Source organism: Equus quagga, chromosome 8 (genome assembly GCF_021613505.1).
Source record: "Equus quagga isolate Etosha38 chromosome 8, UCLA_HA_Equagga_1.0, whole genome shotgun sequence".
Taxonomy (NCBI): Eukaryota; Metazoa; Chordata; class Mammalia; order Perissodactyla; family Equidae; genus Equus; species Equus quagga.
In genome coordinates this window covers 56,022,947-56,144,842 of record NC_060274.1, presented here as the reverse complement: position 1 = coordinate 56,144,842, position 121,896 = coordinate 56,022,947, and the positions used below count along the sequence as shown (strand labels likewise).

General features: G+C 38.2%; 1 protein-coding gene across 1 annotated transcript; it reads right to left on the bottom strand.

Annotated features, from left to right (window-relative positions):
* Positions 1-1,837: 1,837 nt before the first annotated feature.
* Positions 1,838-97,496, bottom strand: GRM3 (glutamate metabotropic receptor 3). Its single transcript, XM_046668753.1, has 5 exons — positions 97,029-97,496; positions 76,428-77,283; positions 22,951-24,017; positions 12,046-12,220; positions 1,838-1,911 (listed from the first exon to the last, which is right to left on the bottom strand). Exons 1-5 carry the CDS (start codon positions 97,494-97,496, stop codon positions 1,838-1,840), a joined length of 2,640 nt encoding a protein of 879 aa, XP_046524709.1.
* Positions 97,497-121,896: the final 24,400 nt, after the last annotated feature.

The following is a 121,896-nucleotide window of genomic DNA, read 5'->3' as shown; positions in this document are numbered from 1 at the left end:
CCAGGCCGTGGTTATTTAGCCTGTGAATCCTTCACACCCTTGATTTCCCTCCTCCTTCCTTTCACTGTCTTCCCCTGTTACAGTTTCCTCATAAGAATATTTTCTAGTCTTCATGTTTTTTAAAGGCAGGAACTATATCTTATTCATCTTTCTCTCTGTCATGGGCTGAATAATGGTCCCCAAAAAGATATGTCCGCATCCTCATCCCTAGAACCTGGGAATATTATTTTATTAGGAAAAAGGGCCTTTGCAGATGTAATTAAGGGTCTTGAGATCATCCTGGTTATCCAGGAGGTCCCTAAGTCCAATGACAAATCCTTGTAAGAGACACAGAGAGAAGACAGACACACAGGAGAAGGTGGTGTGAAGACAGAAGCAGAGATTGGAGTGATCCGACCACAAACCAAGGAAGCTGGCAACCACCATTAGCTTGAAGAGGCCTGGAACGGATTCTCCCCTAAAGCTTCTGAGGGAGTGGGCCTCTGCCAGCACTTTTGAGTTTGGACTTCTGGCCTCCAGAACTGTGAGCGAATAAATTTCTCTTGTTTTAAGCCACTCTGTTTGTGGTAAGTTGTTACATCAGCTATAGGAAACTAACACATTCTCTATCCATGGCACCTCACACAGGACCTGGCAGGTAGTGAGCTTCTTTACGAGTAAATGAATTTTCCTATATTAATAAATGATTATGCCTAAAAGGTTTACAAGGAGAAATAGGATAGCATTGGTAAGACTAAGCCAGTTTTAGCTTATCCAGGCTTTCCCTGTTCATGTCTTTATTTAGGTTAGTAAAATATTCAAGTTTGGTGAAAAGCCTGTGTGCCTGAGCATTGTTACTGGGGCTTTGGAAAAGCACTGGAAATTAAGATAGCCTGCATTTTTATTCCTCACTCAGCTATGAATGGTAAGAGTGATTTTCCCATGGAATGACAGGCTGCTTTCCCAGTCTCTTCCTAGTAATTAAGGTGGTTTTTGTAAATGAGAGCCATCAATCCTCCCCTGGCAGGCCACAGTCTCTGCATCCTTTCCTTCTTGCCTCAGAGCCCTGTTTGGGCAAATTCTGGGCTGCCATACAGAGTGGCTTAAAAAAACCTATATGTGTATTGCCATCTGGCCTCTGAACTGGCCTGATATTTATGGTCTTGTCAGTCAGTTTCTGATCATTGTGATTGTGAAGAAGTCTTGAGAGTCTGCTCACAACTCTCTAGCAGGGTAACAACTTGTGTTCAAGGTGCTTATAGATGTGAAAAGAAGCACAATTAGACAATGTCTTCCAGCCTTACAAGGAGAAATGATCTGAAGTCAGCATATTCAAATTACCTGAAGTGGTTCAAAAAGAAGAAGCCATCACCCAGCATGCTGGAAAACCTTCAAGGCTTTATTCTCAATAGCTTCACATTAATACAGACGCTTCTAATTTTGTGCTGAGAAAAACAATGTTACACATAATGTAACTTTAATATACAACATAGAAATTCATCCTAAATTAGTTACAACAAGGACCTACAAAAAACTTCATAGGAAAAAAAGTTACCTAATATTGCCACCATATTTTTCAGTAGACTGACCCTGTCAGACCCTGTCACCACTGCTCAGCTCTGTAAACAATGGTTATTTCCATGTTCTGGAGAATCGTTAATCGTTAACAGGGGCACTAAAATCAGCCTGAAAAGTTCTAACACATCACTATATACTGTACAGTCCTCAAAAATAATTTATTGTACTGTTCTAAAAAAGGTACTACGGTTGTTCTTTTGCTCTGTTTCCATATTCTGAGCTGCGTGTGAGCACTTTCATCTAACAGTCTAAAAACACGAGAACTGAACTGCATTCACAATCACAGAGATGAGGTGGTGGAGTCGAGGACCTCCCGCCCATTGCACACCGTGGGGACATACGTGCTCGCAGAGGCTGGAAAACAAAGCAGGACAGAAAATTCAGTTAGTCAAGTGGGCCACATAGGTAACGGCACAGAGAATCCCAGGCACTGGTTAAAATTAAGTTCAAAACTCATTTTAAGTTGGCTTTGGACAATGCTAAATGATTTAATGCTGTAGGAAGTCAACTTTCTAAATATATTCTACTCAAAATGAGTTTGTATCCTGGCACATCTCTCCACTTATGCCATACCTCTTGGAGAGAGAGTTTATAAAAACATAATCATTGCTGAAAGAAGTCGGTTTTGGATTTAAATTAGATTTGTAAGCTGTAACCCAGTTAAAATACAATGCGCAAAATTGAAAGCTCACCACAATTTCCTTAAAGCTTGTTTAATTACCATTTTCAATACCTTAATTTGTTTTCTCTGAGCAGGTATGACTCTTATGTAGCCCCAGAAGTCATCTGTGAACTCCACTGCCTTAGAGAATGGTTTGATATATTTTCATCGTTCAAGTGGATAACCTCAGTGAAAACTCTAGCGAGGGCTGAGGTGCTAGGAACCTCAATTTCAGAACAGTTCTCAGAAAGGAAGACATTCCAAAGAGATGATGCTCTTATTAATGACAATAGTGACAACAGTGTCAGGGTGTGAGTATAATATGGGTGTGTATATTCATTCTTTTTGTGGCACTTAGTTTTCCTAGATACAATTTATAGCTCTTGATGTTTTGAAGGTTTTGTTTCTATGAGAAATCTAGGTACAGCTAAGTTATATCTATTTCATCCTTAATGCTTTTTCTTTTTACTGAATGAGAACAAAAGAAAGAAGTCCCATTCACCATGGGATAAAACCATGCAGCCAAGAGAATCAGTTAGAAATTGTCTTACATTACCTTTTAGAGCCATGTATGTCCCATTGCTTGGCCTGTCTGCCTGGACGTTCTCTGCCCAGAAAGAGCAGATTTTCTTGGTTACCTGACCACAGCCCAGGTCAAACTAACCAGTCAGCCGTCCTATTCCTTAAGGGCATATCTCTTGGTTCATAGTCATGTAAACTAATTTCATGCTGAAGTATTCATGCCCGGTAGTGGAAATATTCTTGTCCCATAAAACTGCATTTTCATAGGAATTTCTTTAAACACAAAGGAGAAACTAATTATGAAATTTGAGATTATGTGGCATTTGGTGGGGGAGTATTCACCATATCTGGGGCAGTGAAGTCTTTCAGCAGGCCCATCACTAGGGAAACTACAACCTCTCCATTTTGCATTGATTACTTGGCTAAGTATGTGAGAAAATATATAAAGTCAAGTCTGTGTGGCTGCCTAAGGTTACAGCGGACTCATCTGACATGCTAACTCATTTGGAGATATTTTTCCTTTTATCATTTTTAGGATGGGTTCAATTTTCTTTACAATATGAACCCACTAAAAATTACAGTATCTTTTGGGGCAGGGATGGCATAATCTACATTTCCTGATACTTCTATAATGAAGACATTTTAACATCATGTGTGCCAGATACATATTTGATGGAAAATGGTAGTCATAATAATTCCAAATGTGAGGGCTTTACATTATTCTTCGTAAAGTGTCTTTATATACTTTATCTAATTCTAGCTTTATCAAAGCTGAGTTAAGCAAGAGAAAGAACAAAGTGAAATGAAACCACAGTTCACCGGAAACCTAGGAGAGCACTCCAGGACATTTAGTATGTGCTCTTTCTGCAGACTCCTTGTATCCAGCTGCCTACTGGATATCTCCGTGTAGATGTTTAATAGACATTTCAAAAGCAAGTGGCCAAAAGAGTAACTCTTGATTCCTAACCTGTCTTTGTTTAGTCTTCCTTTCCTAGGGGAATGGTCTCATCATCTGGCTAGTTAGTTACCCAAACCAAAAGTCTAGCATTTGTGCTTTCTTCCTTTTCTGTCTCTCCTCCCATGTCAGACCAACACCAGGTCCAATCAACTCTATCCCCACATCCATCTGCTTCTATCTCTGCATCCATACCCTGGGCCAAGCCATATTACATGACTCTTGGCTACTACAGTAGCTGCATCGTCGGTATCTCTGTTTCTACTCTTGCTTTCCTACAATACAGCAGCTTCCCTGTTGTTCTCTGTATAGCAGTGAGAGTATTTTTAAATGTAAGTCACCTGCCTACACACCTCCAACGGCTTCCCTTTGTGCTCTCCTTACTCTGGTTTATAAATCCAAGGGTGATTCAGACCATGCCTATCTTTCTGCATTTACTTAATTCCATCCCTGGCCCCCTCCCTTTTTAGCTTTTGTTTTCAAACACAGCATATCTCAACTTCAAGCCTCTGCAGCAGCTGTTGCCTCTGCCAGGAATGTTCTTCCTTCTCTTAATCACATTCTGACTCCTTCTTGTTATCCACATCTGAAATGTCACCTCCTGAAAAAGGCTGTCCTCAGGCCACCTAATTTAAAGTAGCCAACCAGTTACTCTCTGTCACATTACCCAATTTTAAAACAATTTTTTTTGGTTAGTGTCTTATGTCTTATACCCTTGACTAGAAAATGTGCAGGGGCTCTGCTTGTCTTTTTTATTATTTTATCCTTGTTCCTGGTCATGGAATACACTCTCTGTGAATATTTTCTGAATGATTATATAAATGGTTGCATTTTAAGAATGTGGGAGCCAATGGAGGTTTCAAGAAGGAAATAATCTTTTACCCTGAAGAAATGTGAAGCCTGAAGCAAATGTGAGGCCTGTGGGCACCTTGTTTTGGGACAGGTAGGTCTTTCTGCTTCTCAAGCCACATTGTGGCACTGACCATGGACCCCCCTGCAAAGAGAACCAGCTCAGGTCATGAGCATCCCATAGCAGGCATGCTGCCTTTGACATTTTGACTAATGTCTTCATCTTTTCCAGGATCAAGTTTTATTATTTCTGTGCAAGTTTTTCATTTTCAGAGATTGAAGAGGAATGATGTGTCATGGGGGTAAGTCTAGGAGATCCAGGGGCTGGAATGCTGCTGCTCCTCTCTGTCTACCTTGGACTGGTCTAATAGCCCCTCTACACGCATTTGTTAAAGATTGTATCAAAAACTTACTCGGATGTTCCTCCTCCTATTGTGGAACTTGAGGAAGACTGTTCTTAAGTGTGATCTTACGTTCTACTTGCTTATTGCATTCTCATTTCTTAAAAGTGGAGTGTATTTTGACTAAGTAGGTAAGCAGAACAGGGGCTGCAAAGGTGGCTGCGTGGAAAAGCCTCAGGTTACAGTTTGCAATAATCTTCGGCTGTGCACTCCATGGATATCATGCTGGACGTTCACAGAATAACTTTGAGTCATCTACCCGCTTCATCAGGACATGAAAGGGCATGCCCTGTTAGAATGCCAAACAGTTTGAGAGGAAGACGATACAAGTTCAAGGTCTTCTTACAAGGAATAACAACAGCAAAGACATCCACACGTCTCTTTCTGCGGCTATTTTTGCCTAACCACTAACCTAACCAGTTTTTAGCTTATGGAAGGGAACTGTAACTTCTGTTTTTCTGCTTCTCTTTTCCTGTTTCATCTGTAGCTTTGACCAGTGAATTTTATTTTATTATGTAAAACATATTCTCATTTTCGTACATGCTGCTGAATATAGTAGAGGAAATTACTGTTTTATGAGGTTACCATCTCAATTACTTTGCCTTTCATAAATATTTTACATATGCCCCCATCTTAGCCCATCTGTTATTCCCCAAGGTAGTGAAATCTGTGGGAGAGCAAAGCACTCTCATTTTCATGTGTGTGTCTGTGATGAGCTTTTGCTATTATTCTAATGAAATTCTCACGAGATTTTTAATGGTGTAAGTTTAGCCCATTTTCTTCAGTGCGGTTAATCAGATTTCTATAATCATCCTTTGTGTGAGGAATAAGACGTGTGCAGATTTATTTTTGGCTTTCCTGGGAGTGGAGGTTGAGTAGGAGCTGTTAGTTACTCTAGGCTAAGGTGGTGCTTTTTGCTGTTCAAAGCGAAAACCGAAGATAATTGAAAAAGACCTAATAAGTTCCACCACTGATCACAAAAGGGCAATTCACACCAATCAAAAGGCATATTTTGTTTTGCAAACTTGGTGAAGCATTGGAGATCAATGCAGCCAAGTGGCAGCTTTGTCTTGCACTGTGAAATCCATTTCTCTTCTACCAGTAATGCACAGGCTGGCCAGGCTTTGGAGAAAATGACCTTATCTTTTCAGGTAACTGGGCCCTTAGTCAATGCTAAACATATTTTAATAGATTCTTATGGATGCCAAGTCTGTTTGTCAGTTTAGTGGCTGAGACTTGGTTCCTGAGAATCAGTGTGTTACTATAACCGTGTAATGTATCAGACTTGGAAAAAATAAACATTTAAACAGAACAGACATTCCAGTTTGTTCCCATCTGTTCCATTTCCTTGCTCCTGGTGACCCCAAATAATTTTTCCCAGCATGTCTTCTTGTTTAGATATTTTAATGCTATGGTCATGGAATCCAATTTCTACCAGCTGTTTGTTGCCATGTCCTCCTGCTTTGTCGCTGACCCTGTTTTCTTACTCATCACTTTAATTTTACTTATGTGAGGGCCCCTTGGTTCCATTCTAGAAGAAATTTGTCTGCTGATTAATATGTGTTGTCTGGGCAGATGATGCCACTACTAGCCACTGGTTTGGTGATTTCACAGTGGAAGGGAGTGAAAAGGAATGGGATGAAATTCTCAGGACTGCTGTGGACTTTCCTTTCCAAAGGGAAAATGGATTGACATCTATCTGATCTGGATGCTCTGGGTGCATTCTGATGGGAAACAGATGGCTTAACTTGCTGAGTACTCTGGGCTCCTCCTGCATTGGCCAGTGAGGATTTATGTTTATAATATACTTATGCCTGTGATGAAGAGGACCATCAGTTCAGTCTGTTACCAAATAACTTGCTAATTTGCCTGGCCAGGCTAGTACATAGTGTCATTATGGGATTCCCTAAACTGTAAAGTGCAGGCATGTTATGCTGTTTTTCTAGGTTTGCACTGTAGAGAAGAAACTTAGGCACTATGTGCTATTTTTTTTTTTTTCATAAAGTCATATTCAGACTTGAACATGGCTTGCCCCCTCCTACCTGGGGTATCTTCAGAGCAAAGGCTTGGCCATAGATAAGTACAAAGTCTGATCCTCATGTGCTTGCTTCATGTTGCTGTAGCTCTGTGGAAAATTCTACTGTGACTCTAGAAGGCTGTTCATCTAATCGTTTTGTACGACTGCTTTCTTTTTATAATGTGAAAATGCTTTGTGATAGAGAATAATTCTATTAATTGAGCAGTTCACACATCACCACCTAGACAAGTGACTTTCTAAATAAAGTTTTGGCAGAGGAAATCAATCTCCATATGCCTATAGCTCCTCAGAGACCCAAAGCTGGGCATCATTAGTTAGCAGAAGCCTCTTGGCTGATCTTAATGATAATGACATACATACATCCGAATGATTGCCATGAGCAAGAGAAACACACATCCCCATAGGACCAAGTCTGGGTGCCTAATAGCTCTGAAGACTATTGGACACACTCCATTTCTCACCCCTCTCTCTCCAGTCTATGCTGATGCAAACACATATTACTGTCAACAACATTCTGACCTGCATGGGTCCTATGGGGTTTTATGCTACGTAACCTCATGTGTGTATCCAACTTGTCTCCTTCAAAATCATGCAGTTCTACTTGCATTCCTAGCATATGTTCTTGATTGCCTGTATTTGGGAGCCAGTGCTGGGAAGCCCCTTTGCTTCTAAAGCTGAACAAAATAAAGAATGACCTCTTTTCTTTCTCATCCAAATACAAAGAATGTTTGCTTATGTGTGTGGGTGTGGGAGCCGCATTACAAGTATGAATTTAGGATTTGGGGGTCTCTGAATTATACTGCTATTGGAAGGAACACTCCCAGTTTCAGTAAATGTTTTGAGTGGCCAGGGGCTTTTTTGCCATAAATGCCTTCTCCGGAGGATTCCAGAGGGAGCTGGGGAAATAATTGCATGGGGATGTGGCTGTTGGCATCAAGAGGCAAAGGATGGGCGTTCAGAACACCTCTCCCTCTCTGAACCCAGTGCTTGCTTCCTCTTTGAGGGTCATCTAAGAGGACCTCCCTGCTTTGCACTGATAACTATTTGGATGAAGTAGACAAGGATGGTTTAGGCCAAGGTTCTCAAAATGTTTCCCTTGGATCATTTCCATTGAACAAGCTGGCGGATCTGTTACAAACTAGATTTCTTTTGCCCTAGACCACATGAATCACAGTATCTGTGTGTGGGGCTTGCTAATCTCCATTTCAAAGAGGTTATTCTTTTGTACACTGGGAGCCATTGGCCTATGGATATACTTAATGGAGAAAAGGTAATGTTTCTTTTATTTTTATTATTCTGACTCCCACTGTGTATAGTTCATCAGGTACAACTAATGTTATTCTCTTTTGCACCTAGCAGTATGTAAACGTTTCTCAAATGGTAAGTTTTCCAAGATGTCCTTCACCATGTTCTTTTGTCTATGCCTGCTTCTGAGTTTGGTCATGCTTTTCCATCTTTTTGGAACAACTGCTTGGCTTTTAAAATCCAACACTGATATTCTTTCTGCTATCAACCACTTTAGCTGCTGTCAGGGCGTTCAGTTCACCTAGGCTCCAAAGCGATGTAGTATTTCTGCTACTCTCTTGCCAGAGAATTAACTGGAAATTAATTTGACTGCAGCTTCCAGTCTAGGTGACTTCTTGGCATTGCATAGGATTAAGTGTATCAAGTTGCTGTAATCCCTAATAAGAGTCTAGTACGGATTAATTTAGGATTTGGAGAGTGTGGCATAATAAAAATGGCCACAAATTCTTTGAGAGGTGGGGTTATGTCCCTCCCCTTGAATCTGGGCAGGCTGTGTCATGCTCTCTAGGATCCCATATGGTGAGACCTCTCATCAAGGTGCTAAGTGTAAGAGTGAAACCATTGTGGACCCTCCAGATCAGCTCAGTATCAGCTGTTACCACAGAAGGGCACCAGACAAGGCTTCATAGAGCAGATTAACTGCTCAGCCAAGGCCTGCCTGAATTCCTGACACACACAGTCATGAAAGATAAAAAAAAAAGGGTTGTTGTTTTGAAGCCATTAAATTTTGGAGAAGTTTGTTATGCGGGAATAGATAACTAAATGTGTGTGTGAGTACGTGTGTGGGCAACCCTCTTGCTATACTAACTTACGCTGATCCATACATGAGGTTTTTGGTTTTACCTCTGGATGGAGCAAGTCAGAAAACCAGCAGCAATATAAGTAACAATAACCCAATACAAAAAATTCCTTCATAATACTTAACAGAAGAACATAAATTATGTGCTACCTAAGTGAACTATATGCCTTACCTAATGAACTCAAAGCAGTTTAAGGATTTTTCTTGATTTGCAAAACAACATACTTCCCAGTATTTAGGAGGGAAATGGATATAAACTAAGCTGAATATATAATGGAGGAAACAGGCAGTGAGATATAAAACCGGTTGCTTAAATTTTCACCATAGTGGGTCAGTAACATGCTCATACAGAGGACTAGATCCCATGGACCAGTGGTTTTCAAACTTCTTTGATTGCAATTCACAGTAATAAACATTTTACCTGGACCTGGTATATATGTGTAAACTCTGGAGCAAACTTCATGAAATACTACTTACCTTTATTACATAGAATGCACTCTAAAATATTTTATTCTATTTTTTTAAATTGCTGGCCAAACATCCAAAATAAATTTCATGACCCATTAATAGGTTACACTCCACAGTATGAAAAACACTGCCCTAGAACCAGGGGTTCTATCCTATTCACCACTGTGTACACAGGTGCTTGGAAATTTCTATTGTATAGAAGGTACTCAAGCATTTTGTGGATGAATGAATTCATGACAATATTTCCAATTTGTTAAAATGGGAAGGATATTAATCACAAGTCAGGAAACTCAGTGTCAACTCTTGAATCATTATCATTGTATATCTTTGTGAACTAACTCCTATCCTTTATTTTCTCACCTGTAAAAGGGAACTTGTAATATCTAATACTCATGTGATAACATGAACCCAAAAATGTAAAACTATTTTGAATAAAAAACATAGAATTATAATTAAAAGATCAATGTATTTGTTACTTATGCACTTTGAAATTCCAAGAAATATCACATAAATACTTTCCTTTACTAATTTAACACCACTTCATTAATTTGGATTAATTAGAGGAAAACTGCTGAAAAAAAGTGAGGTCTAAATTTAGAACTTTTTAAAGAAAAACATTTATTTAAAATTTCATTGAGTAACAAAATAGTCCTAAAATGTTGGGCTGGGTAGATGCCTACCTTGGAGTATTAATCGGGCCACTAGTAGATTAGCATACTGAGCGAAAGCTTAAGCAGGTCCATTGTGGTCAGAGTACATTGTTTTTGTGTAAATGGATATTTCTGAAATTCTTAAGAGAGACTTGATTGGGTAAAATGCCCTTGTTATCCTCCAGGAATTTATTAATTCCTAGTATATGTATTAGAAAATGCCGCCATTTCTAAATTACTGAGGTTTGAATGTATGAGATCTTGAACAATGTCTGTGGAAGACTTATGAACTTTGCTAAATTGTTCCAATAACAACCAAGAGCTCTGAGCTATCAACAAGACTATTTCTGTCCAGAGGTAAATCTTGCTGCACAGCCCAGGGTAAGCTTCCTTTTGTTCTCCCTGTAAAGCCTACCTAGTACCTAGCTTCATGGGAACTTTCCCAGCTTGCATTCTGGGTGACTAGCACCATACAGTAGTTTGGTGCACTGGCTTTGAAATCAGAGAAACTTAGTCTAAATTCTGATTCTGCCACTTTCAGTATGTGTGATCCTGGGTAGGTTTCTTAATCTCACGGCATTGTCAGCATCAAATAAGATGTAGTGCGCACACACACACACACGTGTGAAATATTTAGCACAATGCCTAGCACATATAAAACACTCAATAAATGCTGTTCCTGTTAGTTGTCATTATTATCATTGTTGTTTTGTTAGTCATTGCCAGTTCTTTCTTGTCTGGACTAGCTAGCTATTACAGTTGGGCAGCTAGAACAGAGATTTGTTTACTCAAGAAATAAGCAGATTTCTCTAGGATCCAAGGAAAATTATTTCACAAGTTTTACCATGTCCTGAAACTCAACCATTGTGACACCTGGAAATGTAGCTGAAAAGACAGTAACGTCCCCACCCCTATAGCAGCTCATGACCGAGGAGCGATACACACAGTACTTATCAGCCGTCAGGCTTCCCTTTGTTTGCTGGGGGAACGGCTGCCCTGTTAAATTGTATGCTCTGCTGGAGAAACTGGGGCACTAATGCGATTGCTCACTCTGTGATGCTGAGCTATTTTGAAGTTTCCTTTCTAATCGACTCGAGGCAAAATTGTGAAGCAGTCATTTGTCTCTGTCACTCCAGTCCTCCTTCCCCCTCTTGTGGCTCCACTCCTGCTTTCCTCCTCATCCTTCTGTCAGTGAATTTCTCCTATTCCATACCACAGATTAGCTGAAAATGGTTTAAAAGATTGTCCCCTTAGGTACATTTGTGCTTTAGTGGACTCTAAAGAATTAAGTGAATGATTCTCTAAGGCTAGCATTTCAGATGTTTGCAGGCCAGGAGGAGAGAGAATTTTGGATGGAGGAGTTATCCTGGTATCCTTCAGTTCACACTGCCTTCTCAGCTGAAAAAACATTGCGTCATTGAAGTAGGACCTATTCCAGCATTTCCAAGGTGTGTTCTATAGGATATTAGTTGGTTTAGCTGCGGTAAAATACTTTTAAGGAACTCTGTAAATATCAAAATTAAACAGGTTTCCTTGCTATAGAAATTCTCAAAACATTACAAACTAAGTTCTCTGAGTCCACGACAGGGTCAGAAATCCTAATTGCAGTTACTGATTTCATGTCTGTCTCCCCTGCTAGACTGTATGTGCTGCCAAGATGGAGCTTGGACTCTTCTGCTCACCACTGTATCCCTAATACCTAGCATAGGACCTGGCACCCAGTGGTTGAACCAGTACTTATTAAAATTGAATTAAAATTATCCATGGGGACGGACATGTGCTGTCTGTTCATTGCTTCTCCTCCCAGCCTGAAGGGGTCAGTGCCAAGTTCCATACTTACACTGAGAATATGTGGTCCCAGTTCCACTGACACTGAACCTGTTGAGGTGCAGTCTGTGTGTGACCACGTTCTTCTGGGGTTGGAACAGGATGATGTGCACCTTGGGTGCAAACAAACAGCCCAGGACCACGAAGCCACTCAGGCTAACAGAGATGCACATGGTTGTTGTCTGCACCTACAAGAAAAGGTTGCCTAGTTAAGTGTCTGGTTGTAAATTCAGTCAGGTGGCCAATTAAAGAAAGCAATGAAAAAAGACTAAACTCAAAAACCCAGAATCATCCACAGTTCTGATCTTATGTAGTCAAGCCAATACAGTAATTAATCAGGTCTTCCAAGTTTGGGATGTTCATGGAAACATTGCTTAGGATTTGTAAGCAAACACTATTTGTGTTGGGTGCTCCTGAATGCTTGTCAAGATTTCACATGGATTTTCTTTTTTTTTTCCTTTGTATATGTATAAATATATTTCTGCAGAACCACTTAAGTCAAAATCTTAAATAGTGAAATATCAATATTCAATGATGAAGTGACCAGATTGCTGGTATTAGGTTTCAGTCAGTCAACTTGGCTTATTTAAGATTCACTATATTATAAACAAATTTGGCCCTTTTACATTTTTCCAGCCTTCTTCCTTGCTGGGAGCTCTGTTATCAGCTGTTGGTTTCCCTACTCAATATTGGGGAACATTATCAATTTTCTTTGGGGGTGCCTACTCTTTTAATTATTTCATTGGCATCTCTCTGGAATTTTGATATGTTAAGTACCTACTGTTCAATCTTTTTGTTCTCAAGGCTTCTATACACTCATCCTTTTTCTTCTTCTTCTTTTTTTTTTTGAGGAAGATTAGCCCTGAGCTAACTGCTGCCAAATCCTCCTCTTTTTTCGCTGAGCAAGACTGGCCCTGAGCTGACATCCATACCCATCTTCCTCTACTTTATATGTGGGACGCCTACCACAGCATGGCGTGCCAAGGAGTGCCATGGCCGCACTCGGGATCCAAAGTGGTGAACCCCAGGCTGCTGAAGTGGAACGTGTGAACTTAACCACTGCGCCACCAGGTCGGCCCCTATACACTCATCCTTGACAGAGAATTTCCACTTTCTCTCTCTTTGATTCCCCTGAGAGTACACCTCAGAACTAAGTTTTATTATCTCTTCTTTTCATTCTCTTGCTCTCTCTCCATCTTCTCTGATCGATAATTTGTCCTGGCTTCAGCTCCCTTAGGTTTTCTGGAAAATCCCAAATTAGATTCTACATATTTTATCACTTTCAGTACTGAAAAATGGAAAGTGATTATTTCTCCTATCAGTTTCTACTCAGAGTAGCTATGGTAAATCCTAGAGTAATTTTAGATTTCTTTTTCCTTTTTCCTCAGGCAGTGCTATTACCAGATAGCATAATTTCTCATGCCCTAAAGTGTCTGACCTTCTCTAATCAAGGAAAGCTGAAGACTGAACAATTAACAGGAGAAGCCATTTAACTTTAGAAGGTTTCCATCTGTTTTTGATAAAAAAAAATAGGTTACACTTGTAGCATAATTCCACAGACTCTAGTTTTACTTTAGGTGCTGAAAGCACAGTCCATCCTTACTATTTTAAAGCTCTTGTCTCCCTTAACACTCCAGTGCCCTCCAACTTGGCCCCAAATCGCAAGCTCCTCTTCCTTTTGTCAACTTCTCAGAAAAGAGTGTACTGTCTAATTCCATGATGTAAAAGTCTTGCTAAATAATAACTGTTATTTATAGCAAGTCCAATTACTACTATAATTTGTTTTTTTACATAGATGTATAATGTGATATTAGAACTGTACTCTTCATGCCTCAGTGCTGACTGTGGATCCAGTATGAGAGACATCAGATAGTATAGTGAGGGCAAGACAAGTTCAAATGTGTGAACTTTCAAGGAAACTTTTTCTAAAAACATTTCTATTACTTTGAAACTCCTCACACACTTTAAGACATTATAAGGAGAGGAGAGGCTTTTACAAGGAGGATATCTTGGAAAAAGCTGTGCTATGATTATACTCTCCTTAGGGAGAGTAACCCTTAGGGAGGGTTGTGCCTGTCTCCTCACTTAAAGCCTACAGAAGAGTGCTTCAGTGTGGCATGTCTGGAAGGTTTGAGGTTTTTCTGCAGGAGGAGGATGCCCTGGCTTGGAGCCTGATTCCTATCTTGGGAATCTAGAAGGTAAGAAAAGCAGAGGTTTCATAGGAGAGCACAGAGACTTGTCACTGTATTGAGATAGTTCTTTAAAATTTTATCAAAGCAGAGGATATGTGAATGGTATGCGTGGACAAAATGGGCCACACTATCAAGAGCCATCATGGGTAGTCTTGGGCCCAGATGGAGGAGCCTAGAGTCTTCCACAGAAAGAGGCTGGGGAGATATATAGCTGGATGTCCTTGGACTGAGTGCGGAGCCATAAGAAACAACTTAGAAAAGAGAACTGCCAGCAGACTCGCTCAAGGATCTGCAGGAGAAAAGAGCCACTGGGAAATTTCTGAAGATTGCATGAAAATACCCTTTAATCATCTTCCAGGTTTCCCAAGGATGTATCTTTAACCACTGTGGACTTAGAAATCATAAAGTCCTCCAGTCACATAAGAACTGTCCTACTTCTTCCTTATTACTCTTTAATCAGAGCTGAGAGGGAAATAGCAATGGGTAGGTTGGGGAGTGTGAGCAAGGAGAAAGAAGTCAACCAATGCAGGCTCTCAGCCCAAGACAGGCCAGACCTCAGGTGAAAATGAGATTTAATGTTAAGATATAGTTTTGGTAATTATGTAGGCCTAGGCATTTTAATTTCCTAATAGAGACTATTTTCCATTGAAAATGATTGTAGGACCGTATGTTACCTAACAGCACACAAATTCATGTGAATTCATTCACAAATTCAGCACACCAAAGTCTTGAGTGTTTTCATTCGTTGCTCTATCCCAGCACCAGCACCAGAATGGTGCCTCACATATGGGGAATGCTCAGTGTTTGTATGTATCCTCTGGAATTTTCATCCAGGGTTGTGGGATGATCACTCTCACTAAATGCTAAAGGGACAATGGGAGGCAGAACTAAAGTTGCATTTCAGTCATAGTTTATGCAGCATATTATTCAATATATCTGTTTTAAATTTAGCACCATTTAATTTTTTGACAAAGCTCAAGTATCAGCCTCATAATTTCAGTTGACCAGTTCCTTCAATAAGTCTCAGTCTTAAAAGTCTGTATTTATCTCTAATTCTTTGTTCTAACTCTTTGTATACTGCCAGTCCATACTGCTCTGTTTTCTTCTTCGTCAAACTCCGAGTAACATTTGACATGGTGAATTACTTCCTTCTTTTTTGGCTTCCTGGACATATCCTTTCCTCACTGACAGATCCTTGTCTTAGTTATCTCTGTTGATTTTTTTCTCTTCTACCTGAACTTTAAGTACTGGAGTGTCCCAGACCTCAATTTTGGATTCTCTTCCTTTCACCATCTCATCAAGTTCCATGGCTTAATGCCACCTAAATGTGCAAGCCAAAAACCTGGGAGACATCCTTGATTTTGCCACTTCCCCTATATCCACACAACCAATCCAATAGCAAGTTCTGTTGGTTCTTTTGGAAGATAAATCTCTATGGTCTCATGCTTCTACATGTCTTTCAAGCAGATGATCAGATTGCCTTTGTTTTGGACTTTCTTTTCAAGGATACTTGTATAGCAATGCAGCTTAGAAGATATAGTGCATACAGGTGGAGCAAAGATCCAGCATATCATCCATTATAACAGATTTAGGTTCCCTAATCTCACAGTTCCTCTGCTGTAATGCAGCCACTGACTGTGCAGAGGTCACCAGACCCACTTGGCATAGCCTATGGGAAGTGGAACTCGGGGAACCAGAGCCAATGTTGACAACCTGGCTTCTGCTATTGTTTTGAGTCATAAAGTCCTTTTTTGTTGCTATTGTTGAGGAAGATTTGCCCTGAGCTAACACCTGTGCCAATCTTCCTCTACTTTGTCTGTGAGTTGCCGCCACAGCATGGCTGATGAACGGTGCAGGTCCTTGCCCGAGATCCAAACCCATGAACCCAGGATGCCAAAGCAGAGCATGCCAAACTCAACCACTACATCATGGGGCCAGCCCCCATAAAGTCCTTTTTGACAGCATCAATGAAACTGTGGCAGGCTAACATATTATCTTGTAAGCAGAGTAAAATCTCAGACTCTACCGTCTTTGATAGTTTTGGCAACAAGAGTGGAATGGCTTTCTCAAAGAGGAAGTATGAGGGCCTTATGTGCTCATTAACAGGATTTGAGAGAAGTCTATGAGAATCAGTACCAACCATGTTGACAAAATTGTATGGCCAACCAGGCAATAAATAGTGCTCCACTTTATTGCCTATTAATGAGGAGGATTTGGGGAGGGAGTTGTAAGCTGAGTGACAGGAAGTAGGTTCAGATAGAGCTGCTGGACTGGTGCTGTAATTGTTGCTAACTCTCCTCTGTGGGTGGGGTGGATTTCCTCCCCAATCTAATTCAGGTCCTGGGTGGGCAGAAAATTCCACTCCCTTTCGTGTAAAAGTTGCAGAGACATTACACCTACACTGAGCATGAAAAGAGGGACCTTCAGAGAAGGCAGAGACCAGGTGAATCATTTGAACTTTGGCTCAGTTCCCTGGGAAGATGAGGGGGCAGGGTGCATAATACTAATTAAGGAAGAATGGCAACAGCTGGGCCCTCTTAGGGCTCATCCCCTGCTGTAGACTTTCATACTAAATTTAGATCCATTCCAAGATGACAAGGTCTCAGTTTGTTACAGTGGAAGCTGGCTGCAAAAAAAGAACTTTGCTCCTCTCTGTGAGATTTCCCTGAAACAGAAAAATGCTCTGAGAAACTATAGATGTGAAGCACTGGCTAGTATTTGGGCTCTTACTGACCTGGATTAGGTTTAAAATGCTAACAAAGGTACTGCACTAAAGAATGAGAAACTGATGCAAAGAAATCTAGATAAATTCTTACAGTCAGCTGGAGCACTGGAAAGCTTCCCTAGTTCTTATTGTTAAAACCAGGAAAGACCCAAAGAGATGTTATCATGATGAGACAGCAAATGCCCTGGATTAAGATGGACTCCTTTTAAAATGCTGCTGTGCAAGTCAAAACCAAGTTAGCCCAAGTGCACAAACCGTGTGCCCCAGGCAGAAAGCTATCTGGCCCTGACTTCTGAGTCAAGGGGTCCCCAAAATTGAAATGAATAGTGACAGTAACGATAATCTTGCCCTCCAATTTAGGGTTCTGGCTGCACAGAAACAATGGACCTTGTTTGGTTGAACCATGAGTAATTGCTGTGTGCTTGCAAACGTGCCTTACTTACTGGCATGCGGCCTCTCTCTCCCTCCACGCTGCCTGATTCCTCCCTTACTCTCCACTCTGATGTTAGCTGCCTTAAGAAGAAAAGTGCTTAAGGATTGGACGAAGGTCTCCCCATCCCCAAGGGTGGCTAAGGTTCATATGCATCAGACCCAGTATGCTAGGAAACTTCTGGGAGGGAAGAACTCAAATTTTAGGCTCTGTTGTTTACAGACAACCAAGTCACCATCCTACCCAGACCTGCTACGGGGAAGGCAGGGCTGGGACTAGAATGAAGCAAGTGAGGCACTTTCTTGAGATGCAGATTTAAGGGGGCACCAAAAACTCAGTAATCAAGATAAAGAGTATTTTATTGCAACATTTAAAAAAAATAAAAATTAATGCTAAAAACCCATGATGAACACAATACCAACATTTTAAATAAGGATAGCATTAGTAACAGTGCTCTGCTGTGACATATTTAATCTTAAGGCAAAAAGAAAAAGCTGTAACCCTGATTATGTCCTGATTGCTGCATAAGCAGGTGTCATCTAACCCGTTTTACATTGACTAGTGGAAACTGGGACTTGGGGAATATAAATGCTGACACTGGCTACAGTGATGGCTGTGAGTAATAAAGCCCTTTGTCTCTGAATCAGGAGTCTCACATCTTCTGCCAGCATTCCTGAAACTGTGGCAGGCTAACTTGTTAGATGCAAGATGGGTAAAAACCCTTCACAGTTCTTGACAAGTTCTGTCTCCATTGTTAACATCCTACCCTTAGCTCTGACTGGAGTACCTACCACAGCTGCCTAACCAGTCTCCTCACTCCTGATTTTGCCTTTCTGTCATATAGTCATAGTGTCTTTAGCAGCTTGATTTCTTTTTTTTTTTGGCTTGAGGAAGATTAGCCATCAGCTAACATCTGTGCCAATCTTCTTCCACTTTATGTGTGGGTTGCCACCACAGCATGCCTGACAAGTGGTGTAGGTCCAAACCCGTGAACCCGAGCCACTGAAGTGGAGTGCACCAAACCTAACAACTACACTTTGGGGCCGGCCCTGGATTTTTTTTTTTCCCCTAAAATGTGAGATCATTAAACTCCTTTGCTTAAAATCTTTTGATGGTTTCTTTTCTCATATAGAATAAAATCTGAACTTTTGCTATGGGCCATAAAGTCTTGCATGATCTAGCTGCCCTGCCTACTTCTCATATAAAGTCACTCTTCCATCTACTCATTTAACTGTAGCCATATATCTCTTTCTTTTCTAAGACACTTTTGCCTAGGGGAGTTTGTACTTGCTGTTTCTTCTGTCTAGCATGTAGAATTCCCATGGCTGGCTCCTTCCCAACCTTCAGTGAAGTATTATGAAATAGGCACTAGTAGGGGTGGCAAACATTTTTTGAAAGAATTTGAGATTTGATATATAGTTTTTTAAATCTTCAAAATGTTCTACATGGGAAAATTGGAATTTCTTTGTAAGTATTTGATCCTTGTCAAAATTCTAGAGTCGCCTCCAAAGTCTCTGCTTACTGTAGGTAAAGTGCTTCACTTGCCCCAACCCCAATAACAATCCAGCAGCTTGCTACTCGAAAAGTAGGGTCCTTTGTCTAGCAGCATCTCCATCACTTGGAAGCTTGCTAGAAATCCAGAATCTTGGGTCCCATCCATTCTTACTAAATCAGAATCTTTATTTTAGCACGATCCCTGGTGATTTGTATGCACATTAAAGTTTAAGAAGCACCGCAGTAGCATAACCCCCTTTTCCTTCCATCATGCACTTAACACTGCATGAGTTATCTGCATTTTCATTTGTTCATTATTTACTCTCCATTTATCCTCCCTTACTCCACACTAGACTATAACTTATGAAGGAGGAGATACTTGACTATGTTTGTAGCTGGTCTCCAAGGCCCATAGTAAGTGCTCACATATGTTTGGAAGATGTGAGTGAACAAAACACTCAGTAATTACTATGAATTAATTCCTTTATGGAAAACTTTACACTCAAACATGGCCTAGTGTTTATTTACACCATTTAAACTATGTAACAGATCCCTGATGACTCAGTGTTGATTTTTATACTGTCCAGCTTAGTTTCATTGTGATACAGAAGGAGATGGCCTGGATATTTCTCACAGATACTTTAAATTTTCGAATTCTTACCCAAGTTCTTGCTTGCTCTGTTTTGGATGCCTGTAATAGCTTCAATTAGTCTTGCTTGTTCTAGGCTTTACTCCTACAAATCCATCCTTCATATTAAATAGTGTGAAAGGTATGGGTTTGGATCAAAAAACTCGTGCTCCTATTTCCTAACTGTGCCACCTTGAAAGTTAATTATCCTCTGAGTCTGTTTACACATCTTTCTGATGGATAAGAAAACTTGCTTTCCAGGATGCTAATAAGGATAAGTAAGCAAAGCATATATGTGAAGCGTCTAGCCGAGTCAGGTCTGAGTTGATCAGGAAGAGTTTGTTTCTTTCTTACCTTTCATCATGACACTTTTTGCCTGAGCAAACAACCAACCAAAAGAAAACAAGAAAAATTAAAAAATTGCAAAAACTCAAAGACCTTAAACATTATTTAAATGAATTCCTCCACCTGGTATAATCTGACCAAGTTACCAATTCCTATTAGTGTCTCACTACACCCAACTCAACTTCCACTTGAGTAAGACCAATATTGCTGTGTTCTGCTTAGTTCCATTCTGTCTTGTCTCAAGAATATCCCCTATATGCTCTACATTCTGTAACTACCTTAATTGTACTTTTCTGCCAAGGTACAGGGTGAAATCCAACCTCTTCAGCAGTATTCCTGGAAAGACCAAGCTCTTACTGATCCAACTCTTCTTTGAAACCCATGGGCATTTAAGAGTTTGTATCACCAATTTAATTATAAACTGTTCTGTGTTAATCTTGAATTCTTTTATGCTTGTATTTTTTCCCAGCTGGGATATAAGCTTTTTGAAGACTGGAATGTTTATTTATAACTCACAAGGGGTGGCAAAGTGCTGAGTCATAAACCTTGTTGACTGTTTGATATCCAAATTCCTTCTAGCTGCCTTTCAATTATCAGGTACTTTTAAAATGCTGCTGATTCTCTTAGAGCCACAGGGTTTCCCTCTGGGAAATTTCAAATCTCAGTCTTGTTCTGGAATTTCTAGAACAAAGGTCCCCAGTTCAAATGGTTATAGTGTCCATGCAGTCATACGCATACGTGCAGGGAGCCAGGTGCAAGATTTCAGGGACTGGTGGGAGTTGTGGGCAACAGCAGCGAGAGTGCTCTGTTTAGAGGCATAAGCACTACTCAGGTCAGGCTAATTGTTACATGTAGGAATCTGAGTCTGCACCATGTTTTATTTTGTTAAGAGAAGCCAAGAATCTGGAAATTTATGTAAAATTTCTCAATTTTCCAACTTTGACAAATATTTCAAAGAATTTCCAAACAGTGCAGGCCAAACTAAAGATATCTGTGGGATAAGAAGAGCATGTGATTCATTAGAGCAGTGGTTCTCAATATTGGCTGCAAGTTAGAGTCACTTGGGGAGCTTTGGAAAATCCTGATATCCAGACCACAGACTAGGCCAATTAAATCAGAATCTCTGGGGCTGTACCTGTGGTAGCTTTATTTTTTTCAAAGCCACCCTCTTGATTCAATGTGCAGTCAAATTTGAAAACCACTGTGTTGGAGGCTCCATTCTACCTTCTCATTTCTTTTGTAAATTTAGGATTGGTACTATTTGTAAGGACTAAGTGAGGCCTCAGATGATCGCAGTGTGATTGGGTGCCTTAATTAGTATTGACCTTAAAACACTCAACTCTGCAACTTCTGCCCTATTTGCCTTATGACTTCTTCCATGCAGTGAAACTTTGAGTATCTTCAGCCAATTCTATTTAGTCAATTGATCTACTATATTGCTATCATGTTAAAGGAAAAAAAGTCATTATTTGTGTTTTAGAAATAAGTGCTAATGCATTCAATAATATTACATTTTTATAATGATATTTGTTTATTCTTAGTAATATTTTCTGCTCTATATTTTTTATTAGATTTTTTTGAGAATGAATAGTTTCTGATCTCATATCTGGAGTAAAATAATTAACATTGTAACTATTTTCTAGTACCATTACCCCAAATCATGTCTGCTAAGGATGGCTTCCTAAGAACTTAAAAAAAAAAATCTGTACAGATCCGTAGGAGTGGATGTGCACGTAAAGACTGAAGATGGAAACGGGGCATTAAATACATGAACTTTAGTTCTCCAGTTTCACCCCCACCTCCAAAAGTTCAAACTCCCCTGTGGTTCATATTATCTGACCTTTGATTTTACCAGTTCAGTTCTGATGTTTTCTCTTCTGACAGATTTTCAAAGTTTTTTATAGGTGGTCTTAGAAAGCCTGACAATCCCCTCAACATTCAACTTATGTTCTTTATTTTTCTTGCTCTTCCTTTAATACAGTCCGTAGGTTTCAGTGACATAGTTGTGAATAATTTAACAGACTAGATACATTAAGCTTTGCCACTTTCTTGATCCCCTGCTTTAAATAGCTTTGTCTTTTTTTTGAGCTGCAATATTCCAGACTTTGGGAATGCAGGAATTGCTGATAAGCAGAAGACCTGGGGACTGTTAGAACCCGCAGACGTACTTCATTTTGCGGAATCATGGTGCAACAAGGAAACCATTATGCCTCTGGAAAACTTTAGTCTATGATAACTTAAGAAATATAGAGAATAAAAACCAATTGCCTCAAGAGAAAAAATTCTTATGCTCATTGACACTAAAATCAGAATTATAAATGCAAAAGAAACTGACGGTTTCAACAATTTGAGAAATTATGATGTAATGAACTATTTCTTTCAGAAGAGAAGATAATTATATTTAAGCCCAGAAATTTGAACTATATATTACTAAAGACTATAAATAATGATTTAATTAGGTTACTTGGATATATACAGTAAAATTTTTAACTAGTTCAAAAATTTTATATATACACACTCACACACACACCCACCCATGTGCCTATAGGAACTAAAGTTGTAGAAAAAGTATAACAAATTAACATTATATTTTAATCTGTTTTAGAGAAGTGATGATACTTATTTGAAGCTTGAGTGAAAGTTTTTAGATCTTTAAACTGATCCTGGCTTAATGTTGCAAGTCCATGTTAATTTACAGACTGATCTGTGGTAGCCAGGTCCTCTTGTATCTAATTTGAAGTATTCTCACTAGCTTCTTAGTGGCTTAAGTCTTATCCTCTTGGCAGTGCTTTCTCTATTTAAAAGTTTTATGTGTGTGTGCATGTGTGTGTGTTACATTTTTCTCCCACTAGATTATAAATTGCTTTAATGAATGACCGTGCCATTTACATTTATCTTCCTTCCCTTGCCTAGCACAGTGCTTTGCATATAGTAGGCACTAATTAAATGCTTTAAAAACATATTGAATTAATTTACATATAAAATATAGCAGTTCATCATGGCTTTTATAATTACCTACCTAATTGCTGAGATGAAATAAAAGGAGTCTATAACATTGGCAGGATAAAAGAAGAAAGAAAAGGAAAAAACATTCAAAGACTTACTCTGTAGTCACTTGATGTCACATAAAATATAGGGAGGAAGGCCAACCAGATGATGCAAGTGGTATACATGGTAAAACCAATGAACTTGGCTTCGTTGAAATTTTCTGGGCACTTCCGCGTTTTGAAGGCATACACTGTGCATAAGATCACTAGGATCACATCGTAGGTAAGGGAGATCAACATGCTGGAATCTTTCACATTGCATTTTAAGATAACTGTTTCCCGTTTCTCTGGAAGGGTGTACCGCCTGGTGCCTGGAACCTCCAGGATGAGCCACACAGACACCACCACAATTTGCACCAGTATCAGACCCAGGCAGATGAAAACCTGAGAACTCGGGCTGATGAATTTTGGCCTCTGAGCGCCGTTCTTTACCCCATCGAAGATCCGGGCGATGCAGTTTGTCTTGGTCAGCAGGGCTGAGTAACAGACAGCGAAGGAGGTCCCCAGCCCCAGTCGGCGCAATGTGCAGATGACTGGTGATGGCTTGGCAATGAAGAAGAATGTCATGCAATATGACAGGCCAACCCCAAACAACAAGATGTAGCAGAGCTCCCGGCCTGATGCTTTGACCAAGGGTGTGTTGTTGTGCTTGATAAAAACAGTCACAACCATGCATGTACACAGAAAACCCAGGCAGGCGATGGTGACTGGACCAATGGCCCAGGCATCTTCCCACTTGATGTAGTCCTCGGGAAGGTCAAAGCAGCCAGAGAGGTCAGCAGTAGGCCACTGCCCAAGGCCACAATCCATACAGGTAAACTCGTCAGCCAGGTATTCATAGGGCTCGCAGGGGATGCAGATCCAGCAGCAGACATCCCCTGGTTGCATATTCTTCATTTCATTGGGGGCACAGGGGTCACTGCACTGGGAAGTGGGGATTGAGTTCCGGGACCAGTGGATAGAATCAACATCTAGTGATAAGGTTTCTGCCCAGTGACCAACCTTCAGGTAGGAATACTTGCCACCCACGTACTGGAAATTGAACACGTTGTATCGTCCCATTCCATCTCCAAAAGTGTCAAACTTGACAATGCTATCTGCACCTTTATTTGGGATGAATGGAGCTGTCATATGTAAAGTGAAAAAAAAAAAAAGAACACTGTTTAGGTGTCTTAGATGTGACCAGTCAATTACCTTATGTCATAGACTTAACAAAACAAAACTGAAATAACAGAGAATAGGGATTCTAAGGCTGAAATAATTTACCAATTACCATTGACTTTGCACATTAAAGCTACTAGAGTACTCATGTATTTATAAATTCATTCACTTAACATTCCTGCCAGCCTCCTGTGTGCCAAGTGCCAGTGATAAGCATGAGTACAACACAGTGCCTGCCTTCAAAGGAGCTTGCTAAGTAACAGGGAAACTGGCAAACATGTAGTGATATTCTACTTGGTGTGTAAATATTCATTTCTTGAAAGATTTCACAACAGGAGTTGGGCAAAACTTCATGTCTCATCCTTATTACGTATTTATTTATGTACTACCACCAAAATGTTAAATATTTTTGAGAAATTTAAAATTAATAGGAAGAATTTTTCTCCTTCAAAATGAAGAAAAATGTTTTCATTATAAATGTATGGTATGCTTCTCTTAAACAGTTCAGATGATTCAGAAGGAAAAAAATGGAAACCTGTCCATAATCCTTCAGCCTTAATATTTTCATGTTTTGGAGTATATTCATTCTTACTAGATACATGCATGTGTCTATATATGGCATGCTCCTATCTGCATAAACACATATGACCTGGATATCTTGGAGGCACCAACGGTATGTAGAAGCTAGATAACTGTGCTTTAAAGTTTGTTGCTAACTCTTCGGGATCGGCAGCCCTCAGGCAAATGACCTCCCCTCAGCCCTGTTGCTTTCATATAGCTCTCTGCGAGTTGCTAAGAGCAGCAGTTCTCTGAACATCTAAGTTTCCTCTCTTGCAGCTGTTTGTTCATCATGTCTCTCTTGCCAATGTCAGCTGCCACATTGATCATCCATTTTTATGCCGCCTGCTTTGGTCTTACTACTTCACGCTACCAATCTTTACTGTTTCCTTAGATGTAGAAGAAGAATGTTGATGATGCCTATACAATGCATAGACAGACTCTACTAGTCAAGGTAGGCCTGCCTGTGGTGGTAAAGAGACCCAAAACTGTTTAACATTTCAAACACAGTGGAAGTGTATTTCTCCTCATGCAGCAGTCTAAGGTCTTGGTTGGTGAGTATCTCTCTTTCACACGGTGATTTAGCAACCCAGGCCCCTTCCAGCTTGAGGGTGTGCCCATTCCTAGGGCCTCCTCCTCATCAGCATGAACCCAGTGGGAGGAGAGTATGAAGCAGGTACACCTGCTTCTTAAAAGTATAAACCTGGAAGTGGCACATGTTTTCATTCATTAGAAATCAGTCCCAGGGTCACACCGAACTTCAAGAGGGGCTGGGAACTGTAGTTTAGTTAGTGTGCCCAATTACAACCCCTCTATGGAATGGGAAAGGGTGACTGGAGGACACTGCAGAGTTACTCTGTGGCTGTTCGCTGTCTGCACTGCCTCCTCCCTGAGCTCCACTCCACCCTCTCTGGGGCTTGTGTTGTTCCAGCCTATGGGGGAACATGTTACTCTTCTTGGGTCTAGTTATTTTATGGAGGAAAGGGTACCTCAAGGAGTTACTTGGGTCCTTGGTGAAGAAAACTTGACATTTTATCAAATAGCCCTCTCCTGCCTTGGACTCATAGGTGCCCCTGGAGGTCTGGGCTGGGCAAGTTACAGTAACATTTTATATCACACATAAAGTCTGTTAGCAAGTGTAGTCTAATATGCCAAATTTGTTCCTCACTGATTATGATTTTTTTTTTCCCTTAGTGATCTTGTCATCTCAACCGCAGTATGACTTAACTAACATTCACCTAGCTTTCTGCCACATTCACAAACCCATCACATATGTGTGTGTGTGTCTGTACTCCAGTTGTGGATTGGCTTCAAGATCACAGTGAGACGGAATGATGTTGTGAACGAATGCACAGCTGGATTTAGATGGACTATGTGTGATTCTGATCTTTATCTTTTAATAGTTCTATGTCCTTAGGAAAATTAACCTTTCTGACTCTGTTCCTTAATCTGCAAATTATAATAAAAATAAAAATTACAAATAAATAAAAAAGGTGAAAAAAAGATCATTTTCCACTGATTTGTAGCACTTGCCAGATATGAAATTGCATGGTACTCAACTCTATGTTATTCGTTGTTTCTCTTGATCTCTTTCCACAGCAGTACGATCTTTCTGTAATTACTACAGTTTAGACTACACTTTAATATCTGTTAGGACAAGTAAACACAGGGGCTGAAACATTTATTACTATATTTTCAGGAGTAGGAGTCAATATCAGAATTCTTATGTTACTTAAAACTAAATTTGTTTAGTCTATGCTTAGAAAAAATTCATTAAACATTGTAGGGACTCCTTTCGTATGTTACAAATAAGCAAAATGTTGAATATTTTAACACATTTACATCAAGCATAGGAACCTGAGCTGTGCTATTAATTTTTTTGCTCTCAACTACCCACTCAATCTCCACCAATGTTCAGTTGATGTTATTAGATTATTATGGAAAATATTTGTAAAAGGAATCTATTTTACATCTTTAATTTAAACACTTTATTATTTTCACAGCTATTCTTGAATGTAAAATTTCTTAAAAGTAATATTTGATAGATGATAAAACTGATTGTTTTGTGTGTTCTTAACTGGAGGGGTTATTGGTAAGATTGTTGGCATGTGAGCTAATAATGTAAACATTAAAGATGTAAAACATTCCTTTTACAAATCTTTCCTGGAAATCATCTAACATTATCAACTAAACATTGGGGGAGAGCTGTTGCCTGGTTGAGAATAACAAAACTAATAATACCTCTGAGGTTTCTATGCTTGATGTAAAATGTGTTAAAATACTCGACATTTTACTTATTTGTAACATATGAAAGTAGTTTCTAAAATTTTTAATGAGTTTTTCTAAGCATCAAATAAACAGTTTGATGAAACATAAGAATTCTGATATTGATTCTTACTCTTGAAAATTTAGTAGTAATGTTTCAATTCCCATGTTTCTTTCTTAATTGTTTGAAAATGCTGAGCCTTAATAAATTTTTTAGAGATCTTAAACAAGGACTTTAGTTCTGGCTTTTACATACCGTTGCCACTATTTTTCATGAGGCTATTTAAAAACAGAGGGGCGGGATATGTTTAGACTTTCATCAGTTTTTTCCTCCCTACCTTGATATTTTGAAAAATTTCAAACCTATAGAAATGAAGAAAGAAATGTATAATGGACGCTATTGTACTGGAATCACTTATAATTAACTAACTGTTAATATTTTGTCACATTTGCTATATCTCTCACTTTTTTTTTTGCTAAAATATTTGCTATTAAGAAGTATAAAAATATGAAGCATCAATACCGATATAGAGCAGGAGCTGGCAAACTATGGCCCACGCGCTAAATTCTGCCTATTACCTGTTTGGCAAATAAAGTTTTATTGGAACACAACCATGCTCATTTGTTAACATGTTACCTACAGTGGCTTTCCCACTACAACAGTCGCGTTGAGTAGTTTCTCTAGAGAGTGTATGGCCCTAAAATATTTAATAAATGATGCATTCTATAAAAACCACATAAACTTTTTATTCCATAAAAAGCTTGCATGTTCCTGATAGCACAAGGAACCCATACACAGCGATTTGGAGCATACAATTTGGTATTAAAGTTAAATATTTGCATAAATATTACTCAGAAATCATGTTCTTACACATGTACCTTAGAGAAATCCTTGCACAGGTGTACCCAAAACATGTAGATGAATGTTATTAGTACTGTTTACAAGTGAAACACAAGCGGAAACAGTTCCAGTTTCCAACAGCACTAAAAAATTATATTGTGGATTATTCACAATATTATACTGTTGTGAAATGAAAGTAACAACAGCTATAGGAAAGAAGATGGGATGTATTTTAGAAGCAATATTGTGTGAAAAGACTATATGATTCTACTTTTATAAAGTTGTAAGATGAACAAAACTAAATATACTATTTGGGAGTACACACAGAAGTGATAAACTTTAAAGAAAAAGCAAATGAATGATAAAGGCAAAGTTTAGCATAGTGCACATGGGGTGAGGTGGAGGTATGCAGAGGGATGGGACAGGGAAGAGCACAAAAGTGGATGCCAGTTTGTTATATTCTGTTTCTTGTTTGGATGGAGTGTTTTTCATGGATGATTATTTTTTTGTTATGCTTCATAAACTGCATTGAGTTAAGTATATTCTCTGTATATTTAGCATTTCATAATAAAAATATTTAAAAATTAAAATTTGAGGTTATACTATTCCAAAAACAAATAAAAGGTGTTAATTAATCTTGTCATTCTAGGAGACTAATGCTGCCATTGTTTATTTCTCCTGATTGTCATATTCGGGGACTGAGAATGTAATTGCTTCTGTTGATATAATAAATTACTAAGAGATCTGCTAAGATATATTAGAAAAGATAAATAGTTTATATATACAAATTATAATCAGAAAAACCACTCCATTTAAATAGCATCAAAGAAATAAAAAAACTCAGGATAGACTTAACAAAATATGTGAAAGACCTATATGAACACGAATGAAAGACTCAAAAGAATGATAAAATAAATAAAAAGACATACCACATTCTTGGATAGCAAGACATAATATTCTATTCTCTCTTAATTGATTTAATAATAAATAAAAATTAATAAATTTCAATAAAAATACCAACTTAAAAAAAGAAAACCTAAACAAGTTGATCCCAAAGTTCATATGGAAAAATAAATCAGTAAGAAGAGCCAAGAAAAAGAAGAGCAGTGATAGAGCACTAGCATTACCAGATATTGTTACATATTATAAAGGCCCAATCATTAAAACAGTGTGATACTGGCTCATGAATACACGGAAAAACCAATGGAGGAGAATGAGATATCCATAAATAGACCCAATACATGCTACAATTTTGCATATGATAAAGGTGGCATCTCAAACAAGTGAAGAAGGATATTCAATAAATGATATTAGGCAACTGCATAGTCAACTAAAAAAAGTAATTTGGATTTAAATTTTATAACTTTTATCCAAATAAATCCTAAAAGGATAAAAGTTTTATATGAGAAAAATGAAACCAGTGCTAGAAATTAAAAAGAAATTAAAAATATTGGAATTTAGGAAGTCCTTTTTAATGAGTATGTAAAATGCAGAAATTACAAAACAAATTATTAAACCTAACTATATGAAATTAAAGCAAATTCTGAATAATAACCAACATAAATAATACAGGAGCTCAAATGACAAGCTAGGAAATAATATTTACAGCTGATATAATAGACAGTGGTCTAATTTCTAATCTATAAAAGATTCTAATAAACAACAGAAAAACAGTCAAAGAATACGAACAGGTTTCACCACACGGGAAAAACACATGGTCCTTAACACATAAAAATAGGTTCAACATCAATCAAAATAAAGAAAAATACAAATTGTCATAAGCAGAATAACGGTCCCTTAAAGATGTCCTCTAGAAACTGGAAAAGGCAAAAAGAATAGATTCTCACCTAATGCCTTCAGAAAAGAATGCAGCCCTGCCAGCACCATAACTTTCAGCCCAGTGCAATCAGTTTTGGATCTAACCTCTGAAAACTGTTAGATTATAAATTTGTGTTGCTATAAGAGACTAAGCTTGTGATAATTTGTTACAAAGCCAATAGAAAACTAATGCACAAAGTAAAACTACCTTCCATTTGTACATGTATTCTGTTAATGAGGCTCTTGTGAAGCAAGAACTCTTTTACACTGCTGGCGAGTATATAAACTGGTACACCTCTAAGGGAGGTGTAATTTGACCCTAATGGAGGGCAATTTGACAAAATTTTTCAAATTTACAAAGGCATGTAACTTTAGACTTGCTAATTCCAATTTGTGAAATATATCCTATAGATATACTTGCATACGTGTGAAATAATTTTTTTACAATTTTTTTATTCCAGGATAGTTTAGAATAGAACAAAATTAGGAATGATAAGTAATGAATAAAATGGAGTATTATGCACTTATCAAAAGAAATGAGGAAGAGTTCTATGTGCCACATATTATGGAGCTATACAAAAATCTAAAAGTCATGTTGTTATCTGTAAAAAAGTAAGGTATAATACAGTGTATTTATATAACATTTAATATGCTATCTTTTACATAAATTAGGAAAATAGAAGAATCTATTCTTTTTTTATTTTATATGCATAAATGAATTCTGGAAGGATACCCAAGAAGAGTGGTTACCAAAGGGCAAGAGATGGGAAATGAGCAGATGCATGGGAAAGATGGGAGGGAAATTTTTACTGAATTATTTTATATACCTTTACATTTTGAAGCATGTGAATGTATTACTTATTCAAAATATAATAATAGAAAAGGAAAATATAAATTGACAATCAAAGATCAGCAGACATTTGAGTAAACTTCTACCCCGAAAGAGAGAGACTGAAACAAGAAGAAAAAGAAACTTGGAGTAAATAGAGACAATGCAGGGAGCAAAAGACCAAAGCTTTAAACCAATAATGTGTTCAGAGAGATAAGAGAAGATGTTGCATCTATGAGATAGGCACACTATATTTTCAAGAAGGAACATTCAGAGAACAAGAGTGAGCTTTTATGGGGCCCCGTGGCGTAGTAGTTAAGTTTGCACACTCCACTTCAGCAGCCTGGGGTTCGCCAGTTCAGATCCTGGGTGTGAACCTATACACTGCTCATCAAGCCATGCTGTGGTGGCATGTCACATGGAAGAACCAGAAGGACTTACAACTAGGATAAACAACTATGTGCTGGGGCTCTGGCAAGGAAAAAAAAAGAAGAAGAAGATTGGCAACAGATGTTAGCTCAGGGCCAATCTTCCTCACCACAAAAGCTGGGAAAAAAAGATAAGCTTTTGGAAATGAAATAGCAGAAATAGAAATTCAATGTAAGGATTGAAAGATAAATTTGAGAAAACTCTCAAAGTTTGGCAAAAAATCCTGAGATGGAAAAATAGAAAATAAAACAGGAAAATTAGAGAATACTCTGTGGAATTTCAACATTCAATCAACAGGAGTTCCAGCAATAGAAAATAGAGGGAGGACATTATCAAGAGTCAGAGCAAATAACTGTGGAAAACAGACTTGACTTGGGAAAGAGTGAAGACAGAGACCTTTGTTCTTATAAGCTTGTCGAATTCATGTACAAACTATGTACATTCATTATTCTGATAAAAATAAATTATAAAGTTAAAAAAGTATAAAGAATAATTGAGAAAGTTGAGGCAGAACAGTTTAAGCAAATAAATTATTAAAATGATACTGCTGCAAATATTATAACAAGTCCTTGATAAGTAGGTGGTGCACAAAGAAATAGTCCTTTGGTGAAATTTTGTTTTTTAATATAAATTTTCCTTTTACTAAATTTATCTTGTTAAATATGTAACAAAGTATGGGCTAATGGCTAAATCCATTTAAATCCATAAAACACATTAAAGTACTTCAAATGCATACAATACAAATTCTAAAGAAAAATCCATTGTCAGCAGAAGTACCCTGATCTGTAGTTTGGAATAAAGGGTTGCTGTGTCTACACTAGAATGAGAAAGAATGAATACCTAGAAGAAAAAAAGTAACTTGTTTCTGTCAAATATTCCACTCGTGCGAATAATCCTGTTCCTGAATGGTTATTCCAAATGTGACGCTGGCCTGGGTAGTGAAGAGTCAGGTAAGAAAACCAAGCTCTTTCTCAGGTGCTGCTGAAGTGACTTCAAGTGTCAGAGCAGCTTGAAGCCCTAGGGTGTTGATCCTGTTGCCTTCCTGATGCCTTTAGAGTTGCCTCTAAGTCAAATAACTCACCTGGGAAATAGTTCTAGTCCAGTGAGCTGGAGCCATGGTTCTCTGGAGATCAGCTGTATAGTTCTTTAGGGTGAGGAAACTGGGGAGTTTCTTATTTCTCCAGTTGAATCTCCCAAGGGAGTGAGCATCTTTTGAAATGGAAAAAATAAATCACTTCCCTTTGTTGTTTTTGCAACATGAAAAAAACCAAACTAAATGGGGGAAAAATTGGAAAGATGGCAGAATTGTTTTCAAAAAGACTTACGACCTTCTCCAAAATCGAATTTCAGGCCCTTCACTCCTCCAGTTCCTCAAAATCAAGTCCTAACTTTTCAGAGAGAGCTTGATGTGGTCTCAAATCGGGAGAATGACTTCTCAGTTTAGTTCATTATCCAGTTAGTTCTGATGCCAGTTTCGAATGGATTTACTTGAGCAGTTTAACACCAAGGTGACCAGCCCTCCTAGAGCCCATTTGGTAGAGATGAGGCAAGTTTATGCCTTACAAATATCATAGGTCAATGGCAGGAGAAAATTAAATCGGTTCTTTATTTTTTTCCCTCAGACAGAAGTCCAATTAAGGTAAGACAATAATGTGGCTCTTAACAGGCTTTCAGTAATGGGAATATTACTGCCACTGCCGGGGTTCACATTCATAAATACTAATGAAGATGGCAAAAGCTACTAACAGCAACATGGCTTCAATTTTACAACATTTTACAACCAGGCCCTCACTGAGGTTTCTGTGAACTAATTTGATGAATTGGATTAAAAACATAGGTGAGAAGACAGAAAATGACATCTCCCTTGAAAGAGCTTGTTATTAGATGTCAAGAGGTAAAGAAATCAAAATCCTTTGGCTAGAGCCAAGAGAATCTTTTACAAACATCATGTAGCAGGAAGAGAGGAAAGAATAGGAATGAATCCCTGGCTATCAGTAATCAATTTACTTACGGATTAGGAACTAAATTGCTGAAGCATTGCCACAGTTATTTATCAACAGAGCATAGCTGCTGGAGCAAGCCCCACCTCGATGTCTTTGGTGCTCAGTCTCACATGTGAAAAATGCTGAGTAAGGACATAAGGTGCATGGTGAAAGTGAGTGTTCGAGAAAAGCTATTGAAAGAGTATTGCTTTTTTAGGGTGTTCTGTTGAAAAGAACTCTCTTCAGTTCTCCTGGAAAGTTAGCATGGCTAATGCTTCTAATGCTTTATATTTTACTGATTTCTCTATCTGGATTCTACATCTTCCTGTTGAAATTTTCGGCACTCAAGGCAGCTCAGAAAGGAACAGTGGACACTCAGACTGAGAATGAAGAATGTGGAGGCGAGGCACAGGCAAAAGACCAGTGAGTGAAAATTAGTGAGATTCCAATCCCTTCCACCCCCAATTCAGGGATCAGGATTTTGGGGCCTGCCTTTGCTTATTTTATTATTTTAGCTGGAGGTTTCATGGTGGCCCCTGAATCTTTGGTTAGGGACCCTCTTTACTGTGAGCTAATGCTACCACCACATCTTTTTCTACCCTCTCCTCCCCAACTCCTGCCCTCCCTGTTATATATTTTGCTTTGCTTGCATTCCCTATGGTGAATGTTTAGATTTTTAAAAACTTTTAATTGAAATATATATACAAAAAAAGGGTAAAAATAAATGAATTATCACAAAATGAACACACCCATGTAACATTATGGATGCTAAGAAACAGAACATTACCAGCCCCCTTGTTCCTGGCCCTATTCACCCTTCCTTCTCCCCAAAGGGAACCACTGTTGTACCTTTTAGTACTGTGAACTAGTTTGCCTCATAGTAAACTTTATAGTAATGTAATCATAAAGTATATATTATTTTGATGTAACACCTTTTGCTCAAAATTAAGTTTGGTGAGATTCATTCAAGTAGTGATGAGAATCTATAGTTAGTTCATTTTTATTGATGCATAATATTTTATTATATGGATGTGCCACAATTTGTTTAGCTATGCTTCTGTTGATGGACATTTAAGTCTTCAGTTTATATGAATAATGCTGTGTCTTTTGCTGAGTTATCCCAGAAACAAACCCCAAGACTAGATTTGAGTTCAAGTGTTGATTTGAGAGTTTAGAGGGGAGTGGAGAAGTAAGATATAGATAGGAATGAATCCAATACAGAGTGCATCCATGGGCACCAGGGGGTGTCATTTTCACTGGGGCCCTTTGGGAGACAGCATAGAATGGGATTTGGGACATAATACCACAGCTACTCACTAGCTTGGATGGGACTTCTCTTGTTTGTCATTGGTTGACGGCTGCTCCATGGCACTTTCAGCCTGCTCTAGGTACAGACAGAGCACGCTCCTGTGGCCAGAGAAAGCTCCTTGGTAGAGTCACAGGTACTTATATTAAGAAGCCATTGGCATGTAGGAAAATAGTGAGTGCTAAGGGGATTTCGGTGAGGCACTGAGAGCATCTCCTACATGCTGCTATGACTATTCCAATACACGTATGCATTTCTGGTGTGTTTGTGTGTACAAGTGTACATATGTATGCACATGTATACGTTAGTGAAACTGCTATATATGAGAGTTCCAGTTGCTTCACTTCCTTAAGTTTGCTGCCTTCTGAGTTTTAGCTATTCTGGTGGAAATATACTGATATCTTTGACATTGTGCCATGAGGTTACCAGCTCTTTCTCTGTGCTGACATAGTGTCCTGTACCTTTAAGGAAATAGACTACAATATATTGGAAATGTATCCATTGTGTGTCCACGTCTTCACTAGATCCTAAGCCCCTCTAGCCCAAGGACAATGTCTCATTCATCTTTGTACCCTCATCAACTAAGGCAATGCTAGGCACAGAGTAGGCATTCCACTAATTGTTTCCTAAACTGATTATTAGACTTATTAGACTGAATAGCATCATCTCAGGAACTTAAAAAACATGCCCATGACTCAGCCATACCGGAGACCAATTAAATATCAATCTTAGGAAATGAGCCTTTGCAGATTGATATTTTACTATATTATTACGCAGCCAAGATTAAAACCCACTGGCCTAGATCAGTGGTTCCCAGCCAGGGGTGATTTTGCCCCCGAGAAAACAGTTGGCAATGTCTGGAGACGTTTTTTGTTGTCATGACTCAGGACGGAGACCGCTACTGGCATCTAGTGAGTAGACGCCTGGGGTGCTGCTAACTGTTCTACAATGCACACAACATACCCTCCCGACAAACAATGATCCCGCCCAAAATGCCACTAGAGCCAAGAGGGAAAAGCCCTGCTCTAGGGTAATAAGTGTTTGGATTTCTAGAAATATTTTGATAATCTTAAACTTCTTTATAAATTGAAAACACCAACGCCAGATAAATTCTTTATGGTGTTATCATATTGAAGTTACTACTACCTGGTCTTTTTTCTCTCTCTCCAGTCATTTCCAGCTTACATACTCCCTTCAATATTCTCTTTCAAAGTCTTCTCTTTTTCTCATCCATCAGCAGCTTTACTGAACCCCATTCCCACCTTCCTCTCACCTCTACCACGGAGCCAGTTCATACAGATCTCTATGGTTTTCTTTCATCCCCTTTTGAAAACACCAGTCAACTCAGCTGAATGTCTCTTGCTGTCAATCACCTTCCAGGAAAGAGCAATTTCTTGTGTGTAGCAGGAGCAGGTGTCATATACCCTTTCAGAGCAGACTCACAGCAAGAATAACTGTTAGTGGGGAGCGTTAAGTGAGGTCTCTGTGGGAATTTTCTCTTTTTTAATGTGATGTCCCCAGCACAAACCTGAGCACCCAAGAACACTGTGACTTTGCAACACTCATCAAAAGTTTTTAATTTTGTGACAAGAAATTGAGAAGGCTGAGGACAAATTTAATTCTGTCCTCATGTTTTTTAATGTGGCAATGCCAACTAGTAGAGCATAAAGAACAAAACAAAGCAAACTCACAAAAGGCTTTCCCCCAAACAAAGTTGGATAGAAGTTCATATTCATGACTTCTTAAAAAGAAGGCATATGTCTGTTTCCCATTGTTCTGTCCTTCAAGCACTTCTCCACCTGCTGTGCTGCAGATCTAAGTGCTGCAGAAGAGTGAGCAGCGATATGGGCAGAAGGTGAAACTGGCTGAGAAAATCCCTGTTAGAGAAGTTCCAGTAAGTCAGCAGTGCAAACTATGATAAGCACACTTGAAAAAGGGTGGCAGAGCTAAGATTCTGAAGACAAGTAACAAGAATACTTAATAAAATGAGCTTTCCATTTTTAAGCAAACAATATGCTATGTTATATAAAAAACAGAACAACAGAAATTTTATTCAGCCTTTGAGGGTGTACTTTCCAGAGATAAGCACAGCAGCTTAGCATGCGGTACCTGAAATCTATGAGTGAAGTAAATGAATTTCTATTCTCTCGCTTTATGCATGCATGGACATGCATCTGGCTCTCTGTGTAGTTTCACGTAAAGAGAATACAGGGGAAAATAAATTACTTCTCCTCCCAGCGTGCAGGTCTATTGTTAGGTTGTCATGCTTTCCCTAAACCACTGTAGCACAGCCTGGTCTTCTGTCCTCACAGAGAGGGGCTGCGTTATTGAACTGCACGATTTTAAGTGACCTTGTCAGGTCATCAAGCACATCCACACCTTGTTAAAAAATTCCAAACCCACATCTTCCAGAAAGAGTTTCTGTTCCATTGCAAATATTTAAGGTGACAAAATTGAAAGTAATAGCTTAAATTTTTTTCCCTCAATTTGTGCTATAATTTCTATTTTGAAGTTTTCTAAAAATAAGTTTGCTAAGGGTATCATAAATCTGGTTATTTTGTTCCTTGTTATAAAATGCTCTTAGAAATTGATCAACCTCAGAAATCATTTTAGCTCTTGTGAATCTTACTTCCACTCTTCTTTCAATTGTGTTAAGGTAGAAAAAATTAACTTGGTGACAAAATTCTAACATATCCCTTAAGCATATTCTATATAACGTAAGATATGTTAATTATAGAATATATATTAATTATATATAATATATAATTTGTTCATATTTTGTGTATATTATATATTAAATATTATATAATATATACATATATAATGCATAATATGTATAATATTTAATTGTTATACTTAAGGGATATGCAGGGGTTCTATAACCAGGTTAATTTTATCTATTATATATGTGTATGTATATATATATATATATATATATATATATATATATGTAAATTTTCTTACATAAATTCCCACATTTCCCAAATGGTATTTTTACTGAAAAACTAGAGGATGGGGCGTTGTTAACATCCAGGACTTTACTCAAAGTCATCCTGGAAATCAATGGGGAAAATGCTGGTATTTGCATATTAGTCTCCAAGCAGGTGTGTAATTATGAAGTAGACAGAAGAGCCTTGGGGCTCTTCCACTTTGTTTCTCTCTTCCTCTTTTTTTCTCAGTATGCGTCTTTGTCCCAATGCTTACACTTCACATTTAGCCCTAAGCAAAACCAATTCCCATCAAAGTACTAGATTCTGTTTATGTTACTCCTTTCAGGGATATTCATATTGAAACAGATCAGAGTCAAAGGATAATATGAAAGGCTATCATGGGTAAATTATTGATGATGGAATCTGATATCTCAGTGGAGGAAGAATTTTGGGCAGGAAGTTTGTCCAACTTTCCTGAAATGGTATCCTCTGGGGTTTAGCCTCAGCCCTAAGAAAAGGGAACTTCTTAGTTTCCATCCTTTCCCATCCTATTTTTCTCCTCCACAGAGGAGAAGCTGCAGAGCTGATTGGCAGAGTCTGAAATTCACTGACTGTCTTCTCCTAATTGGCAGTATCACAGTAATTAAGAGACATGCAGATGCTCTTCTACCTCTGCTGACTGACTGATAGAAGGACCAACTTTTCAGGATCAGCCTTGGCTACCTTCAGGCCCACCTCTGCAGTTCCAGTCTCCAGGCTGTACAGATGGGGTGGCACTTACTTAGCAACTCTGATCCTCCTCTAGGCTCTGCTCCACCTGCAACAGGTGGGGAAGGAAGATGTGACATGCATTACTCATACAATTGGATGTTTGCATAAGTAGGCTTGGAATCAACTTTAATGATCCAACCATTTAGACAGGGGTTATAGGAAACCAAAACCTCTTTGCCCAGTACTGTAGCCATAACATTAGAGAAGTTTTGTATGAGGGAGAAGGTGGGAGGGGAGATCAGGCACTTGCTCAGTTATTAACAAAAGCTGAAATTTGTTTCCTCTTGGCTATTGATCCTTATATGTTTAGAACCCAGAAGAAGAAAAGGAGAAAGTAGGAGTTGGCACTAAATCTCATCCTAAAGACCTAAAAGCCCCCACAGAACTAACCACCTACTTGCCCTGTTAGTTCTAGCTTATAATATATCTTAAAGAAAAGGGCAGAGAGCAATAAGGAGAGGGAAATGAATCTCAATCATTTGAAAAATGATGTCACGGCAGAATTCAAATTTCAAATGTTTGTTTTCTTTCAAACTGGACTTACAGGGCATATCCTACCAGTACTAGGAAAAAAACGCAAGGGCAGAGTAGAAAAAAGAGAGGGGGGCAAAAGATAGAGGAAGCTGAGAGGATGGGAGGGGAAGGTGAATACTGGCTGGTCCATATTTGCCCTGAAATTGGATATTGATTGCTGCTTTTATCATAATTCTGGTTCTCATTACAGAAAGTACAATATGAACAGCACCTCAAGTGATGTCTGGCATATATACAGTGGGTTCTACGTAATAGGAACTCATTATTCTTGCTGTGATAGGCTCCTAGCTGATTTTCTGCAGTCAGTCTCTCCTCTTTTTTTTCTTGTTCACACTCCTCTTAAAACATTGTTAAGGTACCACAACTACCAGTATCCCATCACTCCATGGCATGAAGGACGTTCCTGTTGTATCCAGCAGCATTGAGTGCAATATTTTATTCTTTTTAGGGTAAAAATAAGTGGTCTAAGAAAAAAAAGTTCCATGATCAAATAATAAGCTGGATTAACAAAGCTAACCAGGTTTCATTGCTAGATGTAGGGGTTAGTTCTTAGAGCATCTAATTTGTCAGTCTGCTTTGAGAATCATCCAGAGACTGATATGGTATATAGCCTTTCCCCAGGTTTTGGACTATCGAATTTTATTTTAAGTCATTTACTGAAGGATGCCTAACATCTTGTGTATTGGTGTATCTTGGAACTACACCCTGCAGAGTAAAGTATCACCATGGATGTCACAGTCCTGCACAATCTGGTCCACCTCATCCTTCACATCTTCTGCTCTGTCCCTTCACAATCCACAAGAAAACTGAACTGCCCTTGTCTTCTGCTCACCTGTGCAGCTTTACGCCTGGCCTGCCCGGTGCTTTACCTGCCCTTTCTTCCCTGTAATGCCTGTGAAACCTTCGCATCCTTTAAGGCCAGCACAAATGCTGCCTCTGCTGCCTTTTGCTGTATCTCAGCTGGAAGTATAATTCCTCTCTGTGACCCATGTACAATATTCTTCTTCTTTGGCACTTTCATCTTTCTCTCATGTTATAATTTTTTGCTGTGTATCTCTTGCCGTTACTATCTGACTCTCACCATTTTGTGAGCTCCTCAAAGGCAGAAACCAAACTTATATTATAAAACTTATATTTCAAACAGGAATTGTAACCTGGGACCTATAGGCTAAATTCAGCCTGAGAAATGTTCTGTTTGTCCTCTGTTTTATTTTCAAAATCTCAATGTGTCCTTTTTTAAAACATTGAGAGAAAAATTTAGATTTCTCTGCTCTTGAAACACGGGGAGACCTGGTGACCCTATACCTTTATTGAACAACAGACACAGTTGGTGGGAGTTCCAGTTTGCCTGGTCCCTATCTGGGGCAAGCTGGAACAGTTGACGATGTATTTGAATTTCCATCCCTTTAATAAACATTGCTGAATACAGAATAGTTTCTTGCAAAGCAGTTGTCTTAAGCCAGGTGTAATTACTTCACAAATATCAAAGGAGAAGGGAAAAAGTCCCTCTAGTTAGAAAGCAAATTATAAATTTTAAAATTTGAATTTTTTCCCCAAATGAGGAGAGAGGGAATAAATTAAGGAAGTATTGTGGTGGAGAATGCAGGAAAACAAGTGATGCCTGACCATAAATGATGTCTCTTCTCGGGGTCTCAGGGCCCTTGTGTGTACACCTCTAGCAGAGTATAAGTCACCTTCAGTAAGTTGTTTCTTTGCTCTGGGTCCCCCATCTAGACTGAGAGCTCTGGACGGATGGGGCTGTGTCATGCATCACTTTCCCTGGGGTCTGACTGCCTGTGCTGGAATCTCAGTTTCATCACTTACTGGTCACTTCACTTATTTGTGTCTCAGTAAACCTAGAGGATTACTGTGAAGATTAAAGTGAGAGTGCTTAGCACAGTGTCTAGCATACAGAAAGTGATCTATAGCTCTTGGCTCGTTTGCTGGAGTGTCTGTCATTTGGTAGGTAGTCCATAAATGTTTGTTAAATGAATGAATGAGTGAATGAATGGAGTGAATGAATCAGTTTGGACCATTGTGTGGCCACTGTGCTATCAGCCAGCTGGTTTTCTGAACCTTGGTTAAATGGCTTAGGTCTCTCCATATAATTTATTATATGAACCATAGCAGTTCTTTAGATTGTAGACTTCCTTTACCTAAATTAGACTAAAACCACTTAAATGTTTATGACATCTATTTCTTTCTAGTTAACAGAAAGAAGAAGTTTGTTCTTTATTCAGCCTGTTTCCATGGAGTAAAATATCCATAATATTGACTTCTTTTCCAACTTTTGAATTAAGTGAGCCCTACCCCACCCCAAAATCTTGCCTTAACACCTTTGCTAAAGTTTGGTCTCAGAACACACACACACACACACACACACACACACACACACACACACACGTAAAAAGCTAGAGGTAGTGAACGTCGAACTCCATCTGCAGGATATAATTTTGGCTACAGAGATGAGAAAGAAAGAAAGAACCTGTGACTTTGTCCTTCTGCACCTTTAGGGACATACTTGCTGGAAGGTAGCATTGGGGGACGTTGAAGGGAAAGATCCCTGAAGGTTGGAAGCATTGGCTTTGGAGAATTTGTTCTGGTCTGTAGAAGCATGAACATGCTTTACAGTCCCTGTTCTTTTCTCTCAGAGAACCCATAAAATTTTTGATAACAAGCATTTTTGTCTTATTAATTGTTATAACCTCAGTACCTAGATTTTAAAAAAATGTCTGTTGGAGGAATGAATAAAGGAACCAGAAAAAGAAAGAATGAGTAGTATGCGGCAGAAAGCAAGGAACGTCTCCAAACATCAGCTGATAAGTTGATAGAATTCTTATAAACCTAGAAGGTAATAGTATATTATCACACAGTGCTATAAATATGGTCAAAACACTCTGAAGGAACCTGGTGTATTTGCAGTTACTACTTCAAATTTTTCATCTGAAAACTGAAACATGCTTGAAAGTGAAGTAGATTGTCTGCTTGCATAAGGTACTCAATACATACTACCTGCTGAATTTATTTGGAAAAATCCAATTTAAGGTATTCATTTCTGTTATCTATTTAAAACTAATGACTTAGAGAGGAGGTTACACCTCCCTACTTCTCCACCCAAGCACCAGGGTTGAGATCCTCATGGCAGTCAAAGAATGCACCCTGTCAGGCTGTAAATTCAGGTCTGGTCCATTCCAATCATGGCAAGTCACACTCACCCATTTCTAGGCAAAATCATTAGATGTTTGAGTTTTGACTGCCCAGTCTTCTTTTCCACAACTTTTACACCCTTTCCATATGTTATGAGCCAGATACCTTCTCCACATCAAAACTTGCTCACAGAAAAGGATGTGAATATTGGTTATAGAGACTGGAGTATAAATTTAAATCATGAGAGTTTGCTCGTAGGTTCATTTTGTAAAAGTTTGCAGCCATATTGTAGAAAATGAAGGCTTTGTTGTAGTTAATGGGATTGAATATGGTCATTGGGGAACAGATAATTTTTGAAGGATGGGAAGAATATGTTCGAGGGCCACAGGGAACCTTCTTCATCTCCAGGTTCACCTAGAATTTGGCAGATACTGTCCCTACACATCTACCTTCCAGTCGCATTTTACTTTGATTTCAGAGTACCTTCTATGGAGTCAGAAGTGGGAAGGGCTTGGGCTTTGGGTTTTTTTCTTTTTGCTTTGTTGTTTTGTTTTTAACTGCTGTTATCATTGTAGTAAGTGCTTTCTACTTCAGACTCAATGACAGACTACTCTGGAAGGAGGTGGAGATGGTTTGTGATTTCGGCATTCCTGGGTTAGAACATTATACACTGTGGACCAAATGCCTCTTAGAGATTGTACTGCAGAAACTGTGGCTTTGAGTGAGTCCATTCTTTGGTTGCTGATCATAGCCATTGTGATGTGTTTGTACCCTGAGGCTGCTCGGCATTAGCTTCAACTCAGCCTCTCCATCTCTGACTGTTGCTGAAAACAGTGGTCAGTTTTCAATACTTTTCTTCAAACAGTTTCAAAATTGCCTTAGGAACATTTCTTTTGTTGGCTTCAGGGTGTATGACTGCCCTTCTTGAATGCACTATATGGTAACTCATTTGAAGCACAAGAAATAAGGAATAACATTTTTAAGGTAGCAATTGCAATGAATGTAAAGTCCTTTTTTCAAAGCTTCTCTTGATAATGTATGATTTGAGAAGGAAGAAATCTGCAAAAACTCTGTTGCAGGACTAAAAGGGAAAGGTGAAAAATGATTTTTTTTCCCCTTAGATTTACTGCTTCCCACACATGCATAAAGATATACAAACAATGACAGCTATTACTTTCCTTTTTATTTTCATCCTATGAATTCAGCAAACGACATTGAGCATTTCTGGCCGTGATAATTGCTGTGTAAAGTGAAGCATTCTTTCTGCTGGAGTAGTTGGAGCTGTTTGAGCTGACTCGGCAGGGATACGTTTTACAAGTGGATACATCTTACAATGTGGAAGAGACAGATGCTTTGGGGTATTGTGTGGTGGCTGGGGGATATCCTAAGGCTTCTTTGCCCAGTTCTCATCAGAGGTCTGATCAGTGAGATAGGGATTTGGTGCCCAGAAGACAAGCTTACAGTCAACAGTGTACATCTGCATGCCCAGGAAGTTCACCCACATCATGCAGCATTGCTCCATCAGACTTTCCTCTTTTACTGCTAATTGTTTTGTTGCTAATTTAGTTTCTGGAATTTTAGGTGCTGCTGGGAAGTGACTAAGGCTGCAGGCATCAGCTGGACATGGAGGCATTTGGCATGTAAGCACCTTCTTTTGTTGAATAATAAATACCCTTGCTCTCATCTATTAGAGACCTTCTCAACAGTTCCTTTTTAAAGTCATGTAAGGAAGGAATCATAAGCTGTATTTATGATTACTGCTGCAGATGCACTTATTTGAATGGTGCTATATATCCACTCTTGTACTTTACATACATAATCTCACTTAATTTAACCCCATAAGCTGGGTCCTTATTGATATCTGACAGATGAGGGAACTTAGCGTAAAAGAGGTTGAGTCATTTGACTACTAAGTGAAAGTCTTGGAACCAAACCCAGGTCTGTATGACCCCAGCACTTGTGTTTTTAACAATGGTCTATCCTATTCTACTCTGATTCCTGGATCCCTCAGTCTAATTTACGTATTTGTTCAGGGTGATTCCTTAAGCACTAAGTGAGTTTATCTACCATGGTCATCTTCACATACTGACTTAGTTGTCTTGAAGGCAGAAACTATGTCTTATTCATCCTTAATATTTATCACAGTAAGAGGCACACAGTAAGTATTTCAATAATTGCTCATTGAATGAATGGTTAGGAATGCCATGCACGGCTGGTCTTTCAGGCCAAATAAATGAACACCTTCACAGTGTGATTTGAGGACTCTATAAATGAGTCATTTGAGAAGGAATTCATTTTCCTGCTGTCACCATGGAAAGCAGTGATCCAGACTAGAAGGAATGCCCTGGTCTGCAATATGAGATAACGTCTAAGGAGACAAACTTAGGGTATGTGTGTGTGTGTAGTGCATGGTCTACTTCAGTAGATCCAATCCCCTTGCTGTCTCTAGGCTGCATACAAGATAGCTGCTTTTGTGGTTTAAGAGTCTTCTGGATAGATTTAGTGTTATTGCTTTGAGCATCTCATTTATTGATAACTTTTGAGACCATATTTATGAGTTTTAATTGTGAGCAATTAAAAAAATTGCATCTTTTTAATTAGGGTGAAGTGGGAGGTGAGAAACTTTAGAAGGCTCTAAATTCTCTCCATCTTCCCTGATTCAACATATTAATTCTCTTACTTTCAATAGCAACTCCATGAGGTGGGTTCCATTTCTTTTCCATTTACTAAAGCAGCTCAGAAATACTATGTTTATGTACTTCCAGAGAAGGAAATCTTTCAGCCTAGTAAATGATTTCCCAGACTTTAGCTGAGAACCCCCTCCCCACCCAGTTCATTCTCCACATTGCAGCTGGAACAATCTTCCTAAACCCACATTTGCTAGGTCACCCTCTTGATCAAAACTTTTCAATGGGCTTTTGCCTTCATGAAAAATAGTTCTAACTCAATAGGAGACTCAATGTCTTTGACAACGTGATCCTTTTACCCGCCCCCCCAGCAAATGCTTACCTACTCCCGCCTCTTCTTTCCTTCCCCCCAACGCTTGTCCCCACCACTCCTGTCCCCAGACCAATCTTCTTAAGCTCCATGCTCCAAAAGTACGGAACAATTTTCCATTTCCTGAAAGTTGCATGTTATTTGCCTCTGTTTCTTTGCATACGTAAATTTACTTTGTCTGGGTCTCTCTTTACTTTACTAATTCTTATTTATGTCTTAAGGCATGTATTATTTTTTGCTGACCCCCTAAAATTAGAATAAGTCACACTCCTTTGTATCACCATAGTATTCGAATCTAACCTCAATTCATTCATTCATTTATCTATCACCTAGTAGATGCTAAGGCTAAAAGCGTGAACAACATGCCCATGATCCTTGCCTCCATGAAGACTATCCTAGTGGGCTACAAATAAACAAATAATATAACTTCAAATTGTGATAAATAAGTGCTCTGACAAAAGCTAAAACAAGGTAATGGCACAGAGAATAAAGAGTCATGGTGATTGGGAGGATTCTTCAGATAGGGTGACCAAGAATAGCTTCTTTAGGGAAGCAATATTTGAGCTGAGCTTAAAAATAAGAAGGAGCCAGTCATTTGAGGCTCTGGAGAAAGAATATTCTAGATCAACGGATCAGAAAATTCAGAGTTTCTAAGACTGAAATATGCTTGGAGTATTTGATGGACAAAAAGGAAGCCAGTGTGGTTCATGCGTAGAGAATAAGGGGAAAGTGGTACAAAATATGATGTTGGAGTGGAGGCAGGGGATTGAACCCTACAGCGTCTTATGGACCCTGGAAATGTGTTTAGATTTTATTCTGTCATCAATGAAAAGTGGTCAGAGGATATTATGATTAGATTTACATTTCTAACAGTTACTCTGGTTACTATGTGGAGAATAAACTCTAAGAGCATAAGAATGCAGGCAAGGAAAACCACTAAGTTGTCATTTCAGGGTTAGAAGGAAGACATGAAGATGGATGGCTTGGAAGAGGAGTACAGATGGTAAGAAGTGATCAGACTTAGGATATAACTTTCCAAGTGGCACTCATGAACTGAACATTGGGAATGAGGAAGAGTCAATCTTATTTATTTATTTATTTGTTTTATTGAGGTAACAGTGGTTCATAACATTATATAAATTGCAGGCATACAGCAGCAGAATACACACTCTTCTCAAGTGCACATGGAACATTCTCAAAGATAGACTATATGTTGGGAAACAAAACAAGTCTCAATAAATTTAAAAGGATTGAAATCATATCAAGCATCTTTTCTGACCACAATGGTATGAAACTAGAAACCAACCACAAGAAGAAAGCTGGAAAAGCCACAGATATGTGGAGACTAAACAACATGCTACTCAAAAACTATTGGATCAATGAAGAAATGAAAGGAGTCACTCTTTGATTGACTATAGATTTTTACTTAAATAGATGGATGATGGTGCCACAAACTGAGAATGACAAGTAGAGGAGTGGTTGTGGTTTATTTTGGGGGTGGGGCTGGGGAAGGGAGGTGAAAATAAAGAGCTTTGAATGTGATATGTTAAACTTGAGATGTGTTTTAGATGTCTAAGATGAGATGTCAGGAAAGTCATTAAATATACAAATCTAGATACCAGTAGAAAGTTCAGGGGTCAAGGAAAAACGTTGTGAATCATTACATGAATGATGTTCAATATTAGGGACTTGATGAGATAATTACATAGAAAGAATTGGTAGAATAAAGCCTTGGGGTGTCCCAACATTTAGAGTTTGGACGCAGCATGAGAAGAAGCCTGCCAAAGTGACTGAGAGAGAAGAGCTGATGAGGAAGGAGAAAGACAAAGAGGGTGTGGAATTCATAGAAGAATACTGTTGGGAAAGGGAATAGAAGTCATAGAAGCCTAAAAAAGGAATAGGTAAGGAAATGAATGAATGGCCAATTGTGTCCAAAGTGTGTTAGATTTATCACACATATTATAATCACCTCTTTACTCGTGTGTATTCTCCAATAGATTCTAACTTCTAGCCTCAACACACCTTTCTAGCCTCAATATGTAGATACAGAGCCTAAAATGTAGTAGGTCCTTAGTAAGTATTTACTAAATGGATAAATGAATACCAAGCCCTAATACGATGACAGCTGAACTCTGATGAGGCTCAGAAAATCCAGGAAATATTTGCTGTTCCTTGCCCTGACCTCCAGCCTAAGTTGTACTTCAAATTTTCTGTAATAGTTAACATAAAAAGCAACCAGAAGCAGGCCCCAAACAGCTCACTGAATAACATTCATTAAAAGATGATGGACAGCATGACAGAGTACACTATACAGAAGGGAACTGGGAAGAATGACTGAGCTATATTTGGAGTTAATTTCATATTCACAAATAAGATTGGAATTGTAGCCCTTCTTTGATTCACCTCATTGAAAGTGAAAAGCGAGAACTGAGTATTTCCCCATAGGAAATCTAAAAACTTAATAGATGGTAATGGTGTTTTTGCTTAATTTTCAATAATGTATCATTTTATAATTTAATAACAATCATAGGGAGATACATTAGAAGGGTCACATAAAGCATTTAGAGTTCCTTGGAGAAAGGTATTCATAATTTTAAAGTTATTGTGATAATTATTGGTTAATGAGGAAAGCTTAAAGCTACATCTGATCTGTACCTTGACAAGCCTCATGTCCTCTGAGCTCTACCTATTGTCCTAAACTGGAGAAAAGAATATATTTTTCTTTCTGTTTTGCTGATACCATACCAGCTGTTTTTTTCTCTGAGAATTTCTTCATTGTATTTAAAAAAATTTTTTTTAAAAAAATTTGAGTTCATAATAGTTTACATCATTGTGCAATTTCAGTTGTACACTATTTCTTGTTTGTCACCACATAAGTGCTCCCCTTCACCCCCCGTGCCCACCCCATCCCCCTTCCCCTGGTAACCATGGAATTGTTTTCTTTGCTCATGTGTTTGTTTATCTTCCACATATGAGTGAAATCATCTGGTGTTCGTCTTTCTCAGTGTGGCTTATTTTGCTTAGCATTATTCCCCCAAGGTCCATCCATGTTGTTGCAAACGGGATGATTTTGTCTTTTTTATGGCTGAGTAGTATTCCATTGTATATATATACCACATCTTCTTTATCCAATCATTGGTCGATGGGCACTTGGATTGTTTCCATGTCTTGGCTATTGTGAATAGTGCTGCAATGAACATAAGGAGGCATATGCTATTTTGGATTGTTGATTTCAAATTGTTTGAGTAGATATCCAGCAGTGGGATAGCTGGGTCATATGGTAGTTCTATTTGTAGTTTTTTGAGGAATCTCCATACTGTTTTCCATAGTGGCTGCACCAGTTTGCCCTCCCACCAGCAGTGTATGAGGGTTCCCTTTTCTCCACAGCCTCTCCAACATTTGTTATTTTTAGTCTTAGTGATTATAGCCATTTAAACAGGCATAAAGTGGTATCTTAGTATAGTTTTGATTTGCATTTCCCTGGTGATGAGTGATGTTGAATATCTTTTCATGTGTTTATTGGCCATCTGTCTATCTTCTTTGGAAAAATGTCTGTTCATATCCTCTCCCCAGTTTTTGATTGGGCTGTTTGTTTTTTTTGTTGTTCAGTTGTGTGAGTTCCTCATATATATTACAGAGGTTAACCCCTTGTCGGATATATGATTTGCAAATATTTTCTCCCAATTGGTGGGTTGTCTTCTTGTTTTGATCCTCGTTTCTTTTGCCTTGCAGAAGCTCATTAGTCTGGTGAACTCCCACTTGTTTATTTTTTTTGTTTCCCTTGTCTGAGAAGACATGGTATTTGAAAAGATCCTTTTAAGTTCCATGTCAAAGAGTATACTACCTTTATTATCTTCCAGGAGTTTTATGGTTTTAGGACTTATCTTCAAGTCTTTGATCCATTTTGAGTTTATTTTTGTGCATGGCATGAGATAATGGTCTACTTTCATTCTTTTGTGTGTGGCTGTTGTTTTCCCAACACCATTTATTGAAGAGACTGTCTTTTCTCCATTGTATGTTCTTGGCACCTTTGTTGAAGATTACCTATCTGTAGATGTGGGGTTTTATTTCTGGGCTTTCAGTTCTGTTCCATTGATCCATGTGCCTGTTTTTGTACCAGTACCATGCTGTTTTGAACACTATGGCTTTGTAGTACATTTTGAAGTCAGGGATTGTGATGCCTCCAGCTTTGTTCTTTTTTCTCAGTATGGCTTCAGCAATTTGGGGTTTTGGGTTGACCCATATGAATTTTAGGATTTTCTTGTTCTGTTCCATGAAGAATGTCATTGGGATTCTGACTGGGATTGCATTGAATCTGTAGATTACTTTGGGTAGTATGGACATTTTAACTATGTTTATTCTTCCAATCCATGTGCATGGAATCTTTATCCATCTCTTTATGTCATCATCTACTTCTTTCAATAATGTCTTATAGTTTTCTTTGTATAAGTTCTTCACCTCCTGAGTTAAATTTATTCCTAGGTACATTATTCTCTTTGTTGCAATTATAAATGGAATTGTATTCTGAGTTCTCTGTCTGTAAGTTTGTTAGTAGAGTACAGAAATGCAACTGATTTTTGTAAGTTCATTTTGCACCCCACAACTTTACTGTAGTTGTTAATTATTTCTAATAGTTTTCCAATGTATTCTTTAGGCTTTCTATACATAAGATCATGTCATCTGCAAACAGCAAGAGTTTCACTTTTTTGCTCCCTATTTGGATTCCTTTTATTCCTTTCTCTTGCCTAATTTCTCTGGCCAAAAACCTCCAGTACTATGTTGAAGAAGAGTGGTGATAGTGGGCATCCTTGTCTTGTTCCTCTTCTTAGAGGGATGGCATTCAGTTTTTCCCCATTGAGTATGATGTTGGTTCTGGGTTTGTCATGTATGGCCTTTATTATGTTGAGGTAATTTCCTTCTATCCCCATTTTTTTAAGAGTTTTTTTTATCACAAATGGCTGTTGGATCTTGTCAAATGCTTTCTCTGCATCTATTGACATGATCATGTGGTTTTTATTCCTCATTTTGTTAATGTGGTGTATCACATTGATTGATTTGTGGATGTTGAACCATCCTTGTGTCCCTGGTATAAATCCCAATTGATCATGATGTATGATCTTTTTGGTGTATTGCTGTATTCCGGTTGTCAATATTTTGTTGAGGACTTTTGCATCTATGTTCATCAGTGATATTGGCCTGTAGTTTTCCTTTTTTGTGCTATCCTTGTCAGGCTTTGGTATCAGAGTGATGTTGGCCTTGTAGAATGATTTAGGAAGCATTCCACCTTGCCTAATTTTTTGGCATAGCTTCAGAAGGGTAGGTATTAAATCCTCTCTGAAAGTGGTAGAATTCCCCAGGGAAGCTGTCTGGTCCTGGGATTTTATCCTTTGGGATGCTTTTGATTACAGTTTCAATGTCTTTACTTGTGATTGGTCTATTCAGATTATCTATTTCTTCTTGATTCAGCTTTTGGAGGTTGTAAGAGTCTAAGAATTTGTCCATTTCCTCTAGACTGTCCATTTTGTTGGCATATAGTTTTTCGTAGTATTCTCTTATAATCCATTGTATTTCTGTGGTATACATTGTTATTACTCCTCTTTCATTTCTAATTTTATTTATCTGAGCTTTCTCTCTTTTTTTCTTTGTGAGTCCGGCTAGGGGTTTGCCAATTTTATTTATCTTCTCAAAGAACCAGTTCTTTGTTTCATTGATCCTTTCTAATGCCTTTTTTGTTTCAATAGCATTTATTTCTGCTCTGATTTTTATTATTTCTCCTTCTGCTGACTTTGGGCATTGTTTGCTATTTTTCTAATTAAATTAGGTGTAGTTTGAGATTGCTTATTGTCTTGTTTGTTAAGGTGAGCATGTATTGTGATGAATTGCCTCTTAATATGGCTTTTGCTGCATCCCATATGAGTTGGTATGGTATGATTTCATTTTCATTTGTCTCCAGATATTTTTTGATTTCTGCTTTAATTTCTTCAGTGATCCATTGCTTGTTCAGTAGCATATTGTTTAGTCTCCACATTATTGTCCCTTTCTCAGCTTTTCTCTTGTAATTAATTTCTAGCTTTATAGTATTGTGATGAGAAAAGATGCTTGTTGTTATTTCAATCTTCATACATTTATTGAGGCTTGCCTTGTTTCCCAACATATGGTCTAACCTTGAGAATGTTCCATGTGCATTTGAGAAGAATGTGTATTCTGTTGTTTTTTTGACAGAGTGTTCTATATATGTCTATTAAGTCCAACTGGTCTATCTTTTCATTTAATTCCACTGTTTCCTTGTTGATTTTCTATCTGGATGATTTATCCATTGGCGTGAGTGGAGTGTTGACATCCCCTGCTATTATTGTGTTGTTATAAATATCTTCTTTTAGGTTTGTTAATAGTTGCTTTACATACCTTGTTGCTCCTGTGTTGGGTGCATAGATATTTATTTGTTATTTCTTCTTAATGGAATGTCCCTTTGATCATTATATACTGCTCCTCTTCGTCCTTCTTTACCTGTCTTGTTTTGAAGTCTACCTTGTCTGATATAAGTATTGCAACACCTGCTTTCTTTTGTTTGCCATTAGCTTGGAGTATCGTCTTCCACCTCTTCACACTGAGCCTGTGTTTGTCATTGGAGCTGAGATGTGTTTCCTGGAGGCAGCATATTGTTGGGTTTTGTTCTTTAATACATCTCACCACTCTGTGTCTTTTTATTGGAGAATTCAATCCATTAACATTTAGGTGATTATTGATATATGAGGGCTTAATGTTACCATTTTATTACTCATTTTCTTGTTCTCCTGCATTTCCTTTGTTTCTTGTTCTGTGTATTTTGGTCTACCAGTGGAGTTATGTAGTTTTTTATGTTATGTTTCTTTGTTTTCTCCTTATTTATTATTTGTGTCTCTGTTCTGCTTTTTTGTTTAGTGGTTATCATGAGGTTTGTATTCAAAATCTTGTGGATAAGATAGTCCATTTTCTGATGGCCTCTTATTTCTTTAGACTAAACTGATCCAGTCCCTTTCCTCTTGTCCTCCTAAGTTGTTTTTCTAACATCTTATTCCATCTTGTGTTATGTTTGTGGTTAAAATGATAAGATTATCTTTGTTTTTGCTGTTTTCCTTCCATTTGTCTTTAATCCTTTACTTGAATATTTGCTGTCCTGCTCTGATTGTGTTGACCTATTTAACTCCTTACTCCGTGCTTTGCAACCCCTTTCTTGCTTTTTATTCTTCAGGTATGAGGGCCTTCTTGAGGATTTCTTGTGTGTGTGTGTGTGTGTGGGGTCTTGTTGCTATGAAGTCCCTTAGCTGATGTTTGTCTGGGAAAGTTTTTATTTCTCCCTCATGTCTGAAGGATATTTTTGCTGGATAGAGTATTCTTGGCTGATAGTTTTTGTCCTTCAAAGATTTGAATATGTCATTCCAGTCTCTCCTACCCTGTATGTTTTCTGCAGAGAAATCTGCTGAAAGTGTGATAGAGGTTCCTTTGTAGGTTATTTTCTTCTGCCTTGCTGTCCTTAGTGTTCTTTCTTTGTCATTCACCTTTGCCAGTTTCACTACTATATGCCTTGCAGTAGATCTTTTTACACTGACATATTTAGGAGATCTGATAGCCTCTTCCACATGGGTTTCCATCTCCTTGCCTAGGTTTGGGAAGTTCTCTGCTATTATTTCTTTGAACAAGCTGTCTGCTCCATTCTCCTTCTCTTCTCCTTCTGGAATCCTATAATTCTTATGTTACATTTCCTAATTGAGTCGGATATTTCTTGGAGACTTTCTTCATTTCTTTTTAGTCTCAGTTCTCTCTCCTCCTCTATCTGGAGCATTTCAACATGTCTGTCTTTGATTATGCTGATACCCTCCTCTATGATGTCCACTCAAGTGTTCAGGGAATCCATATTTTATTTCTTCCATTGTGTCTTTCATCTCTAATATTTCTGATTGATTCTTCTTTATAGTTTCAATCTCTTTTGTGAAGTAGCTCTTGAACTCATTGAATTGTTTCTCTATATTCTCATTTGACTAGTTGAGTTTTTTGATGATAGCTAATTTGAAAGCTTTATCATTTAGATTACATATTTCTGTGTCCTCAGGACTGATTTCTGGGCACTTGTCATTTTCTCTCTGGTCTGGAGATCTAATATAATGTTTGACATTGCCAGAGGGAGTTGCTCTGTTTTTTCTCATCCTGGTGTTATTTGGTCGCAGTTACCACCTATCGCCACTGAGTGGGGGTCAAGAGCCATGTATTCTGAGCCCTCTGCCTTCAGCCGAGATCCTAGCAGGGCTAGGTGGGTGGGGAAGGGGCACTTTCTCCTGTGTGCTCTCAGGGTTTTCTCGCTCTTCTCTCACTATCTACTCTCCTGGAATGTTGGCTTGTTAAGATCAGCCCCCACAAAAGCTTTTGCCCTGGTAGAGGGCTTCCTTCTAGGCTGCAAGGGCCCACTGGGGATCTTTGATGTTCCCACTAACGAATGTCCTCTCCCCTGTTCCTTCTCTCATGGATCCTCCCGTGGTCCTGGATTGCAGTCTTTAGGGAAGAGGGCGAAGTTTTCTCTCAACCCATTCCACCACCTCTGAATGGGGGCTCCAGCCTCTCTGACCCCCATCGTATGACTATGTGGGTCTCGCTGAAGTTTTCTGTGTTTTGTTTGGATGTCCTCTGCTGGAGTATGAATGTCCTTTTTGTTGTATGTTAGAGGGAAGAGATTACTGGGGAAGCTCACTCTGCCATGATGCTGATGTCACTCTCCTTCATTGTATTTCTAAATATTGGAGTAACTCAGGGTTTGTCCTGTGCCTTTTTATCTTTCCTCTCTACATCTTTTCCCTAAATGATCTTATCTATTTCCTGTCAGTTTAAATACTCCAATGATTCCAAAATTTATCTTTAATTCAGAAATGGTCTCTGAAATACAGAAGCTCAAATTCCAGTGGTCACCAGGCTGTATATTCTTCTTTTTCTCCAAGTAACTTTATTGGGACTATAATATTATAAATAATAACACTGTATTATTTTGGGTGTACATTATTGTTTATCAATTCCTGAATACACTTCATTGTGCTCACCCCCAGTAGTCTAATTTTTATCCATCACCATACATATGTGCCCCTTTATCCCTTTTGCCCACATCCCAACCCCCTTCCCCTATGGTAACCACTAATCTGTTCTCTTTATCCATGTATTTGTTTATCTTCCACATATGAGTGAAATCGTGCAGTGTTTGTCTTTCTCTGTCTGGCTTACTTCGCTTAACATCGTACTCTCAAGGTCCATCCATGTTGTTGCAAATGGGACAATTTTGTCTTTTTATGGCTGAGTAGTATTCCATTGTATATATACCACATCTTCTTTATCCATTCATCTGTAGAAGGGCACTTGAGTTGCTACCACGTCTTGGCTACTGTGAATAATATTGCAATTAACATAAGAGGTGCATAAATCTCTTTGGATCCTTGATTTCAAGTTCTTTGGATAAATATCCAGTAATGCAATAGCTGGATCATATGGTATTTCTACTCTTAGTTTTTTGAGAAATCTCCATACTGTTTTCCATAGTGGCTGCACCAGTTTGTATTCTCACCAGTGGTGTATGAGCATTTCCTTTTCTCCACAACCTCTCCAACATTTGTTGTTTTTTGTCTTGGTAATTATAGCCATCAGGCTGTATATTCTTGAGGTTGGAATCCTTGTCTGTTTTATTCAACAGTGTGTCAAAAAGTGCTTGATGCTTAGTCAACTTCAAGAAACATTTGTTGAAAAGCATTATTAATGATGTAATGGGAAAGCACTATACTTTTTTTCATTTGCCCAGTTAATTATTGAAAGCTTCCACCTTTGCTAGAATGCCACCCTTCTACCCCCCCCCCCCCCCCGCAAATTTTGCCTCTCTTTTAATGCTTAAATGCCTTCTCTATGAAACAGCATATGTTCTCAGTTAGAAGTGATTCATCTCCCTTCTAGACACTCCTGAAACTTTATCTGACCATGTTTTTTAAATTGAGGTATAACTGACATAACATTATATTAGTTTCAGGTGTACAGTGTGGTGATTCAACATTTGTATATATTGCAAAACGATCACCACAGAATGTCCAGTTAGCATACAGATCTGACCTTCCTTAGCCATGGGTACATTCATGCATGAATAAAGGAATCAAATAATCTCAATGCTGACCATATTTGTGACGTAAACCCAAGTCTCTCTCCTCACTGCCCCAGTCTGGAATTCTTTTACTACAGTGGATCATTTCAACCTTTTATTTTTGTTCTTCTCTAACATGAGTTGGCAGTAGATAAAGACTGAGAGGTGGATTCTGTTTGTGAAGATATTTGATTAGCTATGAATAGAGAGAGATTTTATCCTGATTAGCCCAGGACATTCCCAGTTTGTGCATGTTGTTCTAATGTAATTATTTATAGGGCTTCCTTTTACTCTCAGAAGTGTCTGTGTTGAATGAGAAAGTCTATATTTACCCAACTTATGAGGGTCTAGAAAAGCACAGCCCCTGACAAATTTCAAAGTGCTTTGTGTATTTAAAAAAAAGGGAGAATAGTAATATGGAATTGTGTATAATGTAAATAATTTGCCCAGAATCTGTATTTGCATATGATGGTGGAAACTTGACCACCCTTATTTCCTTCTGCACAAGGAAGAGTGGAGTTGTTTATTTTCTGAGGATCAATTTTGCTTATTACAACCTGTAATGTTACATTTGGATAAGGGACATAGTTCAAAATCAAATATACCTCTTATGGGGTGTGAAAAAAATCATCAAAGGAGACCACTGGCATTTGGATATAGCTTAGAGGTGTCCCATCCATGAATTCCCATATACATCTCAGCTCCCTAACTGGTCTTGTCCTTATAATGCTTCTAAAGCACTTTCCTAATGTGAAGACAGGCTCCTGAAAGTATATAAATGTTTTGCCCAGCAGATGGTGTGTTTGTAGCAAATTGTTATTTTCTCCATCCTCCTGGCTACCCCCTCCCGCTAAGAAATTAACCACCAGGTGTCTGCCAGAACCTGCCATATTCAAGGTGACATATGATGCTGTTAAAATAAAATATAAAGGTTAGAGAAAGATCAGTAACAATTCTTAAACTGGGCACAGATTTCAAGAAACCACCTCTAAAAGAATCTAGAAATTAATAGTCCATAATATGATGAAAACCCCCAGCTGACATCAAAGGAACCTCTTGCCTTCTTTTTAAAGAATTCTGTTTAATGCATAATTCACTGAGTCCATGAAATATTCTGGGAAACTTTTGGATGGATATCAGCCTTTTAATTCAAAATTATGCACTCTGGGAAATGCTGGCACTGAAGGTGGCAAGCCTACTAGGCAATTTACACCAGCAATCAAATTGCAATTACAAAGGAGATTAAAACATGACTTTAAACAGCCTAACTCCACCCTCAGGGCTACTAGCTGTTTGGTAAACATAGCAAGGGAGTCTGTAATTAAAGGAAACCTGTAATTAAAAATTCCGACCCTCTTCTGCTTTGTTAGGGTGACAATATGAAATCCCAAAGGAAAGAGAAAAAACTTTATTTCAAGTGGTCTCGGAAGGGTAGATTTATATCTCCAAGAGAGGGTATTTCCTCTGATATTGTCTACCCCATCCTCTACTAGTTGTTTTTTGAAGTTTTTTACTTTTGTTTTTTAAGAATAAATTGAGAGATTTTCAAATCTGGAGACTGACTACAGAGGGGGTGAGTACATTCAGACTGTGACAGTGACACAGCCACATAAATTGATGTGCTAACTCCAAGACATAGGCTTTTTAAAGAATCAGTGTCGTCTGTGCACATCTTTTGATCATGCTTAGGTGGTTTATAGTCTACTTTCCCCTGAGGATCTTTAAAAAGTCATCTTGTCTAGATGTGGGGGGAAGCCCAAGGTAGATTACTAGGGAAAATGATTTAGTGGGGAAGATTATCTTAGCCTTTCTCCTCCCTCCTGGGTGCCAGTTCTTCTAGACTCCATCTCCGTGTGTATTCCTGTAGGATCTTGCCCTCAGCAACTCATGCTCAACTAGGGTTCTAGCTGATAAAATATGTCTCTTGGGAGGTTTTGAATTGTGAAGGCATTTTCCTCAACAGAGAAATGAAGTTAACATGATAGTATGGCAGACAATGTTGCCAGAGTCCTGGCTATTATGACATGTCCATTAGCATCCTACCTAACATTTGGAACTTTAGTAGGGACCAAGGTGTGGCCTGTTAAACAATAACATATCTGTCTAGCATTGTACACTTTCAGTGCATAACTTAAACTTCAGTTTTATTAATCTCTCTGATTTCCACCAAGCCAATACGCTAAGCTAACCCAAAAGGAATGGGCATTCCAATGTCAACACTGCTTTAAAGAATGCGATTGATTAAAAATTGAATGGGTGTTATCTGAATCCTAAGGTAAATAACTGAGTAAATGATGAGGCCTCATTTTAGAGACATTTAACTCTGCTTCTTTGTAGGAACTTGACTTGACTCCAAGCAGATTGAGAGATTAAGATATTTTGGATGATGCCCAAAATGTTTTATTTCTAAAGACCCATAAAGCTGGAAAAGTGTTTTCAGAGACTCTCAGAAACATAATTAATTACTGAGTTCGGCCCTTAGAGACAGGAACTGCTTCAAGCCTGATATGGACCTTTTATCTAGTTAATTAGCTTTATGGGGGCAATTTTGCATATTTAGCAGATGAGTATAGATTTTATTACTTGAAACACAATAAAATTTATTTTTATGTTGTATTTAAATTAGAGGAAATAAAGGAAAATAATCTTGGAACTCTGAAATATCTCAAGAAGTTCTAATAATAATGAGGGGTACCGATTAGACTTCATTCTCTCATCCAAATTCTATCTCAAAAGGAAAATAAAAATTTAAGTATAGTGCCCTCCAAATAGACCAATACATTCAAGATAAGGGGCTGTTGGTGTTACTCAGAAGTTTAGTTATTACGTGGAGTAAGCTGCTTCTCTACATATGAATGAACTAGACTCCAAAAGACTGTTCATAAATTCCTTTGGTCCTAAGGCCAAAGTGATTGAGGTAAGTTTATGTCTACAATCCCACCATTTCCATTAAACATACAAAGTGATAAAATGGGCATATTATTGTCTTCCAAAATAGAACAATCTTTTCACATCAAATATCTGCTGGGATGAGATTACCCTTGATGTTCCCTGAAATGCTGTGAGGAATTTTTCCTCAGCTGTGTTCTCCTTCACGACTCTGATGCTCACTTTAATTCTGTGTAGATTCAAATGGGCTTTGAAACCACTGAACCATCTGTGGCTTGGAACAAAAGTTTTAACAGTAATGCTTTTATGAAGAGTCAATTTTAAATTCTTGATTGTAATTCTAACATCTTTTGAATTAACACAAAGTTAACAGGCATCAGAGGTAAATGCCACTTCCGCAGCCACACCCTCCAAAGTCGATCCTCTTTTCTCAGTTGCTTCTCCTTGTCTCCTGATGCACAAATGTATCAGCCCCAGTGCATAGGCTTGTCCCATCCCAAGTTTTGAGCCATTCTCTGTCACTGAGAATCAGCTGAACTCTCCAATTCTTAATCTCATCTGTGCATTGAAAAACGTGGTCGCTTTTCTCACACTTAAAAAAATGATCTCATGTTTCTTTTCACTTATAATTATAGATATCTTCTTACTAGCACTTTTAACATTCTCACTACTTTTTACCTCCCAAACTGGGGTAAATGATCTCCATAACAACACTTCAAACTGGGGCCTGCCAGGTGGTGTTGTGGTTAAGTTCGTGGGCTCCACTTTGATGGCCAGGGGTTCCCGGGTTCAGATCCCAGTGTGGACCTATACACTGCTCATCAAGCCATGTTGTGATGGCAACCCACATAGAAGATAGTGAATGATTGGCACAGATGTTAGCTCAGGGACAATCTTCCTCAAGTAGAAAGAGGAAGATTTGCAACAGGTGTTAGCTCAGTCTTCCTCACAAAAAAAAAAAAAAAAATTTCAAACCAAGAAACTGCAATTATTGTGGACATGATGACCACATGCAATTGCTCATACCCTCATTTGATTGACGTAGAGTGGGTAGAATTTTTGTTCTAGATCATAACTTCTTAATCCTAATAAAAATTAGTACATTTAAAATCTGCAAGTAAAGAAACTTCTATTATATAACTTCTATTAAATATGTAAATTATATAATATATCAACAGATAATTATATATCTATTATATAAACTTTCTATTACATAGATGGAAATATGCCTCTGGTTTCCTCATCCAGCAAATTAGTATAGTGTACTGAGGAGGGGGAAGAGAAGGGAAGCAGGATGGATGTCAGGGCTCCAAACACCTCCTGAAATCAATCAAAGTCACTCCACTTTTATTTGTTTTAAATATTGTGTTTCTTAGTAAATACTATTTAAGAAATAATTATGTTAATTATTTTAAAAAGCTTGAAAACTTTGACTAGTAATCCTGAAGTTTCCTTCCCATTTTGTCAAAAGGATCCACTCAATGAGAAGCTTCTTGAAAACCTCTTGGCTTATGGGGTCAGATGGATATAAGGAAGCAACAAGGGCAAAGTTCAGGGTTAAGGGGATGTTTGCCATGGAGGCATCAGGAAGGTAAAAGAGTGTTATCCAAACTGCTGAATCTCTTCTCATCTAACTTCAAGGGTCCCCAGAGATGTCACTTGTGGAGAGTGGGGACAATACAGGAAGGGAAAATCATACACCTAGGATGGAGAAACAAAAATCGTTCATGGAGTGATTTAATTGCTTTTATTGGTTCTTTTAGGACTAGGCTAAAAATGGCTTAAAGTTCAAAAGTTCATTCTTTATATTAGCATTCTGAAAAGAATTTGAAAAGACAAAGCTACATCTTCTTTTCCCAGGCCTTCAGCAAATTTACTCTTGTCCCTTATCATGAACTTTAACTGTAATGATGGCTTATGAAGCAATTGGATGGCACATCATGCACTATAAACAAAAACTTATGGTTGAAATGAGTTGCCGTCAGTTCCTGCTCTGCCTTCCCTACTTCTTATGTGATATTCCCCTTATGATGAAATTCACACGAAGATAGATGTTCTGGGTGATTTTATTATGAGCTCTAAACAAACAGGAAAAATCACCCACTGGCCAGTGTCGATTAAAGATGCTCCCACAGGACAAGAAACAGTATTGACTAGATGAAATTTTGATGAAGTGGGAAAAAAGATTCATGTTTTAGTGGTACTGTAAGATAGAGAAATTATTTTGTGCTGATTTTGTGAAAAAATATGAGAATTTATTCCAGAGGGTGTATTTGTATGTGTCACACATGAATGTTTTAATTAAAACTTTTTAAAATAAAAAAAGAAGGTTCTTTTGAAGAAAGGTTCTTTTATTTGATATATGACATAACTGAGGCCCGGGGAGCTTGAGTAACTTCCTCAAGGCCTCATGACTAGTTACTGTCACAACCTGGGCAGACTTCACTTCTCCTGGTTCTCTGTTCAGTGTATTTCATTTATATCACAATACTTGGTTACATGCAAGTTATCTTCAATTAGAGTTAACTTCTATGACAAAGTCATTAAGCTAACATTGGCTTCAGGAAAGAAGGTATTTCCAAACCTGTAGAGGGGATATTTTCAGTCAATATATTAAGTGAAATGGTTTCCAATTTGGAAGAATCAAGCAAGACTACCTTGTCATTCTTGGTGAAGCAGAACCATGATATGAAACTCCTGACAGAATAGACCAACATTGCTTTTCTTCATAATAAAAGCAGTAACTATTCATTAACTTCTAGCAGAATGCCAGTTTTTCATTTCACTTTATACTCACGTTATTCTTGAAAACAAAATTTGTGCTTACTAGGTTCCCAAATGTTAATGATGACCATGATCATATAATGGGTTTCAATACTTTCTTTCTTAAAAACTATTGAGCGGAAGTTTCTGGTATCTCGGCCTTTGATGAAGGATGAGACTGAGTAAACCATAACAAGCCAGAATCTGTGCAGTTTTCTCTAGAACAGAAAATCCAAAGTCATCACAAACCAGAGAGCAAGAGATCCTACCCTTTGGTGAGAAGGCAACGGCTCGAGTTTGAGGATCTTTAAAGTGTCTTACATATTAAATTTATGCAAGTAATCACCAATTTTAAAATGATTTGTTCTTCAAGTTCCTCTTGAGAAGACTTCCTTGAGCTATTCCTGCCCTTGGCTCAATCCCAGTTGGAATTTGCAAATGGTATAAAAATCAAATGAAATACTGTATGTACAAGTATATTTTTTAAATGTAAAGTACTAAACAGATGTTTTTATTGTTCTAATACTTCTGTTATAGCCCTTAATGCATCTCGCCTCATGTTGTGTTTCAAGATACAAGCTTGTCTCTCCCAGATTAGCAGTTATTTGAGGGCAGTCATCACAACTTTTTCTTTGTCCCCTTTCCAGTGTCTGACATAAGAAATATGCTTCAATAATTGTTGCATAAATTACTTAATACTTTGATCAATGGAGCTCATAACATTTTATGATAGTCCTATCATTAATAATAAATATTACAGGGATAGAAGTAGGCCATCTTACTACACCATTATGTGCAGGAAGTGCAAGAGGACAGAACGACTTGAGGACTGGCTGAAGTCACACAATTAGGTTAGAGGCTTTGTGCTGTGGGGAAGACACTTTTACAGAGAGAAGAATATCTTATTATCATCATAACATTCAAGGCTAAGCAAACATCACTCAGTGATTTTTTTCTTTTTGTAGATATGATCAACAACTATCTGGTAGGATGTATGGATGAAGAGTGCACAAATGTCTATAGAAACACGTTGTTATTTAGGTAAGTATTTTTGTCTAGTCTTGAGTCTGGAGTATAAAATCTACAACTTAATATGAAAAATAAATTCATCTGTGCTTAGTTGGTAATGTACAATAGTGAGAACTGATTCTGATTCTAGCTGAGAACCTTGGAGATCTTAACAAAAGGCTTACTCTTTAGAAATTAAAATGTCTTAGAATCCTCAGTATTTATAGAAGATATATGTTAGGATATCAACATTGACAGGCCTCTTTAAGTTTCTTTATTAGCTCTTTTGATGTGTAACCATAACTCAAAAATGTGCCCTATTCTAAATCTTTGATATTGTTCCTGTCACTTCTCTCTCCAAGCCTCCTAATGGCTTCTAATCCAACTCAGAGTAAAAGCCAAAATCCTTACAAGGTCCTCTAGGTTTCACTGCGTAATTTCTAGGGTCCAGAGCTGGGACTGATGTAGAGAAGTCAGCAATAGATATTGAATGACCACATGAAATGTACCTGGTTCTTCGAAGTCCACTACTAATCCCATTTCCTTCAGGAAGTCTTTCTAGTGTGAGTGGAATGTGTTACCATCCCCTTTAACTACAACCAGAATTATAATCCTCCCAGAAACAGGAATACCTTAATCATTATGAAAGGTAAGGACAAAAATACCATACCTGCTAGTTCTATTTGGCACTCAACGGTGTTTCTAAAATATTAAGAGATGAGTCCTGGAATGGCTATGTGATTTGCCCCAAGCCACAGAGCCATGCAGTGGTAATCTACAATGAAAATGAACTTTGCTGATTCAGTGTTCTCTTGCTCTGATTAGTGCCAATATTCTCTCAACTTTTTGACAACAAACATAACCAGGCTGGTTTTGCCTCCAGTCACATTTTTTTTTGGTTTATTAGACAGGAATCATTCTACTGCCTGTTACCTTGGAAGCTGAGGGGACATATCGCTGGATGATGATCAAAGGACATGAATTCTAATCCAGGAGGGGTTCTTTTTCTTTGACCCTGGGTGAGTGACTTCACCTCTCCCACCCTCCATTTTCTTGTCTATAAAATGGTGAGTAATAACATCTATTCAACCTAGTTCACAGGGTTGTAGTCTGGTTCTAACTATAGTATGTTTAAAAGTGTTTTAAAAGTGATAAAGTGCTAAGTGGCATACATCTTCACAATTATTATTAGTATTTGAGGGTTCTGAATTTGAGGAGTCTTCATTTTAGCTTCTTAACTGAGTGAGCTCTTGTGATGGACCATCAAACATGAAGGACAAGAAAATAAACTTCTTGCCACACTGTGGCTTGAGATAAGGTAAGAAAGGATGAGCTTGCACACTCAGGGAATTGTATTAGCTAATTCAATCTCTGGTCTAGTAGTTTGGATGCCTAAATTTAAACTGCAGATGGCAGCAAAAAGGAGTAGAAGGCTGGGATATCAACCTCTTGTGTTCTTACTTCTGTTGTCAAATTAATTGATCTTACTTCGCATCTAAAATTGCATGTCAGAATCCTAAATATTGCTACAATATTTTAAATAAAAGTATTTTTTTGAAAGAAAAAAAAGATACTTTCCTTTTCCTTTTCCACATTGTTTAACTACGGGATTAATTCAGTAGCAAAAGGCCCTTGTAAGACAAAAGACAGAAAAAGAACTTAATACATTTCTGCATTGAAAAGGGAGGAATTAAATGGAGGAGGGATTGTTCATAGGATAAATTTGTAGGGAGAATTTAGAAAGGCGAAGCAGTGAAGGGACCCATCTCTGGAAGTTGGCACACTTGCTTTCCTTTTATAAATATTTTTATTTATATTTTTTCTGTTTACAATATTTCTGGAGATGATGCAGAGTTCTTAATGAATAAAAATGAAAAGGACATAAATAACTGCATTAGCCAAAGGCTTACTTTTTGATGATTGAAAAATGATGAATTTTCTTTGTTTTCTACTTTAATTAAAGTTGAAATAATCAAGGGTTAAGATTTTATTAGACTACAAGCATTATAGGGACAAAGATTTTTTTAAGTACCCCAAGAAGCTGGTATAGTGCTACCAAGTGATTATTGGTGATTGAATAGCCTATAAACAAAACTTTATGATAGAAAATTCTTAACTTCTAATTTATGAAAGTACCAATGGTATTTTTAATTCTTTCAGAAAGAGAACTTGATTTGTGATGTGTGCTATAAAACAGACTACCACCATTACTCAACAATGTGAACACAACAAGAAAAACTTTCAAATATGCCAAACAAACCCACAAAACTATCATGGTCGGGAGGTAAATTCTGAAAGAGTTTAAGACCCACTACTTTCCCCTTTTCTTTTATCAGTTTACTTCTAATTAAGTATGGAAGTTTGTAATGAGAATGAGAGAATGGGGTGGCAGGGAGGAAAAATGCGGTCTTAACATTAAGATGTGGTGCCCTGTAGACTGATCACTTTTTGTTTTTGCAATTTACTATTGATTCTTGGAATTAACAGTATGATATTGCAAATATTGATCTAGTTCATTTGATGCTTTCAGAGGAAGGAGTGAAGTATATAATTTGAGGCCTTTGCTATGAGTTTCTTTATTGAAGACACCATTAGGCCAATTAATGAAAAAGTTAACAAATTCCTTTTTGGATAATGAACATTTTGGGGCAATTGTTTACTATTACTGCAACTGCACATAGTAAGCTGAGCAAGTGACAACAGGACTGCCCCTTTTCTCTAGCTATGAACGTATTTCTTCTCTGTAGGACACAATCAGAAACCAGTGTGGGATTAGACAGCCTGGGGTTGGCTGTGGAGACTGCTTAGCTTTGCAAACTCGAGAAAGTCATTTGATTCCTTTGAGACTCATTTGAATCTATAAAATACAAGGAGTAAGATCCACCGAACTGACAGGATTTTTGTGGGAATAAATGAATGAAATACATAAAATGGCTATTGTCAGGGAGGTAGCCATCAACAAATGCTGGTTTCTTTTTCTTTTTCTCCCTTTTTCAGATTAGAACTTTATTGGTTTTAGCTGAAGTTCAGGGCGAAGATGATAGCTTAGTGATCATAAACAATGTGATTTTGGAAAAATTTATACATTTTTATAGAAAGGAACTGAAAATGTACATTTTAGACAATCTAACAAATCAGATCAATATTTTACGGTTTCAATTTAATTTTAGTTTCCAAAAGAGCTCTGAACTTTAATACAGGTTAGACAAAAGTGAAACATTTGAAAAGTTATGAACAATCCTGTGTGGAATGATTGTCTTACCTCGGAAATCTTTTTCTCCCTCCTTACTGCTAACAAAATCTTAGTTACATCCAGAGTTACATCTTCTAGGAAGTCTTTTATGACCTCCTGCTCACTGTTGATCTCTCCTTTGTATGTACACACTATGTTACTTGTCCGTCTCTTAAGATGCCAGAGATGAACTGCTGTATAGTGTACAAATTATATTTTCTCATTGTTCTTACAAGTTGCGAAGGTACTTGAGGGCAGAAAGAACTTATTTACTCATTTTTTTTAAATCTTTTATAGAACCTGACACCAATTCACATTGAATACTAAAGATTCTCTGAAAAGTTTTATAATTACATTATTTATAATATATCAATTATATTATGATGTGTTATCTTCCCTATGTGCACTGTCCACAGATCCCCTCCATATTTAAAAAAATTTTTTCTCTAGCAGCATTAGGTTTATAACAGACAAAGTTCCTAATTCTACCTTTGCTTTACCATGAAGAACAAATTATGCAAGAAGTTAACTATGATAAAACATGAGACCTGTAGCTAGCCAACTGATTTACTACAGGGACAGAATGTGCAGTCTTGTCTCAAAAAAGAATCTAAGTAAACTAGACTATTGGCTCTCAGACTATACTCCTGCACTTGGGTTCTACATGATGAACTCATTCTACAACTAAAACAGAAATAGTGATCTTTTTGAATGGGCTGATTAATTAAAGTAATACATTGAATTGCCTTAATTTTAAGTTGTTCTATATTTTTAAAACTTCTGTTAATTGACTACTTATCTGCTAGGAAGAATAAATAAATGAACCAGTAGCAGGTTCATATTAATGCCCAGTCTGAGATAACCATTAATAAAGGAATCACACTATATTCATCAGGATTCTTGGTTAGAACAATGAAACTGGAGGGCAGTCTTTAAAGATGGAGATATAGGAGGCTCCTGAACTACGCTCCTCCCACGGACCCATTGAATGAACAGCTATAAACGGAGCAATTTCCTCTAAAAGAAATCCAGAAATTAGCTGAGTGACTCCTATACATTAGGTAAACAGGAACATATCCACATCAAAATGGGCAGAAATGCTGAGACACAGTTTTGCCATAAACTCTAACCCTAGCACAGCATCATACAATCAGGGAGGAATCCCCACTCCCAGCTTCTCCCTAAGGAGCAAAGGGTTTGGACCCAACATCTAGTACCCCAACTTTTAAGACTCCCACCTGAGGAAGGGGCCCCCCAAACACCCAACTGAAAGCCACTGGGGCTTGTGTCCATGAGAACCACAAGACTATAGCAAACAAAGAAACAGTTATTAATGGGTGTGAGTGTTCACTGCAGCTGCCACCCCAGGGCTCAGCATAGAGGTGGCAGGCAGAAAGTGCCCACCACTCAGTTTCTCCCTGGATGGGGCCTAACTACATACAGTAAATAAATAAAATTAGAAGTGAAAAAGGAGACATTACAACTGATACCTTACAAATATAAAGGATCATAAAAGACTACTACGAATAATTGTATGCCAACAAATTGGACAACCTAGAAGAAATGGATAAATTCCTAGAAACATACAACCTACCAAGACTAAACAATGAAGAAATAGAAGGTCTGAACAGACTGATTGCTAGTAAGGAGATTGACTTGGTAACCAAAAACCTCCCAACAAAGAAAAGTCCAGGACTAGATGGCTTCACTGGTGAATCCTACCAAACATTTAAAGAAAAATTAATGTCAATCTTTCTGAAACTCTTCTAAAAAATAGAAGAGAAGAGAATACTTCCAAACTCATTTTATGAGGCCAAAATTACCTTGATACCAAAACTAGACAAGGACACAACAAGAAAAGAAATTTACAGGTCAATTTCCCCAATGAACATACATAAAAAATCCTCAACAAAATATTAACCACCCCAATTCAACAGTACATTAAGAGGATCATACACTATGATCAAGTATGATTTATTCCAGAGATGCAAGGATGGCTTAACATCCACAAATCAATCAATATGATACACCACATTAACACAATGAAGGCAAAAAATCATGTGATCATCTCAATAGATGCAAAAAAGGCATTTGACAAAATTCAACACCCTCTCATAATAAAAACTCTCAACAAATTGAGTATACAGGAAACGTGCCTCAACATAATAAAGGCCATACATGACAAACCTACAACTAACATCATACTCAATAGTGAAAAGCTGAAGGCTTTTCCTCTAAGATCAGAAACAAGACGAGGATGCCCACTTTTGCCACTTTTATTCAACATAGTACTAGAAGTCCTAGCCAGAGTAATTACGCACGAAAAAGAAATAAAAGGCACCTAAATTAAAAAAGAAGAAGCAAAATTGTCTCTATTTGCAGATGACATGATATTATATATAGAAAACTCTAAAGACTTAACCAAAAGCTGTTAGAACAAATCAACAAATTCAGTAAACTTACAGGATACAAAATCAATATACAAAAATCTGTCACATTTCTATACACTAAAATGATCGATCAGAAAGAGAAAATTTTAAAAAGTCTCATTTTCAACAGCATCAAAAAGAATGAATCCTTAGGAATAAATTTAACCACAGAGGTGAAAGATCTGTACAATGAAAATGACAAGACATTCATGAAAGAAACTGAAGAAGATATAAATGAATGAAAAGATATTCCATGCTTATGGATTGGAAGAATTAATATTGTTAAAATGTCCATACTACCCAAACTGATCTACAGAGTCAATGCAATCCCTATCAAAATTCCAATGCCATCTTTCACAAAAATAGAACAAACAATTCTAAAATTTGTATGAAACCACAAAAGACCCTGAACATCCAAAGCAATTTTGGAGAAGAAGAACAAGACTGAAGGCATCACACTTCTTGATTTCAAACTATATTGTAAAGGTATAGTCATCAAAACAGTATGGTATTGGCATAAAAACAGACACATAGATCAATGGGACAAAACAGAAAACCCAGAAATAAACTCACATACATATAGTCAATTAATTTACAACAATGGAGCCAAGAGTACAATGGGGAACAGGACAGTCTCTTCAGTAAATGGCACTGAGAAAACTGGACAGCCTCATGCAAAAGAATGAAACTAAACCACTATCTTACACTATACACAAAAATCAACTCAAAATGGATTAAAGACTTGAATGTAAGACCTGAAAACATAAAACTCCTACAAGAAAACATAGGGGATAAGTTCCTTGATGTCAGTCTTGAGGTGATTTTTTGGATTTGACACCAAAAGCAAAGGGAACAAAAGCAAAAATAAAAAGTGGCACATCAGACTAAATCAAACTAAAAAGCTTTTGCACAGCAAAGAAAACCATCAACAAAATGAAAAGGCAACCTACAGAATGGGTAGAAATATTTGCAAACCATCTATCTGATAAGGATTAATATCTAAAATATCTAAAGAACTCATACAACTCAAAGCAAAAAAATGAACAATTTGATTAAAAAGTGGGCAGAAGAACTGAATAGAAATTTTTCCAAAAACGATATACAAATGGCCAAAAGGTACATGAAAAGGTGCTCAAACATCACTAATCATCAGAGAAATGCAAATCAAAACCACAATGAGATATCACCTTGCACCTGTTAGAATGGCTATTATCAAAAATAGAAGAGATAAGTGTTGGCAAGGATGTGGAGAAAAGAGAAACCTTGTGCACTGTTGGTGGGAATGTCAATTGGTGCAGCCACCATGGAAAACAGTATGGAAGTTCCTCAAAAAATTAAAAATAGAACTACCATAAGATACAGTAATCCCACTTCTGAGTATATATCCAAAGGAAATGAAAACACGATATTGAAAAGATAGCTGCACTCCCATGTTCACTGCAGCATTATTTATGGAAGCCAAGATACAGAAACAACCTAAGTGTCTGTCAACGCATTAAGAAGATGGGTGTGTGTGTGTGTGTGTATACACAAAGGAATATTATTCATCCATGAGAAAGAATAAAATCCTGCTGTTTGCAACAACTTGGGTGGACCTTGGGGGTATTAGACCAGGTGAAATAAGTCAGACAGAGAAAGACAAATACTGTATGATATAACTTATATGTGGAACCAAAAAAGCCAAACTTATAAAAAAGATAGAATGGTGGTTACGAGGGGCTAGAAGATCAGGGAAACAGGGAGATGTTGGTCAAAGGACACACACTTCTAGTTATAAGATGAGTAAGTTCAGGAATCGAATGTACAGAATGGTGATTATAGTTAATAATACCGTATTATATTTGAAAGTTAAGAGAGTAGATCTCAAATGTTCTCACCACAAAAGTAATGGTAATTATGTGATGGGATGGAGGTAACGCTATGGTGGTAATCGTTTTGCAATATATAAGTGTGTCAAATCAACACATTGTACACCTTACATTTACATAATGTTATATGTCAATTATATCTCAATAAAGCTGGAAGAAAAATTTTTAAGAAATAAAAGATATTTTGGCCAGTCTTAGAACATCTAATCACACTTAGGTCAATGGCTTAGTATGTTATGAACATAATTTTGTATTTGAGATATTATTTTGTAAATTCAACATACGGTCAACTCTGTGCTAGTAAGATTGTTTATAGTTTTCTGATGGAATTAAATCTTTGAATATTCTGAACTGTTATTATTACTGTAACTTCTGGGGACTCTGTCACCTTTTCAAATTCTAATTTACCTTAGACATTGGAATGAATCCTTTACCATAGTTTTAGAATGAACTGGACACAAATGGAGTGCCTACATTACCCCAGGTACAATGCTGGGGTTTTGGAGAAAAACTGTCAAGGATAACTATGTAACCTTTCCTGGTGATGTCACATATAGTGACTAAAGATACTGTGGACACTTGTTAAGTGTTTAAAGCAAGAGAGGAGTGAGAATAATGACCAGTCATGGAGTTTTTTAGCCATCCTCCTCAGTGCCCACTCCTCCGGGTATAACAGCAGTTTCCTTAATCTTCGGAAGCTGAGCTCACTGCTCAGGCATTATGAAAACTTTGCTAGGTCCCTAGGAAGGTTTACTAACCCAACTCTAGGAAAAACTTCCTATAATTTCTTGCTTCATTAGATAACAATCTAATCTTTTAAAATTCTTTAGAGAAAAGTCCTCTATTTCAGGAATTTTTTTCTGAACTTGTTGAAAATAACTTCTTTCTCTATGTTGGCTTTTCCGTGTCCTGTTGAGGATAAGTAGTAGCACAAAATTATACAGAAGTGTAAAAATATGTGTTTTCAATCCAACTGTGAAAATATTTCCAGAGATTATAAACCTTTAAAAGACTTGGTTATTGTGGGATAATACTTGGTGTCTCAAAGGTCAGGAATGTAGGCTTATTTTTAAACAATATGCTAGTTATATTTTTTTAAAAATGCTCAGAATATTTTCTTCAATTTCCAGACACTTTTGCAAGTGATGTTCCTGTAAATACACCACAGTGTCCAAAAGTCTGGAAACATAGAGGAAGCATATTTATTGTACTTTTTTCTTGTTAGCAAGGTGATAGAATCCATTTCATTCATACTTCATTGGGAATGATTACATTTTTCTGCTTCATAGACAGGATGGCTCTTCAAACGAATCAAAATAAATTAAAGATTATGAAATAATAATAGTAATAATAATAACTATATGATAACAATGATAATAAGAAGCAGCAGCAGCAGAAAGCTCAGACCAAAGCGGAAAATTAGGTTTCCTAGAGGCTCTTGTTTTCCACTGTGTGAGCTTAAAACGAGAATCATTTCTCAAGCTTCTAAGACACCAAAACATAGATGCACGGTGCATAAACAAATAAGTAAGCACATTATTGGCATCTTTTCGGGGTTTAAATCTTATTCTTGTGACCCTAGGAAGCTTACCAGAGGGAAAAGGAAAAAAAGAAGTAGAGGATATTTATCTTTACGTCTGGAAATGCTTTTGATCAGCAGAGCTGGAATAAGTTTCTGTGCTTTTGTGGGAACTACAAATGTTCCAGGGGAGGAAGCAAGATCAAGAGCAGTTTGCTCTTTCAGGGACTTCAAAGCCCATTCATATAAAGATGTGGCCATTACCATTTTGGCTTCCTCGCTGGGCCTTGGATGGCCCTGCACTTTTCAAGAGGAGAGCCTTGCTGGGTTGGGGCCAGCTCAAACATATTCCTTGGAGTGCAGTGTCCCAGAAAATCTGCCCTTTCTGGCCTGTGCTCTGTGATTACAGTCCCAACGAGGAGTGATCCTTGTACCTACTGGATGAGTCAGACGCAGAGGTGAGCAGGGCAGCATGGCTGGACTGTCCGTTTCTGCCTCTGCCTCTCTTCTCGGTGTGGAGAACTGTAAACAGAAGAGCAAGTCTGGGCCATCGCCACTCATCTCTAGGCCTCTGATCTCAGTAGTCTGTCTCTTTGCTGGTACCCAGACGTGAGTGTGCCTCTCAAAAAGAAATAAATCAAAAGGAAAGAAAAGAAAGAAAGAAAAAGGAAAAGCAACCAACCAACTAAAAAACAAAAAAGCTGTCATAGCTGTATGTCCTATTATTCAGTCTTATTGTGACCACCAGGGCAGCAATAACAGGGAGTTGTCCTTTTCACTGGTAAGTCAAGCCCTGAGAGTAAGATTTGTTGAGAGAGTTTAGACTTCTTCCGGGCATAAGATACACAATAATTTTCCAATCCAAAACAAAAACCGAAACCAAAACAGAACACAAAACCTAGGGTAAGACCCTAATATTGCAGCCCCGAATAATCTTGCTTCTATACTTTGATGTTGTTCTGGTGATGAGATCCTGGTGTGAACTCTATGAAGCAGGGATTGCACCTGACTGGCTTACTGGTGGGTCCCCAGGTCCTAGCATAAAGTCTAAAGATATCTGCGGAATGAATGACTAAATCAGGACCTTGACGGTTTGCTCTGTCATCGATTTATTACATGATCTTGGATAAATTTCCTATTGTGTCAAGTTCTCCATTTCTCCACTCTCAAACATTTTAGTCTACTCCTGTGAATCACAGATGAATGTTATGAATGTTACTCCTAAAATAATGCCTACTCAACACTGTTGTGTCTTGTAGCACCTCCAGCAGTATGCTCAGTAAGTGGGAGCTCTTTGTTTCTTCTTCTGAACCAGGTATACTCTGGTTACCACGTCACCCTGACAGTCGAGTTTTACGTGCTTCAGTAACTGGAGATAATGATGTTGACATCCTGAATCTCCACCTCTGTCACTGAGGAGTAGGGGCAAGTTCAACTTTGAGGAAGGCCTTATGTAACTCTGTGATTTTATTCTATTCCACTTTCTGGAACTGGTCTCAGAATAAAAAGTGAGAGAGATTGTATTGTACTGTGAACACACAAAATGACAGTAACAGAGCATTTTTAAAAAATGTTTAATAGCCCTCTTTGCTCTGTTTCTAGCTGTCTTGGGTAGTTTAAGCTTTCCTTTTACATGATGAGCACATGGATTTTTATTCAAAGTAATTTTGAAAAGTCACATGACACCAAGCAATTCTCATTTAAGTATTTACTTTAGAATTTTGGATGACATGGCTCTTTCAGATGGAAAATTTTACTAATAAAAAATGCTTTGAAACTTAAAAAAAAATATCCTAAAGTTTAGAAGCTAAGGCTCAGCTTCCAAAGTCTGAGTGTTTTATGAATCACCTTAGCTCCAAATAATTAGGGAAGTGGCTCAGGAACATTAAAGGGATCATAACAAAAAACACAAAAAGAAACATATTTCGAACCTATTGATTGATCGTCTTTCATTCCTTTAATAAACATCCCATTAATATCTATTTTCTGTCAGAAACTGTCTTAGGTGTTTGGGATCAAAGACCTCAATTTCCCAGGGTCCTTGTGTCCATCCAAAAGCAGCACTGGATCTGGTGACCTGGGTTTCTGTCTTGGCCCCTGCCACTAACCAGATGATGACCTTGGGCAAATGACTTTTAGTTTGGGGGCTTCATCTATAAAACAATGATGGAGAAGAGATCCAGCGCTAATGCTATTTGATTTTAAATTTATCTCAAATACAATGATAGAACAGAACTAAAGGACAGTGTTTAGGTAACAAAAAGCAAACCATTCTAGAAGTTATATACTTTCTTTCTTGAAATCCATTTATTAATGAACAAAACATATATACATTAAAATTTTCACACCAAGGACCATTATAAACCTATTTTTTTTCTCATTCCTTATTCCTTCGGTAAACATTTACATAATGCCCACTCTACTAAAAACTGTGTTGGATATTTGAGATCAGAGATGAAACGTATGTTCCCTGCCTTGAAAAAGCTCACAATCTAGTAACGGAAATAGAGAAGGAAATATGAGTTTGGGTGTTAAGTACTATCCATAATCAACAAATATTTACTGAGCACCTATTATGCTTGGGCTACATTGGTGAACAAAGTTGATAATGATTTCTGTTTTCATGGAACTTATATCCGAGTATGAAGATCAAACAATAAAGAATAAAATAGAAAATAATAACTGATGTAGTATGAGAGAAAGTGAAAAAATTATGGTGTAAAAATAAACTAGAGCAGGTTAAAGGGAGAGGAAGCACCTGTGGTGGGGCTGGGGCTGTACATTGCAATTTTAAGAAAGATTGTGAGGTGGGCCTCACTGAGGAGCTAACATTTAGGTGAAGCCTCAAAGGAAGTAAGGGAATTAATTAGCCATAGGGATATCTGGGGAAAGGGCATTGCAGGCAGAGAGAACTGGCAGTGAAAAAGCCCTTAATTTGGAAACAAGGATGGCTGAAGTGAAGTGAGAAAGGGGAGAGTAAAAGGTGATGACAGGAGAGCAGTAAGGGATGGAGAGTGGGCAGACCAGGTAGCGCCTGGTAGGACACTATAAGGATGGTGACTGCTACTGTGAGTGAAATTGGGGAACCCCCTAAGAGGTTTTGAGCAGAGGAGTGACTTGCTCTGACTTACATTTTAAAAGGGCATCCTGGGTGTTATGCAGAGAATGGGTTGTGGAGGCTGGGTTGGAGGTGGGCAAGAGTAAATCAATAAGGAGACTGTTATAGAAATGTAGGCTAGAGATGTTGGTGGCATGGACGAGCGTAGTAGCAGTTGATGGAATAAGTAAAGATACTAGATAGGGCAGATGGGAATGAGGTGAGAGTGTTCTAGTTAGAGGAAATAGCATGTACAGAGAGTACAAAGGCAACAATAAAGGCATGATGTACTTGGGGAACTGCAAGTAGTCTTAATGGAAGGAAGGGCAAATGTGGGGTGTATGGCAGGAGATGAGTCTAGAGAGGTAGATAGCGGTGAATCCTGTGCCAGGAGAGCTCACTGTTTAGAAGAATCTGTAACAAGGCATAGTTATGCAGAATGTCTTTTGCAAAAGGAATATTCAAACTGGGTTAACTTTAAGAAATACTCATGTTGGCCAATGCTAAAACCAGCTAGTAAGAATGTACCAAGGAACCAAGCAGTATTTTAAAGTGTGTCAGGAGGCCTAGCTAGCTCTTTCATCTTGTAAGGACTAGAGCTCATAGGGAATTCCCTACAACTATCCCTTGCCAGAAGAATCTTGGAGTAAATGCATTGAGGACAGGTAGAAGGCTGGAAGGGGACTTTTTTGACCCAATTGAGCAAAGATTCTTTAGTGTTTGCTAAGTGTTTACAACTGTGCCTAGTCCATTGCCTCAATATTCAAGTTAGAAAAACAGAGAAATTATTTCAGAAAAAAAAGTAAAACAATCTGCTTTTCAATAGCTACCTAGGTTAGCCTTATCTCTTTTAAGGCACGTGTCTAGCTATTCAGTGTCCTCCCGCAGTAAGGCAATTTCTTGTCCAATTCTCACTGTGAAGCGTATCTACCTGCTGGCCCATCTAAATTCCCTCTCTTTTCTGTAGTTTAAATCTGTGTTCCACTCTTCTACTCTCTTCAGAGATGGGGAGTGACTGGTAATGATGAACAAATTGAGAAGGATAAGATAGCACTTTGTGGTCAAGTCTGCACAGCCAAACCGAACTGTAGAAGCAAAGCTAGTAATTGAACAAGGCAGACGAAAAGAAGACACTTTTGTTTTATTTATCCAGATAATGGCCTTATTTCTTTACGTTTCTTTGCTATTTAAGACTCAGTCAGTGAAATGAAGGAAAATATTTTGGTTTCATAGAACACCTTGCAAGGGCTCTCTGAAGTTTAAGAGTTCTCTTTATATTAGCTGTTGATAAATGGGTATATTTGTATATTTGCATACTGACGAGTAAGGAATGAACTAGAAGAACAAAGTTAATTAATACATGTAGTGAATAAAGATAAATGATTACCCCAAAGGTAGTCTGAAAGGGGAAGGAGAATGCTTATTTCATTCATCTTTAAGAATTAAATGCATTATACATGTTATTTATAGATATCTGAGAGTTCATTTATATTTAGAGTAAAGATATTCTTTTTTATTGACTCTAAAGTCAATTCTTATTTCCTGGATATGTCAGTGGGAACTGATCTGGAATTTTGAGATAAATGCTGATTTGTTGTTATTTTAATATATTTTTTGTTATTTCTATATAGGATACACCTGTGAGAATACAGCACACAGAAAAGGTTTAATCTTTACCACTTACAGTAGTCATTCTAATGGTAAAAGATGGTATCCATCGGATGAATAGGAGGCAATACTGACATAACTGATTTCTGCTACTTCTGGCTCCCTCTGAGTAGAATGAAGAAAAGATGTGTAAAAGCAGGCTGGTAACTTTTGTGCTTATTTTCAAGGCTGGTTTAGGGGTTAGAATTCTGGGATAGGGTCATGGGATTCTTTCTTAGTACTACAGTGATTTTTCAGGCCGTTTGACTTCTGAGTGATCAACTATAAGGAAGATGTGAGAACTGCCACTTGCTCCAATGATAGTATGACTCGAGCATCCAAACTTTCATGCCTTGGATGATAAATCAATTGAAACAGCCTGTGCAGACTAGAAGGATGCCCTGGTGGCACGGGAGATTATCAGCAATTTAGGCAAATGAAAGCATGTTATCACTGTAATATTTTTGGTATCAAATTGTTTTGAATTCAATAATATTACTGACCATCTTATGATTTGGGTTTAAGCTAAAGTCCCCAGAACTAGTACCTTAATGCACTGGTATCACATGCACCTTAGTAGAGAACACAAATTAAAGGATTTTGTGCTTTTTATATGTTAGTAATGCATTAAAATGCAGTGCTATATTTAGAAATATTTAGAAATAAATGAAGAGGCAGCAAAAACCACTTGAATACATCTTTGTATGTTCACTTCTGTATCAGAATGACTTCCATCAATCTTTGATTTGCTTATCTTCAGGCTCCCAGAAAAACTGGTGTTTCATTTCATAATATAATTTGAGAAAATTCACAACTCTTAATACTGACATGAAAATGTTTCTGTATAGCAGGAGAAGTAAACTCAAATGCCTCAAATCACCCTGGCCTGAGTATCTTTTCCTTTTTTCCCTTAATTAGGCTTTGGGAAAATGGTGACTTTTTTCTCTTCCCCGCTGTGAAAGTTATGAGATTCTTTTGCTTAAATCACCCACAAGGAAGGCTTGGAAGTTCCCTTTCCTTAGAGAGTTGCCAAGTCTGCTAAAGAAGATTAAATGCCCATATCATGCACGTCATATCCTACAACTAACAACAAGAAAGCAAATGTAGCTTACCCACATCTAGGCAGCTAGCACAGATCAGCCCAGCCTAAGAGGCCTTTCAATTTCATGTAGTGTACCAGCCAAGATATTCACTCAAAAATAAGTAAGAACATCAAAGAGGCATTATATTGCACCTTGGAATATTTGTTTAACAGTTTAAACCCTTTTTATGGCTCTGAAACAATGGTTTCTGGGTTGGGGGCAGAGGTATTTGATTCCTGTTTGATTCCGCCTGTTTGCACCATAGAAGATGATTTAGGGCTCCTTGCTTACCTGTGAAGTTGATTTTCAGCAAGTAATCCCTGTACAACTTCTTCCCATCCACGATCTTCATAGCATCGCAAAGCTTGGTGGTGTTGGGACAGAGGGTGCGCTGCATTTTGTGCAGGGCGTGGGCCATGGCATACACCGCGTTCACTACAAACATGATCTTGGATTCTTGCTCATAGTTGTTGCTGTCGATAGCCAGGTGCTTGTCGCAAGCGCGCCGGTGGTTCCGCTTGTTCTGGAGGCTGCACTGGAATTTCTGCTCCCAGAAGTCCTGGAACCAGGGGTTGCGGTGGTTGTTGTAAGGGTTGAGGCTCTGGAAGTAGCGGTCAAATTGGCGGACAGGTTGCGAGGCCAGCTCCAGGGTGATGGCGCCGTAGGCCACGTGCTCGCTGCCCTTGATGATGCTCTCCTGCGCGCCCCAGCCGTCGCTGGCCACCCAGGTGAAGGAGGCGTTGGCGCGGCTGGCTGCAGCGATGAGCTCGCGCGAGTCGTCACTGCGCATGAAGAGGACCACGACTCTCGCGTTGGGCTTCTGCAGCAGCTCACGGATCACGCTGTCATAGGACTTGCGGATGTTGGAGCGACCTACCTTCTCGGCTGTGGCGATGCAGATGTTGCGCTGGCGGGCTTCCTGCTCGAAGGCCTCGATTCCTGTCTCCCCATAGTCGCCCTCGGAGGCCACAGTGGACACGTAGGTCCAGTTGAAGAAACGCAAGATCTCGGCCATGGCTTTGGCCTGGTAGAAGTCAGGGGGCACCGTCCTGGCAAAGTAATCATAGCGTGACTTGTCGCTGAGTTTGGCGCTGGTGGATGCGTAGCTTATCTGAGGGATCTGGAAGAGGCGTAGCAGGTTTGCCACCTGCGGGAGGGAGAAAGGGGAAGTACCTAGTTTAGAAACCCAGAGGTAAATGAATGGACGTGGAAAATGAATAATACCAGACCTTTTACCCAGCTGCCTTTCAACCTCTATATCGTTAAACTTTTCTTGACACTTTGACAGCTGCTTCCCTGGATACTATATTTGGGATATTAGGGAGCAGGTTCAAAGCAGGTAGGTTATGTTTTGGGAAAAGACTAGTAGAGAAATGAGAAGGCACTCCTCTCTCTCTCCTAGACTTTATGGTAGACCCTGGACTAAGATCAATCCTGTTCAGGTGTCCTTGTGGTGGTTAATTTTCTGGCTCCTGCAAATAGCTCAAACAATGAACTACAGGGAATTGGCCAAATTCGGTTTTTAGACAAGTTGGCTGCAGTTGTATAGAAAGAGCCTGGGTGTTGTCTAATTCTCACTTCCCCCTCTTTTGCTAAAAACGGCAGTCTCTGAAAGAGCTTCATTTGGGAACTGTATGCCACATGGACAGTCCAAATTAGACATTTATTATCTAGGTTAAGTAAAAAAAAAATCAATTCTATTTGGTCCACCCCAAATTTTGGGCATACCCTTTTCTAAACTTCTGAAATGCTTGACAAACATTTTCTTTGTTTTCTTTTTCTTTTTAAAAGTTAGTTTCTGCTTAAACTATGTGAAGAGAAGCATATAAATGCTATTCTTATGGTTTTTTTATTAAAAAGCAAATAAGCAAGTACTGAGACCCTTGTCAAGAAAGAACCATTTACTTCAAAATGTTTAAAGCTTATTCTGAATGAATTTAAATTTCTTTCTTTTTTTTTTTTTTTTGCTGAGGAAGATTTGCCCTGAGGTAACATCAGTGCCAATCTTCCTCTATTTTGTATGTGGGTTGCCACCACAGCATGACCGCTGATGAGTGGTGTAGGTCCTCACCCAGGAACCAAGCCCAGGCTGCCAAATGGAGTGTGCTGACCTTAACTACTAGGCCAGGGGCTGGCCCTGAGAATTTAAATTTCTTATAATTCACCTATCAATAATATTTCACTGTTTTTATTTATTACAGAATAAAAAAGGAAAGTGACACTAGCTTACTAAGGAGCATTTTATGCATAGAGTATTTGCATAAATATATATTTTAAAATATCTACACAGATTATTTGTGTATCAAATAATGTTTGTTTTTATTTTTCCTCGCTACCTCACATATTCGGAACACTTCTGTCTTTATACTGACTTTAGTTAAGTTACATAATATACTAAGTGGACTTTAATCAGAAACAACACTGAATATTCTGAAGCACTCTATGAGTACTTTGAAATTTTCCTTCTGGAAATTGTGGTTTCAGGGTTATATTTGACATGTAGGAAGCACAGCTTGAAATAGGCAGCTGTTAGCAAAGAGTACAAGTAACATAAAACAACTGACATCTGAATCCTGATTAATCATCATTTCATCTGGTAAAGGAAACCAACAGCCAAGTTCATACACAGCCACACAGCATGTTCTTGGAGATCTGGCCTGCTATTAAAACCAACAGAGCTACCGAAAATGTTTTCTATATCTTTTCAAATCCTGGTACCTCTCACTTAGCTACAAATAGAACAGCTAGAAAATCTGGCACTAAGAATGCAATATAATGCAAATTTAGGATCCAAATCTTTCTTACATTTGGTGAAGACTTTTTTTTTTTTAATATTCTAGGATACGAGTGAATTTTGGGGAATAGAGGTAAATAGATGGTTGGGTGGGTGGGTGGATGAAGGCTAGTATACCATTTATTTCTTCAGTCCTCAGGACCAGGAGACCCTGGACAAAATGGCCTATACTGATTCATTTGATCATAGGAGTCTTACTTGTTTACTCAGCCTGAGTGAGATGGCACTGAGCCAGAACTGTCATTACTTCTGTTCTGAGTACCTGGTTTCCTTTGGATTTATGTACCACTGTGGCAAACTGGTGATAAGAGCCCTGTCTGTGCATAGGCTTGGTCTGATTGCAGAGTTTCTGGGTAGCACCGGAGAGGCCGTCTCTTCTTGATGCTATAGTTTTCTCATCCTCAAGTTACATTCATTAGGACCTGAACCTCTCCGGGAGGCACAGAATGAAAGGACCTGAAAGATGCCCAGAGACGTAATTTTCTGGCAGCTAGGCACTACAGTGGAAAGATCCTAAACTGCTGAAACTTTCTTCTCCCAGAGGGGTACAAGTCATGAGAAGCTCTTGTCTTTTGACTGATAGGATCCTTTGACTTCGTGTCTTTCGTGTCTATCTTTCTAGGATATCTGAGAACAACTTACAAACAAGGCAGGCTGTCCAAGAGAATGAGGTAGGCATAGAATATGGCAACATGGGAAAGATTCTCTGTACTGGGAAGAGGTACCATGAACTGTAGCATGTGTGGGAAGGTGGGGGTTAGAATAAAACTGCAATTATTGCCCTCATTTTAAAGATACTATCTATATGTGTGTGTGTCTCTGTGTATTTGTGTCTTTCATGAGGAGACTACCACCTACTCTAGAAAAAGGAGGCACATTTGGTGAGCTGAAACATGAGAATGGAACGCTAATAAGGAAGTAAGTATAATCTCAATTGTATCACCTACATTGAATCATCGGACAAAGTGTTGAAACACTTTTATCATGGTGAGCCGTTCCTTTTAAAAATTCATTTCCTTAGATTATAAGAGTAAAAATGCTTCATGTAAAAAGGAAACACCACAGAAATCAGAAATTATAAATCTCTCTTCCTTTCCCTCCCTTACTCACCCCAATCTGATTTCTAGAGAAGAATAAAGGTCATAGTTTGGATTATGCATTTAAAAAATGTATTTATTCTGTTGTAAAACCAGTTACCACTGTACTAGTGTTTATATATAGTTTTTTTCCTTTAATTTTCACAACAGCCTTTTATGGTGGTTACTATTATCTGCATTTTAGAGATGTAAAAACTGAGTTCTGTGAGATGAAGAAACGTGTTCATAATCGTACGATTAGAAAGTCGGGGCAAAATCAAGATTTAGAAGCAAGTCTTTTGACTTTAAGCATCATGGCTCTCCTCTCCTAGCTTATTGTCTGCCCTCTCCTGTGTGACTGTGAATCTGAGGTTCAAAGCACAGAAAGGCAGGTAGGAAGAAGAGGAGAAAGGAAGCGAAGCAGCGATGTGGTGCACACTGTGGATTGCCTAATTGCTATTAAGAGAAAATTTCTTTTTAACATAAAATTTAACACTAGGGTTAGAGGATATCCAGAGAGTTATCAGCTGGATGTTTCTTGTTTCATTTGTCTGAAAATTGGGCATCTAAAACATTCCTGTCTTGCTTTATTGGCCATATGGTTTCTCTGAGAAAGCATGAGAGAAATAAGGAGGACTCCTACATTGGACATCATTTTAAAAATAAAAGAAGAACCATTTTAGGTTGGGGAAGTAATGTGAAATTTTGGAGGAAAGTTGCCCAATTATATTATTAGTAGGAGTGGAGGAAGGAAAAACAGGATCCAGTTATATCTGCTTTAGTAAAAAACATTTTAAAAGTATAGAGATACTTCTCATACTACTATTCACAATACTTCTCTCAAAAGTAGAGAGACTCTAAAGAGCTTAAGCGAGAGAGGAAGACCTAAAAAACAATTCAGACAATACAGAATAGTCTCAACAAGACAGAAAGACAAAATCTCCAAAGAGGGCACTGGGTTCCTAGGCTGCCCTGGGCATTTGACTGTTAAAAGAACTAGTGACAAGGGCTGGGTGCTCTAGGTGTGCTGGGTTCTTTGTGTCCCCATGGACAACATAAAATATCTACATGAGGCTATAGTAATTAGGGAGACTACAGTACAGAACGCAAAAATGGAGCAGAGTGATTTTTGTTGTTACTGTTTTGTGTTAAAATTATGTTTCAGGGAAAGATGTGGTGGCAAGAGAGAGCATCACTGGATGGGGAAGTTGGTGCCAGGTGAGTAAATGAAAGACACTGTCCAGTCCTGCTTGCTTCCTCATTCTCCCCAGTGAGAATGTTTCCTAACCTGGAAATGGTAATACAATAATACGAAAAAGTTATCTCACACCAAAAGAGGAGAAAAGACTGAAAGAAAAGCCCATAATCATATTAATTGGTTTGCCTCCAGTTCTGGGTTCTGGAAGAAATCACAGATTAAATTATGGAATCGCTATCAATAATCTTTGAGAGCTCAATAATGGAAGGACTGCCAGAGAGTGAAAGGGGAGGAAGAAGGGCATATTAAGGAAATATAAATCAAGAATAAATATAAATCTATAAGCATGATATATTTTGGTAACTTTCTAGAACAGAGTTTTCTAATACAGAGCATGCAAGCACTGAGAAATAAACAAGGCAATTACTAGAAATCAGCATGGAGTCACTAAGAGTGAATTCCGTTAGAATCTTGACAACATTAGTTGAACCGTTTAGGGAAGAGTTGGACCAGGACTTCAACAAGGTGTTAGTGACATTACTTGGACTCTTATGGAAAAGGGAAAGTGATAGGAGTTGAATGGCAAAGTTAAATATATTCAAAGAGAACCACTTAAAAGAAAGTCTGTACGTAGTGCTCAAGTAATATTAAATTTTTATCAATGACTTTGGAAAAAATATAAATAAGCTACAAGATCATTACATTTTAGAGCTGGAAGGAACCATGAAGATAATCTAAGCCATTTTCTTTATAGGTGCGGAAACTGAAGCTCACAGAGTGAAATGACTTTCCAAAATTTGCACAACCATTAAGTGGAAAAGCCAAGATTAGAGCCCTGTCTTTTGATATTTCCAAAGGACTGGGCTTTCTCTCTGGCAATAGTTACATAGGGAGAGATGTACATTTATGGATTTAAATTAAAATTACACAAGTGAAGAATGAAGAAGAAAACTAGGGAAGAATGAGGTTACAAATGCGAAGTTGAATGTTGCAGAACTCCACCAGAAATCCAAAGGTGACTAACATCAGAGAGGGCTTATTCAGTCATTTGCTCTCTTTAGATTCCAATTCAGAATTCCTCAAAAATGAACAGAGAACTCTCTCATAGTCTTCCTATCTTGAAGTTACTCTTTTCAGACTACCCTTTTTGGGAATCCTTTTAAAGATCCCTAGTAGTTTTAATAGCCCTAATGTTTTGTGCCAGCTACTGTTCTGTTGTACATGTATGATCTCCTTTGATCCTCATAGCAATCTAATGAGGTAACTACTACCACTATCCCATTTTATAGATTGAGGAACTGAGACACAGAGAATGGAGATAGAGACAGGATTTGATCCCAGGCATTTTGGCACTACTCACTATGCTTAACTTCCCAGACTTATTCAATCCACTCTGTAATCCAAGCCCTTAACCTCTGCCAAATGTGATTCTTCTCACTATGCTGCAGCAATGATATATTTCAAATTATGACGTTTGTCTTTTTTAATTTCTGAAGACATAAGCTCCTTGATTTGAGGACCATGAGCTATCATTCCTTGTTATGAAAAGTATACTTTTTCATTTGTCAGTCTATACTTTGCAGTGGCTCTATAAACATTTGTTTACTGACTGACCATCTACAAAGATAACAACAGTTGTCCAAGAATCCACTGGGAAATTTCACCTGGGAGGTTGAAAGCTTCAAGCTATAAATACCATGATCAGATTTGGCTTTATGATTTATATGAGAAACACAATGACCATATGGCAGAGCATGTTATTTCCTGGGGCCTGAGAGGCTGCATGAAGCTTTGGCAGAAACCCTTTCCACAGGTAGCACGTACTATAGTTTCATATTCAATGTTTAAACATGTTGCAGTATCCATTTTCTGGGTGTTTTGAATTTATCCAGAACAAGGTATTGCTATCTTTTCATTGTAACCTCTCAAGCCACAAATGTGTTGACTGTTTTTGGCTTGAGGAGAAATACTTAGAATGTTGGATTTGGCCAGGTACTATTATGTTTTCCAGCAGATGCTGTGGTCTAAAATGAGTATCTTTGTCTTTTCCCCATTTTTGTAGTTGTAAGTTGGTATTATTTAGGATGGGCTTCACCTGCAGTAGTTCCAACAAACCAATGTTAACATGTAGAATGTCTGCCACCGTTTTCCCGTTATTTTCCCCTCCAGAGGAATTCAGCTCTATATAGTTTCCTTGGTTTACTATATTCTTAGGTCTGGATGCCTTTGCATATGCTGTTCCTTCTGCTTAGAGTGACCTTTACCACCTGTCTGCTCAGCTAATCTACTCAAGGGCCCCTTCTCTGAGAAACTTCTCTTGACACCTCACTTCATGCTGAATTGTATGCCCATTTTCTGAGACTCTCTACTCCTTTATATTTTTCCTTTATGGCACAAGTCAAAGTAGATGGTAATTTCTAGATTATTCACTGCTTCTTCTACTGGAGTGAAAACTCTTAAGGACAGGGAATGTGCATTGTTAATCTGTTTTCTCAATGCTTTGCAGATAACAGAGGTGCTCCATAATATTTGTTAAAATGAATGAGTTGATGAATAAATGGTTAGTTTGCTACTCTCCCATGTAACCTTTTCTAATTACAAGGATAGGTTTCTGTGGGGAAAAAAATAGCTGGCCCCCAGCAGGCAATACAAAGCTACTCTCAAACACTACTGATAAGAAATTTGCTATGCAATGTGGATCCTTCATTAATTGTATTCAATTTTTCACCAAAACGAGATGACACATAAGACAAAGAATTGGCTTAGACCTTTAGGAATCTGAAGCAAACGTTTTCATACCATTAAAACCAATTTTTCCAAATTATCTCTGTGTAACTACCTAGGAATATAAAAAAGAAAGTCAGTATTATACCAACTGAAGCTGACCATTGTATCAGTGCCCTTTAAGTTAGAAAACTGGCTTTTTATTCTAAGCAAAACAAACTAAGGTCCTTATCCATGAAGCTTGAGTCCTCAAACCACATATACCTAAAGTAGGAGTCATGTAAACATATACCTAAGGCAGGCTTCACCAAATGAACTGATACTAAGGTCTGCTGGTAAGGTAAGATTTTTCTGGAGACAAATGCATTATGTACAAGGTATGTAAGCAGCCAAACACTCAGAGCTCACTTCAGTTGCTCACTTATTTTTCTTGCTTTGGGAATGTCTAAACCTTTGCCTTTCCCACAGTCAATAGCTAATGTGGAGTGATGCTACTGTAGGCATCAAAACCATCCTTATTCACTTGTGGGAATTTTGAGTTGAGGACCAATTTATTTGGGAGTTTTACTTCTCCCAACATTTTTTAGCAAGTCATGGGAAATCTTCTTTTTAAGATTTCAGGTGTCATGCTTCATTTCAATGATGCTCTGATCATGGGAGCAAAAGCACATGAACTACAGGGAAAAGCCCAGGTAGTCTACTCTTTGATGTTGTGAAAAAAGGGAATATGAATTGGAAATTTCAGAGTCGTCAGTGAGCCTCCACATCAGTCCTCTTGCCACTCTTCCTTTGGGAAGTCCATGATGCACCCATTTCAAACATGAGCTTTATACCTTCTGTGGTGACACAATGCCAAATATTTCTTTCAACAGAAGACAAAAAGAAGTATCCAAATTTAGAGTCCAGTAGAAATAAGTTTCCCACTAAAGTGAGAATTCTTTTCAGAACTTTCATTGTTATTGGCTTCTGAGACTATGCTAATACATTAAAGGGAACAAGAATAATTGGTTTTATGTGGACCTGTGCTTAGCTACAAAAATTCCAGATGGCCAAGGGGCATCAAGTGCTTACTTTCCAAGAAAAGTGCTGTCTAGAGAGCTGAACAATATACATTTGAAAAATAAGGTATTGCTGCTGTCCTGAGAATCAGGACATTCAATAATAACCTCCCTGGGTTTGCTTTTGCATTCTGTGCTGTTCACATATCTCTTTGCGCTTGCTTTTTAAGAATAAGCCTACACCCTTAATTATGTTATCACACATGTGGTGCTTTGCATGAATGCTTTGTTTCATTCTTTTAATTAAATGCTTATATATCCTGGAAGAGAACCACTGAGTGCTGTACTTTGAACCATCTGCTACCTCATGACCCATATTACATAAAGCAAGTCCTAAAAGTTGTGCGATAAGAGACCTCAGTGATCCTCCTATTCAGATTGATCAAGTTGCACTGTTAGCTGTAGAAAATCCCCGATTGGCTTGTATTTTAAACTGGAACTGGATGTGGTATATAGTTGAGAAACTGCCTGAGGAATTCAAGCTGCTTACATCACATCAGTTATCTGCCCATAAATGATGCCAATCATATTGTTATTGAAGAAAGGATTAGTCACTTTTTTTTTTGGACCACACCACCTACAGCACATCTGGGAGCATTTCGCATGGAAACAGTTGACTGGAGCCCATATATGAAGGCTAGAGATTAATCTAGATTTAGGAGACCATAAAATAGAGTGTAGCAAATGCCACTTTACTCAGTATAATCTACAAAAGTCACTGATTCTTACATGCCATGAGTCCAAAAAATACTCTAGTCAAAGATTCATATTGCCATTCCATTCAACAGCATGTCTCAGTCCCAATTATTTTGCATGGGCATTCCAGACAAAGGACTCCTTAATCATGGCAGAAACTTTCAAAAATGGCTCAAAGTAACCCTGATTTCTATGCCAACCTCTCTTGAAATCATTGCACTCAACACCTGTGGTTTGCAATCCATATAACACTTTGTTTCTTCGTTTGTGACTCAGGGATTAATGAATAGCAAGGCTATCCATTTTGGCATTTTCATAGCTCATCACTCAGACTGAAATAATATTCAGACCACATAGGATTCCTCGAATCACATTTTTTTCAGGAGACTGGCATTATAAGACATGTCAGGTTTCTCATCATGACAGTGCCACTCCACATTTGACAAGTATGTGTCTTGCTTCTTTACTAACAGGACACTGTCTCAGGAATAACTGTTTCCCTACCCAGATTTACCAGGTACCTAGAAGAGGAACAAGAAGGTGTTTTGCCCAGTGAATTAGTCTGCATCTGATTTTTCCTCCTCCACCCATGAATTAATTTTCAAGAGAAATCATAAAACTGAATTGATTTGGGTTCCAGTCACTAACAATGGGATCAGAAGGTCTGTATCATATCTGGTCCTTCTTGCGTTAGTGTTTACCAGCAACACCTGCAAAAGCATGACTCCCAGGGTGACTTGACACCAACAGATCTGTTGGAAACATGTCCTTTAGTGCCTTGGATATTGATTTTTGACAATGCCTCTTGAGGATTAACAGAGCCACTGGTTGAATTAGTCCATATTTTTCTGTGGACCCTGAAGTCACTTACTTAATAATATGACAAATATAGTCCTATCCTCATTCGCTGTTAACCAAAGGCCAAAAGCTGTTGAGTATGCATGGGGGGAGCTGAGGGCCGTAGTCTAATATTTTAAAAATGATTTTTATTTACTTCTGAGGGCCTGTGGCAATAATTTAGGGCAGAAGGATATATACTATAGTATTTGTAGCAAATAGAACCGTTATTCATAGTTTTCCTATTAACTCTTCATTTTGCTTCAACAGGGCTGTGAGGTACAAAAGCAAATAGTACAGCGATTCAGTGCACAGGATCGGAATCAAACAGGCTGACTCTGGAATCCCAGCTCCTTGTCTCTCTAGCTGTGGGACCCTGTCAAGTTATTTTAATTTCTTAAGCTTCAACTTTCCTCATCTGTAAAAAGAGAATAACAGTAGTCCTTGGCTTATGAAGTTATGTAAGGATTAAATGATAACACATGTCAAGCACTTCACTCACTGGCTGGTACATAGTAAATGCTCAAAAAGTGATAGAGATGATGATAACATCTAATCCAGCAGTCATTCATTCAGTAAACTTTGATCAATGCCAATTATACAAGGCACTATTCTAAAATGTAGGTTTTTCTAATATGAGTAATGTACCCCCACTATCTTCCAGGAAGTTATAGTCTGGCGGGAGACAAAGAAACATACCAAGGATAAAATTTTGGGGTATATGTATACATATTTATACAAAAACACAGGGGAAGGAGCAACTAATTACTCTCAGGTGAGTCATGGCAGGCTCCTATGTAGAGGTAACACTCAGGCTTGAACTTGAAGAGTAAGTGAAAGTTTACCAGGCAGAGAAAGGGGAAAGGAAGTTTGTAGGCAGAAGGAAGAACACAGAGACAGAGATGGGAAAATGTACATTTGCTTTAAGAGTATGAGATGGTGTTATCAGGGTATCCAGTGCCTTGCAGGGATGAGTAGGCTAAGGAAGAATAGAGGGACTGGGCTAAACTGCTAAGGATTTTATATGCTATGCTAAAGATTTTGAATTTTATTCTTTAAGAGATAAAAAGACATTAACACTTTTTAATTAAGGGAATGACATGACTAAGGTTATATTTTAAAAGGACTAGTGGATGATGTCCAATTTGAAAAAGTCAGACAATGGTAATCAGATGGACAAAATACTCCTTCTGACTTAGGCTGTGAGTTCTTGAAGAGATCATGTAATCCCAATAATAATAATAAAGTTAATAATAGAAATGTCAAGACTGGAGATTTAAAGAAAAATTTGAGTCCACTTAAAACCATTTATGTGGTTGGTAGTAATTACTCAAGTACTTATGACTTAATTTGTCCTCCTGTTTGTGTCATTACAGGTCACCTTGAATCCTTCTTGGAAGGAAGCAGGTCATAAATAATACTAGTTGTTGGAGACTGTAGAGAGGCTCTAGAAGTCTTAAATTCCTGGAAACATCACAGGAAAGATAACATAAAGACTTTCTTTTGCATAGAAATAAAACCTGAGAGTTAAATAGCCATTGATAACAGTTGAAATTTGCTGTATAGCACCAACCTGCATAGTTTATTGTTGCATTCCTTTAAATCTTATATAAATGATATTCCTTAAAATTACTGTGTAAACATGGGTAAGATGTGTTTAATGCATATGTGTTGTTTTTATTTCTATGGAATTACTTTTTCACAGGAAAATTCTGAACCAGTTGTAGTTTATGTGGTCAATCACATCTGTTTTCCACATTGGGAGCTTAATTGCCTGGTTTGTATTCGATGAGACCTCATTGTGAACCTAATGGCAGCTACCCAAATTGGAGGCTTCTTGCCTGGGAGGAACCAACTAGTCCCTGGGGTGCACGGTCTGCAAATTCAGTCCTATTAAGTGATGGCAAATGTCTCAAGATGCTTTGCCACTCTGACCAGTTGGCAAGGAAATCTGGTCTATATTTGGAACATAATTTTTGAAGGTGTTGCTTCCATAGTATTCTCCCCTCTGTTGCAGTTCCCTCTGTGGGAATGTAAAGTCAAGTAGCTGGCAAGAATCAAGACTTTGTCACTGGTAACAGAGAGATTTCCATAATATACCAGGTGGTGATGTCAAAAATAGCGACATCACAATTTTAGTGTTCAAAGTCCCACTGATATACTGCCTAGAGTAGCAACGTTTGGTGAGAGTTTAACTGCAGGTGTTTTTGGAACACTATGCTTAAATTTCTGAAGTCCACTAATTGGAAAATACTCTGGAAGTTTTCGACCGCATTTTTCATGGACTGGTAAAAGCATTTGTACTACATTAAATCGATGGACTTTCATTATTATAAACTGCTAAGTGGTGGCTCCTTCCATATTGAGAAACTGAGCCTTGTACATATTGATCCATTAAAAAAGCACATATTTAATGGTAATTTGGAAAGAGAACTTTGTGTTGTCAAAGCAAAATCATATCTTAGGTTTAACTAAAAGTGTCAGGAATCCTATTTCAATTAGTTTGCCTATTAATCTATAATCATAGCATCAAACACTTGCTGATATCTCAGGAATATCTGCATTCCTAGTTTTTCATCTTATGACCTCCATCATAGACATGTGACCTCACCAGAAGCTGGTTCTCAGCCATGGGCCATTCTAATGCCCTGGGGACAGTGGTCCTGATAGTAACCTCTTGTTTTCATAAGAGTAGTTTCCAAATAAACATATGACAGAAGGAGAATTAATTAAGGAATAAATTAACTCCAAAGCAAAGGAAAAAAAAAAATAGTGCATCTTAGATAATTACCTCTGGTGAGAAATTTCTACAGTGAAACAATGTTAACAAAATCATTTTTAAATTGCTGTTGCTACTGCCTCCCTCTATATGATAAAGTCCTTGAACAGCATTGCCCTTTTCCTGAGGAGGGGAAGCAGGAGCAGTGGAAGGAGGTTTCAGAACAATCAGCTTTGTGAGATTGCTTTAGAAGGAAAAGTCTGGGAAGGAAAAAATAAAAAGATTCTAATCTAGATAACTTTTGAGTTAGATTTTTCTGAAGCTTGGGCTGTGTGAGGGGGTGATCAGGAGAGCAGTATGGCAGGCAGGGTTTCTGGATTCTAATGTTGATTCCACTGCTTGTAAAGTGGTAGAAACTTGAACTTGGTACTTGACCTTTATGAACCTCAATTCCTCTTGGAACTGTTCCTCTGGGACAGGAGACGTTAAGTAGTAAAAACAAACAAAAAAAACTAACAGATTATATCTACTAAAATCTAAAATGAAGAATGCTCATTATGTGTGAAACACTATTTTCACTGCTTTTCATGTGTTTTCTCATTTAATTCCCGCAATAACCCAATAAGAGAGGTACTATGAATACCTCCATCTTAGACAACACAAAAGAGGCAGTGAAGCGTTAATAAGTCCTGGTCAGTCTGCACCCAGAGTTTTAGTCACTGAGCTGAATTTTTCAAGAAAGGCACACTAAAAGTGTATAGTTGTAGTGTATCCATGCTATGATCGTTCTGTTTGCAATAGTAAACTCGCCAAATGCAACTACCATTTTTACTTTTCTGATGATAGACATGAGCAAATGGATTTCTAATGCCATCATTCTGTTCTCCTTAAGGACAGGATGATGTTTCCTTCTTTTGTGTTAACTCCAAGAGCAGTATCTGGCATAGTTGGCACTCTGCATTTTCTTTATGTGGAGAGACTGCATACAGCTAGATTACAGTGTGGACAGGGCTCTAACCTTATCTGGAGTGGCCCTGGGTGCCCAGCCGTGTTGAGTCTTGCATAGTCGTCTCTGGAGTAGTCAGTCTAAGGACAGATGGAGTGGAACCCTTAGAGCCGCTCTCAAATCAAGGTCTCTTGTGAACACGTGTAGGCAGTGGAGGTGGGGAGGATGGGGGGACTTTTGTTCCACACGCTCACTTTGCTACATCTTCTGTCTTGTGTATCAAATCTAGTTTTGCATTGTAGGAAAAGGCTGATTTTTCATTTATGAATATCCAGACTGATCTAGAATAGGTAGGTCATGGTTGTGGTCTCCAATCCAAGGGTTGTTTAGACATTTCAGCCTTCTGGACATGTAGCAGGGTATCATTCCGTTCATTCAATCAATTCAAAAAGCATTTACTGGTAGAGGCATTTTTCTAGGTGCCCTCAATACAAAGACAAAAAGATGTGGTTCCTAAACTCAAGTAGCTTATAGTTTGGAGGAAAATAGATATGCAAATGAACAGTTACATTTAATAAGATAGAAATGGAGGTGTGTGTTTATGTAGTGAGAGCTTGGGAAAGATTTCTCAAAGGGATAGGATTTGAGCTGAGAACTGAAGGAGAGAAGGATTTGGCAAGGCCTACAGACAGCTAAAGGACGTTACATTCCAGGTGGCAGAATCACTATGTTCTCTCTTTTATGAAAGAATGTGCAGATACTATCCAGTAGACTATAAGAAAGCAGCTTTCCAGGGAGCCTTCAAAGACAAGTTTCTGTTTACACAGATCTAAGTCTTTTTCCTGTTTGACTCCTTTACTTTCTGCTAATTCTGTTATTCTCTTTAGTCTCCTAGTGCTTATGTTATCGATTGATACTCAGGTCCTATACTTGTACCTGTTTTATGTATGGACGTGATATTTCCTAATTGCTTATACATGCCTCAGGGACTACTATTTATAAATTTTTAGATGTCTGCTATTTTTAAATTTTATTTTGTATTCTCTCTGTTCCACGTTACCCAGGCTTTACACCATAGTGTTCTTGCTGTACCTAAAATATATATACTTAATAAACCATTATTTTCTGGTGAAAAATGACTTTGTGAGTGCCTTAGTTGTAAAATGTAGGTAAATGAGATACTCGATTCATCAAATTCACAACAATGCTGCCGTAATCAGATGAAATGGCAATTGACTGAACTTCTTCAAAGTGATTCTGATGGAAGAGAGCCTAGGATTTATTTTCTTCATGTTTTAGATTCCTTTGTAATCACTCCTGTCCTAATAGTAGGGTATTTTGCTTGAGCACCATGTAATTGTAAAATTAAGAAATCTTCTTAAATGCCATATAGTTCTAGTACTAATATGTTTCTTCAGTCTCCTCAATCATTGGCCACCTTTTACTTGAACAGCTCCAGTGTCATAGGACTCACTTTCTTATATCCCCCTCCTTTCAGACTACCTATTTCATAAGAACTCTTCCTTATGTTGGCCCTAAATATGCCTTACTTTAAATCAGTGATTGTCAATGGGAAAGGAGTATAATTTTCTAATTTGGCAATCTATGGAAACATTTTTGGATGTCACAACTTGAGCAGCTGCTGGCATCTAGTCTAGTTCGTAGAGGCCAGCAATGCTGCTAAGACATCTTACAGTGCACAGGGCAGCTCTATGCAACAAAGGATTATGCAGCCGAATAGTGCCAAGGTTGAGAAACTCTACTCTAGAATCAATTTATTTATCCACAAAAAAATATTGACTTTTCCATTCAGTAGTCTATCTGATTCTTGGGCACAGCTAACCAGATAAAGGCTTTTGTACCTCCAAGTCCTTCAACTATTTTTCTGATGCTCCTATAATCAGAGCAGCAATTCATGTGTGACTTCTCCAAAGCATTTGAATTTAAAGGAGGAACGAATCATGGAGGGTGGGCAGTGCTTAATACAAATTGACCAGTGGTGGTCCAGTTTCACACTGTGGAATCAAGTTGGGGAGGAATAACGGAGTGGTGTCTTTATGTGCTGTTCCCCTGATCCCATCAAGATAAAAATCTGTGAAACATACTGCAAGGAATTTAGTTTAAGGAGTTATCCCTCTCAGAGACATGATGTAAGCAATCCATGGCATGTCCAAATCCATGTCATGATAAACAATGCTATGGTGACCATCTTCCAGGATTAGAGGCTTCCTAGGATGTGGATATTGCTCAAAAGTTTCTAAAAGAGTCTGATTATACTAGGGATGGCAAAGAGGTAGGAAGTTCCTTCTAAGTCTCTCTCTGCCCTTTCTATGAGCTTAGCTTTTCGATGCCATCTAATCTAAATCCTCACTTGTTGCTGAGGTCATTTTAACACTCATGGACACAACCGTAAGTGGGTCAACTTATACTTGTCATATTCCAGCTAAAATTTGCTTCGGCTAGTCAAGAAAGACTGAGGAAATGAGACATCCTCGGAAAAGAGTGAGAGATGTTTTTGGAACATTTCAAGGGACATTTTGACTGGTCAACTTAGGAGCTCAAATTACAGTCTATCTGAAAATTCAAAATCATAAAAACCGCTTCACAAGAAGTACCATGTAGACAACTGCCTAGCTAAAGCCAACTGGCTTGATTTTCTTCTGGAATAAATACTATTTTCCCTGAAGTGGGTGGATTTTTGCAGGCTTATAAAGGGGAGCAGAATACAGTCTTAAAAATGCTTTGAAAAGGAACTTGTTCACCAGAGGAGGTGAATAGACCCCCATGTATATTTGCTAATAAAAAAGGATTTTGATGCTAGCTTTCATTGATTACCAAATTAAGAAATCAATACTGTTGCTTTATAAAAGGGACCCCCACAGAGTGGTTTGTCTTACTTAATAAAAGCTTTGGGAAAATAATTATCCAAGTCTTTATCAGTGGTGATACAGCTTAACCCAGCAAATCATTAATAATTTCTTCTTTGGAGAAGCGGGGAAGGAGGAGGGCAAAAGGGGTGACAGGACACATGCATATGGCGATGGATGGTAATTCGTCTTTGGGTGGTGAACATGATGTAATCTACACAGAAATTGAAATATAATTATGTACACCTGAAATTTATATAATGTTATATGCCAATGTTACCTCAATAAAAAAAAAAATAGAATTTCCCCTTTAATGCAGTTTTCACTGTCTGCAAACAATGCCTATTGTATGAACCAACACAGCAAGGGGTGTCTCCTCTGCTGACCCCTGGGGAGAATTCTTCTCCTTTCATGGGAAGATAATGAAAGAAGAGAAAGCTGAAGGGAAAGTGCCTCCTCAAGTCATCCTGCCAATAAAGCAATACAGGCCCAAATGGGGAGATTATAAGATCTAAACTGACCTAACCACAAAAGGGAAGATGCTCAAATATTATAATTCTCTAAAATGCTCTCTGTCACCAGGCAATTTTGTGACTGAAAACTCTGTGCTCTGGTTTGGAAATGGATGCTACAGTTACATGATAGGAATTTTTAAAATTGTGTGGTGGATTTCTACTAGTACATTTCTTCTACTTCTTTCTTCACCTTCTTTCTTTCTCCTGCTCAGTTCAAGCAAAGACGCTTTCCAGTGAATATTCAGGAAGTCATAAGAAGTCAAAAATGAATGGCAGAGTTGACTGACATGCGTGGATCTTTGTGGCTACCTGCTACACGCTGTTACCATGGTTACCAGATGCCAGACTATATGATCAGAATCAGTCCAGGAGAAGCAGGTGAGTGTGAGAGGTACCTCAAAACATCCTTTCTGCTAAGACGTTTCCGTCATTAATGTACAAAAGTGCCTTAAATTCACCATTAGGAATTTATTGCTTTGGATTGCTTTTGACAATTTTTTAGAATTCTTATTAAAAGACAGATAAGTATTTAAAAAATGACGCTTAAATTCCTAGCCATATAAGAGCCTCCTAAGACCTCTTTTCGTTCATGGTGCCTAGCTGAAAGCAGGACCCTGTAGGGAAAGGTTCCTTGGAAGGCTGCCTCGAAGTCAGTGTATAGACACATTGCTCCACCTCCCAGCTTACCTCGGCCTAGACCAGAGTGTGGCCTGAGCTTGAGCAGTCAGGACACCTGGGGGCCACAGAGGAAGGAGTGAAGCCCTCTCCCTCCCTTCCTCTCCAGCTCACCCCCTTACTCCTGTCAAGGTCTTTGTCCTCTTGTACGTGGACACCTACCACAAGTTTCTGATCAGCCTCTTCAGACAGCGTCTCATTCACACTGTGGCCCAATTAGTCTTTCTCAAATACAACTTTCTATTCTATTAGTCATTCTCAAAATCTTTCTGTAGGTCACTGTTACCTCGTGAACCACGTGAACATATTCTGATTTGTAGTCAGTTATTTCATGGTAGTATTGTACCCATTGCCAAATTTCAAGTTCCTTGAGGTCAAGCCTGTGTTCTCTACTACTTTAGTGGTCTCTCTAACCCCTGCATCAGTACAGGACACACAGAAGGAGCTTTATACAGGCTGACTTGCTGAAGAAACACGTGGGGGAGGGAGCAGCAATGACTTCATGGGACAGCCTCTTCATGGGAAGACCGAGGAGTTGGTTTTAGATGTGGCTCTTCCACCGACTTTCTATAACTTTAGGGACATTATAGTTACCATTTATTCAATCTATTAGTTTTTTGGTGATGTGTTTCCCACAGATTTTCTCAATTTATCCTCTCAACAATTTTTTAAAGTAGATGCTGTTTTCTTTATTTTACAGATAAGCTAGTAAATGGTGGAGTTGGAATTCAAACCCAAGTCTTTCTGATGCTAAATTCTATACTATTTTCAGTAAAGCATGATAGTTTTGGTTTCTTTATTTATACTGTGAAGACAAAAACCCTATCAGCATTTGTGACTTTATGGTGATATGGACCAAATGAATGAAATAATAAAACAGATTCTTTGCTGATTAAGAAGTGGCTTCTTTCCTTGTAAACAAGTATGGAGTTTTAATAGCCCACATTTTTTTTCCTAAAACAATCCAAACTCTTTTGAGGAGTATATAGGTAATAGAAGCGTAAAATTAAATTAAAAAAATATTTGTCTGGCACGGTTTGTTAATTACTTTGGATAAATAGATATTTACACATCTGCTGTAGAGTGCTATTTACTACACTGGGAGAAACTGAGATCAGAAAGGCATATATGCAATCCTTTGTTGGTGGTAATAGTGGATATAATATAAATATTTATGAAATGTTTAGCCCTCATCTGGCAAAATTTTTGAAGTATGACAGATACGTATTTTTAATTCTCTCTTCTCAAATAGCAAATTCCATCTCTCCTGATCCAAGAATACAGATAGTGGAAAAATTAACATGATGTGCTTGGGGATGTGCAATATTTTCTATCCATCTAATGAACTCAAAGGGTGTTTATGAAAATCCAATTATCCTAATTACTCATAATATGAGTGTGTGCTCTGAAGAAGGAAAGAAATTTGAAATAGCTCATTTAGAACAGCACAGAATTGTACGTAGAATTTTAAATGCCATGAATCTGGCATATAGAGATAAGGTTATTCCAATGCAAATAGAGCCAATTTAAGTGGTTTGTGACATAGACAGACAGCCTGAGTATTATATGACTTCCTTTAGTGCTTGGGACTTTGATTATAGTAATTTGATATGAGGCAAAGTATATAACTTTTAGAATCATGGACTTTTATTACTGTGACATTAGTGGTCTCACCAGAAAAATGTTGAACTTCAAGTAACGTATAGAAATCTTATGGGACAGTTGAAAGAGCGCAAAAGTACAAAAGATCTATCTGAGTTCTCGTGCTACCTACCAAAGAGGGTTTGCATGATATCAATTTGTCTGGGGCTTGGGAAGATGAGAAGGTTGAGTTTGATGATCCCTCAGCATTTTCCATCTCTCAAATTCTGTGACCCTGTAAGTGGGCATTGCAAGAGTTTCAATAGTATGTTCCTGCTTTCCCTAACAAAATTATGAGAGCCAGTTATCAGCTTTTCATCTAGTTTAAGTTGCATGCTAAATTGTTCCTTCTTCTTCTTTTTTTTTTTTTTTTTTTTTTTGGTAGTAATTATCTAGCTTCTCTGCATACATTTTCAGGTTTATACCATGAGAAACTTTTTATCATTTATCTGTGAACAAAATGATGCTTTAGTAAAAATTAGTGTGAAAAAAATAGAGCTCCGTGGTACTGTACCATCTTGTGGTTGATTGTATTGGTGGCTTCAGATTATTACTCCCCCATGTATCCATACCCTTTGCCATGTAACTTTGCAGCACTTGTACTGTGTATAGCACATATTTCCCTGCTCCTTGACTCTGGGCTGAGCCTGGTGAGCTGCTTTGGCAGATGGGATGTTACCAGATGTGATGGAAGCAGCAGCTTGGGAGGGCCCTGTGCAGTAAAGTTTGCATTCTTTTGCACCTGTGCCATCACTCTGGTAAGAACCTTCCCGGGCTAGCCTGCTGATTCCAGGTGGAGGGTAAGGGACAACCTGGATCAGAGACCCAGATAAAACTAGCTTTGATCACCTCACTCCAGCCAATATTCAGATTTGTAGACTATAATAATAAATAATAGTTGTTTTAAGTCACTGAATTTTGGGGTAAGTTGTTATGCTTCAGTAGCTATCTGATATACTTCTAAACAATTTTCATTACTAAAGAACTGTTCTGTATACAAACTTACATTATCAAATACCCACAGAAATGAACAATGTAATTGTTCACATCATCTATTAGTGAAGTTATTAGGATATTCTCCTTTTGTTCTCCTAAGACATAAAACCAGAGACAGAGCATTTTAGCAATAGCACTGGCCAATCTTACCTGTATGGAAACACTGCTGTAAGAGCCGCCAATGACCCCTGCAATGAGCAGTGGGATGTTTTCTTGAATGGCATAGGATCCATCAGGACACATATACTCAGCTTCATCCACTTTAGTCAAAGACGCCCTGACAAATTCCAGTGATTGCTCTAATGCATAGGTGTCCCTTGAGCATGTATCCAAAATGTGAACACCCAACTTCACTCCTGGTAGCAAGTAGTTGTCTTTGTTGATTTCATCAATAGCAAATAACATGGCTTCCAGGCGTTGGATCCCTCGGTCTTCATTGATTCGCCCACATTCTTCAGTTCCAGTGCCTTTTTCATTAATAGGAAATAGGCCCCCTAAAACAAGGTCACCTTCTATTTTAATCTCCCTCCTCAGAAAGTTATGGTCTGCTAAAGAGAGTAAAAATCCTTTTGAAAACAAAGCTAAGGTAAGAACTTGGAGTCTTGTCAACATCTTCATGAATCCAGTTTCTGCACCTCTGGGAGATATCAATGAATGGAGCCAATGTCGCTCACTAGTCTTCCTCTCTCATTTCCAGACTGGATCTTTGGTCTGTCCTTCATATAAGGGAGGAACAGACTAACAGAGCCTGTCACCAAATTCCTAAAGAGATAAAAATTATATGAACAAAAATGGTGAAGAAATCAACAGTGATTACATTCATGGTCCCCATTCAGACCTTTGATGGGATAATGACTCGAATTCCCATTTACTGAACATGTACTGCACCACTGCACCAGGCACTCTCCCACAAGTATTCTCATCTAGTCCTTACAACACATTGTAGTATAGATCTTAGTGGTCCTGTCTCCCAGAAATGAACACCGAGGACTAAAGAGGTAAAGTGACCTGATGAAGTGTACCTTGAATGGAGGTAGCATTCAGCCTCTGGTTTTTCTGATACTAAGTTCAGTACTCTCTCTGCTGAGTGATTTACATTGATATCGGTAGAGCAGGAACATGGTTATGAGTTTTCATCCCTTCTCTTTGAGCTGCATTTACAAACAACCCCTTTACATCCACTCTTCCATTTCCATTTGGAAACAAAACACGGTTCTAACTCTGTCACCATTTCTGCATTTCTACCACCACAGCCCTGTCCTCCCTTCATAGGCGACCTCTTCAAATGAATTGTCTGTGGCACATTCCCCCTTCCTCTCATCCCAGATGCTCTCAGCTCACTGCAGTCAAGATTCTGGCTCCATTGCTCTAACAAAATGGCTTTGGAAAAAGCTACTACTCATCTCCTAGTTTCTAAATTCAATAAAAAACCCCACTATAGTCCTCATTTTACTTGACCTTAATTGAAATCTTAACTATTTCTACCTGTTCCAACTTCCTAGGTTTCTATTCTCATGCTTCATTTCTGACTACATCTAAAATTCCATTGTCAAACACCCCTCCACTTCCACCCCATTCTTGGGCTAGAGTTCATAGTTTCACCTACCACTTGAATGACTCCTAGGTTAACTGCCTGCTTCACAATTCTACCGACACATCCCTCTGACACCTCAAGGTCTACACCTCAAAGTCATACACTGTCCCTTATCTCTGTCAATGGATCTTCTCTGTACTCAGGCTCTCAAGCCAGAAACCTGTACAATGGAGGCCTTCCCATTTCACTCCCTCATATTTTCTTCCAGTTAGCCTCTAAGTTTCTGAAGAGTCTACCTGTTTAACATCTCTCAAAGTCACCTCCTCTTTTTTACCGCCACTATACCAGGCTCTTGTTATCTCTAACAGGACTATAGCAGTAGATTCCTAGGAGCTGCTGCCAGTCCCCAAAACACATTTTTGTTAATTAGGTAAGGATGACTTTCCTCAAGTATAAAATTTTAAAATTTATTATTGTATAACCTGTACCATATAGATGATGGAAAAAAGTATGATTGTTGGTGGCTGCCTCCTCCAGCCAGTGTTAGGCAACTCCTGATGTGGCTCTCACGTTTGAGGAGTATAGTGAGTGCTGGTGCTGGGTTTTGCACAGTAGGTTGTAACTTAGTTCCAAAAATTAAGCTTCTTTTTACATTATAGGCTAAAACATGTTCTTCTTTTAGGAATCAGGCAAAGCCCTGGTGTGAGGATCATACTTTTGACATTAGGCTGGGATCTTCCCAGGGTACTTTCTAAAACCCTGGTGTGGAGCTGTCCAGTTGCCTGCATGCATGAAGCAATGAACCTACTGTTGTGCTCTTGACATCCAGCTCCCTAGCACTAGAGAAAACAGTGGTCAGCACACTCACTCTGCTTGCCCCCCTTTCCCAGGAGATGAGGTAAGCTTATTATATTCAGAATCAATATAGAGAGAAGCAATAGCAGGGACTCCTGGAGGCTTCTCCTGACAGGGTACAGTTGCATGCCCCCTGCATGTGTGGTGAGTGAGCTTGTCTGCTCTCCTGCTTTTGTGTATGATTGTGTATTGGTGGGGTTTTATGAAGGAGGGGGCTCTCCTGGCTGCTCCTTGACTCAAAAAGGATGCCACACACCTCCCGTGTGCTCTCGCATACATTAATAAATATAATCAATCTGAATGGTGTCCCATTGGAGGAAGTGCTCTAATCCATAATCTTTTTTTTTTTTAAAAGGTTTTATTTTTTTTCCTTTTTCTCCCCAAAGCCCCCCGGTACATGGTTGTATGTTCTTCGTTGTGGGTCCTTCTAGTTGTGGCATGTGGGACGCTGCCTCAGCATGGCTTGATGATCAGTGCCAGGTCCGCGCCCAGGATTCGAACCAACGAAACACTGGGCTGCCTGCAGCAGAGCGTGCGAACTTAACCACTCAGCCACGGGGCCTGCCCCTCTAATGCATAATCTTAATTGCTGATCAGAGCGGCCATCTTCTGTCAGTCTATAGCGATTTCCCTTGCCTCTAGGTTGAAGAATTGACTACTTTGTGCTCCATGATCTTGTTGCTGGCTAGCCCTCAAGTCTTACTGTTCACCATGTCCACAAACTTCATCCCACCTCTGCCTTCAAATCTATGCATTAGCCATATTAGACTATATGTTCACTTCAGAGGACACCTAGAATTTTGATGATCCCTTGCTTCTGCTCATGTTGTTCCCTTTGCTGGGAATGACCTTCTACACTCATTTGCCTTGTAAACACCCACTTATCATTTAAGACTCAACAGTCACTACTAGGAAAGGCCAAGAATTCTTTCCTGTCTTTCTTCCCCAGGCAAATTGTTTACTTTCTGCTTTATATTCCTGCTGTAGCTAGTTCAAGAAATATTTGTTATTACCATTATAATTCATGTTTGTTTCCTCGTCTGCTCCTTGGGAATAAAAAAAGTGGCACAACACTTAGGGTTTTTAAGGTATGAAGAAAAAAAATGCAACAAAAAAATTGAGACGGGAACTAGTCCAATGTTTACTTCAACATTTTTGACATTTCTCCCTTCTCATGTTAGCAGCGCCCTTTAAAATCTGGCTTTCCACATGCTTTCTGTTCCTTTCATGTGGAGCAAGTGATGGGTTGTTTTCTTGAGACACGCAAGTCGTCTGGACTTTGTTCTGTTTATTTAGGTGTGAATCTCAGCAATGACGGCAGCAGTCACTGGAATGCTCAGTGTTAACCCAGAGCCTCTCTGGGAGATCTGCCACAGGGGACCAGAAAGTCTAATAATAATAATTTTTAAAGAATTTGATACTGTAGTAGAATTTTTTTTGTTTCATATCAATTTCTGGCCTCTCTTTGATCTTTGTGTGCAATTCCCTTTGAAGCAAAACTGCCGTGGAAGGAAAAGGTACTGTGATCATTATTGCTAATGATAAGAAGCAGAAATTTACTCTATAAAATAATTGTTTTATGTGGCTAATAAAAGAGAATAGTTAATTAAAAGAAGGTCATCAACACAGTCTTACCATGTATCTGAAAAAATGTAGATATCTCTTGAATATGAGGAAAGTTTGGCTACTCAAAGAGTAAAATGACCTTATAGTTTATGGAAAGCTTAATTCTCTCTTAAGAAAATGCTCTTAGTCAAACAAGACCTCAAATGAAACATCAGATTGTACTGAAAATAATAGTGTATACCTGTCTACCTGTTCCACAAGTAGGGGCTACATTTTATTTATCTCTGTGTATCCAGGGCCTGGCATAGTATCTGCAATCAGGAAGATAATCAACAAATATTTCTTGAAAGAATATTGATATCCACAACAATTATTGCAAACAATTCTTTACTATTTTATTTATGGTATAGGAAATGGAAATTAAAGTAGAGAAGTCAGTTGTTTTATTTCGTTCCCTACCTAATCATCCCAAATGCTCTTATCCTATTATGCTCTTTGATGACAGTACTGTCAATAGATTGACCGATAGGAATTATTTTATATACATGCAGGAGGAAATGCTGCCTTTGTATTTGGAATTTGCACCTGAGGTGGTCCCCATGAAACCAGGAGAGATGTGGCCCCAAGTTGACCTAAATTTCCTTAAGTTTTACATCAGGAGAATACTAAATCAGGAACATGCATTTTATCCTATTTCAAAGCTTCAGAGATGCATTCATTCATCAAATATTTATTGAACACCTACTATATGTGTGCTAGGCCATGAGCTGGATACCCAAGATATAAACTGTAATTGTAAACAAATGAACATTATCCCTACCATTAAATACCACACTAAATACTTAGATATTTTTATATAGAGAATGATGGAAAAGGACTCATCTTTTTCTACTATCTCCATCATTTGTGAAAATCTTAAAAATAGGTTTACCATGGATTTCTTTTAACATGGTGATTGATATTAAATGCTTGACTCAAAAAGCAATCTATTACATATATTACATATGTTTAAAAATTAGATATACAGATCTTAAAAACAAGTTGACTGACAACAATGTCATGTAAAATGTTTTTCCTTTAAGCCTTCTGACAGGGCATCTTTAAGTAACATTTAATGTAATCTTGGAGAATTACAAATTAAAAATCAATTAGAGTAAAGTCTAAATACACTGTATTAATATTTCCTATTTACCTTTTCCTTAAAGCAGAATTTATGATTAAGGCTGTAGGGCCATGCATATTTCAAAACACTTAGCATTATTTACAATGAAGCCCTAAGAAATTAAAAGAACAGGAAATTAAAATTTAACATTGAAAAACAGACAAAACATGCTTAATTCAATGCAACTGCTTATCTGTATGTAACAGCTTATCGGATTGTGGGAAAGGGCACCAACCACTTCTTTTCAGGTTCCTTTGATTATAAATCAGTCAGTAGCACATTCCTCTGATAAACAGACTCCCCACTGCAGCCACATTCATATGCAGCCAGAGAATTGCAACTCTGCAAAGTTCTCCATTCAGGGATGATGAGTGATGTGTCAACTATAAACAAGCATGTGTAGCCCTCTCTGCAGGCAACCTGCTCACCAATGTTTTATTAATTGGTGCATTAATAGAATCTCAGAGGTTTTCTGTGAATATAACTCCTGGAATATGTGGGCAGGAAGCATTTCTATACTCTGCATATGCTAATGAGTATTTTCCTTCCCCTCTCGACTTTGCCCAGGGACTTGGTGTCAGAAATGAAATCCAGTTTGACTCAATGAATAAGTAGTTTATCCAGGGGAGATGTAATACCAGAAACCATGCTCACTCTTTCCTAGAAATAAACCCTCAAGTTGCTGAAGAGCTTCTGAGAGTGCTCAAAGACTGCACACCCAACCAATCTGGAGAAAATTTAGGCTTAGTGTCAGCATATGCAATTTTACTATAAATTTTTCAGCTGCCAGAATTACAGGTGACAAAAGACATGGCCCTTGTTCTTAGACTGCCGATTTCAGTTGGGTAAACTGAGGTTGTAGCTGTACTGGTATTTTTTAATAGCAGGATGTATCATTGCATAATTCTAATTTCTTTACTCTTATTAGAGAACAAAGGTATTTTTTTTCAGAAGCTTTTAAGAAATTATTATGAGTAGCTGGCTTTTTAAAACCCAGTCATTTTTAGCAGATCTAGCTTAAAATTTCTCCTCCTTGTAGTCTTCCACATTAGCCCTCCATGTGCTGAATTCCCATATAGTTGGTGCTGTGTTTATTATAACGGTCATATTTTGTTTTAAATTTGTTTGCATAGTTTTATAAAAGTGAAATTTAGCAATTGTTCTTTCTTCCCCATTAATCTGTAAGCTACTGGATATCAAAGACAATGCCTTAGACATTGTTGTATTTTCTGCAGTGCTTCACATGTAGTTGTCAAATGTTGGTTAAATGATAAATCCCAAGTAGCATGTAAGTTTTTGAGAGATTGGTCAGGAGATTGGAAAAATAATTTGGAAATTCCATTCAGAAAATGAAGAAGATCACTGAAAAGACCTGTTTTTATTTTTCAAAATGATGTTGTAGTAGCTCAAGATTCAACTTTGGCATTGGAGAAATTCGGCCCAAATAGCTTTGATCTTTCCTATTTCTTTGCTAATTTTTAAGGAAGAAGTATAGGTAAAACTGGAAAAGTTGAGAGCATTTTGGAGAAATTAGAAAAAGTAGGATACATACTCATTGCTGATCTGAGAAAGATCAGGAGGAATGGAGAGCAACACACGAAATAACGGGTTAAGTTCCTTGAAAACGTGATTGGCAAAGCAGAAATGTAGAGGCTAGGCCTATGTATTAAGATTTGAGATTAGGGAGGAGAGTTTTGCTTTCTTTAAATTTCTCTAGTCTGAGGAAGTTTGAAATTCCACAATGTATATAACATTTCAAATAACCAAAAAATTAGGTTGAGTAGTGGAAATGAATTGGTCAAACCCTTTCCTATGAGCCTGTTTTATTCATAGAGAGGGTAAAAGAAGGCCAAGGACCCTAGGTGACTACACTGAAGAGGGTCACTGCCAATTCGAATAATAGAGTCAGAAAGAGATGTTGATGATGCCAAAAGGAGAAATGCCCACTTCACTATTTGGCCTTGGATGTCCCACCCCCACGCTCCCCAAAACAAAAATCTTATCTCCTGTTTCTGTTGTCTTCTGAATTTATTTACTTATTTATTGTATTATTTTATGATTTTGAAGATTAGCCCTGGGCTAACATGCTGCCAATCCTCCTCTTTTTGCTGAGGAAGACTGGCCTTAAGCTAACATCCGTGCCCATCTTCCTCTGCTTTATATGTGGGACGCCTTCCACAGCATGGCTTGCCAAGCAGTGCCATGTCCGCACCTGGGATCCGAACTGGTGAACCCTGGGCTGTTGATGCAGAATGTGCAAACTTAACCTCTGTGCCACTGGACCGGCCCATGTTATCTTCTGAATTTAGAGGAAAATATTTTTGTAAGGTAGGCAAACAGATTTACAGTTGTACCAAACTTTGGTCCTCAGGGTAATTGCGATAACTTACTTCCAATTTATAATATTAACTTGGTTGGGTCATTCAATATGGAATATTTGAAAGATTTATTCACTTCCCTTCAAAGTAGTAAATCTTTATTTTTCTGAACACCAAAGCGCACAGTATTTTCCCGTGTGTGTGTGTGTTGTCATTTCAGCTGTTTTTCATCCTCAGGTTCCTAACCACCTTACAAAGCCTTGGGATTGGAGTCTCCCCAAACTCCCCACAATCTACCATTGTCCCTTTCCTCTTAGAAGCTCCCAAGTCTAAGAGAAGTTACGGGTTTGTCAGCATGAACTGAGTACAGAAACTGGGTTTTTCAAAAGCTCTCCCTCCAGCTTTGGACAAATGGTGAAAGGGAAGAAATGGAGGAGTACTGTTCCCAGAGAATATTACCTGTTAGTAATATCACTAACAAGTTAGTAATATGATCCATCAACTGGCTATTATTAATAATGTCCTGTGTGTAGACAGTCTTTTCTCTTGTGTAATGTCAAATTATTTTGCACAGTGAATGAACTCTTATTGCTTCCTTTGAGAAAGAATTAGATTATCTATTGCTAAGTAGAGAGAGAAAGAGAAAGTAACACAAATTGTTCAAGGTAGTAGTGAGAAATAAATATAGAATTAGAATTTAGAATGACTCATTATTATTGCCCAATCAATATGTTCTTACAAAAGAGAACACATATACATGTTTCCACAAAATATCTCCCCCATCTCTCAAATTTTCCTCAATACATAAATGGTAAAATGTTTGAAACAGCACCATCCTTGTTTAGTGCTAAAGTCTTTAGAGTATCTGTAGCTGGCTTCTGCTTCTGGCCACGTCATAGTAACTGGTATTGGACTTGCCCCCCTGCTGAAAATAGCCACAAACCTGGACAAAACAGATAAGGCAAACTGATCCTTGAGAGAAAGAAACACATGAGGGAAGTCCTGTGATTATCCTATGAATTCTCCAACATTCTGCATGGGAGCAAATTTCTGCCTTGGAGCAGTGGTAGTCGGGTGTGACCTCAAGAGGCAGAGATTAGAGTACTTGGCTTATGAAGTGGTTGCAATTTGTGGGGCAGAGAGCTACATAGAGATGGTGAGCATAAGCTCTGTGTGGTTCAAGGATTAGACTGGCTATATACAGGGTGAGACTCAGTGACGCCTGGCAGAGATCACCTGCCTGCAACAAGGTTGAGAGAGAAATGTCAATATTAGAGGTCATGCATGTCAGAGAGATGTTGGAGTTCCAGCCCAGCTGGAATGGAGAGACCACACTAGGCACATTATACTTTTATTAAATTCCCAGAATACCTATCCTCTATGAGTAACAGCCAATTTCTGGAATAAGGGACATGTCACAGGACTACATCCAAAATAGACCTGCCCTAACAAAGAATAAAACTAAGCCTAACAAAACTAAAATGGTCCACTACTTATTGAACTGCCTGCTAGGGAAAAACTGAAAACTCTTAAAGGAAGATGACATAATTGAGACTGCCTACAATATAATTCTGCAACAACCAGTATACAACAAAAAATTGTTTGACATACAAGAAAACATGATCCAGAGTAAAGAGAGAAAGCATTCATTAGAAATGGGCCCTGAAATGATCCACATTTTGAATTTAGCAGACAAGAACTTTAAACAGACTATTATAAATATGTTCAAAGACTTAAGAAATAAATGAATAGATGAAGAATCTCAGCAGAGAATGGAAACTATAAAAAAAACTATGAAAAAATTCTAGAACTCAAAAGCACAATATCTAAAATAAAAATTTCCCTGGAGGGGAGTGCACAGCAGAGTTGAGATGGTAAAATAGCCAGTAGACTTGAAGATAGATGAAAAATTATCCAATCTGACCAGAGAGAAAAAAAATTGCAAAAAGCTTCAGTTGGACAATATTAAGTGGTCTAACACATATGTAATTTGAGTTTTAGAAGGAGAAGAGAGAGAATGGAAGAAAAAAAAAACATTTGAGGAAATAATGGCTGGAAATTCCTCTAATTTGGTGATAAACATGATTACAAAACCAAGAAGCTCAGCAAAACCTGAGCAGGAATATACAAATCAAACCATAAGTAGGAAAATCATAACCAAATTGATAAAACCAAAGATACGAAAAGTTTCAAAATAGAGTAAAACAGCACTCACGTACAGGGTAACAATATGAGTGAGGGCTCGCTTTTCATCAGAAACAACAGTGGTCATAATCCAGTTGAATGACATCTTTAAAGTTCTGGAGAAGAAACTGGTCAATCATCCCAAAATTCTATTTCCAGTTAAAATATACTTCAAGAATGAAGGTGAAATAAAGACATTTTTCAGGCAACTAAAACTGTGAGATTTCATTAGTAGCAGTCATAGACTATGAGAAATGCTAAAGAAATTACTTCAAAATAAGAGGAAATGACATAAGATAGAAAATCAAATCTATAGGAAGGAACGAAGAGCATCAGAAATGGTTTAAGTGTGTGAGTTAATATAGGAGACTATTTTAAGTTTAGCTACTAGGTATTGTTAAGATGAGTTCATGAAAACTATATTTGTCACAAAAAATGGTAAGAAAAGATGAGTTCCATTACCATTGTGGCCACTTTATAGTTTGATTTTACTTCTGTGTGTGTGTGTAAGTTTGTGTTTATCCTAGATCCTGTTAGCGAAAAATCTTTTTGTACCTTTTAGAGTCTTACTGCTAAAAGAACAATCTTATAATTCAGAGGCCATGCTTCTGAGTAAGATTCTGTGCCAATAGCACATTCTTCTTTATTAGGTAGCTTCTAGTAGATTCAGTCAAGGCTGAAACCCAGCTGGTACACACTGGTACAGCTGTACTAGTCATTAAAATACTGAAATACTTCCATCCACTTTGAATATTCCTCCACTTTCCTGTCTGCTCTGGTTCCTCCTGTTGCATATCTCCACCACCTCCCCAAATTTCCTCATGACCTAGCAACAAAAGTGTTAAATTCTGGCACAGCAGGGTCTTTAGGTTCCAGCTCCAAGGGTATGGTTGCTGTCCATTTTTGTAACTTGATGCTAGTTGTTAAACTTTTTGAATATCACCCCTGAAGTGACTTGCTGAATAAAATGTTGAAAATTTGGGGAAAGTTTCAGTTTTAAGCAAAATTCTCATCAGCTGGAACAAAACTGGATTTTCCCTTGTAGTTTCCATTTTCTACTTTTCTGGAAACTATTTAGAATTTTCCTTTGGGAACCAACATATGTGTTCATAAGGTGAGATGAATCCATTCCTGGCTTCATAGGTGGCTTGTGACACATATGATTAATCAGAATGTGATGTGTTCCAGGCCACAGCAATTGGTTCCAGGATAAGCCTGTGACCAAACCATTTCCAACCAGGGTTAATTTGAGAATGCTTTTTAGAACCACGAGGAGAAACCATCCTCTCTTTGTTAGAGTGACTTAGAGGAACAGATGTAATCCCAGGGCTGCTAGCAGCCATCTTACTTCCACCAGGCAAGAGTCTGTCTGAGATGCGGAGCCTAGAGACAGAGAAATAGTGAGACCTGACAATATTATATGTGCTATTTAATCTAGCTAAGATTTTCCAGTATGTGAGACAATAAATTCTTCTTTCTGCTTAAGTCAATTTGAAATCTGTTTTGTCACTTGTCGCTAAATGAATCCTGAATAGAACCTCTCTTCTTTTCCCATCCCCTTTCTATTAAAGATAATAACATTTATTGAACACCTACCCTGTACCAGAAACAATGATTAATGTTCTATATAGATTATTTTATTTAATCCTGCAACTTTCCTCCTACCCAGTTATGCCCTTCCACAGATGCCTGATGCTGTCCTGAATTTCAGATGTCCCCAGGATGCATGATGGTTCCCATTGTGTCACTGTATTTATGATGGATTTTCCTAGAAATGCAACTACATTCCTTCTTTCGTACTCTTATAAGAATTCTCATTTTCTCGATTCTCTTACTTATCACAAATAAAGTCATATGATATATTAAGCCATCAGTTTTTAGCACATTAATGCAAGTTAATTTCTCATTTAGGGATAGTCAGATTTTTAATGGGCCAAAACATTGGCTTAAGAGAAGGGAAACATTTTAAATAATGGAATTTTAGATACCTCAGTGTACAGATAATTAAGTATCAGGGCCTAATTGATATTCTTCATGTTATAGCGCTGATGAATCCACACTCAAATAGAAACAACTTGCATATATGAGACACTGTGAGGTTTTGGGCTAGAATAATCCTTACCTCATCAAATAGGCAATTGATGCCATTGACAAGTTATCTCCAGCATGATGGAGCTCTTCTGGTCACTGATGTAAATTTAAAACATACTTTTTCAGTTCTACTTTGTTGAAAAGTTTTGGGGAAAATTATTGGTGTGCTTTAGTTGGCTGTTATGAGCTCTCAAGAGCCAATTATATATATTTCTCCCCAAGTCTGTGTTCAATGATATCATGTTGGTAGCTTCAAACTGGCCATGGTGGGAGTACTTACATTGCAGAAACCAGAAAATATTAATAATCAGTAACCCCTCACAAGTCCCAAAGATCTGGCTGTTAAACATTTACCAGCACACCACTGATAGAACCAAATAGGAAGAGGCTGGGAGAGCAATATAGCATAATGCCTTAGATCAGTGTCTTTTTAGCTGCAGATCACAGGATATTCATAGGTGAGGAAATAGGTTCATGAATTACAGTGAGCATTTTAAAAGTAAATAGAAGAGTTTAAAATAGAAAATACCAAAACACTGATCCAAGGCATGTAGTAGGGCTGAGTATTATTTTCTAAAACTTTTCTTTTTGGTGTGTATGATCGTATTTTGTTTTGTTTTGCTGAGGAAGATTTGCCCTGAGCTAACATCTGTGCCAGTCTTCCTCTATTTTGTATGTGAGTCGCCACCACAACATGGCTGCTGACAAGTGGTGTAGGTCCACATTCAGGAACCAAACCTGGCCCACTGAAGCGGAGTGTGCTGAACTTAACCACTAGGCCATGGGGCCAGCCTCAATGAGTGTTATGTTTTGGGGTACAATGTAAAATAATTTCTCGCTGGGTCTCGGTAAAAAAAATGTTTGAAACCCATTGTTTTACAGTGTAGACTCTGTAGTCAAATAAATGTTTGAATCGACTTTATAACCTCTCTGTTTCTCATTTTACATATATGTAAAATGAAAACAATATTAGTACCTAAATCAAGGAGTTGTTTTTAGGATTAAATGAAATAATACATAACAGTAGCTCAATAGCTGTTAGCTATTATCAAAATTCTTGGTAGTGAGGATAATTTGTCAATGGCTCCAGAGAAATTGAGCATATTTTGAACTCTCCCCATAACCACCTATTGTCTAAAGCCCCTGTTGTTCCAGGATTAGATAACTGTACCTCGTCTTTATTTCCTCATTTAGTGAACAGAGCCACCTGAGGCTAATCCTCTAGCATCCTGCCTTTCTCCGGGCTGATGTTTAGGAACCACATGATCTTGGGGAATTACTGGCTGTCTGAATGACAGAAGGTGGGACCTAAGCTCCAAGATGTCCAGTGTCCAGTAAATTCTGGATTGTTCAGTGTTTATCAGTGCTAAAGATCATAAGATGCCAGGAGAAGATGGAAAGTGATCACCTAAGAAAAAGGTGCACGGTGCTCTCTGCAAATTGATTTATTCTGTTTCTCCAGAAAAATGTATTTTCATCCCTGCTCCCTTGATCCTTGCCTGTCATACTGAGTTTTATTGAGAGGGGACTGGGCACCCCTTGTTTCGTCAGACTGGACTAGGACATTAACTGACTCCTCTGCCCAGAGAATAACATTTACTAGGATGCTGCCAGCCAAATTGTCTTAATTTTCATTATCCCAAGGCATTAAGAGCCTCATCTACAGAGGGTTTGGGTCCTTGTAGCTATAATAATTATAAGTCTTTAAATTCCATGGGCACTACTGTGCCAACGCCAAGTCTGGGCTGTCTTCTGCCTTCTCATCAAGTCCGTGCGTGTATTTCAGGGAGAACTGATCCCTCTCTTAGTACACATCCAAGTGTGGGACGCTGCTAACATACAGCTATAACTGGAGACCTAGATTTTCAACTAGCAGGACTAACATGTCTCTTATATAGCTTGAACTTTTTAAACTGGTTCTGACTATATCTGTGTTTCAAAAAAGACCAAATATAACATAAAGCCCTAATATAACATGGCCTTAAGGTGTGCTTTCCTTTCCTTATGCTACACACAAGTTTTCAGCTTGAAATCATGACACTCCAATGTTACACAAAGGCCCGTTTTTCCAGGCAATAAAAGGGAGGTGAGACACAAAAGAGTGCATGCTATATGAATCTCCTTATAAAAGAGCCAAAACCAAGCAAAAGTAATCCATGGTGTTGGAAGTCTGGATGGCTGTGAAGTTAGTGACTGGAAGGATGCACGAGAGTGCTGGTAACTTTCTGTTTATTGATCTAGATTCTTGTTTCATTGAGGAGTGTTTAGTTTGTGAAAATTCTTCCAGTGGCAAACAGTTATGATGGATGTATTTTTCTGTATGTATATTACATTTCAATGAATATTTAAAATGAAAAAGCAACGATAAAGTGAAAAAGAATGCCTAGTGTGGCTGTATACTTTTTAAAAGTGGTTTTATATGACAAATTGGCCTCAGAGGTATTGACATAAACTTGCAACTGTGGGCTTATTGAGGACACTAACCCTGATGAGAGAATCCCTTATCACCTGGTGAGAGACCCTGGTGTAAAATGAGGTGCCTTACCTCATTGTGAGTGAATGATGGCTATGCAGAGGCCTCCTTCTCATTATCATGGGGAGCCAGCCACTTTGTTTTCCTTCCTATATCCGAGCAGAAACCAGGAATCTGAATGTAAATGACAAATACATCAATCACAAGTAGTCTGACAATTGGTACCTGTGACTGAACTGCTCAGGATGGGTGGGAACAGAAAGGTGAAAAGGGAGCTCCAAAGAGAGGAGGTGAACCTCAGACCCTTCTGAAGTGAGGCAGCTGCTGCTTTCACAGTTTGAGTTCTGAAAAGTCCATGGAATTGATCTTTGGCTTTATTATGTTCCAGTGTTCAAGAAATTCTGTTTAATAATTAAAAAAAAAAAATCACTTATTGTATCTATTATGTGCCAGGGCTTCTGGTAGTTTCCAAGGATGAGTAGGACAGCATCTGTGCTAAATATAGTAAAAATACGGTTTCTTGGGACTCTGACAACCATCTAAAGCTAAATATGAAGTGTAACCCAAATTGATTTTGGCAGAACATGCCAATGTGACAAACCTGGTAAGGACCAGAAGACTCCTCCCCTCCTTGCCATAATTGTTTGCTTCTACCACATAGGTTAGGATAGATTACCATTTCAAGGTAGGACAGGCAAACCATCGTGGTGGACTTCTAAGGGCTGCAGACACTACTGCTCTTTCCAGATGTGGTTAATCTTTGAGAGTGACCATCCTGCCCTGTGTGATGCCGGGTCCCATTTTAGACAACTGGAAACTTATGCCCAAGATCAAAATGTCAGGAGGTAGCAGTCCTGAGAATATCTCCTATGCATCTGCTTCTATTATCTTCCTCAGGCTTTATGTTTCTGGTTATAGCGAAATTCTCATATTTAACTGTTCACAAATAATCATATAGAAAGTTGATTTTAATTATCCTTCCTATCCCATCTTTTAGGTACACATTATTTTCTCTATACTCAAGCTTTCACCAAATCTTGTGGCTGTTTTGATCACAGTGCCTCCAAATTTGGCTTTCTTTTCTCTGTTGCTACATCAGTCTCTATTGGTCTTGTTTCTGATTGCTGCAACCTTCTTCTATGTGGATTTCACACACCCTTCTTCTGTCCACTCCAGTCTATTCAAGATACTGCTGTAACTTGTATTCTTTCCCTCTGGTCGCTTGAACAGACTCAAATATTTCTTGTCACTCTAAATTTAGTCTTAGCATCACCACTTTCAATCACTTTACCCATTCACTTCTTTTCTTTTCTCTTTCACAGCTCATTTTCTTTAGTTCCTAGGAAACACAAAGATAATATTTTATGCTTTTGCTTTTCATTCTTAACTCAGCAAATTTTTCTAAGTCTGAACAAGTTAATTCAGTTGGTTAGCTTGTGGGGCTAGTAAAGTCTACAGCATTTGACTTGTCCAAGTTGCATTATTCTACAGAAAGCTCGTGTTCCATGTTTGGTCATAATCTGTACTGCAAAAGCATGCTAGTGGTCATAAAGTAAACAGCTTTACATGCTACCTGGCAAGCTTTGCACCGGTTATCATAGTTAAACCTGTGAGAACCAGCAGATCTGTGTAGGTTAGTACGATCTTTCCTTGTGATGGATAATGTGTTGCCAGGCAACACAAAGCAAGTATGCAAAAAATTATTTGTGACTAAATAAATGAATATTTTCTCCTTTGTTTCACACTTTACAATAAATCCTAGTTTTCTTTTTGACTAGGTCCTTCATTCCTGAATGAAAGAGAAATTAACAGTTTTTTGAACTTATACCCAATTTGTGCTTATTTACTTTTCCCAAGATTTCTGTTGAAAATAGGTGAGTAAAACTGGCTTAGGGGCAAACTTAAGTACTACTTGCTCAGGACTCCTCAGTCACTGAGTGGTGGAACAGATCTGTCTGATTCCTGGTTCTTTGGCCTTCCTTTTATTACTTCCTGCCTTTGAGAATTGTGTCCAAACGTCCCAGAGGACTCTGAAAGGCAGATAAGAAGAACATGATATGTAAGTCACCTTCAGTGGCTTGATTGTCTTTCTGGTGCTTCTGCTTCTTGAACGCATTTGTGTTGGCTTCACTGAAATTCCTACAGTATTATTGCCTCAAAAAGTTTTGTCTTAAGTCTATATATGTTCCAATTTCATTTCAGGAGACCCTTTCCTCTATGTCATGACACTGGAAAGGATTCTAACCAGGGAGGAGACCTTTGAACGTGAATTTGTTTCCACACCTGGCATCCATTAGCCTTCTCATTGGAGCCATCTTTGAAGCCAACTCCATCTACTGTCCAGATGTTTCTTTAACTGGTGGCTTAGCACAAGACATTTACACTTTGCTGCTTAGCATACATATGGAGTAATAACCTTGGGGAATTTTGAAAGTCCTGAACTGCAATTCCTGGGAAATTGTAGGCAAAATTATCACAGTGGAATGGATGCTGAACTAGCCAAGCATCCCCCTCTACAGCCTACCAGTGACCCATTTCACAATAGGAGGGCTACCACTTTATAGGATCTGTGGTGGGACACACAGATGTTGCCCAACGGATGGTATTTCACATGACACCCAAAGGAAAACTGAATACCCTGGGGAAAGCAGATTTTGTTTAAAAACATTATTTCTTCATTAGGTAGAAAACTTGCAGTGGTAGTAAGAATTAGAAAGTGAGCTCTGATTTTTTCGATGAGAAACATCACCTTATATCTTAGTTAAAACTGCACAAAGAATGAGCATATGGCTTTCCTTAAATATTACTGATGTTGCATGGATTTTACATACAATCCTGTGCTAGAATGTTAGCATCTGACTGATGCTTGCATGTTAATTGAAAACAGTTCTTTTTTTCCCGGTGTTATTGAGAAATAATTGACATACAAGTACAAGTTTAAGTACAAGTTTAAGGCATAGAGCATGACAGTTTGATTTACATATATTGTGAAATGATTATCACAATACAGTCAGCTAACATCCATCTGCTCATATAGATACAGTGAAAAGAAAAGAAATAAGAAAAGAATAAAGGAAATATATAATTTTCTCCTTGTGATGAGAACTCTTGGACCTACTGTCTTAACTTTCCTATATATCATAGAGCAGTGTTAGCTATCCCTAGTAGTTATTTATCTTATAAATTGAAATTTGTGACTTTTGACTAGCTTCCTCCAATCCCTCCTGCCCCCCCCGACAACCACAAGTCTGATCTCTTCTGTGAGTTTGAGATTCTTTTTTTTATTTTTGATTCCACATATAAGTGAGATGATACGTTATTTGTCTTTCTCTTTTTGACTTATTCACTTATCATAATGCCTTCAAGGTCCATCCATGTTGTTGCAAATGGTAGGATTTCCTAGTTTTAATGGTTGAATAATATTCCATTGTATATATACATATACATATATTTACCGAAACTTCTTTATCCATTCATTCATTGATGGACCCTTTGTTTCCAGGTCATGGCTATTTTGAGTAATGCTGCTATGAAAATGGGGGTGCAGATATCTTTTTGAGTTAACGTTTTTGTTACCTTTGAATATATTCCTAGAAGAGGAATTTCTGGATCATATGATAATTTTCTTTTTAGTTTTTTGAGGATCCTCCATACTCTTTTCCAAAGTGGCTATACCAATTTACAGTCCCACCAGCAGTGTACAGGGTTCCCTTTTCTCCACATCTATGCCAGCATTTATCATCCCTTGTCTTTTTGATGATGGCCATTCTAATAGGCATGAGGTGATATCTCATTGTGGTTTAAAATTGGTTTCCCTAATGAATAGTGATTTTGAGCATCGTTTCATGTACCTGTTGGCCTTTCGTATATTTTTGGGAGGAAATGTCTATTCAGATCCTTTGCCCATTTTTTAATTAGGTTATTTGTTGTGGTGTTTCTTTTCTTTTTTTTTGCTATTGAGTTGCATGAGTTCTTTACATGTTTTTGATATTAACCTTTTATCAGATATATGATATAATATAATATATATATTATATCATATATCAGATACTGTTTCCTGTTCCGTAGGTCATCATTTCACTTTGTTTATGGTTTCTTTTGCTATGCAGAAACTTTTTGGTTTAATATAGTCTCATTTGTGTATTTTTGATTTTGTTGCTTGTGCTCTAATAGGTGTCATAGCCAAAAAATTGTTACCAAGACCCATGTCAATGAGCTTTGTTCCTATGTTTTCTTCTAGGAGTTTCACGGTTTCAGGCCTTACATTTAAGTCTTTAATCCATTTCGAGTTAGTTTTTGTGAAAGGTGTAAGATATAGGTCCAGTTTCATCCTTTTACATGTGAATATCCAATTATCCCAGTACCATTTGTTGAAGAGATGATCTTTTCTCCATTGAGTATTCTTGGCTTCTTTGTAAAATATTAGTTGACAGTATATGCTTGGGTTTATTTTTTGGCTCTTGATTTTGTACTATTGGTTTATTTGTCTGTTTTTACGCTATTACCATACAAAACAAATTCTTAAATGTTTGCCCTCTAATACTCTTCTGGAATGTGTTATTAGAGCTTTGGAAGTTTGACATGTGTGATGTCAAGAACAGTGACACTATCTTCCACATGAGTGAGCCAAAAGTAGGTAATAAGGGTTCTTTTTGGGATTTTGAGTTGACTTTATGACAACCAGTGAACAACAGCACAGTAGCCTAATTTTTTGAAAAATTTCACAGTATACCTCTAAAGTATGCTTCTACGCATTAGTTCCACTGCTCCTTTCTCCAAACAGCCACTATCCTCTGCATCACAATTAAGCTTATGTACTTGTTTTTAAAATCTGAGTAATTGTAGTTTATAAAATGTTTTAGTAGGAAAGCCTTAGAAATCATCCAGGCTGACCCTTGATCCTCTTCATTTTCATATGACAACTTTGAGTCCTATGGGTAGGGGGATCCTTATTTTAGAGTCTTGCTTTAAAATTTAGTTCAGGACACTTGCCCTGGATGAAATATAATCTACATGTGGTGCATGTTTGGGAACATCTGTGGGTGTAACGCACTGCACTAGGTTCTTCAAACACATGTTCTTTTTCTAGATAGAGACCTGTTACTTTTCCCCAGATGATTTGAAATTCCTGCTGACTTTTTCCTTCCCTTAGACAATATTGTCATTTCCCCAGGGGGCAGTTAGTTAAAGAAAGAGTCAGGGATAGTGGTGTGGCAGAAAAAGAGGTATTCTATTGTTTAATCACAGGGCTTGATGGCAGCCAGCTGTAGGAAACATAAAGTGTGCATTGGCCACATGCTGCTGCTCTGGGAACAATGGTGAAAAAGTGAAAGCTTAAAACAAAAGCAAAAAGCAAAATAATAGGTGTTTCCACAGGCTGTCTACTGCCAGGTGAGGAAAAAAAAGAAAGAATGTTTCCTTGAGGAAGGCAACTATTTCAGTCTACTGAGTTTTTGAAAGAAGTTAACCACAGGGCCACAGGAAAAACAACAGTGAAGAGGACCCGACTAGAATGCTAACTGTTCCCTCACACAAACATTAGCTCCAGGCTGTGCTGTTTAGTGGGGTGTGAAATCACAATTAACAGAGCAAGGGTTTTGTAAGTGAGCCAAAGCTGCTTCAAATTACATCCTGCTATTAGCTGCTTTTAGAACAAGCACATTGAACAACTCCATGTTTACTGGACTGTGGTATGGTCTTGAAGAAATCATTAATAAAAACAGTTGATTATGGTTACACTTACTGTGCTGATTTTTTAGCTCTTAATCATTTAGGATGTTTACTAGTGTGGGATGCAGAAGCAGGAAACAGGTAGAGTTAAACTAGCAACCAAAGCTGATGGTACCAAGATATTCCAACAGAGTCTTCCTGAGGTTTTCATTTATCTGTTTGTGTACTTCTGTTGAGATTATACCTGGGCTCTGTTGAGTATGGTTCAGACTAAAACTCTTCAATACCTAATGATATAGACAAATGAGTGGGAGCTCAGAGAACACACCTAACCTCTAAGGAGAAAAGAGGCTTTGATTTATGTAGAAGATTAAAGACATTAAATATCACAATTGCCCATCTAAAAGCCTTTTTTATGAAATAAAATGGACTCATAGAAAATTTATGTCCTAAAATATAAAAAAGAAATCCCCTGTCAATTTTCTCCTAAAATAAAGGCTTTTAAAATCCTTTTTTTTTTAACCCCTAATGAAGGTTTAGAAGCTGTAATGGAGGGCACATTTTATGGATTAAACATTGTTTTGTTGAGTGTACTGAAACTTAGTTAAGCTCATGTGGCAGCTAACTTTTCACCACATGGCTCAAGGGCACTCTACTTAAATTTTTTCTAAGGGTAATTGGATGTATAAGGGAATCATGGACACTTACATGTGGAAGTGAACTTATAAAATGTCTCTTCCAACTCCTCCAAGGGCCTGGAGCAGTGAGTGGCCTTGTCTACATTATTAAGCCACTTGAAATCAGAGCTGGGACTAGAACCAAGTTTATGACTCCAAAGTCCTCCTTGAAGGTGTTGTCCGCATTGAAAGATGTCAATGTTCTTTGCTGTACTTGATCTGCAAAATCAGTACAGCGTTGATGTTAGAATCTGAAGCCAGTATGAGGCACTTGGCTTCTTTCAGTTTCTGTCAGGCCAAAATTGTGTGATGTTTGCCAACCCCGTTATTCAAAGAAGCTGATTCCAAATGGTCTGCTTTACCCCAGAATCACTAAAAGTAGACAGAATCTTTGCCTAGTATCCCCTGTGAGTAATGTGATATAAGACTTGTGACATCAGCCTTAGCAAATGTATCAGGCTAGGAATTTATTCTGGCTTAGAAGGTTAAACAAAGGTGATGAAGGCCAGGCTGGATTCTGATGAGTTATGTGGCCTTGGAGAGTCTCAGAGCTTTAGTTTTCCAACCCGTAGAACAAACGTGTTGGGCTGAATGACCTTTAAGGTATTCTTTAATTTGCATATTGTTTTTTCAATTCTAAGTTCACTGTGGACAAACATTTCTGGAATTCTAGCATCCTATCTATTTAAGTTAACAATATTTCTCTCTTCTCTCAAATCCAGCATAGATTTCTATTGAAATCCTTCCAAAAATATATTTTTTTCTGTACGTGGCTGACCCTCCACTAATCATGTATTTGCTGGTTTCCAGTGGTGGGAATACATTAGGCCCATCCTGTCATTCTTTCTCATTTGTTCACCCCCTCTCCCCAAAGATGGGACACAAATGACTTAGTCATAAAATAAAGATACAAGAGTCAGATGAGGAAAACATTAGAAAAATATGCTTAGGAACTCAGTACTATTGAAGGGTATTTAATGTTTGATGCCTACCTGTAAGAAGCTTTGTGTTTTTGTCAACGTTGGAAGAAAAGGAAGGGAGGGAAAAAAAGGAAAAAGAAAAATAATTATCGAGGGCCTACTTTGTTTTAAGTATGAGACTAGACATATCATATAGTTCTAATTTGGTCCTCTCCATCATTCACTTATTTAAATCAATATTAATCAGTGCGCTTACATCAATATTAATCAGGCGTTCAAGATACAGAGGTGAATGGGACAGATACGGCCTTTGTCCTCAGTGAACTCACTTAATCACATAGATATTTTATCTCCAACTTTACACTAATGAAGTTCCCGTGCTTTTGCAAAACTACAGATTTCTTTTAGAAACTTTGGAAATGTGGCCCTTCTTTTAAAAATTCCTCCTCGTCATGATGTCAAAAAAACTGAGTATGTATACATTTTACTATAATGATGATATAGAATATTTTGTCCAATTTTTCACTACAAAATCCAAGTTCTTAACCTTAGTTCTTGGTGAGCAGTTCTGTAGGCAGGCAGTCATTTCATGTTGGAATGGGAGGCATAACGAGGCCATGAGACTTCTCCAAGGTCATGGAGTGAGTGGCAGTTAGCTCAGATCCAGGGTGTCTGCAGATGTCTGGGGAAGCTTTCTGTTTATACTGTTTTCACCTTCCTGACTGTAGTAAGATTTTCTGGTGTTCAGTTTCCAGATCTGGAGGGTAGTGTTCTAAACCTAGGCCTGCCTTCTCTAAGGTGGGCCATCGCAAAAATGAGAGAGGCTCTTTCTCTATCCTTGGGCCAATGCCCCATCCTACCCTACCAGGCAGCTGTGAATAACTAGATAGAGCATTCTTCCCACTCCCTTCAGGGGGCTTTGAGCACACCTGCCAAGTCAAATACACTTTGTCTCGGTCAAGCATTGTCTGCCCTTCTGCTGTGGCCAAATGCCTAGACATTTTGCTGCTGTTTAACAAAGCCAGTTGGGGAAGAAAATGGCCCAAATGCCAGCACTTGGAGAGTTATGAGTTGGAAGGGAAATTTCCATAGGTAAAATATGCAAATGAGAAAGGCTGGCTTTCCTTCTCATCATATATCACCCACTTTTCACCCTGAGCCATGAAATGCCAGGACAGCGAGCATACCCAGATTTGGCCACAGCAAAGGCAATCAACACAGGCTAGGGGTCCAAGGGCCTGTGCATGAGGAATAAAGCAGATCCCATTTCTGCTTCTGCTGGTCAATATTCCTACATTTCCAAGAGTGCTTTCCTTATATTTTGTAAGGCACCTCATATTCTGTGTGGTAGACAATCTCTCTCTGCATTTGTTTTGGTCATGATGCTGAAGTTCCTGTAGTTCCTTAGTAGTATATTCAGCTCCTTATTCTTCTGTTCATGCATCAGAATGGTGACACACATCATAGCAGTTTGACTCTTACCACTGAGATAGTGGTGATCATTCACACTCTCATGTTGCAGATATGGGAACAGGAAGTTGGAAGCTTCTCTGATGCTCTAGTGGAAACCCATGGCAAGTCTGTTGGGCAATCATTGAGACTTCTGCTTCTGAGCCTCATGCTTCTGTGGGTAATATTTCCTCTTGGTGGGGCCCAGCTGTGGAAAGTTTTTCATGATCTCCATTGCAGAATAAAATCAACAGCATAGCCCTCTGCAATTTTTTCAGGGCCTCAGAATGTCTGAGAGAAACACCAATATTACAACAGGCTGGTACAGAGGGCAAGATTTCTGGCACTGCATATCTGCTATTGTACCTCTTGAAGAAAAGCTTTAGCATTCTCCAACCCGGTGTTTGGGTCAGCCTCGGCCACAAATGTCCTCTTAATGGGCTGTGTGAATTTTGCTGCTGGTGAAGCATAAGGAGGCAGTGACAATAACAGGGCCGGGGGGATTTATAGGGGACAACTTACAGAGAGAAGAGCTAGACTGGAAGGCAAACATTGCCAAGTTGCTTTAGGATCTTAACTCTTTGTGTCTCAGTTTTCTCAACTGTAAGATAATGCTAATAACATCCACCTTATAATGTTGTTTGTGAACTCAAATGAGATAATGCTCATGAATGTGCTCTATAAATTATGAAAAACCTTAGAGTGGGATATCTTATTATTATTGTCTTAGCTCCTTTCCTAACGAATTACATGTGGAAGTGGTGTGGGTCAGGCTTGAAATTAATTAGTGCGTTAGTGTGTATATGATGGATTTGGAGGAGATGCTGAACACTCCCTTCTGGCCCACAGAGATCTGGTCCCCAGCCTCTCACTGGGCCTGCAATCCTACTACTATATTTATTCTTTATACCCACAAGTCTCTTATTGTAATATAAATTCCACTGGCAAGAGTAATATCACATTTCTTTTTCAATCAATAGAGGACATTGTAGATGCCCAGAGGTGAATAGTTGCTATAAAAGTTCTGAAAACAAACATTGTCAACCTTCTAATTTGTCCCTGGCCACAGGGATGGAGTGGGGTCAGGGATGCAGATTGAATCTCAGAATAAGAACAACATATGCAGCTTCAAGGGGAAAGAAACATGGGATGTGAACACTGTTTTTTGATAGAAAGGGAAGATTGAAGGTCCACAAAATCTCTACAAATCTACACACTTTATTGTAGTTCTCTTTTGGTTCTTCAGAGAATATGCTTGCCTGAGTCACTTAGAAGTGTCTCTGCTTCTGGCTCTGGAGAGGATGTATTATACATAGTGGTGTCAGGAGATACAGCTCCCCCTTTCCAATTCCTCTCAAAAAGTTCTTATTCCAAGCCCAAAGCAGAGAATTTTATTTCAATCTTTGTGTTGCTTTCATTTTCCATTACCTAGAAAGGGACTACTACATTACGTCTCTCTTTGCATAAAACATATAATGCTACATAATTTTCCTCTTCAAAATGATGAGGCTATGTAGCATGAATAGTGAGAAAATTCCTCGCTTAGTAGTCAGACAGACTTGGGTTTTAATCACAGCTCTGTGAATTATAAGCTATTTGACTTTGGGCAAGTTATTTAACATTTTTGAACTTTAGTCTCCTCATCTGTAAAGTGGGGATAATAACATTGACCTCTGATTGTTCTCGTAATATTTAAATAAGATACATTCAAAATGTCTGACATATGGTGGATACCCCAAAGTGCTCCCACTGTCCTCCTTTTAAAATTTACAGCTGTAGAAATGGGGGGAGGTCACAGGGAAAAGATAGAGTTGAGTTCTCCAGGGCTATAAAATACTCTCCCTAAAGTGCTTTGCAAAGTTCACTCTTATTCACAATATGTGTCTCTTTTTGGAGTGGAATTTAATAAAAATCTTTTGCTCAAAGAAATCTTTGCTCAAAACCCCTTAATGACTCAGTTTTCTACTTAAGCATGTCTAAAGTCTTCTGCCTGATTTTCAAGTTCTTTTATAATTTTGTATACTGTATCCATCCAGCCCAATTTTTTACTATCCTCCACTCTTCTCCCTCACACATCTTCTATTTTGTTCATTGGTATGGCAAATTGTATTTTCCAAAA

Excerpts from the sequence above, each read along its gene's own strand:
- GRM3 (XM_046668753.1), bottom strand. The coding sequence starts at position 97,496 with ATGAAGATGTTGACAAGACTCCAAGTTCTTACCTTAGCTTTGTTTTCA. Across the intron at positions 12,221-22,950 it reads TGACATCAAGTGACTACAGA|GTGCAGACAACAACCATGTG; the intron begins GTAAGTCTTTGA and ends CTTTTCTTGTAG. Across the intron at positions 1,912-12,045 it reads TGGGACCACATATTCTCAGT|CCTCTGCGAGCACGTATGTC; the intron begins GTAAGTATGGAA and ends TTTGTTTTCCAG.